This window comes from Jaculus jaculus, chromosome 3, assembly GCF_020740685.1.
Source record: "Jaculus jaculus isolate mJacJac1 chromosome 3, mJacJac1.mat.Y.cur, whole genome shotgun sequence".
Lineage (NCBI taxonomy): Eukaryota > Metazoa > Chordata > Mammalia > Rodentia > Dipodidae > Jaculus > Jaculus jaculus.
The window spans coordinates 129,562,203-129,689,178 of NC_059104.1; the positions used below are offsets into that span (position 1 = coordinate 129,562,203).

The window sequence follows — 126,976 nt, forward strand, 5'->3', positions numbered from 1 at the left end:
CTTAACTATAATTCTAATCTAAGAACATTAACAATATTCAACAGTATATGGAAAGCTCTATAAATTCTCCTCCAAAGAAAACTACTTAAAGATAACTGCACATCTTTCATAAATAATTACCTCACAGTCAGTGATGAATAATACCCTAGGAGTTGGTTTGGGATCACCAGGAACAGATATTTGAAGATAACTTTGAATGATTAGGGAAGAGGCACCAGATCTGACAAAAAGCACAGGTGCTGGTCTTGGAAATGGATCAACATATTGCAAGTTAAGGATATTCCTCATAGGGTCATTGGGAGGCTGGACACAGGCATTTATGCAGCTGCTCAAGCAGGTGCATGAGGCAGGCAGCAGTCTCAGCTGCTACTCTATTATTCTGGCAGAGAATTTCAGGCTCCAAGAGAGAGTTGTCAAGAGTAGCTGGGCCTCAGTCCCTGAAGGGGGTTAGTAGAGGCTTTTAGTTACCAGGAAATTAGCAGGAACCCAGTTTCTTGATTGGGGGTACAAAGTTAAAAGAAAAATGCAACAAGGCATGCAAGAAGCTGGACAGGTCAGGATTCAGAGACAGAATAAGACCTGTCTGGGCACAAAGGAGGCAAAGGAGACTGCTGTAGTCTTTGAGGACAAGTGCAAATTCCTTAGTTATAAAGGGGACTCCTTTTTCTTTAGCAATTAGCCATATGGCTGCAGTCCAAGACAGCTTGGGAACATCCAGAAGTAAGTGAAAAATAGCAGGCTGGTATCATGGTATGGAAGCTTGAGGACAGCTGGGCTTAGGAGGCTCTTGTAACTATGCCTGAGGGCTTGAGGCAAGAAAAACAATGACTCTGAAAGTGACAAGATGGGAGTTGAAATACTCTGGTTAGGTGCCAATAAGGGACAGGTAAGAAGTTGGAGAGATTCATATAGATGTTAGCTATTCAAATTTATTACTACTTACTATTTTTGCTCTTCTTATCAGTCTTATTAAATTGGGGAAAAAATCTGTGTGTATAATTCACCCAAGATTTGCATGTTGTTGGTATCACTGATCTGTGGTCTTCCTGGACCTCACCATCTCTTGAATTTAGTATACTTCTCCCAAGAGGCTCAGAAGACTTCAAACATTTTTGTTCTCAGTGGAGCATGGTGGCACCCACCTGATCTCAGAGCTACATAGGTAGAAACAAGATCTTGGGTTTAAGGTCAGTCTGGTGTGGGGGGGGCATAATAAGATTATATCAAAGAAAAGAAGCAATCTTGCTTCATTAATCTCTCTAATGACCCTCTTACCAACCATGTATAGATAGAACTATAAGGGAGGTAGAGATTATTTTTGCACTGATGAATCATACCCTCTGATGGAAGAACACAACCAACCCAAAAAACAGCTTTTTTTTTTTTTTTTTTTTAGACTCACAATGTAGACCAGGCTGTACTTAAACTCAGGGTGATCCTGCCTTCACATCCCCAGGGCTGAATTGCAGATATGGACTACCATGCCTGGCTTAGCAAAAGCTAACTATACTGCAGTAAGGAAGCATAGAGATGCTAGGATGCTGCTTCTGTGGAAGAGTCCTTTTTTCATGGCTCAGAGAGCAGTAAGCTATGTTCAAGAATTTTCCTAGCAGCATTACTCACTATATCCAAAAATAGGAAAGAACACAACTGCCCATCAGCAGTGGAAGAGCTAAATACCCTGTAGTATATTAGCATTGCAAAGCAATGAAAATGAATTAATGAGCAATTATAGATACACACTACATCATGGATAAATCTTACAAACATAATTTGGGGCAGCATTTTTGTGACAGATGCAAAAGAGCACATGTTATGGCATTCTTTTCACATGAAGTTCAAGAAGTAAAGAAAGCTAAACTATGGTGTAGTGTTTGGGTACTCAAACAGACAGCAAAAATGTAATTAAATGCATAAATTTATTTCCATCAATATGTTCATAAGAGAGAGAACTAAAGTAAGCTAATCCATCCCTCCTTATTGACTTTCCTGGCCACTGATCTTCCCTGTTTATGTGGACAGGGGAGCTAGGGAAAATGGGCTGCTTCAACAATTCTCAGTGAGGCTTTTTTAATACAGAGAATGGTGCATAGGCAGACATAGTGGTGCATGCCTTGAATCCCAGCAATTGTGGAGCTTAAATAAGAGGAATCTGAGCTACAAAGACACAGTATTGGGCTGGAGCGATGGCTTAGCGGTTAAGCACTCGCCTGTGAAGCCTATGGACCCCAGTTCGAGGCTCGCTTCCCCAGGTCCCACGTTAGCCAGATGCACAAGGGGGCGCATGTGGTCTGGAGTTCGTTTGCAGTGGCTGGAAGCCCTGGTGCCCATTCTCTCTCTCTGTCCCTCTGTCTTTCTCTCTGTGTCTGTCACTCTCAAGTAAATAAATAAAAAAATGAACAAAATATTTAAAAAAAGACACAGTATCAACAAACAAATAAACAAAAATATAGTTCAGGTTTGAGTGAGCTGGGCAATCAAAGATCTGTCAGACTTACTCCTCCTGCCCACCTCTGAGGCTGAGTGTTTCCCAGGACTGACACAATGTGATTATAGGTAGCTCTTTGTGCACATACTTAATGTCACTTCAGGGATTTAGAAATCTCTGGCTTTCTTTGCTCTCATCCATTTGTGCAAGAAATAATTATGAACATTCACTTTATGCCCGCCTGTGTTCTTTCTACATGCTAAAGATACAACTTTCATCAAGTTTATAATGTGACATGTAAGATAGAAAGATGAAAAAAAAATAAAAATTTTAATATGAGCCAAAGCAGTCAATTGTGGGTAAGACCTACAAAGGTAGAATGGTAACCATACTGAGTATAAAGAAATGAGCAGGAAGAGGGGTGAGAGAAGAGCAAAGGACACATGTTCATGTGACTAGGAAGGGGAGAGTATGAGGGGAGAGATGATGGGGAGAGGTAGTTTCCAGAGAACATGTAGGATGAGAATCAACTAAAACCAGTGGCATTTGAAAATGCCAGAATAAATTATATCTATATTTATTCCCCCCCCTCTCTTCCTTGATGAAATATAAGGTTTAATAAAAGTAAAAAAGAAACAACTTTTTACTTAAGGCTTCATAAAGTAGAATTTATATGTAACTAGACCCTTTTTGGTATTAGACATCTGGATTCAACCTAAATGAAGCTGAGAGGAACTGTTGCATCTTTGTTATCCCCTTATTATTGCACCTTCAGCTAGGTATAATGTATGAATTAGAAGTATTTTAGAATACATATATTTTAAAAAACTGAACTTATACAAAAGATCACATACCCATCCTGGTAGGTAAGATCTTGAAATGACAGGTATGTTATAATTTTAAAGTATTCATTTTTAGAAGTATTTTATTTATCTATTTATTTGAGAGAGAGAGAAAGGCAGATAGGGGGAGAGAATTGGAATCCCCAGGGCCTCTAGCCACTGCAAATGAACTCCAGATACATGTGCCACCTGTGTATCTGGCTTATGTGGGAACTGGGAAATCTAACCTGGGTCCTTAAACATTGTAGGTAAGTGCTTTAATTGCTAAGCCATCTCATCAGCCCCAAGAATTCATTTTTTTTTCAAGGTTTGTGGTTTGGTATCATCAGAGGATATGTGCATATCATTATTTGCAAGAATAATGTATTAATACACTACTTGGAGTATATCCTATGATCTCGATGTTCAACAAAACAAATTATAATCTTTTATAACCCAAGGTGTAACTTTCATACAGTTATTAACAATAAAGTTTGGTACAAAACTCTTAACTCATGCTTTGTTCTTTTCTTACTTCTTTTTTCATGAAGAAATTGGCCTGATTCACTTTTGTGTGGGGGTTGTTTTTAAAAAATTATTAATTTATTTTTAATGACAACTTACATAATTATAGACAATAATCCATGGTAATTCCCTCCCTTCCCCCCCACTTTACCCTTTAAAACTCCACTCTCTGTCATACCCCATCTCCCTCTCTATCAGTCTCTCTTTTATTTTGATGTCATCATCTTTTCCTCCTGTTATGGTGGTCTTGTGTGGGTAGTTTCAGGCACTGCGAAGTCATGGATATCCAGGCCCTTTTGTGTCTGAAGGAATACTTTGTAAAGAGTCCTACCCTTCCTTTGGCTCTTACATTCTTTTTGCCACCTCTTCTGCAATGGACCCTGAGCCTTGGAAGATGTGATAGAGATATTTCAGTGCTAAGTACTCCTCTATCACTTCCTCTCAGCACCATGGTGCCTTCTGAGTCATCCTAAGGTCACTGCCATCTGACAAGAGAAGGTTTTCTAACCAATAGTGAGAGTAGCATTAATATATGGGTATGAACATTAAGAGAAGTGCTTACTAGGCAGTTTGATGAGCGTAGTATGTACATTTAGCCAGACAACGGTTTTGTGGAGTAGAAGTTTTGGAGGTATGTCCTGGTGGTTCTACCAATTGCATTGATGTCTATTGTGACTACTCCTTTTTCATTTTTGATTTTGTTAATTTGACAGTTCTCTTTTTTATTTTATTTATCAAAATGGCCAGGGGTTTGCCAATCTTGTATACTTTTTTCAAAGAACCAGCTCTTTGTTTCCTTGATTTTCTTAATTGTTTTCTTAGTTTCTACTTCATTCATTTATGCTTTGGATTTTGATTATTTCTTTCTGTCTGGAGCTCTTACGGTTCTATTATTCTTGTTTTTCCAGTGCTTTTATGTAGATGGCTGGTTTATTAGTTTTAGATCTCTGACCCAGAGCCAGAAGCAGGTATACCAGGATCAGGGATCTTGGAGGTGGGAAACAAACCAGGAGTTCCAGCCTACTCACTCCATGCCAAACTAATAGTTTTTGTTTCCTTATTTATTTTTAAATTTTTTATTGACAACTTCCATAATTGTAGACAATAACCCACGGTAATTCCATTCCTCCTCCTCTTTTCCCTTTGAAACTCTACTCTCCATCATATTCTCTCCCCTTCTCAATCAGTCTCTATTTATTTTGACATCATCACCTTTTCCTCCTATTGTGATGGTCTTCTGTAGGTATTGTCAGGCACTGTGAGGTCATGAATATCCAGGCCATTTTGTGTCTGAAGGAGCAGGATGTAAGGAGTCCTAACCTTCTTTTGGCCCTTACATTCTTTTCACCACCTCTTCTGCAATGAACCCTGAGCCTTGGAAGATGTGATGGAGATATTTCAGTGATGAGCACTCCTTTGTTACTTCTTCTCAGCGCTATGGTGTCTTCTGAGTCATCCCAAGGTCACTGCCATCTTAAAAGAGAAGCTTCCCTAACCAAAAGTGAGAGTGACATTAACATATGGGTATGAACATTAAGAGAAGTAGTGCTTACTGGGTAGGTTGGTGAACATAGTATATTCTTTTAGCCAGACAATAGCAGATGTTACACCCCTAGGGCTCACTACTACCCCTGTTATAGGTTTTCTGTATCAGGGATGTATTCCCTCCCACGAAGCGGGCCTCTAGTCCAACCAGAGAGTGGTTGTTTTCCCCATAACATACATGAGGATTCACCTTTTTTTGTCAGCATAAATTTCCTTTAATTTTAATTTCTTCGTAGGATTTCACTTTGAAGTTTAAACTGTCAAGTGAGTATCAAGTTCTATAGTTGGATAATACTGGATTTCAAGTCATTTACAAATGAAAATGAAAATGAGAAATTTTTAAAAATTAAGTTTCATCTTCTGTAATATATAATTCCTTATAATCTTCATCTTCTGCTGGTTGGTCCTTTCTTTGTTGGCAGGTGGTGATCTATCCTGTTCCCCTGTTCCAGATATACACTTAACTGACAGTGGTCTCTGAAGTAGAGAATTTGAGCTAGCTCTTAAAATACCTAAATTAGATGAATAATTCTGGGGGGATACAGAGAATTTTGGACCACCTCTAAATCTTCATCCTCATTAATCTTTTATATATTTTGGTAGGCAGCAATGTAGACCTCTAAAGATTTGCCATGAAATAACATTTCAGTTATGATGAATGCTGAAAATATATTCTTTATGCCCTTTATTTTCTGCTTTTCAAAATTGTCACCAGCTTCCTCCAGGTGACAAGTTGTTGGGGTAGCATCCATTGTAGCTCTTTGTAATTCAGTTTCTGCCTGTGAAATGACATGTTGATCAGATGGGTTTCAACCATGGATTCCCCTCTAACTGAACTAATTGCTTGGCTTCTCCATTTCTTGCAACTGATGTTGCATTGAGGGCCATAATACTCAGCATTTAAATTAATTATTTTTAGCACCTCCTAGGCAATATAAGTACTTCAAAACATATTGGATCCATTTAATGTCCTCATTCCTTTATGCTGTTGCTGGCATATATTTTAATTCTATGCCATACACCTCACAATATATTGCAATTATTTACAATTTTTACCTGTTTATATATTTTTATACATATTTACCCAATTCAACATTTTTATTCCTTCTAACAAGTGTATGCTTCCATCTGGGGTGGTTTTCCTATAGCCTAAAGAATTTCTTTTAGGAAAGACATAATGGCATGGATATTATAAACTTTATTGTCTAAAACAGTTCTGTTGTCTCTGAGCATAGATTTCTGGCTACTGTCTATGTTTTGTTCAGTCCCTCTCCCCCTTTGGCTTTCAAAGATGTCATTCCATAATCTTTTGCTACACAGTTTCTGCTAAAATGTTAGTTGTCATCTTTAATGTTGGTCCTTTAAAAATGATGCTTTTAATATCCCTTGCAATTTTTAGTGTCATCTCCTTAAATTTGGACTTTTTATCAGTTTGGCTAAAACTTCTAAATAATATGCCTCAATGAGGTTCTCCTTGTATTTATTCTGCCTGAGGCTTTAACTTTGATTTGTGTTGATAGCTTTAAATGACTTGAGGAAATATCTTCATTATATTCCCTCTGTCCATATTTCTCTGATCGCCTACTGGAATTTGTACAATACTTGCATTAGATCTTTTGATTACTTTACATATCATTTATGCTCTCATAACTGGTCATATGAATTATGAATCTCTGCATTCACAATTGTTTGGGTAGAAAAGAAGTTTTTCTACCCAAAGCTTAGAGTAACAACAATCTATGGGTATAAACATAAATATTTAGAAGTCAGTTTAACAACATGCCCATTTAGCCTAACAACAGTGGTGACTTCCCCCTTAAGGCCTATGACTTCTCCAGCCATGATTTTTGGACCATATTTGCAGTGCCACGCATGATTTTCTTCCAGTTGAGTGGCACTAATTCCATAAAGTGTTTGTGTTGGGCATGGTAGTGCACACTTTTAATCCCAGAACTCAGGAGGCATAGGTAGGTGGATCGCTGTGAATTTGAGGCCACCCTGGGACTACATAGTGAATTCTAGGTCAGCCTGGGCTAGAAAGTGAGACCCTATCTTGAAAACCAAAAATAAATGTTTGTTGATTACTCCAATAATATTATGCCATTATTCCATCCATGGCATAACTTGTCTAACAGGTCAGTGTGATAGTATGCAGGATCCACGGGCAGATAAGACCATTGATAATTTTTCTTCTCTAGCAGCTTGCCTTTCAGAACTATGAAGGCTAGTCAGTAGGGAGGAAACTCCCAGTAAAGTTCCAGCTTGACTTTTATGTGCTGTAACTGAAGTATGTGGTGTCTTCAGCAATAGGTTCTTACCATCTGGTTTTGTTGGTCGACCAAATGCAGTGACAATAGCCTATATTGTTTGGAGGTCTCAGAGCTGCCCTGACCAAAAGTTCATCCTATATTTGGGAGTAGGATTTGGATTTAATGGTGCATAGCTTCAGGGGGGCAGCATAATCCAACCATACAGGACAATTTTTTCAAATTCTCTTACTTTGTTTTGGTTAACTCACATTCCCTAAGAGGCTAACACCTGAAACCTTCCCTCAACAACACACCTCCTCCAGCAAGGCTTCACCTTCCAAATTGCCATCAGCTGGGAACCAAGCATTCAAAGCACATGAGTTTATGAGGGACATCTGTTTCAACTCAGCACAATTGATTATTTGTTTATAACCCATTTATATTTTCCTTTTACATTTTATTTATTTATTTGTTAGGATTTTGAGCAATCCTTTGTCACTAAATTAAATTTTGTGGAACACCTTGGTTCATTCTTTATGTACCTATTTATAAGAATTAATACCACAGGGTCTCTCATCCAAAACCACGGGGCTTTGCCAAGAAATTGCTAGGCTCTGGATTCCAAATTTTGTCTCCTAGCCTGTCAAGTTTGTCAACCATCAGTTACTTTGGACACAAAAGTCTCATTGGTAAGAAGCAGCTTTATGTAAAGTCACATCTGTAGGTTTTTTTTATTTTGACAGGTAGTTTTTAGATCTTTGGTATTTTGTAGAATGTATTTCTGGGCTAGAGAGATGGCTCAACAGCTAAAATTGTGTTCTTGCAAAGCCTGGTAGCCCAGGTTTGATTCCCCAATACTAATGTAAAGTCAGATGCACAATGTGGTACCTAAAATTAAAAGGGGATACAGGCAAACCATGGCACCTTGGATCAATTTTTTAATTACTGAGCTAAAGTGTTTGGGAGACTGTAGTGATCAAAGAATATTTTCTTACCTAAGAAAGGCCAAATAATGTCAGAATCTTCTATGAGGGTTAGCCAGAAACAGGAAGAACAAATGCTAGACTTTAAAAAATGTAAGAGGGAGACAGAAAAAAAATTAAAATTACCTATCTCTTCATTTAACAATTGCAAGAAATGAACAATCTTTAGTAGAAAAACAACTAGAGAAAGAAAGAGATGAAAGGGTCCAATGGGACATTTGAGACTCAGGCTCTGGTTGTCTTCTGCTTTTAGGCTTTTGTATTGTTTAACAATAATTGTTGGAGTCATTTCTAATAATCTATACCTCTCTCCTTCAGAAAGTCATTCAGTTTATGTTATAGATTCTGAATTTTTACATTGTGGAACTTAATCTGATTCATGAACAGGGACTGACCTTTTTACTGGATGATCATGATCCTGAAAGAATAAAAACTGGATATTTTATATGCAGCAGTTACCTTCTCATTGCAGGAAAAAAACACCTGACCAGAAGCAGTTTATGGGAGGAAAGGGTTCATTTTAGCTTATACTTTCAAGGAGAAATTTCATCACTGTGTGGGGAAATCATAGCAGAGTAGGCAGGTGGGGCATCACATCCATTCACAGTAGCAGGAAGGAAATTCTCTGAGCATGATAGTACTGTTAAGTAACCCTGGACTATAAAATTCCAAGGCCTGCAACCAGAGACATATCACTTCCAGTAAGGCTCTACCTCCCAAAGGCTCTATCAGTTGGAGACTAAGTAGGAGGCTTAATCTCAAGCCCTTGAGGCTATGGAAGACTTTTACATTCAAACCGTCAAAAATGTCATGTACTCTCAGAATGGTTTTCCAAGAGAATGACAGCATTAATTTCAGGAGAATATGCAAATGGGGTTGATGGGATGGGAATTAAGAAGGAAACCATTTGGAGTGTATATTTTCTGTAGTCATGATACCTGAAACATCACAAAGTGTTACATATTAAAACAAAATCTATTAACAAGGACAAAAACATCAAGACAGAAACAAATCTATATAGAAACAAATCTATAGACAAAAACAAATCTATACATATATCAAAGTGACAAGAATTGATTCAAGAAAGTCCTTAACACAGCACTCCAGATATCTTTTGGGAAATTTAGTGTAAAGACAAAAAGACTGGGAAAATAAAGCTTGAACTATAAACATGAATTTTAGTTTTTTTTTCCCAATAAATATAGGCATTGAAGAAATAACAACTTAGATGTGATGAGCATTGCCCACATTTACACATATGAGAAATGCTGAGTTCAAGTTTAAAGAAGAATTAACCTGAATATCTTATTGTAGGAAAAAACACAGCACATATCAATAAAACATAAAACTGGATTGAAGGAGTCCCAATTGACTGAATAGGAACAATTTCAGTACTAAAAAAAGTGATATGATGTACTGTGATATAGTGAATGAAATGTAATAAATACTAATTCTAAAATAAGGTGGTTTTGGCAAAAGGAAAGAGATTTTAATAATATAGAAAAATTTGAAATATTATAATTGAGAATCCATTAATGTAAAGTTGATCCAGACAGTGATTACTATGATGCCAAAAGCAGTGGATAAGATGTTGGAATAATTACTCAGTTCTCATATTATTGCCACTCAGATTATTTATTAATTGCAAAATATATACTTATCAAGTAGAAATCTAGCATCTATCACATTAACCAAGTAATAAAACAGCATTCATCTATAGAGCAAGCTTCCATTATATATTTTTATGTGGTACAATGATAAACACACATAACCTCTGTAGGGTCTTTCCAAGAATATATAACATGTATACAATCATGAGAAACAAACAGATGAATCAGATTGTATGAAATTCTATAAAATAATTTTCTGACAATAGATATAGACTGATGGAATAGGATACAAAAGCCAGAAATAAGCCCATGCTGTATGTCTGATTTTTTAAAATATTTTTTTCTATTTATTTTGAGAGAGAGACAGGGAGAGAGAAAGAGAGAATGAGCATGCCAGAGCCTCTAACCACTGCAAACTCCAGATGCATGTACCACCTTAAAGTCACAAGATATTTAAGGTCTTGCCCAGAGATTAGTGCTCCCCTCACCTTTGGTTATAGAAGCTTCTTTTTGCAAATGGTGGTGACTGCTGGGGAGACTCAAAGCTCATTAACATGCTGAAAAAAAATGAATGTTGAGTGCTCAGGCACAGATGAGACATCTCTGTCATATCATCCAAGGTTCAGGGAACAGTGCAGAGCAGATTATAGAAAGACTGCACAACCCAGAGGATGGAGAGAAGTGGTTTGAGATGCTGTTTCCCAAACATGAAGTGGCTGTTGCATTTTTGACCTCACGGTGAGTGTCATTACCAACAGAAGACTTGCATAATATTAGGACCAATGAATATGATGGTGCATGACTGTAATTTCATCACTCCTTAGTGAGGCTGAGGTAGGAGGATTGCTGTAAGTTCAAGGTCAGCCTAGGGTACAGAGAGAGTTTCAGGTCATTCTAGATCAGAGTGAGACTCTGTCCCCCAAAAAGCCGACAAAAGAAACCTATATATATTAGGCCCATTTGCAGTTCATCATGGATGATGGGAACAAGCCTAAAGGGGGAAAAAAAATAACATAAAAATACAAGGGACTAGCTGGAAAGAAGAAGGGATTCAATAGAAGAGGGATATGGGAAATGGAACAAGGGGAAAAGGGACAAAGGAAAGCAAATGGAGGAAATTGTGATTTAAATACATCATGTACATTATGAAATTGTTAACAAAATACTTTTAAAAAGAATTGGCAAATAGTGAGGGGCTGGAGAGATGGCTTAGCAATTAAGATGTTTGCCTGAAAAGCTAAAGGACCTTGGTTTGATTTCCCAGGACACACGGAAGCCAGAGGCACAAGATGACACGTGTCTGGAGTTCGTTTGCAGTGGCTGGAGGTCCTGGCGCACCCATTCTCTCTCTCTCTCTCTCTCTCTCTCTCTCTCTCTCTCTCTCTCTCTGTCTCTCTCTGTCACATAAATAAATTTAAAAAATTTTTAAGGAATTGACAAATAGAGCTGCATAAAATAAAATAGCTTCTGCAACAAATCAGAAAGGTCTGCACAGCAAAAGCAACATCAGAGTACAGAGGCAGCCTTCAGAATGGGAGAAAATCTTTGGCAGCTATACAACTGCAGGTTGTCAATATCTAGAATATTTAAAGAACTCAATAAACTAAACACCAAAAAAAAAAAAATCCAACAAATGGGCTAATGAATTTAATGGACAGTTCTGAAAAGAAAAAAATACAAATTACTAGTAAATATATGAAAAACAGGTCAGAATTCTTAGTCATCTGGGAAATGTAAATCATGCCAGTCGAATGGCTATCATTAAGAAAATAAAAAAGGGCTGGAGAGATGGCTTAGCGGTTAAGCGCTTGCCTGTGAAGCCTAAGGACTCCGGTTCGAGGCTCGGTTCCCCAGGTCCCACGTTAGCCAAATGCACAAGGGGGTGCACGCGTCTGGAGTTCGTTTGCAGAGACTGGAAGCCCTGGTGTGGCCATTCTCTCTCTCTCCCTCTATCTGTCTTTCTCTCTGTGTCTGTTGCTCTCAAATAAATAAATAAATAAATAAAAAGAAAAGAAAATAAACAAGTGCTAAGGATGTTAAGCTGCATAAAATTAAAAAACAAACTTCAATGGGAATAGTCCAGTCACTATGGAAATCAGATGGAAGTATCCCAAAACATTAAAATAGCACTGTATATGATACAGCTATACCACTCCTAGGTAAACATAAGCACATTGATATCTGCACATCCATATTTATTGCTGTACTGTTCAAAAATAGACAAATTATGCAATCAACCTAGATGTCCATCAACAGAGAAATGCATAAAATGTAAACATACACAATGGAATTTTATTCAGTCATTTGAAAAGTACAGAATTATGTCATTTATAAGAAAATGGATGGAACTGGAGATCACTATGTTAAAGTGATATAAGTCATACTCATAAACATAAAGGTTGCGTGTTTTCTCTCATATGTAGAATCTATATTTTAAAATCATTTACAAATGAATACACATGTATATGTATATGTATATATGTATATGTAATATGAAAGAAGGAGGCTAATTGGGAAGAGGAAGGTAAGGAGTGGGAGCAGAGTAGTGACAAGAGAGGGTAAGGGGGGTGAATATGATTCTTTGAACTTTCCTTTTGGGTTAGCTAAAGACTAGGAAATGTGGAGGTAACAAAGTCTATAGCATATTGCATATGACAAATATTTGACTTGAAAAAAAGAAATGGAAAAAAATCTAGGAGCCAATTAGTAAATGTGATGGTTTTAGAGGCCTGTAGATGTTCAGATACATATAATAGAAAATCCTTTCCTGATGAGATTACAATCATTAGGTAATAAAGTATAATAATGTCCGTACACCACACCTGTGATGATAAGTGCCACAAACAGAGAAAAGGAACATAAGATTGCCTGTTGAGTTCTAATCTTTCAGATTAACCACATAATGGACTAGAACAGAGGTTGGTATAAATCACTTTGAAAATATGGAACTGGTATCTAAGCTTGCCAAACACAGCTAAAACCTGACACTTCTAAATAAAAGTGCTAATTATCAGTAGAGATGTTGGATAAAGTTAGATTATGAAAACTGGTTATATATAACCCTCCTAGAGGGCCTTGGTAAAAAAACATCAAATATTGTCTTTCCTCCAACACGATAGTCCTTCACAGAAGTTCATTCAATGCACCAGAGAGCTCTGCTTAATTTCATCAAAACACAGTACTTCAATTGCTTTTTTTTTTTTTGTAGATTTCAAGCTTCCTTAGAAACCAGATATTATTTAAATGCTTTATATATCTTCTTACAAATAATAATACTTCATTCATGTGCACTCCAATCTTTCCAGTATTCTAACCCCATGATAGTTCATTCTCAATTTAAGTTAATAAATTGGCATTCTGATTTGTAATTCCACCTCTTGAGCTTGCTAAGTAACTTGGTAATGAGCTGGCTAAAATATGGTTCTAAGCCTGTAATCATGATAGTCAGACCCCTACTGTAATAAATTTATCAAGTATAGTTTGTTTTGTTCAACTATTTGCTCACATAGCAGATGCACTTGACTTGTTGGATCTTTACAGTGTACTGCATGCAGTCTTAGTTCTAAAGTCAAGAATCTTACTTACAGCTTCACTTGACTAGTTAGAACTTCTGTGCTTACAGGAAGCTGTGGACTGACAGGAAAATTGTGAAATGCCAGTTCCCAGAATTCCCCATCAGAAATAAATTCCAACTATCCACAATGGAGACTTGACTAATGAAGCAACCTTTATTAGTTGCTTGCTAGCTTACCTGCACTTTCTTCTTTCTATCTTTTATAATTTTTTAATATTTATTTATTTATTAGAGAGAGAAAATGGGCATGCCATGGCCTCTAGCCATTGCAAATAAATTCCAGATGCATGCCTCACCTTTTGCATGTGGGTTTATGTGAGTACTGGGGAATCAAACATGACTCCTTTGGCTTTGCAGGCAAGCACCTTAACTGCAAAAACATCTCTTCAACCCTACTTTCTTTCTTTAACTCCCATCCTTATCTATGTTTTTTTTTTTTTTGAGATTACCTCCTAATAGATTATATGCACTCAAAACCCTGCTCCTAGGTCTTTAATAAATCAATATTTATTGAGCAGTATGTACAGGTACTGTGGCACAAGTTCTAAGAAACACATCTCTTTAATCATCATAATATCATTTCCTTTACAAAGAAATAAATTGAGACTTGAAAGAGTTCAGCATTTGGTTCAACATCACATGATTAGGAGGGGATGCTAGAAAGGAGTATATATGGCTAGCTGGGGACCCAGACACTCCTGTGTTGAGCTGTATAATTCAAAACAGGAGCTATTTAAAAACATTCTGATAGTTTTGTTATAGAGCAATTAAAAAGGATAGTATTAAATGATCAAGAAAAAGCATGAAATATTGTTTTAAATGTTTTTATTTGCAAGCAGATAGCAGATAAAGAGGAGTCAGACAGACAGAATGGGTGCACCATGGTCTCCAGCCTCTGCAAACAAACTCCAGGTACATGCGCCACTTTATAGGCAAGTGTCTTAACCACTGAACCAACCTCTCCAGTCCCCATGAAATATTTTGAAATAAAAACAATTATTAAGAGCACATACACATGTGCACATATACATATGCACATATCTCTAGGCTTAAGTCATAGCTCTAATTTTCAGTTGTGAGACATGAACAACTTGCTCACATATTCTAGGCTCAATTTTATAACTTATAAAATTTATAGTACCCAAGACTTTTGTAATAATGCAGTTTACTCAGACACCTTGCACCCAATGAGTACATGATTTGTGTGTGTGTGTGTGTGTGTGTGTGTGTGTGTGTGTGTGTGTGTTTGTTTTTTTGAGGCAGGGTCTCACTCTAGCCAGGCTGATTTGGATGTTACTGTGTAATTTCATGTTGGCCCCAAACTCACGGCAATCCTCCTACCTTGCCTCCCGAGCGCTGGGATTAAAGGCATGTGCCACCTTGCCTTTTTAGCATATAAATTTAACTTATGAAATATACTATCAGTTCAGGAACTCACTACTATCTACAGAAACTCATGCAGATACAACCAGTACCAGGATTGGCAGGAACTCAAAATATTTTTATGAATGTTATTTATATTACTACATTACAATTTCTCATTTTTTAAAATTTATTTTTATTTTTATTTATTTATTTGAGAGCAACAGACAGAGAAAGAGGCAGATAGAGAGAGAAAGAGAGAGAGGGAATGAGCACGCCAGGGCCTCCAGCCACTGCAAACAGACTCCAGATGCATGCGCCTCCTTGTGCATCTGGCTAATGTGGGTACTGGGGAACTGAGTCATGAACCAGGGTCCTTAGGCTTCACAGGCAAGTGCTTAACCACTAAACCATCTCTCCAGCCCAAATTTTCTCATTTTATACTACAAGGCAAGCTTAACACTATAAACAAAAAGTATGTTTTGAGTATAAAATTCTGAACAATATTGGTATAAACAGTGAAATTAATATTTCAGCAATAGAATTTTGTTTTCTTCATGTCAGCGTTAAGCAAGACTAAAAAAAAATTAAGTATTACCTATCAATTTCAAATGATACAATCTTTCCCTAGCAAGATGTTTTCTTTAGTTGAAAGATGCTGAATAAAAGCAGTAAGGGTAGCTGTCTGCATGATCTTTTGTTTTTAACTATGAATTTACTAAGATTTTATTTAAGTGATACATTTCCTTGAATTAAAAAACTGTTGGTAGGGGCTGCAGAGATTGCTTAGTGGTTAAGTGCTTGCCTGTGAAGCCTAAGGACCCCAGTTCAAGGCTCCATTCTCCAGGACCCCAGATGCACAAGGGGGAGCACGTGTCTGGAGTTCGTTTACAGTGGCTGGAGGCCCTGGTGTGCCCATTATCTTTCTCTCTCTCCCACTTTCTCTGTCACTTTCAAATAAAGAAATTTAAAAAAAAAACAAAAAATTTTAAAAACTGTCGTTAGAGCCCTAGAATCACTATGACATGTATTTAAAATGGTATTAAACAATTTGAGTGATTTCAAAGAACTCAAATGATACACTTTTCAGTAGGAAAAAAATCCAAAGTGTTGCTTCATTGATTTGAGTAGAACTGGTTTATTGAGAACAGGTCAGATTAGCAGCAGCAGCTGGTACTCAGTGAAATACTTCCCTTTCCCACCTACTCTCCAACTGGATTAAGAGAGGCACAAAGGGATTGAAATGACCAAAGTCAAAGCAGGATTTGATAGGATGTCTATGTTTTTGCTCACATAACTTCTAAATAGTCTTAAATATAGGTGTAATCAGTGGAAATAATGGTTGGATAAATCATAAATTTAAGAAGACTTTATAGATCATCTCAAATTTATATATCATATACAAAGTTTTTAAAAGATCTATTGGAATACACAAGTTGAGATTTCTTACAGTAAATTGCCCCATTCTTCTGTCCCAGCGAGCTGCATAAATGCACCTCTGGACTTTGTATGTTTTGACACACTTGAAAAAAGTAATATCCACAGATCTACTACATTATCACTTAAGTTCAGTAAAGGACATGGTTGTTAACTTTTCCCTTTTCTCTTATCCTTTTATACACTCACAACGACTGAATTACTCATTCATTTATTTTTTGTTTTTTGATGCATTACCCAGTCTTAGCCATTTGGACATGTGTTGATAACAAGGGGGAAGTTAAGAGCACTCTACTTCTTACAGTGCTTAAGAGGAAAAAGCCAAAGTACATATTCCAGCAATGTGGGAGAAGTGGCAGGATGGGAAGATGTAGCAGAGGCAAAATCCAAAAGCCTTGAGTTGATTGGAGAGGCCTCTCAGGTTCTTGGATTTGTCTAAAACATGGAAGAAATTACATACAAAAAGGCTCCAAATGCCTAGTGACTATGTAAGTCTGCTAATGCAATAGTTTCATGTTGGAAATAGGAACACAGGATTGGAAAGAAGGCAGGAATTTCATCCAGTCGACTATTGCTCTTTATACTTTATTCAGAAACCCATGGTAAGCCACTGACTAGTGGAAAAGAAGCAATGTGATCATTTTTGTTGCTTTAAAAAAAAAATTGCAGGGCATTGTGGCACATGCCTTTAATCCCAGCACTAGGGAGACAGAAGTAGGAGGACTGAGGTGAGTTCGATGCCACCCTGAGACTATATAGTGAATTCCAGGTCAGCTTGGGCTAGAGTGAGACTCTACCTCAAAAAAACAAAAAAAAATTTTGTTGTTATTTATTTTTTAAGAGAGATAAAGAGAAGAAGAGAGGGTAAGGGACAAAGAGAGAGGAACAGAGAGAGACAGAGGGATGGAATGAAAACAGGCACACCCACACATAAAACCATATACACAAAGTGGCACATACATGCGGGATTCACTTGCAGAGCACAGAGACCCAGGTGTGCTGTGTTATCATTCCCTCTCCATTAAAAAAATAGCTGGTTAAAGTTTGGAGGTGTGATATGTATCTGTAAGTATAAAATATATGAAACACTGCAGGACACAGCGTTCTGAGTAGGCCAACTAGGTAGGGAAGAGGCCTTGGTAAATTAAGATGGAAAGTAATCACTTCTCCTTCCTGGCCTGTAAGAAGTTCCCACCATTGCCCTGCCTTGCTGGGCAGGCCTGATAGCTTCCTGAAAGTCGCATACTGGACACACAGTAAATCAATCAGCGCCTCTCACCTTCACCCACGTCGACCAACTATATACTCTGGATTGGCAGGTCTTCCCATCCAATAAAAGTTCAGTTCCCACAGAAACCCTGGTTTTCTGAGCTCTCACAACCCCCTCCTCTCTAAGGAGTCTGTGCTCTTTCCCTTTCCTCTCCTCTTACTCTAAAATAGACTTTATTCTTTTAAAATACTTTCCTGCACCTTAATTCTTTAGTGGGCAGAGAAACGTACCCAAAATTTCTCCTGGATACTTCCTAGGCAGTATCATATATAATTTTGTAGGAACCACAGCAAAAAAAAAAAAAAAAAAAGATACATTGTCATTTATGACTGTTTATATAAAATTTTCCCTTCTTTGACCTCTTTATAACTTTTCTTTAAATTTTCTTTCTTTTCTTTCTTTCTTTAGTCTTATATACCCCTCCATCTCTCTTTAGTAAGGTTATTGGTGTCCACTGCTGGATAAATAAGGTCTCAGATGGGGGTGGGGAGTGCTGTTAGAAAAAGTGGGAAATGAAAGTAGAGTGAAGCCTTGGCTCAACAGCAGAGACAGCCTTTATCCTGAGAAGGGCTATGACCAGGCAGGTCAGCAGCAACTTCCCTTACAGACTAGAAGATAATTATGGGGATAATTATAGGAGTCCTTGGAATTCTTGGTAGTAGAGCAGTCCACCTTGCCTCAGGGCTTATGCCACTACAGGAAAGTGATAACTGGACAGATGATTTGAAGCAGTCCAGGAAAGTGATAATGGGGATGGGTGGAATGGATCATTCTGGGAATGTGATAAATTGGGAGAGATGCTTGGGTCACTTTTGGGAAACAGAGGTTTACAATGAAATGACAGTTAGAGTCCAAAATGGAGATATTCTATTATTCCTAACTCTGTCATTATATAGAAAGCCAGGGTAGGAATGTTATAGGAGCAAGCTGGTTCCAGTCTGATCATGGGGTCAAGGTGTATGTGTGGCCCAGTGGGATTGTGGCAAGAACATGGATTTGGTCTTATCTGAAGAGATGGCATACTGGAAGGCAGTCTCAGAATCCCAAGGAGTTACAGGTACTTCTGAAACCATTAGGAACTGGAGATGCTGAAACAAGCTGTGTAAGTAGGCAAGTAAAAGATTAAATTATGATATTGCAAAGCAGAAAATTTTCAATAAATGTGAGGGAGGCCTGGAAGACAAGAGGATGAGTTTTGTTCAGAAGAAATAAGTGAGCTTAATAGGAATATGTCTATAAGAATTGCAACCCAGAGCAGCAGGTATCTCAGCTGGTCACAGAGATGTGAAGTCATATGCAGAAAAAGATATTAATCTGGCCATTTTAAAAGCTAATACAGGGTTGGAGAGATGACAGGGGAAAACAATGACATGTTCAGAGGGTGGATATTACCTCCTGGATAAAATCAGATGGACAATAGAAACAGGATAGTGTGTCAAACACTGGCAAGGGGAAGATGACCATAACACCCATAAGCCCACCCCCAACAATACACTTCCTAATTCAATTCCCAAATTGCCACTAGTTGGGGACTTAAGCATTCAGAACATATAAGTTTATGAGGGACACTAGAATCAAACTGCCACATTCTGCCCTTGAAATCCCTGATAAACTAAACCATACATGATGCAAAATGCAATACATTCAGTCCAACTTCAAAAGTTCCCATAGTTTTTATTAATCCCAATGATGTTCAAACATTCCTATAGTCCAAGATCTTTTAACTGAGTTGTACTACCAAAAGAAAACCTTAATGGCACAGAATAAATACACTGTAAAAGATGGCAATGGGCATAGCAAAGAAATTGAACTAATACAAGATTTAAAACAAACAGGGCAAACATCAAACTCTATAGCTCTAATCCAACAACTTTTCAATGACAAGCCTCCAAGTTTGAAAATTCTAACCCATGACAAGTCTCTGGAGGCTCAATTCTGCCTTCCAGCTAGGCTACTCACAGTCCCAGAAAACTTCATCCAGTGATGGCAGTTCTCCTTGGCAACCATCCCATAATCCTAGCATCTCCATTGGGTCTCCACTGAAATCCATGGTTCATCCTCATGGCTCCATTGGCTTACCATGCTGGTAATTCAACAAGCCTCCTTCATATTGCCCATGGCCATTTCCTATAGACAAAACCTTGTTGCAAATCCAATGATCCATTTTTTTGCATTTGTTGTACTCCACAATACCAGGTGGACTACCAATTTATCAATCAAGGGGGAGAGGGTATAAAGCAGACTTTGAAGAACAAAAGACTCCTTCAGCATTCAAGCCCCTTCAAATGAGTCTGAATGCTTCCTGTTGTTCCAGTGCAGATCAGCTGGCCCAATCTCGAAGGCTATAATCTCTCTAACAATTGCTGCTGAGTGGGCAGAAATTTTGGCTCAAAGATTATCAATTTTTATTCTGTGCCATATCCCTCTACTCACACTAGTCCATTTCTATACAATAGAACCTTGTACAAGGTCTCAGAACATGGGCATAACAGCAAGCCTCTCACACAAACTGCTTTGAGCCTAGTCCAGGCAAAGTTCTTTCTCACCCTCATAAGGCAAACCTCATAGTCTACAGTTCTTACTGCACTCAGGTCTTTCAACTCTGATCAGAAGGGTCCATCACTCTGTACATGCATCTTGTAAGCCAAAATTTCAAATTCTTCCACATCCCTCCCTCAAGTCAATTCCAATTAACAAAGACACACAGTTAGTTTTCTAGCAGCAATGATCCCACTTCTTGGTACCAATTTTACTGTTGCAGTTTGTGTTGCTGGCAGAAAACACTCAACCAAGAGCAGCTTGTTGAGGAAAGGGTGTATTTTAGCTTAAAGACTCAAGGGGAGACTCCATGATGGCTGGAGAAAATGATGGCATGAGCAGAGGGTGGACATCACTTCCTAACTAACATCAGATGGACAATAGCAACAGGAAAGTGTGTCAAACACTGGCAAGGGGAAGATGGCTATAACACCCATAAGCCCGCTCCCAACAATACTCTGCCCCCAGGAGGATTCAATTCCCAAATTTCCACCAAATGGGGATTTAGGCATTCAGAAAACATAAGGTTTTGGGAGACACCTGGATCTAACTTTCACAGGTTCGTAAAAAAGTAGAGAAATATCTAAGAGATCTATTGTTATAAACAGAGAATCATGCATTTTGCAAACATTAAGAGCAGAAATATATTTAGGTAAACTTGAATTTTGAATTTTTCCACATCCAGAATGCAATATCCATTGGGTAATCCAACACATGGCTGAATGCCAGAATTTATTAATATACTCATGTTAAAATGTATTGTCTAAAATATATCTTAATTAGAAGTTTAATAACCTTTTAATTTAGAAGTACATATATTTTTTATATCTCTATTTAGGATCAAATCTCTGGTAGGTTGGGAGTGGCTCTTTTCTTTCTAATGTTCCCATGGAAAAAGGAGTTTGGATCTGTACTCTGATGACTTCCAAGTTTAATATCTATCATTTCACCTTTTAAGAGTAGAGATCACAATTTCTTTCAGGAAATGGATGTCAGTTCAAATCTGACTTCTTCAACCTGAAGTGGGGCAAAGAGGGTATATTTTTGGGGGGGGTTCTACTCTTGTTGACTTTTAGACCTTGAAGAACAATCAAAAGGGTGCCCAGATATATGGAATTAGATTGTTATAGGACCCTCTGAGGTGGACTGATAGAACTATAAAGGTGTCTCAATTTTCTTACTGAGTGTCCAGAAGGTCAATTATATTAGTCTTGCATTTTGACTATCATGTCACACTTAGATAATGCTAAAGTCAACTTTAAACCAAACTAGTTAAAATAAATTTTGAAGTTGTTAATAACTCAGTTTCCCCAGTAGTTAATGGGCTGTAGAGATGGGTTAAAGTTTAATAGACATAGTAGGTAATCTAGGTATAGCTTAATTTTAACTTTGATATGAGACATGGCAATATAAATAAATTTACCAACTTATTATAGTTAAGTCTGATTTATATAACCATTAAGGCAAAAAAAAAATACAGATGGGGCTGGAGAGATGGCTTAGCAGTAAGTGCTTGCCTGTGAAGCCTAAGGACCCCAGTTTGAGACTCAATTCTCCAGGACCCATGTAAGCCAGATGCACAAGGCACCACATCCATCTGGAGTTTGTTTACAGTGGCTGGAGGCCCTGGTGTGCCAATTCTCTCTCTCTCTCCCTCTTTCACTCTGTCTGTCACTCTCAAATGATAATATAAAACAATAAAGATAAACAAAGAAAAATTTAAAAATACAGAGAACCAAACTTTATAGGCAGATTTTTCTGGGAAAGTAAATCATGTTAGAAATCTTGCAGGTAGAACAAGAGGCACAAAAGAGGAAACCAGTGGAATCTGGAGAATGGGCTGGAGAACATTCTCAAAGGCCAGTTTTATAGCTGTACTTTGAATTGAAATAGGTTAAGCAAACTTAACCTCAGTTTCAGATTTCATGTTGAGAGGGAGAGGGATTCACTGGCCATTTGCACAGTGAAGGAGGGCTGTGGTCATCTTGGGCTTTGGCAAATTGAATAGCTAAAAGGAACTGTTTAATGGGGTGGAAAGAAGATTGCCCCCCCCCCCCAGGAAAACCTGGGTAGAAGAGCAGAACTAATAGAATGGGAAAAGATCAGAGGTAGAATGCCTCAATAGAGGGAACTTCTTGTCAGTTGCTGTTCTGATATATGAAGTTATCAAGATCTTTAAGAATTTGGAAGTCAGATGTGTCATTTTAGGCCAGTGGGAATCATTGTCCAATTTGTACTGTGACAAAACTAAGAAAAATGAATGAGATGCTTGGGCTTTATGTCTCCTTTTCTAGGAGACATCCTAGCTGGGAAGGTAGTGAAGTTTTGGAAATTTGGGAACTCATGGTGGGGGAGGGGGATAGAAATGCCAGGGTATCTGAGGGTCAGGGGTCCCTTTTCTGAAGACAAGAGGCTGGAAACCTTCTCCTGGAGGACAGGGATTTCAGAAGGAAAGCAGGTGTCCCCAAGTAATTGCTTCTGACTGGAGGATCCCAGGGTAGTCCTTTGAGGACAAGACAAAGAAACTGAGTCTGTCTCTCTCAGGTGCCATAGGAAAACAGATGGACAGAGGTTGTGTTGGATTACCCAATGGATATTGCAAATGACCTCTCTATGGCTGGAGCCAAGAAGAGAGGTGAAAGGAAAGCTTTAAGGCAAGTAACTTACCCTGCCAGGCTGCTGGAAACTTGTTCCAGTGACCTGGGAGTTTTGAGACCCCACCACCACCACCAAAGAGTAGCCTCTGCTTTGTCCTAGCAGTCCAGTCCAGAGGAGTTGTAATTGTCATGTGATTCACTGTGGTAAAAAGTAGAGAGAGCAAACAGGGTGGAAATCAAGGACATCTCAGGATCAAGGGATTAGCCTGGAATGAGCTGCCACTGCCCATTGCTCTCTTGCAAGCCAGAGGTCTCTTGTGTGAGCACTTGTCTGGATTTCAGCACATGTTAGAAAAAGTGGGAATTAAAAGGAGAGAGAAGACTCGGCTCAACAGCAGAGACAGGCTTTATTTCATGAACCCTGTGAAGGGTTTTGACAAGGCAGGTCAGAAGCATGTTCCCTTACATACTAAGGGATACTTATGGGATGATTAGAATTTCTTTGATAGCAAAGCAGTCCATCTCGCCTCAGGAAAGAAAGGAATGGTTTGGGCCATTCCAGGAAAGTGATAATGAGGGTGGGTGGTCTGTATCATTTCAGGAATGTGAATGTGATAATTGGGAATGGTAGTTAGGTCACTCTTGGGAAACACAAGGTTACAATAAATGGCAGTCAGAGTCCAAAAATTGAAGCATTCTAGTTCTAACAGGGGCTGGGCCTCAGAATATTTGTACCCTCCCTGTGGGTCCTACAATCTTCTAACCCCCTCTGGCTGCTGGGGATGTAGCTCAGTTGGTAGAGTTTAGCATGCTTCAGGCTCTGTGTGCCATCCCCAGCACACCATAAACCAGGTTTCTGACCTCTGCTTCATACTAACTTGGAGGGTAACCTGGGCTACATTGAATACCAGGTGGATGGAGCCTCACAAACTATCCTAAGGGTTTATTTACAAAAAGTTGCAAGGCACATAATTTTTAGTGAGTTTTTGTAACTTCAGTAGTGTTATTGTCCTAAAAAAAAATCAGGAAACAAAACAGAATGAAACTGTGACTTGGGCACTAAATATGACAATGTGTGACTTTAAAAGGGTCAGGGGCTGCAGAGATGGCTTAGAGGTTGAGGTGCTTGCTTGAGAAGCCTAAGGACCCAAGTTCCACTCTCCAGGTCCTACCTAAGCTAGATGCACAAGGTTGCAATGTGCACAAGGTGGCACACACCTCTGGCGTTCCGTTGCAGTGTCGTGAAGCCTTGGTGTGCCAGTTCTCTCTCATAAAAAAACAAAAAAGAAATACACACAAAAAAAGTTAAAAGGGTTCAGCTACCATATGGATCAAAATTAGCCTCTATCTGCCTGAGCTTAATCAGGTGGTCAACTCTCCTGAAATACAGCATTGCAGGAGGTGCGCTTTTAAAACCTTCTAATGTCTGCTACACTAGTGACACTTATTATGCTGGCATGAGGCCTAAACTGGTGACCTTGGTGTCCTCATAGCTGGCCCACACTATGGGCTGCCCCTGCCATGTTACAATGGTGGCTCAGGGGGAAAGGGGTCAGGGTCGGAATCAGTCACTAAATGCTTGAACCACACAGATGGGAGTGGGAGGTGACGGTTCTCCAGGCTGCCCGGGTTGGACTTTTGGAGCTGAAATGTCCCAAAGTTACTGGAGGTTTTCCAGGGTCGGGTACACCAGGATCGCTCTCCCGCGTCCTGCGGTTGCCCGAACACTTCCGAGGGCCACCGCGTTCTTTCTGGCAGTCGGAGAAAGCAGAGGCGTAAATGACTCCTACTCTTCTCTCACTCAGCACCAAGATGGCCACCGACTCCGGTGAGCATCCGCAGCCCCGGCCCGTATCCCCTTCCCACCGGCCCATGCGCTCATGCGCCCGCGGGCGCGCTCGCGTTCGCGCCCCCAGCGTGAGGGAGGGGCGGGGCGTGCCGGGCGCGCGGGGCGGGGCGGGGCGCAGAGGAGCACGTCTACCACCCGCGCACGCGCGCGCGCACGCACGGCCCCTCCCGCTCCGCGTCTGGCGTCGGGGCCTCGAGCCTCCGGCCTGCCGGGTGGCGCGCGCTGCCTGCCGGGATATTCGGCCCGCCCAGCCAGCCATCCCGTCTTGAGCGGCGGTCGCGAGATCCGTGTTTCTTCCAAGATGGTGGCGCTGGGCTCCGGGTGACTTTAGGAGACAACCAGGGCCTTTTTCGCCTTCGCTAGGACTGCACGCCCTCCGCCCTGCGTTCGCTCGCGCGCCCCTGTCGCCGCGTAGCGGTGCGCCGCCTTGACGCTTCACCTTCGCCGACCCCCCCTCCCGTCCCCGGTCGCAGGCGGTGGCGCCTCCCTTGACTCCGCCTTAGAGTCGCTCGCGGCCTGGAGCCCCCCACCACCTGGGCCCCGCAGCCCCCCACTGTGGACAGACAGCGACCACAGCCGACCAGCGCCCGGTGTTGGGCGGCGCAGGCGCCCGGGTTGCCGGCCTCGGTTTCCAGCAAAGGGAACGCGGGTCCCGCATGAGCTCCGGCGGTGGCGCCAGCGAAAGGGAACGAGGAGGTGGCGGGCGGAGGCGGCGGACGAGGGCGACGACGACCAGTGAGGCGGCCGCAGCTGCGAGGGCCGCAGCCCAGGCGCGGGGGCGACGACAGGTCAGTGTTCCTGCGACGCGGCCTGTCGGGCGTGCTTCTAACCCCCTCCTCCCGCCGACGCCTCGCCGCCCTCGGGCCCGTTCTGACCCCGGTAGGCGCCCTGCCCGCCGCCGCCTCCGGGAGCGAGTGTTCGCGGGGGGCAGGCGCGTGGTCCGGAGGGGCCGCGGCCGGGGATAGGGCCCCCGGTGGCTGCGGCTGCTGCAGCCCTAACTGTCAGAGACGGGTTGTGTCGCCGGAGGAGACCCGAGCGGGCTCGGGGGTGGAGAGGGAGGGTGGACGGACGAGCGGGATTGCAGGGCGTCGAGATTTGCGCCTCTTACGAGCCAGCTTCGCGGGGCCAGCCGCGGCCCCCAGGTTGGGAAGGACAAGGCCTTTTCCTCCAAAGGGGAGCGCTCTGCGTTTTCCAGGTTTGGGGCTCTTATGAGGAAGACATATTTAGATGTGTGCTTAGTGGGTTGGGGTTTTGGGGGCGGATGAAGTGACATATCAACCCAGGATTGTGCTCGCTGATTTTTTTTTTTTTTTTTTCGTGTGGTGTTGGTCACCACGGTACTGTATTTGAACGTGAATACTGGATTTGTCAGACACTGCCTTGTTAGATTTGAACGAAAACCTGTAAGCAGTTGCTCCCCCTCCCCTTCATTTGAGAAATGAAAAAAGGACGATTTCCTCATCTTCATGTGTATGCTATTTGTTGGAAAAGTCAGAATTGAATGCGTCAAATGCCTTAGTCCTTAAAATATATAATGGTTTTAATACAAACTGGTTTATTTTAGAGTCCTCGAAAGATAATTTAGTGTCTTAATTTTATGTGATTCGTCGCAAGTATGCCAAAATAGAAAGTGCAAAAGCTCTGTGGGATTATATTTATTGAGTGGTTCGTGTGTTGTTGCAATTATAAATACCATGCGCGATTTATGGTCCCAGATTGCTTTAAACCACGAAGAAATAGAGACATCACCCGTAATTTTAAGACAAAAAGCAGATTATTCCAGGATATTTTGGAGAGGCAAGGTAATTTGAAATAAAGATGACCGAAAGTTTAGGAAATGCAGTTGTTGAAAAGTAACTACCGAAGACATGTAGGTAGCCTGTAAATTTTGGTGAACAAGTGGGATGAAAAGTGTTTTTTTCATACCTCACATTAGTTAGTACCCTTGTTTAGTAGATTATTCGGTAGGTTTTATAATACTCAGGAAAGATAAAAGTAAGATTTTGTCTTGATTTGTTTAGTGGAATTAGATCCTCCTTTTAAATCTAATTACACCTTTTTTACAGTATTGTTGCTACTACTGATGTGCCTAAAGATGACCACAAACACTAATAAGCATGACAAAAAAAACCCTCAAACCCTAACAAAAAACAAGAAATAGCTCAGTAAATTTACAATCTTTATTTTTCATATATATAGAACAAATATAGAACATAGTTCAAAGAAACAAGTTTTAACCTTTTTTTAAAAAAATAAAATTAGGATATAAGCTATAAAAGAATTGTCAATATTTAACCTCCATTGTTAGTGTGCTGAGCAGTGTACATGTCATTCTCTGGACATTGCCCCCATACCTGAGGAGTTTAACTTGATGCAGAGGTAGAAAAGTACTGTTTTGATTCTTTTTACAGATTTTGTAGACCACTTTTATCTCCCAAGTCTACCCCCCCCCCTTTCTGTGGCTTTCAAAGTAAGAGATGTGAGGGGGAAAACACATTTAACAGGATTCATTGAGTATCTACAGTTTCTCTCACATATAACAATCAGTTTTCTGAATGCAGCAGCACCTTACACTGCTTGGCCCTCCTGATAGCTAATATTACTTTTTATTTTTTTCAATTTGGAAGAAGGAGAGGAAGAGGCAGATAAGAGAATGGGCACGCCAGGGCCACAAGTCATGCAAACGAACTGATGGATGCCCACCTTGTGCATCCGACTTTACTTGGGTACTGGGGAATCGAACCTGGGTCCTTTGGCTTTACAGGCAAGTGCCTTAACTGCTAAGCCATCTCTCCAGCCCCAGCTCTACTTCTTAAACACCATATCAGTCTTTATCTCTCTCCCATGCAAATAATTTATAATAACTTACTGTCTCTCAATGTAGTGACATGACTGCCCACACATTTGAAGTATTGTTTCTAAATGTCTTCTTTCTTAAGTGATCACCAGTTATATTCTTCAGTTATGTTGCACTCTTTATTTAGCTCTGTATTTGGGCTGAAATGTTGAAACATATTATGTGCATATGCAACCATTAGAAACAGTACTCTTGATTTTTGTGAGTAGAAACAAATTTTCAACAGTCATCTTCCAAGTAAAAAAAAATGCAACAACCAGAAGGTTATATATGTATTTTTAAAAAGGTATCGTACATGATAAGGATTTAAGGCAACAGTTTTAGCTGGTTTTGACAGGTTTTCCCTCACTGCTAAGAATAAAGATAGGTAATGTAAATGAGCAACCATTTAGAGTTACACCTGTAACTCTAATTGGGAGGCCAAGGCAGGAAGATTGCAGGAAGCTCTAGGCCAGCCTGGGCTGAGCAAGATCATGTCTCAAAACAAACAAAAGTTATTGTAGTAATCAGAGATGTCTTGGTATCTGTAGTGGAAATAGCTTTGTAATTAGAGCCTACTTTTATTTTTGGTGAGTCACTGTTTTGTTATCAGTAAACAAGATGATAAAGCTAGCCCAGATTTGTGAGGATTGAAGTCTGTAAAATACCTAATATATAGACAATAAGTTTTACATTAGAAGTAATGTGTAGTTTTCCTGAATGGTTTTCAAGCACTTTGTATAGAGGACTATATAGCCTATTATGCTTTCTATTACTTATCTTTTTTACTTTGAGCTCATTCTTTTTTCTTTAATTTTAATTTTTGCAGTCAAAGGTGGGGGAGGAGCATGCAAGAAAGGCTATGAGAGAATGGGAATAGGTACTTTTTGCCACTGCAGATGAACTCCAGATACATGTGCCGCTTTGTATGTCTGCCTTTATATGGGTACGGAGGAAACAAACTTCAGCTGTCAGGCTTTGTAAGCAAGCACCTTTTTAACCACTGAGCAATCTCTGCAGCCCTGAACTAACTCTTTTTCTTTTGTTTATTTTATTTTATTTATTTATTTAAGAGCTACAGATGGAGAAAGAAAGAGGGAGAGGAAGAGGGAGGGGGGAGAGAGAGAGAAAATGGGCGCACCAGGGCTTCCAGCCACTGTACACGAACTCCAGATGCGTGCGCCCTCTTGTGCATCAGGCTAACTTGGGTCCTTGGGAATCGAGCCTTGAACCGGGGCTCTTAGGCTTCACCGGCAAGTGCTTAACTGCTAAGCCATCTCTCCAGCCCTGAACTAACTCTTAAAAGTGCAAGAACATCTATTGTTTTATCACATTGTGTATTACCAGATGACTTAAGTCTATTCAGTCTACTGCTGTTTATAAAGCATCAAAAAAATATTTTTTCTTAAGTAGAAATATATTTCGAATCGTTATTGAGGCTGAGAATTTCCAGTGTCAAGGTGCCAGCAAATTTGTGAGTGTTATAAGGTATCATTTCATGATTCTAGTCTTACGTAGTAGGCTAGAAAGAAGGGTTTCTGTTAGGTCTTTGTTTAGTAGTGCTTGGGACTGAACCTAAGGATCTGGTAGTCAAATGCTGTACTACTGAGCTATATTCCTAGCCCTCTTTGTACTTTTCATTGTAACACAGGGTCTTAGTTAAGGTTGGTCTTAACTCACTCGGTAGCCCAGGCAGATGTTGAATTTGGAATCCTCTTGCCTTAGACTCCATAGTAGCTTGAATTGCAGCCCTGTACCCCTGGTTCTTTTGGGTCTCTTTTATAAAAGGGCACTTGTTGAGAGTTACCTTCACATTACTGGAACAAAACACTTGACCAAAAGTAGCTTATAAGATGAAACGATTTACTTCCAGTGTACAGTTTGTAGGAGAGCCTTCATCATGGCGAAAGAAGCTGCCTCAACTTCTTCACATCAGCGAACAAGAGCAAGTATTAGCTGGCTATAAACACACAGTAGGGCTGAATTCCTCATGTCCAAGTTTCATTGACAGAAATACAGCACCTCCAGCAAGGCTCCACCTCTCAAAGGGTTTACACCAACTGAAAACTTAAATAGGAAAAACATTTGAGTCTATGGGAATATTTACATTGAAACCAACACGGGCACTAATACCATTCATGACATCAGATACTCCTAAAAGCCCCAGCTTCTAATTTTATCATTTTGAAACTTTGCCTTTCATCATAGGAATTTTTTGGGGGGGGGCACAAACATTCTGACAATATCACTGGAGTATGCCTGTATTAGGAAATAGCCAACAACATTTAGGAGGCACCTCTGTGGATATTATGAACTGACCTGGGCTCTAGGGGCTATAAAATCCAGAAATGTGTTATTTGGAACTTGATAATCAAGTCTTATTTCTCATGACACCTTTTTTTTTTTTTTTTTGGTGTGTTTAACTCTGTCACATAATGATACTTATTTCTCCTTGCCCTTCCAGGTTTATGCCAGTTCTGTAGACTCAGCAACTTTTACCCCCCAGCTCCAACTCTACAGACTTAATGTCTACAGACTTTTGGGGGTACAGCCCTGTGGAACATGACTTCACATCTTGGTTTCAGCCCATCATTCATTGTCTGGCACGCTGTGGTGTGTGTGTATCCAAAACAAAATAAATTTACTCTCATAGTTGCTTGCAAGTACTTTTTTATTTTTATTTTATTTATTTTGTAAATACATATTTTTAGGACATGGCTTTTATTTTTTTTTTAAATTCTTTATTTGCAAGCAGAGAGAGAGAGAGAATGGGTGCACTAGGGCCTTTAACCACTGCAAGTGAATTCTGGATGCATGTGCCACTTTGTGCATTTGGCTTTATGTGGATCCTGGGAAATCAGTCTGGATTCTTATAGGCTTTGCAGGCAAGTGACTTAACTGCTGAGCCATTCCCCCAGTACTTTTATTCTGACTTCTCATAATAGATTCATGTGTGTTAGGAAACCTGAGTAGGAGTCTACTTGGACTACTATTTATTTTTACATATAAGGAAATTGAAACAATACTTTAAAGTGATTTCCCTTACCCTCCCCCCCCCCCCAGGTATGGTATTACCCTAGCCCAGGCTGACTTGGAATTCATTATGTGGCCTCAGGGTGTCTTTGAACTCACAGCAATTCTCCTGCCTCTGCCTCATCAGTGCTGGAATTAGAGGCATGTGTCAACCATGCCCCACTACAGAGAAAATGGGCACCCTAGGGCCTCTAGCTGCTGCAAATGGACTACAGATGCATGGGCCACTTTGTACATCTGGCTTTAGGTGGGTACTAGGAAATTTAACTCTGGTTGTTAGGCTTTCACCTTAACCACTGAGCCATCTCTCCAGCCCCTAAATTGGTTTGTTTTTTTTTTTTTTTTTTCTTTCTTTCTTTTTTGAGGTACAGTTTCAGTCTAGTTCAGGCAGACCTGGAATTCACTGTGTAGTGTCAGGGTGGCCTGGAATTCATGTGATCCTCCTGTCTGTCTCCTGAGTGCTGGGATTAAAGGCCTGTGCCATCACACTTGGCAAAGTTTTTTTTGTTTTTTTGTTTTGTTTTGTTTTTTAATAGTCACTTAGGTTGAGAATCAGTCTGTAGTCTAAGGTCTCTAGCTCAGATTTGAACACACTGGCACATGTTCTGCCTTCCTGTTGAGAAGAATAGTTAGGCTGTCTTTGTAATTATCCATCCTTTTATATAGAGCTATGTGTTATTCATACTGTTAAAGGATAGCCTTCATAGTATGTCATGAGCAGGTGTTTTATTTCTTCTAATAAAGGAAATGAAATAATATTAAATACAATTGGTATTATTTTTATCATAGCTTATATTATGTATCTCAACATTAAATGTTTGAAACGCTTAAATACGCTATTAATTTCTTAGTAAAATAACTTACTACTAATATTAGTTAATGCCTGTAAGCTTTCTTTTTGATTTTCATTTAATCTCAAAATTTCATTTGTAGTGCTTTGATCTTTGTTCTCTTTAGCAAGTAGATTCCAATGAAATAGTAATTTGGAAAGGCTATTAATATTGGATCTTTCTACACATGAAATAAAGTTGATTTTTTAAGTGCTTTTTAAAAATTTTATATATTAGTTGTTTGGTTCTGAGACTTGTGTTTTACATCCCTTAAATTATATTAAAACAATGCTTCAGAGTTTTAATAGGTTTGGGTAACAAAACCCACCAAGGACCATTGAAATGGAGTAAGGAGCACACTTATTTTTGGCGTCAGAAGATCTAGTACTACCATGTGTTCACTGGCTTTTATTTGGTTATCAGCAGGTTATTTTGCTTTCTACGCCTTTTGTTTGACCTATCACAAGGAGGTGATGCTTACTGTGCTTATTTAGAGGATTCTACTTTAAAAAAATTTAATTAAAAATATTTTGTTTTTGTTTACTTAGAGTGTGGGGGTGGAGAGCATAAGTGTGCCAAGGCCTTCAGCCACTGAAAACAAACTCCAGATGCATGTGCCTCTGTGGTAGATTGAATAGATGGCCTCCAATATATTCAGTGTTTTATTTATTTGTAGTTTAGATTTGCAGACACCTGGCTGGAGGAGGTGTCACTGAGTGGACCTTAAGGTGTGGTGGGTTTGAAATTCCAATCTAAAGATATGCAAAGTGTCTAGTTCCACTTGGAGTTCCTGAAGCATGCTGTGTAGTATGGCTTTTGGCTTGTGGTTTTCTCTCTTTGCTTGAACCTGTGAAAGCAGGGCCAGATTCTTTTGCCATTATGGAACTTCCCCTGGGTTTGTAAGCTTTAATAAATTCCTTTCTCCATAACTGCCTGCTCTGGAAGTTCATCTTAGTGACCTGAGTCTGTCTACTACAGAAATTGGTACCAGAAGTGGGGTAAAATGAATCTGACCATGTGGATTTTGGTCTTTTGGAACTTTTGTTTTGGAGATATGGGCATGGACTTGGAACTTAAAACTAAAGCACCTTCTGGAGTGGTAAGCTGAATTTAATGGACTATTCTGATGAGAGTTTGAGAATGCTAAGTGCAGTGAGAATTTTAGTTGGAGTGTTGCCTTATGAGCTTTCTAAGGGGAAGGAAAGACTGCAGAGGACTTTCTTGGATCTGGGCTGCTGGCATAAGGGCTGGCTGTGTCCTGCTGCCCAGGCCCAGAGAGTTTGAGCAAGGTTAAATTTGTAATGGACTGAAGTGTTTGACTAAAGATATTGGACTGAGAGATTTAAGATTTTAAGTTGGAAAACCTCAAGCAAGTTAAAATTGCAGGCACTGAGACTGGTTTTAGGTTACTGAAGTTGATGTTAACACATTAGCAATCTTCAGGAAGATGGCCCAACTGCTTTACATTAAAACAATGAGAGGATGCCTGAGGAAAGACTGTGGTAGAAATGCATACCCTTGGCAAAGAGTTGACTGGAGAAAGAACTTGCCTTTCAAAGTTATTATTTATTTTGTTCCTAAATTAAGAATATGGCTGTGCCCTGAACACCTGGTATTGGGTTTTGGAAGCATGAAAAATGATTGGAGTGATGATGAAATGTACACAGTTTCAGGAGCTGCTGTTGAAATGTGGCATATAGGCAGGTTGTAATGATCCTCATTAATAGGTTGGAGAGCCTTTGGAAGTTGGACCATGGTTTGCATGGAGACACAAAGATGTTTTGGATATACCAGGACTGTGCAAATGATACCATGGAGTGCACTGTTGATCTGGGATTGAAATTTTCCCTAGCCTCTGCCCAGCTGGAGGTGACGAATTGGAAAATCTGAAGACTGTCAGTCTCTGTTTATATTGGAATTGAACTGTAGAAGTTTAGTGATTGCTTGATGATGGCTGAGTTTGCATTGTTCTGGTCTCTTCTTAAACTTTCTGCCTTATACCAGTTGAAAATGTTTACTCTGTGCTTTCATATGTTGAAAATACCTAACTTGTTTAATTTTACAGGACTCATAGCTACGAGACTATCTTAAATCTCAGAAGAGACTTGGGACTTTGGAACTATCTTAAGAGTGACTGAAAGAAGAAGTTTTAGGGGACATTGAACCATTTAGATAAGCTTATTCCTGAAGTTCAGCTGCAGCAAACCTGAACAGGAATCTCCCTCTGGATCATGGAAAAGAATCCTTATAAATCTTACTAAGGCTGGCATCTTTATTGCAAGTAAAAACACAGAAATAGTGTATAGATTTTGAATACTGTATGTGAAGCATAAAATGTTTCTTACATTGATCTGTTGTCTGGCTTGTATGGAATCTGACGCTTATTCTTAACAGCTCAGTGTGTTCAGAAGTTGGTGTTTTGTACCTGTCAGTATCTGTTCAGTAGTGTAGCACAGATTCCATAAAGTTACAGAAACTAAACATGAAATATACTTTTATTTTAATTTTTACAGTACAGGGGTAAAGCTTTGGTCTTTCTTGGCACATGCTATACAGTTAATCTGCCAGTGAACTTCATCCCCAGACTGAAAAAATATTTTGGCTGCTTTGTATTATATTGGCTTGTAGTTCTTTTCTGTTTGTTATTGTATATGGGGGAATGCTGGGGTCAATCACCCCCACCCCAGGCTAGTCTGGAACTAATTTTGTAGACATTTGGTCCAAGTTGGCCTTGAAATCCTGATCCTACTCTCTGACACATGTGGGGACCTGTGTATGTGTGTGTGTGTACACACACGCACTTATGCATGTAGGCACATGTATGTGTGCAGTTACACGTATGTGTGGGGAGGCCAGGGCTTGATGTCAAGTGTCTTGTTCAGTCACTGTCTACCTTTATTTATTTATTTATTTATTTATTTGAGGTAGAGTCTTATTCTAGCCCATGCTTACCTGGCTATGCTACCGTGCTTGGCTTATCTTTTTTAAAAGAATTATTTGCAAGCAGAGAGAGAGGAGAGACAGAATGGGTATGCTAAGGCCTCCAGCCACTACAAACAAATTCCAGATGAATGTGCCACTGTGAATCTGGCTTTATGTGGGTACTGGGGAAGCAAACCTGGGTTGTTTTAGGCTTTGCAGGCAAATGCCTTAACTCCTGAGCCATTTTTCCAGCCATATATATATATATTTTTGAGACTGGTATCTGAATGTAGAAGTCACTAGCCAGCAAGCCTCAGGGATCCTGTCTCCACCTCTCCAGTGCTGAGATTACAGGTTTGCTTAGCTTTTATGTGGATTCTCGGGATCTGAATTCAGGTGTTTGTACTTTACGGGGCTGACTGAGCCCACTTCCTTGACTATATCTGCCCCCCCTTTTTTTGGAAACTGTTTTTTTTTTTTTTTTTTTTTTGGTAGCTAAAACTGGGCTTGAGCTTTCTGTAGCTTTGGTTGGAGCTCCTGATCCTTCTGCCAACATTTCCTAAGTACTGCGCTGCCACTACTATTTCTTTTTTTTTTTAATTTTCTGTTTTATGTATATATTTGAGAGGGTCAGACAGAGAGAGAATGAGGCCAATAGAGAGAGAGAGAGAGAGAATGGGCGTGCCAGGGCCTCCAGCCACTGCAAACGAACTCCAGATGTGTGCGCCCCTTGTGCATCTGGCTAACATTGGTCCTGGGGAATCGAGCCTCGAACCGAGATACTTAGGCTTCACAGGCAAGCACTTAACCGCTAAACCATCTCTCCAGCCCCCCACTACCATTCTTATTGTGTGCCTGTTGCATATATGTTCAATTCAAGATGTTCTTTTCACATATAAGACAAGCATTTTAAAAATTATTTTATTTTTATTTGACAGAAAGAGAGAAAGGCAGATAGATAATGGGTGTGCCAGGGCCTCCAGCTGCTGCAAATGAACTCCTGTAAATGCACCACCTTGTGCATCTGAGTTACTTGGGTCCTTCGGCTTTGCAGGCACGTGCCTTAACGACTAAGCCATCTTTCCAACTTGACAAGCATTTTTGAAAAACCAAGTTGTAACTAAGCTGGAAGCTTCTGCCTTAATGGCCAGCTGTCATAGTGCTGGAAGTTGTTATGTAATCTGGTGGGAGAAAAAAATTAGCAATATTACCCAGTGGTAGACACTGAACTGTGCAACTGACCAGCTGTTATGGGGTAGCCAGCTGTTTTGTGATAGATTTGAGGCCCACTCCGTGGGAGAGAATGCATTCCTGGTACTAAAAGCATAGTCAAAAGCCTATGACTGGAGAGGTTATAAGTTGTAGAAGAGAAGCTACTTCTGTCACTCAGGTAAGTAGATACGCTGTTTCTATCAAGACATGGGCTAAATATATTTATGTCTCTATATTAGTGCTTTTCTCATTTTTGACAGATAGACTACTTTGGCTATTGGCAGTGACTCAGTGGGGATACTCAATATTTGTCAAAGTGCTGAGATTAAGTGAATGGAGTTCTCTGTGCTTAATATCTATGTCACCCTATCCAAGACTCAAGGAACATCATAGAAGAGGGAGTAGATAGAATGTAAGAGCCACAGGATGGGGAGGATTGCTATTTAATGGCTGTCTTCTGGACATGATGGCCATTGCATTCAAGACCTCACAATGACAGTCATTACCTGAACAAACCTGCATAGTATTTTACCTACCAACATTATATCATGAATGATGGAGAGTAAAAAAAAAAATAGTAAAATGGACATCAAAGTAGAAGAAGGACTAATTGGAACCAAGAAGGCGTTTGGTGGGAAGGGCATGAGGAAACAAGAGAAGCATATGAGAGGACTATGATCAAAATATATTATTTCCATGTATGAACACTGTCAGTATAAAAAGGATGCATACACAAAAGACGAGTAGTTTTATGTAGCTGTGGGCTGAATGAAGATGCTTGTGGTTCTGTACATCTCTGGAAATTCATGTAGTAGCTTGTCTGTTAGCCTTACACTTAACCCACTTGAAGCTTCTAATAGACATCTGTGTGCTCTCAGATGTTGAGAAAGTAGTTTTACAGTTGCTTTTGTTGAGTGTAATACCACAAAAATGTTATGTCCTTGGTGAGGCAGAATAAATTCTGATGCCCTCAGTTAAACATATGGACATTACAGCAGATAATACAATAACTAGGTAGTTATTTATTATTGAGTATGGAAAAACCTTACATTTTGTTTTTTCTTTGCATTTTTTCTTTCTGAAACTCATATTTTTATTAATTTATTTGAGATAGTGAGTATGTATACACCAGGGCCTCTTGCCACTTTAAATGAACTCCAGACTCATGTCACATTTTGCATCTGGCTTTTCTTGGGCAGGCTTTGTAAGCAAGTACCTTTAATTGCTGAGCCATTTCCCCAGCTCCAAACTCATATTCTTTATTTTCTTAATACCTTTAGCATATTCCAACACAGGTGAAATTAATCGTTAAAGAAAATTGTACTGGAGTAAATGAGATAAAAGACTAAATCTAATGTGTTTTCATCAGTGTTTACTGAATTAGGATTTATTTATTCTAAGAGCTCATAATGAATGTGTTATGAAACGCGTATTGTGAAAATTAGATTTTAATTTTTGCTTTTTAAAATAATTTATCTATTTGATTGAAAGAAGCGGGTGTGTGTGTGTGTGTGTGTGTGTGTGTGTATGTATACATACATACATACATACATACATACGTACATACATATATACAGAGAGAGAGAGAGAGAATGGGCACACTAGGGCCTCCAGACATTGCAAATAAAATCCAGATGCATGTGCCACCCTGTGCATGTGGCTTTTATGTGAGTACTGGGGAATTGAACTTGCATCCTTAAGCTTTGTAGGCAAGCGCCTTAATCGTTAAGCCATGTCTGAAGCCCAATTTTTTCTTTTTACACGATACCTTTTATTCTTTGTGATATCCCCCTCTCCACTTTTAGGTGTCTGCATGGTTGTTAATATTTCCTGCTGTCATTCTTTGTAATTTAGACATTCTGGTATATGCCTGGTGGTTTGTCTGTCTCTCCCTCTCTCTAACTTTTAATGGTATTTTTTGAGGCAGTATCATCACTATGTTGCCTAAGCTATCCTCAGGCCCATGACAGTCTTCATGTTGGGACCATAATGTCCAACTTTCTTTCTCCCTCCCTCTGTCTTTTCCTCCTTCCTCTCTCTCCATCTCTCCCTGCATCCCTCCCTCCCTAACTAATCTATTGTTTTGGGAAGGGGTGAGTGTGTGGGGTTTGAGGTAGAGTCTCACTCTAGCCAATGCTGACCTGGAATCATTCTGTAGTTCCTGGTGGGCCTTGAACTCACAATGATTCTCCTACCTCTGCCTCCCAAGTGCTGGGATTGAAGGCATGTGCCACGACACTTAGCTTTTTTTCATATCTTTTTTAACCACAGCATTTCCTGTTTTTCTGGAATCACAGTTACGTGGATGTTAGGTCATTTGATGTTCACAAGTCTTGTAGTATTGTGGTCGTTGCTTTATAGTCTTTTTGTCTTCGTGTGGTTCATTTTACTTTTCTCTCCTTTGTTTTCCTGATGCACTAATACATAATTTTATGGGCACAGAATGCTTCTGCTGTCCACTCTACTAGATCCACTCTACTAGATGGCAAATAATTTTAGTTATTTTGTTGATTGAAGGTTATATTTTTCTATTAGCTTCCATAAGTAATATATTGTTGAATTGTGAATATTGTCATATTTTACTGTTAAAAGACTCAATTTTGTTTTAGTGTAGAAGTTAGCAGCCAGGTAAATAATACGTATATTGGTTTGATCCATTCAAGTATTCATTACATTTGTCTGGAGAAGGTTTTAAAACAGTAGCTACTACTAAGGCTTGACTACCTTTCTTATTATTAGCATATTATATATATCATACATGGTATAGGATTTCATAATGACATTTTATACAAGTCTAATGTACTTTGAGCACATTTTCCCCCATACCTGCAATCCTCCTCTTTGCCCTCGGCTTGTCCCCTATGTTCCCTTCCAGTTTTACTTTTAGTTCTGTGTCATGTATGCATACATGATTTTATGTCACATAAAGTCTACCATTCACAAATGAAAGGAAGCTTATGACATTTGTTTTTCTGAGACTTAGTTTGCTTAGTGTGAACATCTCCAGGTAACATCTATTTTCTTGCAAATAAGATTTCATTTTTTGTACATGAATAACTATTTTTGTGTATATACCACATTTATTTATCTGTTCCTCTGTTTACAGTTAAATTGGTCTCATAACTTAGTTATTATGAATATTGCTGTCAGTATATACTATTTATTATTCTAGCGGGAACGTAGGTGCCTTCCTTTTATAAGCACTGGGCATGTTTCAGCTCCTAATTTTTTCCCCCAGCTTCATAAAGTTTCTGTCACTTTATAATGCATATTTTTTTTAATTTTATTTATTTATTTATTGGAGAGCGACAGACACTGAGAGAAAGACAGATAGAGGGAGAGAGAGGGAATGGGCGCGCCAGGGCCTCCAGCCTCTGCAAACGAACTCCAGACGCGTGCGCCCCCTTGTGCATCTGGCTAACGTGGGACCTGGGGAACCGAGCCTCGAACCGGGGTCCTTAGGCTTCACAGGCAAGCGCTTAACCGCTAAGCCATCTCCAGCCCTATAATGCATATTTAATATACAATAGTACTCTCTCAAGTTGCAGATTTTTAGAGTGATTTTTCTGTTGCCCTCTTCTAAACTCAGTCTTATACCAACTTCATCTCCCTCACTTTTGATAGCTCAGTAAAACTGTAGTCTTAGATGAGTTTACCCTCTATTGACTCCTGGTTGGAAATTGCCTTTAGGCAGAATTTGAGCAGTGGGTAACTCGTTTCATTTGCTTGTTCTCTCATTGATCAGTCTTGTACTGTCTGTTATTGGCTTCTGGAAATTTTTGTCAAAAAGCAACTGTTGTGTACTTTAGACATAAGAGTCTTCTAGATGTATTTTCTATTCAGTATATATAGTTGTCTAATGTTGGATCATCGTGGATTTTTCAAAAAAAAGTTTTACGTAGAAATGTAGCATATCTAGTGAAAAGTTCATTTGCATGTATACACATCTTGTTGAACTTTGATAAACTAAGTGCATTTTTGCCAACCTTCAGGTCAGTAAACATTACCAGCTTTTTCCAAAGCCTAAAGTGTAATAGTGTAGATTATATTTGTGTGTTTTAATACTCTATGTAAGTATAATTAGCCATATTCAGAGGTGGTCTCAGCTGCATTTTGATTAAAAAGTCTTTGACTTTATGACTGCATAGAAGCCATATGTTCAGTAGAAGCTGTACTTTGAATTTTGTCCTTTTCTCAGGCTAGTTGTACATGTGATAGAATACTCTCCCATGTTGGTGGGCAGCAGTGATGCAGCTCTCAGCTATGAGATCATGAAGGTAAATAATTGATTTTCCAGTTTACAAATAGTCCTTCCTCATTTGTGTTTTCACTTTCTATGGCTTTAGTTGATATAGCCAACTGAGATCCAAGTAATATGTAGCAATTTTCAGGACAATGTACAGATTTTAAATCACATGCTGTTGAGTAGTATGACTTCCCTCTTTTTGCCCCAATATATGAATCATCTTTGCCTAGCAATATCTATTACATATACCACTTGCCATTTGGTCTGCAATGAGGACTTACTAGATTCGCTATTTTAGTTCCACTGTGTATTTATTTAAACAGTCCTCATTTTATTTATCAGTGGCCCTTAAGTGCAAAAGCAGTGATCCTGGCAATATGGATATATCAAATACAAGCCATAAAGTACCCCAAGTCTCATCTAACATTATTACAGAAAGAAGAAAGATGTGAATATAATACAGGAAGAAATGTTGAGAGAAATTCAAATAAATTTTATTATAGTATATTACTGTTTTATTACTCTTTTTGTGCTTAATATTTAACTTGGTCATAAGTATATGTGTGTGATAAAACATGGCATATGTAAAGTTGTTATTATATCGGTTTTGGGCATCCACTGGGGTGGAAGGGTGTCATAGAACATGCCCTGTGGATGAGTGATAGATGAGGTTACCTGACATTATTCTCTGACACCTTCATGTAGGTGCACAGAGCATATGCATTTGCACATACATGTGCATATACCACACACACACATGGTTTCAAGGGCATATACCTGAGATAAGCCTTTAGAATAAGAAGTTTTAAAATAGTGTTTGATAGATCAATAGGTAGAATTTTCAGAACAGAGAAATATTTCTATTGGGGGGGGTTCAGGAATAGTGGGGGGAAAAAAGAACTGTTCCAAGGAGCAAAACCATTGAGATCCAAAGTATAAATAGCCAATATGTTATGGACAGCCTAGAAGGATCTGGTACATAGTAATGGTATCATATATTAGGCAGGAATGATTATGTGAACTGGGTAAGGCACATGTGGCAAGGATTCCAAGTAGTATTTGAAAGAGTTTGAAATCTATCCTTTGGGCATTGGGAAGGCATGGAACTTTTAATAGTAATATAGCTGAATTCTTTTTTTATTTTTATTTTGGTTTTTCAAGGTAGGGTCTCAATCTAGCTCAGGCTGACCTGGAATTCATTCTATTCTTAGGGTGGCCTTGAACTCAGGGCAGTCCTCCTACCTCTGCATCCCAAGTACTGGGATTAAAGACTGCGCCACCATGCCCAGCTGAATTCTAATTTTATTTATTTATTTATTTGAGAGAGAGAAAGACAGAGACAGAGGGGGAGAGGATGGATGTGCCAGGGCCTCCAGCCACTGCAAACAAGCTCCAGATGCATGCGCCACTTTGTGTATCTGGCTTATGTGGGTCCTGGGGAATTGAACCAAGGTCCTTTGGCTTTTGCAGGCAAACACTTTAACTGCTAAGGCATCTCTCCAGTCCCTGAATTCTAATGTTTGGGTTTTTTATTTTATTTTTAAACTTTTTAAAAAAATTTATTTATTTGAGAGCTACAGACACAGAGAGAAAGACAGATAGAGGGAGATAGAGAGAATGGGCGCGCCAGGGCCTCCAGCCTCTGCAAACGAACTCCAGACGCGTGCGCCCCTTGTGCATCTGGCTAACGTGGGACCTGGGGAACTGAGCCTCAAACCGGGGTCCTTAGGCTTCACAGGCAAGCGCTTAACCGCTAAGCCATCTCTCCAGCCCATGTTTGGGTTTTTTAAGGTAGGGTTTCATTCTAGTCCAGGCTGACCTGGAATTCACTTTGTAGTCTTAGGATGGCCTGGAGTTCATGGTGATCCTCCTACTTTGGCCTCCCAAGTGCTGGTATTAAAGGCGTGAGCCATCACGACTGGGTGAATTCTGATTTTTAACAGGATACAGGTGAAATTGATTCCAGATAAAATAATGTGGCAGAGTATTAGAATACTGATGGTATTCATGGGAAAAACAGAAGCAAGAACAGTTTTAAAGATAACTATACAGGGCTAAATATAATTACAAAGGTTACAAGGGAATGAGTATGGCCTTTTAGAATCAGATAAATTTAGATTTACATAAAGTGTTCAAAGCAAGTCACCTAAGTTTTATGTGCAGTGTTTTATTCTATGAACAGTTTAAAATACTAGAATTACAAAAATGGATGATCTACATTGTCTCTCAAAGCTTTATCTAGTTTGGAAGAAGAGGCTTGGACTGGTAGGTTTTGGCTGAATATTAATAGCTTCATCTAACATGATTGAGAGATTTGGTTTTATTCTGGCAGAAGCTCAAGGCCATCAAAAGAACTGTGGATGGTGTTGGATTGTGAGAGAATTCCTGAATTAGTATTGGTAATACTTGGTGGGCAAATTGTTTTACTTCGAGTGAGAGATTCTAGAATATGACTTCAACCTTCTGATTTGTTTGACAGACTCAGAGTGTTGCCATTACCTCATGGAGTTTACTTAGTATGTGATAAATCTTATCACTTGTGCAGGCTCTCTTTTTCTCTAGAGGAAGTCCGTCTGGATTCCATTATTGTATATATCATTGCCTTTGTTTCTCCTTCACAGCATTTAATTATGCTTTGTAATGATTTAATTTATTGTGATTATTTTACTGTTTGTGCCAGTCTCCCATACAACATGCAGACAAGAGTCTTCAGTTTATCCCCTCCCCCTCATTTTGAGGCAGTTTTATATAGCTGAGGCTGTCTTGAAACTCCCTGTGTAACTAAGGATAGCCTTGAACTTCTGATCCTCCTGTCCTTACCAAGGCTGGAATTATAATTGTGTACCACCACACCCAGTTTTCTGCAGTTATGAGAAAGGCTTCATGAATGCTAGGCAAGCACACTACTAACTGTGTCACAGTTTCAGCCCATTTATTATCTCTTTACCATTGTGTTTTCCATCCACATAATACACACTCAAAATCTAGTTGAAATGTTTTGAATGAATAAGTCTAAAGAATTAAAAGGGGAAGAATTAAAAGGGGGCTAGTGGGATGGCTTAGCAGTTAAGGCATTTGCCTGCAAAGCCAAAGGACCCAGGTTCTATTCCTCAGGACCCATGTTAGCCAGATGCACAAGGGGGTGCATGTGTCTGGAGTTCATTTGCAGTGGCTGGAGGCCCTGACATGCCCATTCTCTCTCTATCCCTCTTTCTATGTCAAATAATTAAAAATAAAAATTATTAAAAGAAAAAAAAGAATTAAAAGGCTGGGGGAGGGAATTACCATGGTTTATTGTCTATAATTATGCAAGCTGTCCATACAAAAAGAATTAAAAGGCTGGGATCCACTTAAGCCAAGTGCACAAGGTGACACTTATGTCTGGAGTTTGTTTGCAATGGCTGGAGGCCCTGGAACACCTATTCTGTTTCAAATAAATAAATAAATAAATGAAATACTTAAAAAATAATTCAAAGGCTGACAAGTAGTTGTTAGGTTAAATAAAAATAAGGGGTAGAAAATTAAGTCTAACATCAGATTTTCGTTTTTAAGTCCATGGCTAGAAGGACAGTGTATAGATTAGAATTTTCTTGAGAAATATTTTTTTTATTTAGTTAGTTGAGAGAGAAATTGGGGAAGAGAGAATGGGCACATCAGAGCCTGTAGCCACTGCAAACGAACTCCAGGCATATCTGTTTACTTATTCATCTGGCTTACATGGGTACTGGGGAATTGAATCTCGGTCCTTAGGATTTGCAGGCAGGCACCTTAACCGCTAAGCCATCTCTCAAGCCCAGAAAAAAATATTCATATATATTTTAAAATATATTTATTTATTTGAGAGAAAGAGAGAGAATATGAATGGGCATACCAGGGACTCCAGCGACTGCAAACGAACTAGAGATGCATGCACCCCCTTGTGCATGTGGCTTACATGGGTCCTGGAGAATCGAACCAGGATCCTTTGGCTTTGCAGGTAAAGGCCTTAGCTGCTAAGCCATCTCTCTAGCCCAATACATACATACATATATATATACATACATATATATATATATATATATATATATATATATATATATACACACACACATGCATACATATACATACATACACACACACACTTAAATATTTATTTGCTGAGAGAGGGAGCAGAGAGAATGAGAGAATAAGAAGGGATATACCAGGGCCTCCTGCCACTGCATTTGAGCTCCAGACGTGCTGCTTTGTACATCTAGCTTTGTAAGGGTACTGGGGAGTCGAAGCTGGGCTGGTAGGCTCTGCAAGCAAGCACCTTTAACCACTGAGCCATCTTCCCAGTCTGAGGAATAATTGAAGTGGTTTTGTTTTTATAAATTCACTTTAAATGCTAATATAGTCAAATGGTGGTGTAATGCCAGGCAGAGATAAAGACAGGTCCAGTAAAGTAAGTCCTTAAATACAGAAGTAGAATGAAAGCTGTATATTCAGGTTCATAACTTCAGGTGTGAAGTTAGGTGCTTTTTAAAAAATATTTTTACTTATTTGCAAACAGACACACACACACACACACACAAACACACAGAATATGAATGAGTCCACCAGGGCCCCTAGCCACTGCAAATGAATTCCGGATGCATGTCCCATTTTGTGCATCTGGCTCTAGATGGGTACTTGTGAATCAAACCCAGGGTATTGTATTCACATGTGTGAGCATTCCCATGTGGAGATCAAAGGAGAGTAAAAAACTCAAATTTTTTTTTCTTGTTTAGACTAGCCAAGTGGCTGATCAGTGAGCTCTAGCAATCCAGCTCTCTTCCCTCTACATCCATCCCTACCCCCAGACGGGTTACAGGATGCACAGCCATACCTGATTTTATATAAGTGCCTGGGATTGAATTTGAGTTCTTATATTTACACAGCTCATTCAGTCTCTTACCTGCTGAGCTATCTCCAGCAGTCTTTGTTGTCAGAGAGAAGATATCATTTAGTCCAGGCTTGCCTAGAAGTCCTGATCCCCCTAACTTCACGTCTCTGTTGCTGGGATTTTAGGTGTGGTTTACCATACCCATGTAGCAGGTACATTTTAATAGATTCTTGAGGTGATTGTGACTCAAGTTTGAGGTTCAGTTCTCTAAACATAGTATTATTGTTAAAGTTGATTAAGAGTATCTAATATAATGTATTCATTTTCCACCAGACTATACTTGGGTGGGTTTCTTAATCATTGGAAGTTGGCTTTGTCATTATGAATAATCTGATTAAGAAACTTTTTAAAGACTGAGGAATGCTCTGACTTTTTTGTTGTTGTTGTTTTTGTTTTTTGTTTTTCTAAGGTAGGGTCTCACTTTAGCCCACGCTGACCTGGAATTCACTATGTACTTTCAGGGCGGCCTTAAATTCATAGTGACCTTCCCACCTCTGCCTCCCTCCCAAGTGCTGGGATTAAAGGCATGCACCACCATGCCCGGCAATTTAAAAAAAAAAAATTGTTGTTGGTTTATTTTTGAGGTAGGATCTCGCTGTAGTCTAGGATGACTTGGAATTCACTGTGTAGTTAGTCTTAGGCTGGCCTAGAGCTCACAGTAATTCCTCATATCTTGTCCTTCTGAGTGCCAGGATTTAAGGCATATACCAGCATACCCAGTGGTTTTTTTTTTTTTTTTTTTTTTTAACAAGCTAAGAATTTGAAAATATTTTGGGAATTGCTTTAAGCTTCAGAGTAAAGTTTCTTTATTTTTTGATGTTGTGTTTTGACAGATGTATTAAGTGATTTAAGAAGTAGTCATAGTCACAGTATATTGGGGTTTCTGTTATGTGCTGGGAAGGCATTATTATTATTATTATTATTATTATTATTTTATTGGGTTTTTAAAGTAGAGTTTCACTCTAGCTCAGGCTGACCTAGAATTCATTATGTAGTCTCAGGGTGGCCTTGAACTCATGGCAATCCTCCCACTTCTGCCTCCCGAGTGCTGGTATTAAAGGTGTGTGCCACCACACCCAGCCAGGAAGGCATTGCTGTACATCCTTTTAGTACATTTTTTGTAGTACAACAGCTTGGTACTTGAGACTCAGAGGTCAAAGGACCTCACCATGATTTCTGCTTTAAGAGGTTGTTGGTGAATATACTCTTCAGCTAGAATATTATTTAAAGCAGAATTACTATAGTATCTGAAGGGATTAGGGGTATGTGGTGAAACAGTTTTCATAGCCTGTTTGTAGGGAGGAAAAAGCATTTTTCATTAAGCATTGAGGATAAATATGGGGAACATGGCTTTGCTGGCTGAAAGCACACAGGACCTGCCTGAGCACCCTGGCACTTACTCTAGCAACAGCAGTTAGGGTAATTTGTCTTCTGATATATTTTTGGATGTTCATAAATATTACAGAAGATGATTTACTTTATAATGAATTTGAGTGAAAAATTAAGTTTATATAGTTGTTTATGTAAAGAGAATTGAGTGAGGTGTTTTATATTTTAGGTTAAAAATCTGTAAGAGCCTGATTTTAGAATTCACCAGCTCCTCAGAAGTTTGGCGAAATATGGTATGTTTCTGTTTTATTTTTTTAAAATTCATATTGCATGGGTTATCTTAATTTCACGGTTAGGATAATGACAAACACGTTCGATGAATTTGGGCATCTGCCATTTTTTTAAGTCTTATCCTCGGTGCTGAGTAACTATGCTACCAGGTCGACTGCATGAGGAAGCTAACTAGGGTGCTGAGAGAGATAATATGTACAAGAAAATTAAGGTAGTAATGTGTTTGGCTGTGGGTATTAAAAATCTCTTCCATTGTAAATGCATTAAATGCTAGTCACTCTTCTGAGCTATTTAGATGTTAGCTTGTCTATCCTTATGACAACTCATACTACTGTTTTAATTCTATATGTAAAGGCAACTGAGGTTCAGAGAGGTTAATCTTGCCTAAGATATTTAAGGTAGTAAATGACTAAGCAGAAACATGAATCCCCATCTGGCTTTGGAATCTGTATTGTGCTGAGCACTGAACCTCATAAGAGGGATGACTGGAAAAGAGTACCTGTCCTAGTAATAGTCAGAATATATATGAGAAATACATTTTAAAAATTTATTTGTGAGGAGAAAGACATATACACAGAGAGACAGGGAGAATGGGTGCATCAGAGCCTCTTGCCACTGCAAACAAACTCTAGATGTATGCGCCACTTTGTGCATCTGGCTTTACCTGGGTGCTGAAGAATTCAACCTGGGCTGGCAGGCATTGCCAGCAAGCACCTTGAACAGCTAAGCAATCTCCCCAGCCCATATAGATAGGTCTTTAGTTGACCTCAGTTATTTAATATGCTAGCTAAAAAATCAATCAACTTTATCATTTCTATGTTTATAAGTTGGAAATTAAACTTGTTTGGCTCTTCTCATTCCATATATAGTATTGGTCTTACGAAAAACTAAAAGGTTTCTTCATAACTACATTTTCATTTCAAGGATGATGTTATTTTTTCCCCCCTATTACCTCACTGATGCTTAGGTCCTGAGTAGGGTTTATAGTTATGATAGGAAAATCTGGGAAATTGACTCACTTTTTTCTAGGGATTATGAATCCTATTTATTAGAATCTCTATACAGGCTTATGCTGCCCTTATCTGGATTTGAAGTTCCTTGCTGCAGAAATTTGGGGACACACCTTGATGTTTCAACCCTTTCTTTGGGGTTCTCAGACATCTTGCTGTTTGTTCTATTTTGGACTCTAGATCCATGTTGTCAACCACCATCTATGCTTGTCTGTTTCTGTTTGGAAATGTTAGTATGAGGAGTCTTGCTTTCAGCTTCTCAGTCGTTCTCCTCTTAACTTAGTTTGCTCTTCATATTTGGTCTGGGCATATAGATCAATAGGAGAGTTTTAAGGGGAAAAATGAAATAAAATGATCTCTCAGTCTCAGGATATTGTAGATACATGGTGTCTTTTTCAGAATTATAGTATGATCAAAAGTGTTTAATTAAGACCATGTAATTTGAGTAAAAATGTACCTTATTGAAGGATATATTTTAATATTTTTCATGAAATTGAATCAAAGAGGCTTGTGACTGAGAAAACACATTTTCATGTGCATCCAAGGGATTTTATTTAGCTAATGTTATATGAGGTACGTAAATATAGAATAAGTATTTATTCACATTTATATGCATGTATGCACACGCATACATTTGAGGAGAAGTTTCATTAAGAGTTTGCCTAATTGGTGGCTGATTTCCCCATGATTTTAAGAAACTTATGATTAAATTAGTTTCATTTCAGTTATTGCCATAGTTATAAGATAGTAATCCATATTCTAAAATTCTTGCTTACTTATGCATTTTTAATCCATGAAATTTGGCAAGCAAAACTAAGCCAAAAGAAAAGATCTAGCATTTAGTTAAAAGTCAGTAGATACTGGTTTTAGCCTGAATCTCACTGATTCTAAAATCTTGGGCAAGTCAATCACTTTGAGGTTGCTTACTGTTGTTGCTATTTAATTCTTACAGTATCTGCCTTGATTAGAATAGCCAAAGTCAGTGGGACATGAGGTACCATTGACCAAAATGCTTTGTAAACTTTAAGACTACACTAAAAAGTATACAAAAGTATAAGGGATTATTTATCCAAAATGTTTGGCATCAGATGTGTTTCAGATTTCAGAGTTTTTTAGATTTTGGCGTATTTACTGGTTGAGCATATTTTAAAGTCCAAAGTCTAGAATATTTTCAAATCCAAAACTTTGAGTTATTGACACGATGCTTTAAATCTTTTTTGGATTCTGAAGCATTTTGTAGTTTTGGATTGGAAATGTTTAGCCTGTACCTCATTTTTTCAAGTGATCTCATCACTTAAAAAATATGCTAGACACCTGATTTGAAGCTTTGAAAATTATTATTCAAACACTGTATTTCATGAATATGCTAGTGTTCTAACTAAAGGTTTGTTTAATTTATTAGAGTTATTAAACCTACGTTCAGATCAAGTTAGCATCTAGACTGGTGTGGCAACCTGTTTTTAATCAGTGACTCAAAGCTGTGATCACCCAGATGTCACCGAATGGCCACAGCTTGTAAAAGGTAATTTTGAATGTTATTTCACAGTCTTTAAAAGGCTGTCATTGTAAAGTAAAATACATATTACAAAAATAAGGAAATTGTATAGCTGGTAGGATACTGTTAAGAATAGAGGAACTAAGAATAGGCTACTTTTTTGCTTTAATATACTTTATATTTTAATACTCCTCTTATCTATCCTATCATTCATAAAATTAGTAACCAAACACTTGGCTCTATGAATAAGTAAAATTTTTTCAAAAATTTTTCAATGTTTGAATCATAATAAACATTTAAAAGCGATATGGGAAATGTTTTAATGTGCCTTTTAAAGTGTACCTTTTATGTGGAAGAAGTTTATTTCTCTAGCAGCTTTTGTAATTTTCATAAAACTAGTATGCTTTTCTCTCCTAAAGAGTTACAGTAGAGTTAAAAGGAATGGAAATGTGCCACCATTTGAATTTGTTAGCTCATGTTGCAGTTGAGATTAGTGGGTGTTTTGTGATCACATTTTCTGCCATTCAAATTAAAGCCTAAAATTGAGACTCTTCTAATATGTATGTATTTGTTTTTTGTTTTCTTTTTTTTCCCCCCGAGGTAGGGACTTACTCTAGCCCAGGCTGACCTGGACTTCACTATGTTCTATCAGTCTGGACTTGAACTCACAGTGATCTTCCTACCTCTGCCTCCCAAGTAGTGGGATTAAAGGTGTGCGCCACCACGCCTGGCTTTATATTTATTTCTATTTTATTTTATTTGTTACGCTTCCATTTAAAAATTTCCTGTTTTATTATTTTGGGAAACTTTGCATATGTTAAGTCAGTAATTACATATTCTGAATTTGGTAAAATTAGAAGCATGTAGTGGATTTGGATTTCTGACATTTTGGCAGTAAAGAAAAAAATAACCCTTTAGGAGTCAAAATAAAGCTTTGGAATTGTTAGTAGGTGCTACTATGTATGTTCATAGTTTTGTGAAATAATTCTAATTTTAGGAAGTATTTTTGTTACAGAATATTATAGATGCATAGAATATTATTTAAAACATTTCTGTTAGTTAAGTTTATGTTCATGCTCTTTATTAAAAATTGCAATTGGAATAAGAGCAACCTGTGTTAGGTTTAAGAGACCCAGAAAGTTAATTTTAGAATTTTAGGGTCATAATCATCTTTTGCCCTTTGACTTTTTAGACTGGATTAGTTTACATTATTTAAATTATTTGGTTTAATTTTTAATGGCACATCTTAATATATATAAAAAGTTGAGTAGAGATCTAGGTTATTTACAATGATTTGGCGACATTTTGTTACTATATTCACAGATCTTGTGGTTATGGAACAAATTGGAAAATGATGCATTTGTCATTTTTAATGTAAATTTAAACTTTATTTCACTTTAGAATGCCAAAACTTTGTGGCAGTTATTTATATCATGTTCTTCTGAGATTTGGATTTGTTTTTCTCCTCATATCTTACACTTCTGCCTTAATTTTTTTCCTGTCATCATGCCATAATTTTCTCATTCTCTTTCACTGCTAATTTTGAACATTTTTTTTGTTAACCTATATAAAGTTTCTCATCTGCCTTTCTTTCCTTAGTGCTAGTAAGTTTGTGTTTTGTTTTACATACCAGCTTTACCGCCTTAACAGTCTAACATTTGATACTGGAGTGTTACACTTTCAAAATGAGTCAGCTTGCACTTGGGGCTACCATCAGTTTTTAACTCTTTTGTCTGAGATAGAAGTTTGGAAGCAATCTTGGGGTTACTTACAAGGCTGATGTGTCTGTCACAAGTTATTTGCTTGTTCCTTGGGGAAAGAGGGTGGAGAAAATTTTTGCATTTGCCTCTGCCAACTTTAGGGTGCCCAGTTTTCAAGTTATTTATAATTTTTATGCAAAATTGAAAGTGTAAAAATATACTAAGCAAACGTAAAATACATTTTTTGAACTGCTGGGATTATTTATTTTTTATTTAGTTTGAGTGTGTGTGTGTGTGTGTGTGTGTATGTGCATGTGTGTCTGTGTACGCGCATGTATGTCTGTACTTGTTTGTGATAATGAATTGGAATCTGAGTGAACTTCAGTTGAGTGTAATTTTGAAAGCCTGACAAACAAGTGAGTTTTTCTAAAGCTAAGAAATGTAGACTACAGTTGACTTATCGTTCTTTTGTTAAAAAATTATTTAAGTTGGAAGTCTGATAAATTCACAAATCAAGTCTTTATATGGCAATTTGAAATTTTAACCTTAACTTTTTTGGAGGTGATTTTTATTATTATTAATAATGTATTGTACGGATACATCATGTCTTGGTATCCTCTTTTCCCTTGTCCTTGACTTCATTAAGCTAGGGACCCTTCTCAGTGGGGTTGCAGGTATTCCCCATGACATTATGGGTTATTTTTTGTGCAGCAGCCAGTTTTTTTTGGGGGGGCAATTATGCCTGTGGGCATGATGTCTCACTCTGTGGCTCTTAGAATCTTTCCACTCCCCTTCTGCAAAAGTCTTTGAGCCATGGTTGGTGTGTTTTAAGTCTACTTGAGTGATGAGCTCTGAGGAGCCTCTGGATCTCTGCTTTGATATGTGTTGAGCATCCTCAGGGTCTGTCTCCTTCTCCCTGGTGCTGATTGTCAGGTTCAGCATGGAAGCAGCACTCTTGCTCATCTCTCCGATTCCTCTGTGTTTTAGCTGTGGTTTGGCTGAAGTGCTAGGGGTAGTTTATCTCCTTAGGTCTTGTGTACCTTTTTGTGTGTGCACCCTCTAGAGCAGCTACTAAAAACCTCTTTTCAATATTTTGAAGTATTAGAAATAGGTATTATAATCAATTCATCTTACAACATAGACTCATGGTTTCTATAAAAACTAACAGAGAAACAGATTTTTATTTTTTGAGGCAGGGTATATTTGTTACCTTTTACTCATTGCTTGGAAAAACTACCTGACCAGAATGACTTAAGAAAAGTGTTTATTTGGGGCTTAGAATTTCAAGAGGATATATTTCATCTTGTTAGGGAAGACATGGTATAAGGAAAGGAGGCCACTGGTTACATTTTAGCCACATTAAAGAAGCAAAGAGGAGCGGGAAGGAGAGAGGCAATTGGGGCCGAGCTATCAAACTTTAAGGCCTGCTAACAATGACCTGCTTCCTCCAGCAATCATCCTACTTTCCCAAACAGTACCACCAACTGAGAGACTAAGTGTTCAAACAAATGAACCAGTGGGGGATATTTCACTATCTAACCACAATGCAGGTCTTCACTGTATAGTTCAGGCTGGCCTGGAACTTAATATGTAGTCCAGGCTGCTCTACAACTGGGGATTGTCCTGCATAACCTCCTGAATGTTGGGATTATTATCGTGCACTGGCTCTGGAAACAACATGCTAGGAATAAGGAAAATTGGCTCATGTCCCCAGAATGAAAACAAAAAGCTTCTTTGAGTGGCTTAGAATTTTGAGCATTTCTATATCAGTATATACAAAAATAAAACAGTTGGCAGCTGTTTAAAATTAATGTTAATTCATAATTAGGGCAGGTCTTTTTGCTGGTGTGCTTTTTAGGGAAACCTGATTTCATTGTTGAATGCAGATAATCATGATTAGAATGGTAAATCTGATTAAGGATCTCAAAATTCATCAAGACTATTATATCGTAGTTTAAATTGTTCAGAGCAGAGGTTGGTAGACTGTGTAAAGCTACATTATAAATATTTTAGACTTTGAGGGCAAGGTGGCTTCTATTACAAATACTTAACCTGCTCTTTAGGCATAAAAACAGCTATCTACACTACCTAAATGAATGTGACAGTGTTCTAATAAAACATTACTAAAAAAAGCAAGCTATTATCTCCAAAAGGAAAATTTCATAGTTTTGTGTTTCTATCATATATTTGGCTTTGTGAATAATTTTGTCTTGTACTGGTTTGTATTTTAATATATAAGTATAGTGTTTACAGTTTTCTTTTTAAAAAAGCATGAACTTTTGTTTGGTGAGCCTTTAAATGTGTTGTATGCCAATGTGATCTGACCCTTATTTCCCATGTTTTTATTAAGTGCTTAAGTCTTTATTTATAAGTTACATGTCTATACCTTTTTGGGATCTGGAATATTTCTGCTAACTCTTCTTTAATTTCATTTTGCAGATCACCAGGAGAACCTCAGTCTGACGACATTGAAACTAGCCGAATGTAAGTAGAACTTGGATGAGGCTGTGGTGTTTTAAGTTGTCATAGACTGCTTTAAATGACATCACATTATTAAAAAAACTTCCAGGTAAAAGGAAGTAGTGATTTAAGGCTAGAGAGATGGCTTAGCGGCTAAGGCACTTTCCTGCAAAGCCAAACAGTTTGACTCTCCAGGACCCATTGTAAGCCAGATGCACAAGGGGGCTCATGCATCTGGAGTTTGTTTGCAGTGGCTAGAGACCCTGGCGTGCCCATTCTCTCTCTCTCTCTCTCTCTCTCTCTGTCTGCCTCGCAAATAATAAACAGAAATATATATATATATATATATATATATATTTATAAAAGTAGTGATTTTTAGGCTGAGCATGGTGGTGCATGCCTTTAATCCCAACACTTGGGAAGTACAGGTAGGATCGCTGTAAGTTCAAGGCCACCCTGAGACTAGAGTGAATTCTAGGTCAGCCTGGACCAGAGTGAGACCCCACTTTGGAACAAAAAAAGTGGTGATTTTTAAAAGTATACCAAGAGATAGGAACATAACTTCTCCCCCAATAAAATTCTTCTAAATTTTGGGTATTTTCATTAGATATCTATTCAAAGATAGATAATCATATAATCCTGAACTCTCAACAGTTGTAGGAAAATAAGGAGGCTGAAGGAAAGGTTGACTTTGACAGTTTGAGTGCCTACATCATTAAAGCTAGATTGATTGCTTTATCAATTACTTAATTGTATGTTTGCTCTACATGTAAGGTATTAGATCCTGTGTTATGGATACAAAGATACATAATGCTTAGTTTCTACCCTGGAAAAACTTGAAAGTATGCTCAGAGTGAAAGTTGGAGGAGCAGATGTTTGTAATTATTGCAGTAAATGGTACGAGACATACAATGGAAATACACAGAGGAGTACCAGAGTATGCAATGGGAGCCTAATGCAGATGGCAGGAAAATAGATATGACTGGATAAGACTAGATTAAGTTTTGAAATGTTACTGGGAGTTAGGTGATTGGAAACTTGATCAGTGTTCTTCTAAGCATAAGCATGTATATTAATAGGAAGTAGGATACAAATTATAGAGAAGGCATTTGAGACATTGTATATTATAGATTGACAAAGAGGCCTGAAAAATGAAGATAAGATTTGATCACTAAAATAGATGAGGCTGGGCTTTGTATGCTATGAGAATGATCTTGATGTCTTGTCTTCTATCTCATAGGTATTTAGGAATCATAGAATTTGCTTAGTAGGTCAGTCGTTCTTCAAGGTCATTATGTTGCCATATGCGTTTTAAATAATTGAACAGCAAAGAAACAGATTTGAAAAGAACAGTATAGTGTTAGGTTCAATAGGGTTTTAGTAGTCTTTTAAGCCAATATATGACTTAAGAAGGTCAGTGATATAAGGATAATTTATGATCAAGTTTTGTAAGACTTCAGTGATTTGTTGTAAGAACTTAAGCCTAAGATAATGGAAATTATCAAAACAAGCTTTTAAGGTAGTAAGGATTTTGGTTGAAAATATTGGTGTAGGAGTTGACCCTGTGGGAAGAAAAGTATAGAAGACTCACCCATACCTTCTAAAATTAGAAGGAGGTGAAACAGATATGTGAAGCTAAGTGTGTTTATAGGTGGGCTTGAAAAAGTCAAGGTTTTCTTTGCTGAAAAGAGGATATACCCTTTAAAATGTTCATCTACATTGTAAATCTAAGGAATGACTCAAATGTATTACTGAAGTTTATGAGACTTTTCTGATAACTTAAACAATTGTAAAGTATGCTGAAAATTTTGTTTTTACCATTTTTAAGTATACATTCAGTGATGTTGTGAAGGTTAATATTGTGCATCAATCACCAGATTTGTTTTCATTTTGCAGTACTGAAACTCCGTACCTATTAAACAGTAACTTGTCATTGTCACTGCTCTGGCAACCACCATTCTCCTTTCTATCTGAATTTGGCTACTTGGATTACCTCATGTAAGCATAGTCACACTTTTTATGTTTGGATGGTTGGCTTATTTCACTTAACATAATGTTGTTAGGTTTCATCAGTGTATAAAACATGTCAGAATTTCTTTTTTCAGGCTGATTATAATCAATAGCATATGTACATATATATACACATACATATATACATATGCATGTATATGTATATATGTATGTGTATATATATGTACACACATATATATACACATACATATATATGTATATATTCTACATCTTGCTTATCCATTTATCTGTTAATGGATATTTGGATGTTTCCATATATATTTTTTAATTTTTGGTTTTTTTGAGGTAGGGTCTCACTCTAGCCCAGGGTGACCTAGAATTGGGTATTTAGTGTCAGGCTGGCCTTGAACGCACAGTAATCCTCCTACTTCTGCCTCCCAAGTGCTGAGATTAAAGGCATAAACTACAAAACCCATGCTTATTTTTTAGCATTTAAAAATAATGTTGCTGTGAGCATAGGTGTAACTCTTAACACATTTTACATTTTATTTTATTTTAAATATTTTATTTATTTGAGAGCAAGTGAGACAGAGAATAGGCTTGCCAGGGCCTCTGGCCACTGCAAACGAACTCCAGATGCATGAGCCACCTTGTGCATCTGGATTTTATGTGGGTACTAGAGAATTGAACCTGGGTACTGGGAAATCAAACTGGGGTCCTTGGCTTTGCTGGTAAACACCTTAACTGCTAAGCCATTTTTCTGGCCCTTATTTTATTTTTTAGAAGTGTTCATCCTAAAGGATGTGAGGTGGTATTTCATTGTAGCTTAGTACCCAAGTATTTTTTTTTTTTTCTTTTGCAAAGAAATCAAGTTTATTTTGTATACTTCAAAGAGAGCAGTGGGCATGGCAGTAACCAAAGAATTGCCTGTCCTATGTAATGTTTTATGGAACTTACTATTGGTGTTTTGTGGAACACTATAGTTACTGGAATTTAGTTAGTCCATTTAAGAATACTGAAAACTTACGAAGCTATTAAAGCTTTGGGGTGAGGAATTAGACCCAATATTATTGGAAGTTTCATGTATTGAATGGCCAGCAGAGGCAACACCTGCAATTTAGAGACTTCTCCAATCATTAGAACATGATGCATAATATTTTTAAGTTTAATATTAGAAGACTAGATGGGAGAAAAATACTTATAGTATAAAAACATGAGAGTTCAACATTGAAGTCATTGAATTTTATTGTTAATAGCCTTAGTTGGAAAGGTTGTGTAATTAATACATGTTTAGTATGAGAGTTAAAACTATTCATGGTAGCAACAATAATTTGTACAGATACAGAAACAAAAAAATGAATGTGGACTGGGATTGGTGAAAGTTTTTTTTCTTCTTTCTGTCTGTGCAATCTCAGTTGTTAGGATCTCAAGATTGCCTATTGTATGTAAGCCTTTTGATAATGGCAAAGCAAAACCTATGGTAGATACACAGCAAATAAAAAAGGTAAGAAGTCCCACTCCTAGCCTCTCTCCCCCCCCCAAAAAAAAATAAGGACCCAAAGTGAAAAGGCAAGGGAAGGAAAAAAAAAAAAAAGCAACCACAAACTAGACTGATCAAGACAGACAGAGGAAGGAACAAAAATATTTAAAACCACCATTGAGTGATTAACCAAGTGGCAGTAGTAGCTACCTCTTAGTAATTACTTTGAAGGCAAATAGATTAAGTACTCAAATCAAAACACATTAATTAGGTTAATGGATAGTAAAGTAGCTATAGATTGCCTACAAAATACTTCACCTGTAGGGATATATATAAATTGAAAGTAAAAATATGGAGGGAGTTATTTTGTCAAAATGAATATCAAAAGAACAGGAACAACTGTATACAATAGATACAATGTCACAAACTGTAAAACAAAAAGATGGCCATCATTAATGATGTGAATTATTATAATACGTCCTACACCAGAGTACTGAAGTATTAAAGCATATACTGAGAGGTCTTAAGGGGCAGTTTATAAAACAGTAACAGTTAGAAGCTTCAGTACCCACTCCAAGTGATGTATGTACAGATTATCCAGATAGAAAACCACTAGAAAAACATTAGACTTAAGTTATACTTTAGTCCAAGTGAGCCTACAAGACATATCTAGAACAGTCCATCCAACAGTGGGAGAATATACATTGGACATTATAAAGGATGAGCTTTATGCTAGGTCCCAAGATGTCTTAACAGATTTAATTAATGAAGTCATTTCAAGCATGTTTTCCAATCATAGGGGTATAGAACTGGAAGCTAACAGAAGAAAATTAAAACAACACATTCCTGAAAAACTAGTGGGCCAAAGAATAAATTAAAAGAGAAATTAAACATAGCTTGATGAAAGTGGAAACATAACATACCCAAACTCATGTGATACAGATAATTATTTCTAAGATGTAAGGTCTAGCCTACATAAAAAAAATGCATGACAATTTCAAGTAACTTGCTGTAGTAACTAAAGGAACTTTAAAGAACAAACTAACCCTGTTAGTTGGTGGCAGAAAAAAGTGAAGAATGGAAAAACAGAAAAGATTCACAAAAGTTGTTAGATTTTGGAAAGATTGCATCAAAAACCCTTTAGCATGGTTAAGAACAAAAGGAGGTATTATATGTGGTTACTTTTAACAAAGGATTATAAGAGAATACTATTAACAATTACACATCAATAAGTTTTTTAACCTTGAGAATATTTTTTTTGTTTCTTTAACCTAGAAGAACAAAAACACATTTGTAAGTCTACCAAGACTTAATTATTAAGAGAGTAGGAAATCTGAATAGAACAAGAATGATTAAGGAAATTAAATCAGTGATAAGCAATAGATCTCCTGTCTATAATAAAGGCCAGTCAGGAATGATGGCATCTTTGCTGATAGAACTGAACATTTGAAGAATTAGTATCCAGGGCTGGGCATGGGAGCTGAGGTAGGAGGATTGCCCAGGTCAGCTTGGGCTAAGGTGAGACGCTATGTTGAAATACGAAGGGGGAAAAAAATAAATAACAGAATTAGTATCAGTTCTTCTGAAGCTCTTCCAAAATGCAAAGGAGTAAAGGGGGTACTTTCTAGCTCTTTGTGAGGCCAACATGTCTGATGTCAATTCCAAGGACAAGCTTCCAATGTTACTTTTCACAAACATAGAAAAAAAATCCTAAAATTATGGGAAACTACTGAAGATACGAACTAACCACTGTAGTTAAAGAAAGAACAAAGTTGGAAGTGTCATACCTCCTGACTTGAAAATACCATTACAGGTGTCGTAGTGAGACCAGCATGGCATTAAAGGGACAGACATAAGAAACATAATATAAAGAGTTTTAAAAATAAATCACATAATTGATTGCTTCTTGACAAAGGAAATTATAGGAAAGGACAGATGTGTTTAAGTGATGGTGTTTGAGTCAGGCTTGATGGTGCTTGCCTTTAATCCCAGCACTTGGGAGGCAGGGGTGTAGGAGCATTGCTGTGAGTTTGAGGCCACCCTGAGACTACATAGTGAATTCCAGGTCAGCCTTGGCTAGAGAGAGACGCTGCCTTTAAAAAAAAAAATGGTGCTGGGGAAAAAAATCCTAAAGAATGCAATGCTGTCAACTACTATAAGAAGATAATTAGTAATTTTGTGGCTTTTTTCTGTTTAAGATATGACCTCAAAGTACAGGCAGCAAAACAAAAGATCGACTAAAGAGATTATACCAAATAATAAAAATAATTGTACCAAATAATAAAAGAAAGCATTTGTAAAACACATGTCTGACAAGGAGTCAGTAAATAAAAGATATAAGGAAATTGGGCAACTCAGTTTTAAGAGAGTATGTAAGCAGTTGAAGAAACAGGCAAAGGATCTTAACATTATTCCAAAAAACTAATATACATGGCTAATCAATAAATTTAAAAGTTCTTAACATCACTAACCATTTAGGAAATAACAGATTGAAAATACAATGAAGCTAGGTGTCATATTACATATCTTTAATTTCAGTACTCTAGAGGCAGAGGTAGGTGGATCACTGTGAGTTGGAAGCTACCCTGAGACAACTTAGTAAATTCCAGTTCAGCTTGGGCTAGAGTGAGACCCTACCCCAAAATCAAAAACAAAGCAAAACAACAACAATAACAACAAGGCTTTACCACATACCTTCTAGAATGGTTATTGTAAAAAAAAAAAAAAAAAAAAAAAAAAGATGAATTTTCATATTATTGAGGGTATGGAGCAAAGAGACCCCCTTGCATAGTTGATGGGAATGTTAATTAGTACAATTATAGAAAATAATGGGTTTGTTAAAAAATTAAAATCAGACCTGTCATGATCTTGCAATTCTAGTATAGACTGTATGTGATGGTTTGCATGGATGTCCCTGTGGATCCCAGGGTTCAGCCCTAACGTGTATTTGGGGAATTCCAGTCTAAAGATAGGCAAAGTGCTTGAGCTTTGCCTGGAGTTCCTGAATTGTGCTTGCTTGCTTTTGATGGTGGTGGCTTTTCTCTCCATGTGGGCCTATGAAAGTGGGCCAGCTTCTTCTGCCATCATGGAGCTTCCTGGAACCTGTAAGCTACAGATAAATTCCTTCCCTAACTGAGCCTCATTTGGAAGTTCATCCCAGCAAGGTGTTGCTGATTACTACAGAATTGTTACCATCGTGTGGGCTGTTACTCTGTGATGAATCTGACCATGTGGATTTTGGTCTTTTGGAATTTCTGTGCTGGAAGAATAGAAAACTTGGTGCTTGCCACTGAAGATACCTTCTGGAACAGTAAGCTAAGTATTATGAACTATTCTGATGAGAGTTTGAAAATGCTAAGTACAGAGAGAATTGCTGGAGGCTTGGCTTATAGAACTTTCTAAGGGGAAGGAAAGGCTGCAGAAGAGTTTGTTGCAACTGGCCTACTGACTTAAAGGCTGGCTGCATTCTGTTGCACATGCCCAGAGAGTTTGATCAAGGTTAAATTTATAATGGACTGATTTGCTTGGCTAAAAATATGGGACTGAGAAATAAAGATTTAAAATTGAAATTAAAACAAGTTTAAATTTACTAGCACAGACACTGGTTTTAGTTTAATGAGGTTGCTGTTGTCAAACACATTAGCAATCATAAGGAAGATGGCCCAACTGCTTTACATTGAAACAATGAAAGTGATGCCTTAGGAAAGACTTATGATAGAAATGCAAATTCTTGGAAAGAATTGACTGGAAAAGGAACCCACTCTTCAAGGCTGTGATTTATTTCCATTCCTTAATTAAGAATATGGCTGTGTTCTACACACCTGGTATTGATTTCAGGAGCATGAAAAATGTGAAGTGCGTCATGAAGTGCACATGGTCCCAGGAGCCACTGCGGAGATAAAGCATATAGGCAGGTCTTAATGACCCCGAGAACGAGGCTGGTGAAGGCATTGGAAGATGGACCATGCTTTGTATGGAGACCTGAAAATGTTTTGGATATACCAGGACTGTACAAGGGCTGCCACTGAGTGCTGCTGGCCTGGGATGGAAGTTTTCCTTGGCTATTCAGCCTGGGTGGAGTGGTAGGATTGGAAAATCCAGATACTGTCAGTCACTATTTATGATACTGGACTTGAACTGAAGATGTTTGATGTTTGTTTGGTGGTTATTGAGTTTGCATTGTTCTTGTCTGTCTTTGTTATGCCTTATAACAGTTGGAAATGATTACTCTGTTCTTTTATATGTTGAAAGTATATAACCTATTTTGATTTTACAAGACTCGGAGTTAACAGACTATTTTAAAATTTTTAGGTAAGACAATGGGGAACTTTGAAATTATACTGAATAAAATAATGTAGAGGGTTACGAATTTTTTTGGGTCTGAGGGTGATGGTTTGAATAGATGTCCCCAGATAGATGCAGTTTTGGTAAAGCTTTAGATCTCCAATTGCCTGTCACTTGGGCAGATCCTAGGGTTGAGCTGAAAGATGTTGGGTTGGATCTGGAATTTCCAGCCAAAAAAGATACATAAAATGCCTGAGTTCTGTTCTCTGTGTCTTGGCTGCTGGTTTTTGCTCTTGATTTTGGTGTTGTTTTCTTTTTCACCATTATGGAACTTCCTCTGGATCTGTAAGCTTCAAATAAATGCTATTCCTCCCATAAACTGTGTCTGGTTTGGAGGTTTATCCTAGCGACTGAAGCTGACTACTATATTGTATAACCAAAGGTAATACAATCATATGTTGAAAAAGACAGCTACACTTTTATGTTCACTCCAGCATTAGCTACACTAGCCAAAATACAGTTGTAAGTGTTCATCAAGGGGCAAATAAAGGAAATGTGGTACATATGTACTATATGTAAAATTCAGCCATCAAAAAGACTGAAATCCTGTATTTGTAACAAAACTCATTGAAATGGGGCTGGAGAGATGGCTTAGTGGTTAAGGTACTTGCCTACTAAGCCAAAGGACTCAAGTTAGATTCCCCAGGACCCATTTATGCCAGACAAACACGATGGCACTTGTATCTGGAGTTCTTTTGCAGTGACCGGAGGCCCTGATGTGTCCATTCTGTTTGCCTTTCTCTCTTTCTCTCTCTCTCCCTCTCAAATAAATAAAATACTTTTAAATCTTGATGCAAATGAAGGTATGAAAGAAAAGCACTGCCACTTATATGTGGAATATAAAAAAACTTGACCTAGATATAGAAAGAATGGTTGTCAGGGGCAGGTAAGATGTTGGTCAAAGGATATAAAATTTCACTTGTACAGAAATTAATCCAGGAGATCTATTGTATTACATGGTGACTGCTAATGTATTGTTTGATTAAAAATCATTAAGAAAGTAAACTTTGTTTTCACCAAAAATGCTGTACCTGCAAGGAATTGCATATATTTGATACACCATGTTGCACATGATAAATGTATATAATTCCAACTTGTGAATTAAAAAAAAATTCAAAATGTCTGCTGTCTTGATATATCAAAAAGATTTTTTCTGGGCTGGAGAGATGGCCTAGCGGTTAAGCCATTTGCCTGCACAGCCAAAGGACCTCAGTTCGATTCCCAAGGACCCACGTGAGCCAGATGCACAAGGGGGCGCATGGGGAGTTGATTTGCAGTGGCTGAAGGCCCTGGCTCACCCTTTCTCCCTCACTCTCTCCCCTTCTCTCTGCCTCTTTCTCTCTCAAACAAATAAAAATAAAGTTTTTAAAAAAGGTTCTTCATGTGTGAAAGCCTTCCAAAGATAGATAACATGATAATGATCATGTATATTCTAAAATAAAGGCGTGATTGTCTGAAACAAAAAGAAGGTTAAAAGGCTTGAGAGAAAGCTGAATTGGCAAAGTGCTTGTATTGCAAACATGAAACCTGAGTTATATCTCAAGGACACATATAAAATGGTGGTATGTGCCTGTAATCCTAGCACTGGGGAGGTAGAGAAGCGTGGATCCTTGGGGTTTGCTGGCTGGCCAGTGTAGCTTAATTGGTAAGTTCCAGCAGTGAGAGACCCAGTCTCAAAAGAGGTGGACATTGTTCTTGAGGATGGCACTCAAGATTGTCATGTGGCCTCCACACACACACACATCTGTAGTCACAAATATGCGCATATACCTATATACAAAAAATAAAAATATACAGCCCTTTTAGGTTAAAAAAGCAAATATTCCAGCACTTAGGATGCAGAGGTAGGTGGATCAATGTGAGTTCAAGGCCTCCCTAAGACTACATAGTGAATTTCAGGTCAGATTGGGTTATAGTAAGACCCTACCTCAAGAAGAAAAAAAAGGCTAATATTTTTGGAAATTGTGAATTGGAATAGAATACATACATAGGCGTTGAAGTCTCCTATGCTAGTTGTAATTGAGGAGAATATAGTCTGTATAACAGAACAGGGAGGAAAGTCAGAAGGTATTTAGGTAGATTATGTGAGAGTTTCCAGTTAGAGGTTGGTGGATTTAGGGGTTTAAGAATCCTGATACTTCATAGGGTATGGTGACTCATACCTGTAATCCCAGCATTTGAGAGGTAGAGATTGAAAAATACTGAATTTGAAGCCAGCTCTTGCAATGTGAGGTCCTGGTCTATTTATTTATTTACAAACAAAACACCAACACCAGAAAGAACCCTGATATTTCATATGAAATGATTTCAGGATAAGAATTTCCTATGCAAGAAACCTAAGAGGTTGAGGATCAGTTATATAAAAGTTGAAGATGAGTTATTTAAAGATTGTGTCACAGGTTCATTTCTGGAGGTCTTGGTGGATTGTTATGAGAGTCAAAATTTAAGAATTGTAGAAGATAAATAAAACTTGCAAATCTGTTAAAAAAAAACAAAGATGACATTATAAGATATACTAGGATGTTTGTCCCAAGATTACATATAAATCTCTACTAATAAATCCAAGCAAACTAGCTTAATGCTGTTTACCTGACCATATTTGAAGTAGAGTACCTACAGTGGTATCTCAGCAGAGCTATCTTAATTAACATCTTAGGTATAAGTTCTATGGGGATATACTCCTAAGCTACTGTTTTCTTTAGTTCTGTACATTCTGAAACCATAACCAGGAAGCACTTTAGTAAGGTATGAGCAGGCCCATAATGTCAGAATTGTTTTAATTTGCAAAATAGGTAATGAAGCACTAATAGTCTTGCCTAAAAAAGTGGTTCATTGATTAAAATATCTACATTTCCTGAAGCACATTTTATTGTTGAGTGAGAGGACACTTAACTCTTATTTTGTTTTTTTGTGGTAAGGATCTCACAGTGGCCCAGGCTGACCTGGAATTCACTATGTAGTCCTAGGGTGGCCTTGAACTCATGGCCATCTTCCTACCTGTGCCTCCCAAGTGCTGGGATTAAAGGCTTTTCCCACCATACCCAGTCATTTATTCATTTTTGCATCTGGCTTACTTTGCATTTTACAGATATGTTTCGGTACAATTGATGTGCATTTAAATTATATATAAGTAGAGCATAATTCATTTAAAAAGGTTTTTTGTTGTTGTTGTTCTTGTTGAGATAGGGTCTTGCTTTAGTCAGGCTAACCTGGAATTCACTATGTACTCAGGGTGGCCTCAAACTCACAGCGATCCTATCCTACCTCTGCCTCCCGAGTGCTGGGTTTAAAGGCATGTGCCACCCTGCCTGGCTCATAACAAAGATTTTTAACAGTGAGTATCACTTAGAAATACAACTAGCATAGTAACCCAGATACTTAGTCATGTGTTTCTTCTACCTGGATTTTTGTTTTAAATTTGTAAATATCATGTGGTAGAGTCTTATGGACACCTGAATTATTTAAACTAGAAAAGGATAATGTTATTTGTTACCTTTTTAGGCAGTATCAAGGAAAAGGTGGAGAATCTTCATTGAGAATATGTCATTTCCTACGTTCTAAGGACACAACAATAAGTCAAGGTGTCATGTGCCACAGGAAGCTTGCTGTTTAAAAAATGGATAGTTACAAGGTATACCAAAGGAGGAGTAGGGCAGTTATTACTGTGAGAGCCCAGAATAAGGTTATTTAATCCTTCTAGAAGTGCTATTTAAGCTGAAACCCATGAGGGTGATTGGGGATAAGTAAAAACCATAATGTTTTAGATATAAAGAAATACTCCTTTAAGACCTACACTTAGGGAACATAACAGAGGAAGTCCACCAAATTATAGGCTCGTGAACTGTTGGGTTAGGTGATCATAGGAGGTGTGAAAAATGTTAGAAGTAGGAAGTAGGGCTGGAGATATGGCATAGTGGTTGAGGTGCTTGCCTATGAAGCCTAAGGACCCAGGTTTAATTCCCCAGTACCCTTGTAAACCAGATGCACATGGTGGTGCATGAGTCTGGAGTTCGTTTGCAGTGCCTGGAGCACCCATTCTCTCTCTATACTTCTCTTCCCCCTCTCTCTTTCAAATAAATATTTTTTTAAAAGTAGAAAGTAGATGATGAACAACCTTGTCAAGTGAACTAATTACTTCTTAGTTCTTGAATATTAATACTGGGATGTATTTTTTCTTTCAACTTTATTTCCGACATTCCATCTCTGAGAGGTGTCCTACCCATACTATCTACCAGCTGTAGTCTTCTATCTTCTCTTGTTCTTTACATTGCTCTTCAGACTCCAGAGACTGAATGAACTATGTTCTTTCATATGCCCCCTTCTACAAAGTGCAGTAGACAAGAAGTTTGAGGCTGCCAAGTTTTCTTTTATAAAATCAGAATATAGGGGCTGGAGAAGTTTGCATGCTTGCAAGCCTGATGGTTAGCACCTATGTAAAGTCAGATGCTCAAAGTGGTGCATGCATCTGGAGTTCACTTATAGTGGCAGGAGGTCCTGGTGTGCCCATAATCACTTTCTGTGTCTGCCTCTCTCTCAAGTAAATAGAATGTGTATATTTTAAAAATTAGACTACAGGGCTGGAGAGATGGCTCAGAGGTTAAACTGCTTGCCTGCAAAACCTATCGACCCTAGTTCGATTCAAAGCCAGATGCTCAAGGTGGTGTATGCATCTGGAGTTCATTTACAGTGGCTGGAGGTGCTGTAGCATTCACCTCCCTCCCCCCCCGCATCTCCCCACCAGCCCCCACACCTTTAATCCCAATGCTTGAGAGGCAGAGGTAGGAGAAATGCTGTGGGTTTGAGGCTAGCCTGAGACTACATAGTGAATTTCAGGTCAGGCTGGGCTAGAGAGCCTACCTCAAAAAATAAAAAAAATAAATAAAAATCAGAATGCAAAGTATTAAGTTTCATTATGGCACTTTCAAACAAAACTTGTATTTTGTTGAATTTCCTTCCCCTTCCTCCTCTCTCTTTGCAACTCCCTGCAACCTCCTTTCAGTTTTTATGTTGTGTGTGTTCTCAACACCCTTGTCCTCTTTTGGTCCCTATTTTAGTTTCATAGTATAAACCCACACTTAACCCTGTGTGTGGTGTGTCCATGAGTGTGTGTGTGTGTGTGTCTGTCTGTCTCTCACTCCAGCCTAGCTTTACTTGGAACTCACTCAGTAGCTCCAGGTGTGTGTGACCCTGCCTGGGCAAAAAAAACCAAAAAAACAAAAAAGAAAAACCACAACAACAAAAACCCCTTAAATTGTATTTGTTACACAGCTGAATCATATTCCATTTGTATATACATCACAGTTTTCATTTTGAATGGCATAGTTCTCAATTTCTTTTTCAACATGTTTGTTATCCATGTTTATGAAAGTAAATAATTTTTTTAAGTTTATTTTGTGACCTGCCTTCAGCCTTACTGAATGTTTGTTAGGTCTAAGAGTTTTCTGGTAGTCTCTTGATATTTTCAGTATAGATTCTGTGAACAGGAATCCTCTGTTCCTTTGTTGAATCCCCTTTTAAATAGCATTTTGTGAATTTTCTATTCTCTTTTAAAATGTGTCTCTATTAACTTATTTGCAAGCAGAGGAGCCAGAAGAATGAGTGTACCAGGTATCTTGCCACTCGAAACAAATTCCATATGCATGATCTACTTTTTGCATCTGGCTTTAAATATATTTTCCACAATATCATCATCATTTACATTTCTACCAGTAGTGCATATAGGCTACAATTTCTTTACTTCACAAATAACTTGGCTATTTTCTGATTCTTTGACATTGCTCATTCTTGTAATATAAAGGGATATGTCATTCTTTTTGTTTGTATTTCCCTCATGATTTCTGATGTTGAACATTTTGCATCTACTTATTGACCATTTGCATATAGCCTTTGGAGAACTGACTTTTGATCTTTTACTCACTTTAAAAGATACAATTTATTTGCAAGCAGAGAGAGAAAAAGAGAGAAGATAGAGAAACAGAGAATGAGCCCTCCAGGGCCTCCAGCAGCTGCAAACACACCAGAAGCAAGCACCACTTGGTCGCATACGGCTTTGTGTGGACACTGAGGACTTGAGCTTGGGTTGTTTAGCATTGTAGGCAAACACCTTCACCACTGAGCTATCTCTACATCCCCTAACTCATAGTTTAAAAAAAAAGAATTATTTATTTGAGAGAGACAAAGAGCAAATGGGCATACCAGGGCCTCTAGCCACTGCAGAGGAACTCCAGACACATGTGCTTCCTTGTGCATCTGGCTTATGTGGGTCCTAGGGAATCAAACCAGTGTCCTTAGGCTTCACAGGCAAATGCCTTAACCTCTAAGCCATTTCCCCAGCCCCTAGCTCACTTTTTAGTTAGATTATTTGAGTTGTTGTTTATACGTTCTGAATATTATATAATATTTAGATGGTATGCACATTATATATCTCACAGGTTGCCTTTTTGTCATTTCTTTGGTGTTCAGAAATAATTTTGATAGAGCCTTGATTGGTCTGTTTTGGTTGACTGTGTTTTCTATATTCAAGAAATCCTTTCTGCTAATGTCAGGAAATGTTTTCTTCCATAATCCATTTTGAGATAGTTTTTGTATGTGCTGTAATGTAATGTAAGTGAAGATCTAACTTTGTTGTTTACCTTGTAATACCTTGTTGTCTTAGAACAGTTTGCAGACCCCATTCTTTTTCTATGTTGCTTAACTTTAGTTTGACAATCATGAGAGTTTTCTAGGTTCTGGTCTACATGGTGCTATCACTGTACTGGTTTGGTTACTTTAACTTTGTAATATGTTTATTTTTCTTTAATGTCTTTGAGCAGTATAGTACAAGTTTCAGTATGCTGTTTTATAAAGCTTTGCTTAAATTTATTTTTAAGAATTTTTATCTTGGCTTTTTAATATTTTATTTATTTAATTGGGGGGAGAGAGGAAGTGATAGAGGAAGGGGGAGGGAGAGAAAGAGGCAGATAGAGAGAATGGGCACACCAGGACTTCTCTAACCACCGCAAACCAACTCCAGACATAGGTGCTACCTTGTGCATCTGGCTTACATGGGCACTGGGTAATTGAACTTGGGCCCTTAGGGTTTGCAGCAAAGTTCCTTAATCACTAAGCATCTCTTCAGCCCTATCCTGGTATTTTTCTGGAGGCAGTATCATAGCCCAAGGTGGCCTTGAACTCCATATCCTATTGTTTCCACCTCCTAAGAGCTACCATGCTTGACCAAAGTTTAATTTTTGATGGTATTTCGTTATTTTTATTTATTCATAAGAGTATCACTGGCTGGACTTCAACTTTTGATATTCCTACTTCTTCAGCCTACTTATTGCTGGGATTACTGGTGTATAACGCCATGCTTAACTTCATTGATTGTATCTTGTGAATTTTTTTTTACCTTTTTTTTTTGTTGTTGTTCTTTTGAGGTAGGTTCTCACTTTAGACTAAGCTGACCTAGAACTCTGTAGTCCCAGGCTGCCCCTGAACTAATAGCAATTCTCTTACCTCTGCCCCCTGAATGCTGAGATTAAAAGTGTATGTGTGCCTCCCTGCCTGACTTTCTTGTGAATTTTTAAAATTGATTTCATGTTAGAGTTTATATTAGTTTTAGAAGTGAAAATTTATTTTATGCTAAATTTTATGCTGTAGCTATTGAATGCAGATCTTAGTTGTAAGTACTTTGCAGATTTCTTAGGATTTTCACTATATAGGATAATGTCATTCTCTAACAAGATAATTTTACTACTTTGCTGTTTGTATATTTTTTTAAAATGGGCTTCTAAAGAGCGAGTTTCATATGTAATACTTTATTCATAGTTTATCTTATATTGCTTAACATGAAAATTTTCAGTTCTATGCATTTTCCTGCAAATGGGAGTAATTTCATTCTTCTTTATGGCTAAATAAAACTCCATTGTGTGTGTCACATTTTCTTTATCCATTCATCTGTTGATGGACTTGGAGGCTGATGCCATATGTTGTGTGTTATGAACAGTCCCTCAGTGAACATGGTTATATAGGTATTTTGTTGCGAGGTAGATTCTTTTAGGTATATGCCCAGGAGTAGTGTGACTGACAATATGATCATTTATTATGTTTTAATATATATGTGTTTTTTTATTCACAACTACTATACTTACAGACAACAAACCATGTTATTTCCCTCCCCTCCCTGCTTTCCCCTTCATAACTCTGCTCTCCTTCATATCCCCTCCATTTCTCCATTAGTCTGTCTTTTAATTTGATATCATCTTTTTCTGCTGTTATGAGGGTCTTGTGTAGGTAGGTATTGCTAGGCACTGCGAGGTCTTGGATATCGAGGTCAATTTCTTTCCAGACAAGTTGTATGTAAGGGTTCCTCTCACCAACATTTATTGTCATTTGTTTTCTTCATGGTAGCCATTCTGACAGGAGAGAGATGGAATCTCAAGGTAGTTTTAATTTGCATTTTCCTGATGGCTAAGGATGTACAACACTTTTAGATGTTTATATGCCATTATTTATTCCGGTGACAACTCTATTTAGTTCCATAGCCCTTTGCTTTTTGTTTTTTGTTTTTGTTTTTTCTAGGTAGGGTCTCAGTCTAGTTCAGGCTGACCTGGAATTAACTATGTAGTCACAGGGTGGCCTCGAATTTACAGCGATCCTCACACCTCTGCCTCCCAAGTGCTGGGATTAGAGGCATGCGCCACCACGCCTGGCTTCATAGCTCATTTTTTAATTGGGTTGTTTGATATCTGTTTACATCTTTCTATATATAGATACCCAGTTTTCACAGCACTACTTGTTGAAGAGGCTGTCTTTTCTCCAATGAAAATTTTTGGCATTTTTGTCAAAAATCAGATGGCTGTAGCTCACTGGACTAACATCTTGTTGTGCCACGACCCCTGACCAGGAGCCAAGACCCCCGGTCACCCAGGAGTCACCTAGAGGACTGCCACAGAAGCCGAGACACTCGAATGTAAAAGCAACAGGTTTCTTTTAATGTCAAGCTTAAGCAGGGACTCAATCCACACAGACCAACGCAGCGGGAGTGGGAGAGAGCCTCGACCTTCTAAAAGTAGGGGTTTATAAAGGAAAAGAGTGGGAAGGGGGAAAAGGGGTTACATCACATTGCATCTTTTGAAATGATTGGTTCCAAGAAGGCACGCGCGGGAACATTTCTAGTTGCTCATCTCTGGTCAGCAGACTGCTTGCAGATCCTATCTTTTGCAAGGGGCCAGAGGCCCCCAGAGCTAAATATTTCTGGAATGTCCTGTTGAGCAAGCGAGCATGAGTTTCAGAAGCAAAGGTCGGCACTTTAATCAGTTAGTTCCTTATCTGAGCTGAGCCCGGGATCCTCCTTTGTTCACAATGATTTGTCCTACAATGGCAGTGTCATTGTTTAATTAATTACATGTTATTTCTTTCTGGTCTCTCAATCTGAGTCCTCTATTCTATTCTTTTGATCTACATGTCTGTCTTGGTGCCAGTACCATGCTGTTTTTGTTTTGTTATTATGGCTTTGTAGTATAGCTTAAAATTGAGTATGGTGATACCACCTATCTTATTTTTGTTACTCAAAATCGTTTTGGTTATTTGAGGTTTTTGTGCTTCCAAATGAATTTTAGGATTTTTGTTTATTTCTGTGAAGAATACCATTGGAATTTTAATGGGGATTGCATTAAATGTGTAGATGGCTTTTGATAAGATCGACATTTTCACAATATTGATTCTTCCAATCCAAGAACATGGGATGTCTTTCCATTTCCTTATATCTTCTGCAATTTCTTGCTTGAGTGTTTTAAAGTTCTCATTGTAGAGATCCTTCACTGCCTTGGTTAAGTTTATTCCAAGGTACTTTATTAATTTTTTTGAGGCAATTGTGAATGGGAAAGAATCCATGATTTCATTCTTTGCATGTTTGTATATAGGAAAGCTACTGATTTCTGTGTATTTATTTTGTATCCTGCTACTTTGCTGAAAGTGTTTATCAGCTCTAAGTTTGCTGGTAGACTCTTTAGGATCTTTTATGTATAGAATCATATCATTTGCAAATAATTATAATTTTATCTCTTTCCAATATGTATCCCTTTTATGCGTGTCTCTTGACTTATTGCAATAGCTAATATTTTCAGTACTATATTAAATAAAAGTGGGGATATTGGACACCCTTGTTTTGTTCCTTGAAGTTAGTAGCAAAGCTTCTTTCTCCATTTTAGTATTATGTTGGATGTAGGTTTCTCATAAATAATTTTTATTATGTTGAGATATGTTCTTTCTGTTCTCAGAGATGATCATGGGATTTTTGTCCTTCAGTTAATTTATATAATGTATTACATTTATTGATTGGCATATGTTGAACCATCCCTGCATCTCTGGGATAAAGCCTATTTGGTTGGGGTGAATAATCTTTCTGATATATTTTTGTATTCTGTTTGCCAATATTTTGTTGAGAATTTTTGCATCTATGTTCATGAGAGAGATTGGTCTGTAACTTTATTTTTGTTTTGTCTTTGTCTGGTTTTGGTATCAGTTTCATTCTGGCTTCATAGAAGGAGTTCACTCGATTTCCTTCTTTATCTATTCATGGAAAAGGACTGCTTTCATTGTGTCCCCAAAGTTTTGGTATGTTGTATTATCATCACATTTGATTCTATGAATTTATTGATTTCCTTTTTGATTTCTTCAATGACCCATTGATCATTCAATAGTGTACTGTTTAGTCTCCATGAATTTTTCTATGCTCTGTAGCTTTTCTTGTTGCTGATTTGCAGTTTAATCTCATTATGTTCAGATAAAGTACAAGGGATTATTTCAGTTTTCCTGTATTTGTGGAGATTTTCTTTGTGTCCTTATATCCGTGTGCTGCTGAGAAAAATTTATATTTTGCAGCATTTGGGAATGTTCTGTCGTTATCTGTTAGGTCCATTTGTTCCATGACATCATTTAATTCAGATGTCACTCTGTTTAGTTTTTTGCTGGGATGACCTGTCAAGTGATGGGAGTGGGGTATTGAAGTCACCCACTACAATTATGTGTGATGTTTTCTGTGACCTTAAGTCTAATAGTGTTTGTTTAATGAAACTGGGAGCCCCAATTGAGGTGCATAGATATTTAGGATTATAAGTTCCTACTGTTGGAGTGGTCCTTTAATCAGTATAGAATGACATTCTTTAACTTTTCTCACTAATTGGTTTTGTGGGTTCTTGGCTTCTTGCTCCGGGGTGGGCTGTGGTCCTTTCTGCACCCCCCCCCGCCCCCCGCCAAGATGCCCAGGCAACTGGGGTGGGTGAGCATGCCAAAGGACTTTCCGGAGGAGTCTTGGTGAACAGCTAGCTCTGTCTGTTTATTGTCAGGGAAAATAGGTTTCTAAGCATCTGAGGGTGGGGAGAGGACCCTAAGGGGATTGGACACACCATATTCATTTCTGATGCCTAATTATCATATGGGGACATTCATTTGTGTGTGGGGGGGGAGTTCAGGTGATCTAGGGTCTCAGGAGTGTGTGAAGGCTGCTGGCTGATAAGGAGTTTCCTAGGCAACTGGCCAAAGGTCACAGGGCTATGGGCAAAGCCTAAGTTCAGGTGTGCTGAGAGCTTGGAGCGGATGTGGCCTGCAGTAGCCTGGAGGTCCTTAGCTATGCCTGGAAGCACAGGCCGTCTCCAGCCATGCCTTTGAAATCTTATCTTGTCAGATATTAGAATAGCAACCCCTGCTTGTTTCCTAGGCCCATTTGCTAGAAATACCATTTTCCATCCTTTCACCCTAAAACAATGAGAGTTGAGTGTCCTGGAGGCAGCAAATGGCATCCTGCCTTTTAACCCAGTCTGCTAGCCTATGTATTTTGGTTGGTACATTGAGGCCATTGATATTAAGAGTTATTTTTGAAAGGTATGCATTTATTCTCACCATTCTTCTTATTTTGTAGTGTTTCCTGTTTTCCCTTTACTTGTTTGTTTTAACTGATATTTGAGTGTGGTTTATTATTTTTTTTCCTATTTTCTCTTGTATATGTTTTGCTTTCTCTTCAGCATTAAGAATTCCTTCAAGTATTTCCTGTAGAGTTGGTTTAGTTGTCATAAATTCCTTTAGCCTGTTTTTGTTGTGGAGTGTCCTTATTTTTCCATCAATTTGGATAGATAGCTTTGCAGGATAAAGTAATCTTGGTTGACAGTTGTTACCTTTCAGAACTTTGAATACATCATTCCAAGCCCTTCTGGCTTTTAAAGTTTGTGTTGAGTAATATACAGTTATTCTGATGGGTTTGCCTTTGTAGGTGACTTGCTTTTATTCTCTGTTTTCAATATATTTTCTTTGGTTTGCATGTTTAGAAGTTTAATTATAACATATTGAGGAGAGGTTCTTTCCAGGTTTTGTCTGTTTGGCATTCTAAAAGTTTCTTGTAACTGCATTGGCATTTCTTTCCCAATTTGGGGAAAATTTTCTTCTGTGATTTTGTTGAAAACACCTACGAAGCCTCTGGGTTGAAATTCTTCTCCTTCTACTCTAACCTGAATTCCTATGTTTGATCTTTTCATAGTGTCACAGATAATCATGAAATTCTCATTCATACCTTCCTATTAGTTTGTCTTTGTCTTAGGATTTCAGCCTGGTTTTTCTTTAGTATTTCTATATCCTTACTTATGTCTTGTAATGACCTTCTTATTTCATTAAGCTGGTTTCCTGGGTTTTCTTTCAGAAGTTGTTTTCTTCTTTAAGTCCTCTCATTTCTTCTTTGAGTATTGATATCATCATTTTTTTAAGTCTGTGTCCGGCACTTCATTCAAAGCATCTTATTTTTGATCATTTCCAATGGATTTACAATTTTTGGTGGGACTGTATTGTCTTGATTCTTTGAGTTTCTTGTATTATATTGTAGTGACTTTTGCATCCTGAATTGACTTGATGATGGGTTTTCTACTTATCTGCAATGTTCTTAGATGTGGCAGTCCACCTTTATATACTTCCAGGATATGAGTTTAAGGTGCCAGGTGTAGCACTTGTTCCCCAATCCAGCCCCTGAAGTAATCCTAGGTGTTGAGTTGGCTTGCTAAGCAACTGTTCTAGTGTACTACTGGGTGGAACAATTTACTGGCAAATTCTAAACTTCAACTGAGCAATATACACATTGAATATAAACCAGCACAAAGTATGCAATTGTGGGAATTAAAACAAACATGTAGTTTTATGAAGCCAAAATCCCTAAGGGTGTGTGTTCTACACCCTTCATCTTGTCAGCTGGGAGGTAGAAATTTCTGTTCTGAATTGGGATCCAGGTCAGCCTGGATCTGGATCAGACCCTGCCCCCAGGAGTGACAGAAGCAAAAGACCAAAGCCCTTATAAATATGAAAGCATCAAAGGCAACAACATTCAACCCACAAATACAAGTTATTTGAAAATGGCAAAGCTAACCAAGACTATATATTTTGGTTGGTCCGCCTCTTTACCTTTTGGCATGTCTTCCAATCTCTCCAATGCTGAGTGCCCACCTCAATCACTTCGTGTGGTACTGTGGAACTGGCGCTCTCATCAGCTGTGCTGGACCTGGGGGCTTAATATTGGAGGTTCGCATTTCTGATTAAAGGCGTACACCACCATGCCCAGCTTTTCTTCTCTCTTTCTCTCTTTTTTTTTTTTTGAGGTAGGGTTTTGCTGTAGCCCAGACTGACCTGAAACTGTTTCAGGCTGGCCACAAACTCATAGCGATCCTCCTACCTCTGCCTCCTGAATATTGGGATTAAAGACATTAGTCTCTTCGCCTGCCTTAATTATTATTTTTTAATTTATATATATTTTTATTGACATTTTCTGTACTTATAAACAACACACTCAATCCCTGCTCTGGTATTACCATGGTATTTCTCTCCTCTCCCCTCCCCCACTTTCCCCTTCATAATTCTGCTCTCCGTCATATCCCCTCCTTCTCTCCATTTGTCTCTCTTTTAATTTGATGTCATCATCTTTTTCTCCTATTATGAGGTCTTCTTGTGGGTATTGCTAGGTACTGCAAGGTCTTGGATATCAAGTCCAAATTCTGTCTAGACAGTTGTATATAAGGAGTGTACCCTTCCTTTGGCTTTTACATTCTTTCTGCCACCTCTTCTGCAACGGACCCTGAGCCTTGGAGGGTGTGAGATGTTTCAGTGCTGGACACTCTTCCATTCCTTCTTCTGAGCACTATGTTGCCTTTTGGATCATCCCAGTGGTCGTCTCCTTCTGAAAAGCAAAGCTTCTCTAACCAGAAGTGAGAGTAGCATTAATATATGAGGATGAACATTAAGTGTTGTGCTTTCACAGCAGTTTGATGAGAGTAATATATGCATTTATCCAGACAAGAACAGGCTTTATACCCCTAAGGCTCATGACCTCCCCTGCCATAGGCTTTTGATTAGGTTTTCAGTAACAGGCACATACTTCCTCCCATAGAGTGGGCCTTCAGTCCAATTAGAGAGCAGTTGGTTTCCCTCACAGCAGACATGCCACTATTGTACTGGTTCAGTCATTTGGCCTATCTGGCCAAACTTGAGGTTTCCAGTGTCCATTGTTTTCACTGCTGATGACTTCAGTCTCCCTTAAGGCTGCATACAGTGTAGCTTTTTCTAGCTTTCAGTTGGCTGGGCTATAGGGAAAAGGTTATCTGCTCAGCACCAGCTTTATTTCTCAGTGACTTTGCCACTCAGGCATAGGGTTTTACCATCTCTTTCTCATGGGAAACCAAGGGCCTTGGCAATAGCCTATAATGTTTTGGAGGCAACAGGGACTTCCCTGGCCAACAACTCACTGTAAGGTATCCCATATCAGGCACTGAAAATTTTCTAGTAATAATCTATGGCTCCTGGATGTGCCATTATTTAAGAAAATAGATTCTCATATGTCTTACTCAAAATATCTTGAATTTTGATTGATCCCCCACTACCACCCTTCTTTTGTGCAATCTTTTCCCCTGACCCTGCTTAGGCCTTTCCTCTCCCTGTAATCTGTTCTTCTAAATATACATATGTATGTATATATATACACACACACACACATATACATACATATGTATACTTAGAAGAACAGATATATATACATATATATATACACATATACATACATATAAATGTACATATATATATACATACATATAAATATATGTATATACATACATACATATGCATATATACATACAGTAACATCCCCTTAAGACCTTCCCTCTCCTCCCTCCCTTATAGCCTTTTTATAGCTTATGGGCCTCTGCTACTGATTATTGGTGCCAGATACACACAAGTCAACATTTGTAGCTAGGGTCCACATATAAGAGAGAACATGCGACTTTTGGCTTTGTAGGCCTGGGTTACCTCACTTGATCCATTTCCCTGCAAATTTCATAGTTTCATTTTTCTTTACTGCTAAATGGAACTCCATTGTGTTGATGTACCACATCTTTATTATCTATTCATTTGTGGATGGACATCTAGGCTGGTTCCATTTCCTAGCTGTTGTTAATAGAGCAGCAATAACCATGGTTGTGCAAGTATCTATAAGGTAGTGAGAAGAGTCATTAGGATATATGCCTAGTAATGCTATAGCTGAATCACATGGCAAATCTATTTTTAGCTGCCTTAAGAACCTCCACACTGATTTCCACAATGGCTGTTCCAGATTACATTCCCACCAACAGTGCAGAAGGGTTCCCTCCCCACATCCTTGCTAACATTTATTGTCTTTTTTTTTTTTTTTTTCTTGATGGTAGCCATTCTGATGGGAGAGAGATGGAATCTCAAGGTAGTTTAAATTTGCATTTCCCTGATGGCTAAGGATGTTGAATACTTTTTTTATATGCTTATATGCCATCTGTATTTCTTCTGATAAGAACTTTCTCTTTAGTTCCATAGCCCATTTATTGATTGGGTTGTTTGATTTCTTTTTTTTTTTAGTTTGTATTCTGGATAGTAATCCTCTGTCAAATGTGTAGCTGGCAAAGTTTTTCTCCCATTCTGTAGGTTGTTTCTGCTCTGTTCACAGTGTCCTTTCCTATACAAAAGCTTTGTAATTTCATGAGATCCCAGTAGTTGATTAGTGGTTTTATTTTCTAGAAAGTCATTACCTATGCCAATATATTGAAGGGTTTCCCCTACCTTTTCCTCTAGCAATTCCAGGGTTTCACATCTTATATTAAGGTCCCTGCTCCACTTTGATTTGATTCTTGTACATGGAGAAAGACAAGAATCTTATTTTCATCTTTCTACATATAGATATCCAGTTTTCCCAGCACCACTTGATGATGAGGCTGTCTTTCTTCCAATGAATATTTTTGGCATTTTTGTCAAAAATCAGATTGCTGTAGCTGCTTGGATTATGTATTTGAGAAAGAGGCAGGTAGAGAGCAAACGAATATATGGGTGCGCTAGGGTCTTCAGCCACTGCATACAAACTCCAGAAGCATGTGCCACTTTGTGCATCTGGTTTACATGGGTCCTGGGGAGTCATACTTAGGTCCTTAGACGTCAAAGACAAAGTAAGTGCTTTAACTTCTAAACCATCTTTCCAGTCCTTAATTATTTTTGTACAGAGTCAGAGAGGGATTTAATTTCACTCTTTTGTGTGTTGCTATCCAAATTTTTTAGTTCATTTGTTGAAGTGATTGCCTTTTCTTCAATATTTGTTTGCTATCTTTGATGAAATTTAACTGGCCATATAGATATATAGGTTTGATTAATTTATCTTTCATTTGTGTCAGGATTTGTGTCAACACCATTCTGTTTATGTTATATATCTCTGGAGAATAATTTAAAATCAAATATTACCATACTTCCAGTTATTATTCCTGCTCCCACTTGCTATGCAGGCTCCTCTGGGCTCTTCTATGACTTTTATTCTTGTTCTGTGAAAAATGTTATTAAACATTTGGGTTTGCATTTTGAGTCTGTAGATCATATTCAGTAATACAGCCATTTTTGTAGTAACCCTGTATTTTGTAGTAACACTGTATTGTTCCATTTTCTAGCATTGTTCTATTTCAGTTTTTTGAGAGTTTTTATAGGTTTTCATCATGGAGGGCTTTTCATCTCTTGGCTAGATTTATTCTATAGGCTGTCTCTTTGATTCATTCACTGTCTTTTGCTGTACACGAGCTTTTAAATTTTATGAATTCCCAAATAATTGATTAGTGGTCTTGCATCCTGAGTGACTGTGATTCTCTTCAGACAATTCCTGTCTGTGCCTATATGTTGAAATGTTTACTCTACTTCTCTAGCAGTTTCAGAGTTTCTGGTCTTGATGTAAAGGTCTTTGATTGTTTTGGAGTAGAATCTTGAGTATGGAGAGTTAAGGATCCAGTTTCCTCCTTCTATATATAGATACTAAGTTTTCCCAGAACCATTTGTTAAAGAGGTATTTTCTCCAATGAATATTTTTTGTTAAAAAACAAAACAAACAACCAACCAAAAAAACCAGATGGTTGTAGCCACCTGCGTTGACATCCCAAATAGATCCTCGGTTCTATTTCATTAGTCTACATGTCTGTTTCTGTGCCAGTATTATGCTTTTTTTTTTTTAACTACTGCTTTGTAATATATTTTAAAATCAAGTATGGTGATACCAGCTGTATTTGTGTTGCTTAGAATTATTTTGACTATTCAAGATTTTTTGTTTCCAAATGAATTTTGAGATTGTTTTTATTTCAATGAAGAATGCTATTTGCAATTTTGATGGGGATTGTATTAGTTCTGTAGATTGCTTTTGGTAAGATAGACATTTTCACAATATTGATTCTTCCAGTCCATGAACATGGGGTTTCTGTTTCTTAATGTCTTCATCAATTTCTCTTCTGAGTGTTTTAAAATTTTCATTGTAGTGGTCCTTCATTTTCTTGGTTAGTTTTATTCCAAATTTTTTTTATGAGATAATTGTGAATGGGGAGTGATTTCATTCTTGATTTCATTTTCAGCATATTTGTAATTGGTACATAGAAAGGCTACTAATTTCTGTGTGTTAATTTTGCATACTCCTACTTTGCTGAAAGCATTTATCAGCTCTAATAGTTTTCAGGTAGAGTCTTTAAGGTCCCTCTGTACAGAATCATATCATCTGCAAGTAATAATAACTGAACTTATTCTTTTCCTGTTTGTCTCTTGCCTTAATAATATTAAATAAAAGTGGAGAAAGTAGACACCCTTGTCTTGTTCATTATTTTAGTGAAAATGTTTGTGGAGTTATCCCTCTAGTAGAATGTTGGCTATAGTTTTGTCATAAGTAGCTTTTATTATATTGAGAAATGTTCCTTTTAGTACCAGTTTGTTTAGAACTTTCATCATGAGGGGATGTTGGTTTTTATCAGATGCCTTCTTCTGTATCTATTAAGATGGTCATGTGGTTTGTGTCAATGAGTCTATTTATGTGGTTTATTTATGGATTTTCATATTTTGAACCATCCCTGCATCACTGGGCTTGATGGAGAAGGGGGAGAGTGCCAGGACTTCTAGTCACTTCAAAGGAACTCCAGATACATGTACCGCTTTGTGCATATGGCTTTATGTTGGTACTGGGGAATGGAACCTGGATCCTTATGCTGGCAAATGCTATGTGAATGATCTTTTATTATATTAAAATTTTTAAAATTTATTTACAGGCAAAAATGATAGAAGACAGACAGAAAGAGAGAATAGGTGTACCAAGGCCTCCAGCCATTGCAAACAAACTCCAGATATATGGACCACTGTGCATCTGGCTTTATGTGGGTACTGAGGAGTTGAACCTAGGTCATTAAGTTTTGTAGGCAAGTACCTTACGTGCTGAACCATCTCTGGAGCCCATGAATGATCTTTTTATTTATTTATTTTGGTTTTTCGAGGTAGGGTCTCGCTTTTAGTTCAGGCTGACCTGGAATTCATTATGTAGTCTCAGGGTGGCCTCAAACTCATGGTGATCCTCCTACCTTTGCCTCCCAAGTGCTGGGATTTAAGGTGTGTGCCACCACGCCCAGCACGAATGATGTTTTTGATGAATTAAAAGAAAAGGCACTGTAAATTAAGAAGTATGAAAAGTGACAAAAGTTAACACTAACACACAACTTAGATACGATTGGCAAAGATGCACTGGGTGGTGCATGCATCTGCAGTGTATTTGCAGTGGCTGGACTCCTTACATGCCCATTCTCTATCAGTCTCTCTCTACCCCCACCCTCATACCCCTGCAAGCCTATATACCTGGCTTTGGAACTTGAATTGCCTCAGTGTAAAACATCCCAGTTACCTTTTAGGGTGGCTTATCCTCTCACCTACATTGAGTGTGATGCTGTTTTTCCCTTTGGCTAGGATCAGCTGGTTAGGCAAGTCTGCTCTTCAGATAACTCATTTTGTGTCGGGGAGTGGTGGTTCGGACCCCATGCTTTTCTGAGATTCCTAGTGGTATTCCCGGTTGTGTATGAGGGAGGGAAAGTTGTGGAAAGCTACCTGAAGTTGTTCTGGAGCTGCTTAGCTGGACCTTATTGTCTTCTGCTTTGTGTTTATTGCTTTTATAAGGCCAGTGTCTTGGGAAATTCCCTTCCCTATATATAGTTCTGCTCTTGCTGGCTTAGACAGGGCCTGACAAGTAGAGGCTGGAGCCCAGTCCTTGCTGATTGTGTAGTTGTTGGTTAGCCTCTAACTCCCTCCTACTTCTCTTCAGAGATCTCACCAATTGCTTTCACACCTTCACTCTTTGGTGGAATTTGTATTGTGTGTTATCTTGCCCTCCCCCCAGGTTTCTTTGGTTTAAGGCTCCTATTCTTATTCTACCTTCTCTGGTTTTGTGGTCATGAATTGCTTTAGTATATGTCTATCTAAGAAGATCTTTATTTGCCCAGTAGTTTAAAAGATAACTGGTCAATATAGTAATCCCAATCTGTAGTTATGTTAAGGGCATTCGATATGTCAGTCCACACTAATTTTATTCTGATGTCTTTCTTTGTGTGTTGACACTTTTCTCCTGCAGTTTGTGAAATTGTTTATTTATTCTGTACTATTGACATTTTAATTATAATGTGTTGTGGGGAAGTTCTTTCCTGTTATGTTTAGTTGAGGTTCAAAATGCCTTTGTGTGTGGATGCCATTTTCTTTCCCTAGAATTTTGCAAGGATCCTGTTATTTCATTGGATTGATGATTGTGCTTTAGTTTGCATCTCATGTCCTTCTTCGATCCTGTGGATTTTGGGGATTGGTTCTAGATCTTGTCCCAGAGTTCTTGAATTATCATGCTTGTTTACTATTTTTTTTTTGTTTATACATGTCTTAATGTAGTATTTCCTCAAATTTCTCTGATTCTGTCTTCTGCTTGATCCAGTGGATTGCTGATGTTTTCAATTGTGATTTTTATTTGATGGAGTTTTTCATTTCCATCATTTTCTGTTCCCTCATTCCCTATCAAGACCAATTTCTTTTCTGATATTCTCAGCGATTTTGCTGATTTATCTAGGTACTGAAGTGATATCTGGACCTTATTCATCTGTTTGCATTCTCTGAGATCATTAACCATTTTTATAGCAGACTTTTGACTTCTTGGTATAGCATTTCAACCATTTCAGGATCTTTGCTTGTTGCAGAGTGATGATCTTTTGGAAGAATTATGTTGCCTTTCTTTTTCCTGTTTTTATGTTTGTTTGTTTGTTTCTGTGTTGTGATTTGCATATATGTGAGGGTGGCTCTCTCTTCCAGTTTTATTTAGGGGGCTTCTTAGTGCTCAGTCTTCTTGTCACTTAGGAAGAGGAAAAGAACCCACTGTAACTTCAATAACACCAAACCAGGCCATACATAAAAAAATCTTCTTCACATTGACTAAAGCAAGTCTCTTCTTAATCATCAGTGACCCTAGAGGAGAAAATGAAAAAAACAATGTAGTTCAAGGTAGGAATTTGAATTTAGTTAAGATAAATCAAAAAACAAAGCCGGGTGTGGTGGTGTATGCCTTTAATCCCAGCACTAGAGAGGCAGAGGTAGGAGGATCTCACAGTGAGTTTGAGGCCACCCTGAGAGTACATGCTTAATTCCAGGTCAGCCTGGACCACAGTGAGGCAAAACAAAACAAAAATCTAAAAACAGTGAATGAGTGACATAAAAGAAAGATCAGGGGAAGGGGAAATAGTATAAAAAAGCAAAGTTATATTATTGAAAAGAGAAAGGAGAAGAATGATGCTAAGACGAATGAGAGGAAAAAAGTAAATGATAAAAGAAATAAAATGAAGTACAAATAGAGAAACAAAAGTAATAAAATAAATCATAAAAATATATTGTCCTTAATGTTAAGACAATAGTATCAAAACTATTAAATATATTAAATATAAAATAATTAAAATGAAACAGCTTTTAAAATAATAAAGTAAAAATGTCATTAAGGTGGCAGTCAAATTAAAAATAGAAAACAGAAAGGCTGAACAAAATGAAAGTGATTCCCCCTTTCATTTTTCTAAGGGTTTGACAGTTCTATTACTTAAAGTAAGCCAACACTTAAAAATTTGGGGAGCGTCTCTTTTGTATATTTCTGCCTTTTATTGTTCCCTTTTGCTAACTTTAGGTTTATTTTTATTTTCGTTTCTTATTTTGTAAATATTAGTTTGTTCACTTAAGACTTTTCTTCTAATGCAAATATAGCATTAAGAAAAACAGACTTGGGTTGGAGAAGTGTCTTAGCAGTTACGGTCTGTGCTTGCAAAGGCTAAGGACTCTGGCTCAATTCCCCAGGACTCATGTGAGCCCAAATCACAAGATGGTGCATACATACATCTGGAGTTTGCAGTGGCTGGAGGCCCTGGGGTGCCCATTTTCTGTGTGTATCTCTCTCTCTCTCTCATAAATAAATAAATAAATAAAACATTTTTAAAAACCAGGTTTACATGGATAATTCCACATAAATATTTAGTTCTACAACTTTTTATTTGGGCCTTGAGACTATGAAGATTAATAAAACAACCCCTTGACTATTGATATTTTAATTTTTCATGAGAACAGTCTTGTTTTAAAACCTAATGTCTCCTGGTACTGAGTGATTCATACTAGTAGTTTCAGTCTTGATAAAAAATAAATTTATCTAACCCCATTTTAACAGACCTGACCATTTTCTCAATATAGCTGTGTCACACGTTATAAGTTATACACTAAAAATAAAAAGTCCATACAAGTTTCAAATTCATGATCCTCCTGCCTCAGCCTCTTAAATGCTGTGATTACAAGCATATGCCACCATACAGGAGTAGAGTTTTTACAAAGGCAACATCCTAGGAGCCAAAAACATTCAACTTATGGTCAGCCACTCACTAGCAATAAGTAGTATCTTTATGGACTGATTTTACAAGACTTTGGCCATTTATGATTCTTATCTGTGTCTTAAATTAACTCACTTTTGGTCTATTTTACCTGTAATAAAAGTCACTACTTAGGTCACATTCTTCTTTACTTCTTCATTTCCATATAATCTGCACCTTACCAGTAGTGTTTGTTTATGTTGTACCTCAAAGTTATTATTTTCTGTTTGGCCACTGTTAAGCCACTGCAAAGGACTCCATATGCATGCCCCACCTTGTGCATCTGGCTTAGGTGGGTACTAGGGAAATTAAACCTGGGTCCTTAGGCTTCACAGGCAAGCGTCTTAACTGCTAAGCCATCTCTCTGGCCCATTAGTGCTAGACTTTATTGCTTATTTTCTGTTTTTTAAGAGCTTTTTCAATTTCTGCCTCCTATATTGGTAGAAGCCATTTAAGGGTTCTTTTCTCTGTGGTAAACCATTATGTAGGGACATTTATTTTATTTTGTTTATATCTCCTTGATAGATTGGTTAAGTTGCCATATACTGTTATAATCAGCTTATGATTTTTATGAGTTCTATTACATTAGCTTTGTTTTGGTAAGTACTAGTCATTCCAAAAATTAAATTAAAAGTCAGAAAATATAACATTAATGCTACTGATAACACTAATCTTTTCCTACCACTTTTGGACAGCTTTGTAATGGCTTTCTGTGAAGTTACAGTATAGTAATAGTATTTTGAACATTTTATTAAAAACATTCCTAATGGCACACCAAAACAAAGAATTTTCCCCACTGGCATCCATATGTGTGATACTCAGATGCATGCTACTGTTATTTCTGTTGCTTTCTCATCTATCCTATCCATCCCTTCTGTATGCTTTTTATTTTCTTTCTTTTTTTATTTAATTTTTATTAACATTTTCCATGATTATAAAAAAAATCCCATGGTAATGCCCTCCCTCCCTTCCCCCTCCTTCTGTATGTTGTTATGCACTTCTCTGTTAAATGCTGACATGACTACACTTCATAAGGTGAGAAACTATTTTAAAAAGTTAGTTTCTAGTTGTTTAAACTCTGTCCTTTTAGATTCAATTAATCCATAGAACCTTCATTTGTAGATTCTCCTCATTCAATCATAGAAGTTAAGTGCAAAATAGGAAGTATTGTGTACTGTAAATAGATAAGTATTTTAAATTATCTAGCATTTAGTACTCTTCCTGGACAAGGTGTCTTTATGCCTATAATCCCAACACTCTTGTAGTTTGAGGTAGGAGGATCACTATGAGTTTCTGACTAGCATGTAATGAATTCTAGATCAACTTAAGCTAGAAATAAGAAAAATTTTAAAAAATGTTTAGCATTCTTATAGGAAGCTCTTTTATCTTCATTATGTACTCAAGGAAGATACACTTTTCTTCAGGAGATTGGATGATGAATATTAGGAAAAGGCTTTATCATTTCTTTATTTTTCTTATTATCCTTTTTCACTTTCCTTTTCCCTGCTTTCTTCCTTTTCTTTCTCCTTTCTTTCTTTTCTTTACTAATACTTTGAGAAAGCAATATGCCTTACTGTATTTATGTGCTGAAGAAAGGAAATAGAAAGTGAGAAGACCAAATGATTAGACGAAAGTATCACTTGAGGGCAAAGAATAAACTATGAGCACTGGCAGATCTTTTTATTTATTCATTATTGTTTATTTTATTTATTTGAAAGCGACAGGGAGAGAGGCAGATATATAGAGAGAGAGAATGGGCATGCCAGAGCCGCCAGCCACTGCAAATGAACTCCAGACACGTGCGCCCCCTTGTGCGTCTGGCTAACGTGGGTCCTGGGGAATTGAGCCTCAAACTGGAGTCCTTAGGCTTCACAGGCAAGTGCTTAACTGCTAAGCCATCTCTCCAGCCAGATCTTTTCTTTTTGGTTGCGGGGGGGGCAGTGTTAATACCAGCTTTTAGGCTATATAATCATGCATAAATGAATCTGGCTATGTTCTAATAGATTTCTTTATGCCATGCTTTTCAACCCTTTACAAATGCAAATGATTCTAAACTTACATTTACCAAAACAGGTAGGCTACATTTAGCACATGAGTTATGGTTTGGTGACTCCTGCTATATATGTACTATTGAACAGGTGGTTTACTAGAAAATTATTAGTATACATCTTTCTAAGTAAGAGGCTTTTTTACAGGCCCTGAGTCAAATGTACTTTTGTAAATCAAAGTATGACTGTCAGTAGGGAAAAAGTAGTAATTCTTAATATGGTTCATTCTACCAAGTATCGTGGTGGTTCTAGAATATGTCTTGGTGTTCTATCAATGTACTTACTATTTGTAACCTGCACACAGAGAAGCAGATCAGTTTGAGGCAGTTACTCTACAATCTCCTTTCAGTAGTATTAAAAGTCAAGGCTGAATTCCAGTATATAAGCTTGTTAGATATGTAACATGATATGTTACTCCTTGAGCTTTTACAGAATGGGAATTACAATAGCTGAATCAAATACTTGTGATTACAATTATAGTATCATGTATAGTAATGATTGCATAGGCTTTTGTGTATGCCTAGTAATATTTTAAGCATATCCATACATAGTTTTTTAACACATTTAATTTTCATACCAGTGATAGCCTATCTGTGCCTGTTATTATGATTACTAAGTAGATCAGTAAAGGTCACATTGTTAGGGACAGAGCAGTATGTGAACTTGGGCAGCCTGGCCTTAAGAATATGAGTTAAGTATTAAAGTATATTCCTTCTAGAATAGGTCTTCAGTAAATGAAAGACACATTAATTTTATACAATGCAGCAATGCTGTTTCCTCATTGAATTCACAGATAGTATGCCCAAGTATCAGCTTCAAAGTAAGATTTTTAAAAATTTTATTCATTTATTTGAGATAGAATATATATGACAGGGCCTCCACCCACTGCAAACTCCAGATCTATGCAACACCTTGTGCATCAGGCTTCCATGGGTACTGGGGAGTTGAACCTGGGTACTAGGTGTTGCAGGCAAGTGCCTTAACTTCTAAGCCATCTCTCTAGCCTCCAAATTAAGATTTTTTGAAGGTTTTGTTTTCTTTTTCAATTATATGTTCTAGGATTTTCCCTTACCCCCTGTAAAAGCTCTCAGGACTGTTAGCGTTAAGAATTAATTGTTTTTGAGGGTTTGAGAGATGGCTTAGAGTTTAAGGTGCTTGCTTGCAAAGCCTAAGGATCCATGTTCACCTCTCCAGATCCCACATAAGTCAGATACACAAAGGTGAGGCAAGCACAAGGTCACATATGCCCACTAGGTGACACATGCATCTGGAGTTCGATTGCAGTGGCTGAGGCCCTGGCACCAATTCATATTCTCTCTCTGTCTAAATAAAAATAAAAATAGAATTAATTGTTTTGAAATCACCTTCGGAACATTATATTGGAAATGACTCAGACTTTGTTCTGTTTGTATGGTCTCCATTACAAGATTTAACTTAATTCAGTTCTAGCTCTTTCATTTCATTGATGGAAGAAAATCCTCAAGATATGGGTCTCACATGAGATAGCTTAGGCCAGCTAAGTGTCTGATAACATGTTTGAGTATGTTACTGGGCATTCAGCATGTGCTAGTGAAATGAAAGGACTTGATATTGAAAAATGGTGGCCTAGAGCACAGTAGCTTCTTAGAAGGAGCTAACACACAGATCTTTAGACTTCTTATTCATTCTGTTTTTAATATGTATACTCCTTTATTCCCTACATATAGAAGTATTATTTCTGTGGCAGTTTTTTGTGTATCTTCAAACAAAACTGCATTTTGTTAAGAAAAATAAAGTATTTTACTATCTAGAATTTCAGAACTGTATGTTTAAAAATCTCCACTTACATGAAGTTTGAGGACATCAAATCCTCTACATGAAATGTCTAATGCTTTTCCTCACTCATATTCAGTAGTTTTTATTTTATAAGTATATGCTTATAGAATAAAGCAGGAGCATGAAAGAACTTATAATTTCAATCCTGTCATTCAGAGAAAATGATTAATACTTTGAAACAAAAATGAGTTCATCCTACAGCTGCCACTTTTTCACTGATTTTTGTTAGGGATATAGCAAGAAGACTTTTAGTCATTATTTCAACTTTTTTTCAAGGTGGGCCCTCACTCTAGTACAGGCTGACCTGGAATTCACTATGTAGTCTCAGGGTGGCCTTGAATTCTCAGTGATCCTCCTACCTCTTCCTCTTGAGTGCTAAAACTAAAGGCGTGCACCACCATGCTTGGCCTCATTTTTTTTATTTTGTCAGTTCATTTTAAGTTAATCCATATTGTTGGGCATACTGATTCTTTTCAAAGCAGGAATATATCTACATAAAATATCCAGTATTTTCCACATGAATGGGATCTCTTACTTATGTTTTTCATATTTTTAAGACTTTTGATGCATGACTATAATCTCTCTACAAAAAAGAAAGCACTATTTGTGTCTTTAGTAGACAGATATGCTGTTTTTGAGAGAGCATGGCATAAACTTCTCATTCTATACTGAAGAATATCAATGTGTTTTAAGTGTTCTATACTGTGTATTTTATATTAATTCATTGTTGCCATCGTATTCTTTAATGAAACCTGGAAAAGTAAGTTTTGATTTTTAATGTGAAGTTATTTAAAGCTAAATATAGCAAAATTTCTCTTAAGTCTTGTTCATGCAATTTTGGAGTGTGTTGTGGGTGTTTCTTTTCCTCTATTTGCATGCCGTGAGTGCTAAATTTGCACGAACCATTTTGAAAATATAAGCACCAGAATGAGTTGAATGTGTTTGACTTATTATTTTGTCATCTGCCTTGATTATTGAAGAGTTAGAATCCTACTTTTAAGATAAATTGGGGCTTAATAGCACTCCTTACTTGTTTATCACCTTGTTGAATATCATAACTAACAAGCTATAAACTCCACTGAAATTGGCTTGTTAGTCCTACCTGTTAACACAATTGTGTACTATTTTGAGAATGAAATAAGTGACTTATTTTTACTTACAATTTTGTTGTTTATAAGTTTCCCATACCTGTGAAATCAAGACTGAAAGGAAGGCTTTCGAATTATATTTCTTTTCCAGTACATTTTTCTACTTAAGTTATGGTAATCTAATATCTCTTGATAGAAGCATAGATTTTTAAAGTTGAATAAACCAAGATAGACTATATAGTCCAACTTCTTGCTTGCTGAAATAGTACTTATCTATTGAATAGTTTGCCTGAGTAGCCATAATAGACATTAATCTACATTCCTTAAATTCACAAAGTAAAAGAACTTTACAGAGTTTGCTCTAGTGGAACTTAAAATACTTGTTAAGGGAACAATAAATATTTTATGAGGTGATTTAGTGATAAGTTTTATGTTCAAGATTATATGCTTTGGAACTGCTTGTTTTATAGTACAATACTAGACTTCTAAAAATCTCTCATTATGGTTGTCAATTAGGAAATATATTTTTTTAAATCCCAGGTAGAAGTTATATGGTAACTGGAAAGCAAGCATTTATAAACTATTGAAATAAAGTAATGATGGTATAAAGAGAAAACTAAACTATTGATGTAGTTCAGTGGTAGAGCTCTTGACTAGCATACAAGAGGCCTTGGATTCTTTCTCTGGCACTTCCCAAAAGCAAAAGCAAGCTGTAACAGTCCTTATGATTTTTCAGCAGTTGTCCTAAACAATTTAAGCACATACATCATCAAATAAGCCCATTCTCGTTCTTTTTAAAAAATAATTGTAAACCTTACTGCATAATGGTCATTCCCATTAGACTGTAGTCTGATGTTTCATCTCTCCTGTCTCCCTTCCACTGAGAACCCTCCTCAGTAGTTTTCAGGTATACACTGTAGGGTTATGAATGTATCAGTCAGTCTTCTACCATGTAGCTCTTACATTCTTTCTGCCCCCTTTTCCACAATGTTCCCTGAACTTTAGAAGGCATATTACAAGTCTCATTTAGAGTTGAGCTTTCAGTAGCCTCTGATTTTCTGTTTTGGTGAGTTTTGAGTTTCCTCAGTGTCTACCGCCATCTCCCTGGAGGGGGTGTTTTTACAGATGGCAGCGAATACCTGGGAGACCCAAGACTCTTCAGTATGACAAGAAAAGAATGCTGACTGCTTAGCACAAGACCAGCCATCTCCATCATACCTGCCAGGCAGGAAATATTACAGAGGAAGTGTGAAGTAAATATTAGTGCTGCTCTCTTCTTTTTGTAAAAAACAATACTTTATTTTGGAGAGAGAGGGGGGTTAGGGAGGGAGAGGAGGGAGAATGGGAGAATGGGCATGCCTGGCCCTCCAGTGACTGCACACAACTTCTGGATGCATGTTCATCTGGTTTTACACAGGTACTAGGGAATTGTGGGTACTAGGAAATGGAACCTGGGTCCTTTGGTTTTACTGGCAAGTGCTTTAACTGTAAGGTTATCTCTTCAAGCCCTTCATTTTTATTTTTATAATTTTTCAGTTTATAATTTTTTTTTTTTTCCTGAGGTACGGTCTTGCTCTAGTCCAGACTGACCTGAAATTAGTCTCAGGCTAGCCTAAGACTTACAGTGATCTTCCCACCTCAGTCTCCCGAGTGCTGGTATTAAAGGAGTACACCACTACCACATGCCTGGCCTTTTTTGTTGTTGTTGTTGTTTTTGTTTTTGTTTTTTGAGGTAGGGTCTCACTCTGGCCCAGGCTAACCTGGAATTAACTATGTAGTCTCAGGGTGGCCTTGGACTCACAGCAATCTTCCTGCTTCTGCCTTCTGAATGAGTGCTGGGATTAAAGGTGTGCGCCACAACACCCAGCCTGCCCTTTTTTTTTTTTGTTTGTTTGTTTTTGTTTTTCAAGGTAGGGTCTCACTCTAGCCCAGGCTGACCTGGAATTCACTATGGCGTCTCAGGGTGGCCTCGAACTCATGGCAGTCCTCCTACCTCTGCATCCCAAGTGCTGGGATTAAAGGCGTGCACCACCACGCCCAACTACCTTTTTTTTGAAGCAAGAAAAACATACCACAATAAAATGATGCTTTTGATAAGCATTGTCATCCTTTATTCTAGATTCTTAGAAAATATTATCTATTTCAGTAGTCAGTAGTTATGGGTAGGAGCTGGGAACGTTGCTCAAAGATGAAAGGCTATTATTGGCAAAGCCTGTGGCCCAAGTTCAGGTATTTAATACCACCATAAAACCAGATGCCAAAGTGGCATATGCATCTGGTGTTCATTTGCAGTAGCAAGAGATCCTGGTGTCCCCTCCCTCCCAAGAACAAATTAAATAAAAAGTTGTGGTAAATAGTGGGTTTCCAGTTTTCACATCTTAAAATGTGAGTATATTATTACTTCTGTGCTTGACTAACTTTTGCCTTGATCCATTGAGCTTTGTTTCTGAGCTGTACTAATCACTCTGCTTATTGTTTGAATGTTTGATACAGGAAGCGAGCAGCTGCAAAGCATCTAATAGAACGCTACTACCATCAGTTAACTGAGGGCTGTGGAAATGAGGCCTGCACGAATGAATTTTGTGCTTCCTGCCCAACTTTTCTCCGTATGGATAACAATGCAGCAGCTATTAAAGCCCTTGAGCTTTATAAGATTAATGCAAAACTTTGTGATCCTCATCCCTCCAAGAAAGGCGCAAGCTCAGCTTACCTTGAGAACTCAAAAGGTACCCCTAACAACTCTGAGATAAAAATGAATAAGAAGGAAGGAAAAGGAGCTAGAATTGATTTTAAAGGTAAGATGTTTTATTTCTAATTGAAAATTGTTCATTATGAAGAAAGCCACATCAGAGACTTACATGTAAATTTTTGTTGATTTACATTATATAACATAAAGACATCATAGTATATAGTAAGAACCACTATATTCTGGTAAAGGAATAGACATTAATCTACATTCCTTAAATTCACAAAGTAAAAGAACTTTACAGAGTTTGCTCTAGTGGAACTTAAAATACTTGTTAAGGGAACAATAAATATTTTATGAGGTGATTTAGTGAGAAGTTTTATGTTCAATATAATTGAGTGATATATATAATTGAGTGAGTAACTTTACATTTTTTATTGATGCTAGTGCTTGCGAATCAGAAGCATATTATACTTCAGAAGTTGGTTTGTCAATTAGTTCATTACAACTTGTAAATTGTAAATTTTTTCCACTGTGGTTAATCCATTAAACTAGGTTACAGAGTCTATTTAAATTATAGTTCATCTGAACTAAATGTTGGTTTGAGCTTTTGGAGCTGATAAATGAAGTAGAAAGACAAAGCAGTCAATTGTTTTTCCATTTTAGAAGGCAAGGCAAAATTTTGTAACACATACCTGAGAAATAATTCTACTTTTCCTTGTAGTATTTTCTTCTCATATTCTGCCCACTCTGCCTTAAGCATTTGGCGTACTCATGATGCTAAGGATCGTGACCTACTATTGGCAGTCTTTACTCAGATTTTTAAATGGTAAATTCAGAAAATTCTTAAAATAAGCTACCCCAAGCATTCAAGCTTTTCTCCCTCAGTGAAAGTAATTATTACTAGTAATAAGGTAACTGAATTTATGAGACTAGCAGGGTTTAGCCTAACCATCATTTGAAAGAAATTTAAATCAATTAATGAAGTGTAATTGCTAAAGCTTTATGCTTTTCTGCCCATGATGGAACAGGCTTCATAGTTTTACACAGCTTTGTTACTCAATACATATAGCTGGGGCTCATTGGTAAAGTGCTTGCTGCACAAACATGAGAATGTAAGTTCAGATCTCTAGAACTGATCTAAAACTGCTATGGTATACAGCATGCCTATAATTCTGACACTGGGGATATGGATACAGAGAATCCCTGGGGATCACTGGCTGGTTAGTCTTGCTGATTCAACAAATCTGTAGGGAGCAATCAAGTGAGACACCAGAATTTGGCCTCTGGCCTCCATGTGATGCACACTCACTTTGTGTTCCCAAACACATCTGAACAAACACACAAAGTGCATACCACACACACAATGCATAGGCAAAATAAATATACAGCTATTTCACTTCCATTAATTAGCTCATATGCTGTATAAATGCTTGAATGTTGTCAATATATAGGATGTGGAAACTACACTGACTACATTTTACATATCTCTGAAGCAAAGTGTTTATCACACAGAAACAGAAGTTGAAATCCAATTTGCCACCACAGTTGAATAGGGAAATGTAATACATAATCTATACACTAGTCTTATTTGGGGCCATGTTTTACTTCTCTTATTTTGTGGCTCACTCCCATCTACTCCTGTTCATCTACATAACTTAGCAATATCAACCTTTGCTTTTTTTTTTTTTTACAATATCCCTTGTTAAAATATAACATATTTGATGTATTTTTTAGGAGTCATGGTTTAATCATATTAATGTTTGCATTTTGACAACTATATTTGTTATCTTTAGTTGCAAAGTTACGTAGGCATCATATAGTCTATCCCAACTGTTTTTTATGGAAACTTTGCATTTTTATAAATGTAAGGTTTTATGATTTAAGACTTATTTTCAAGGTGGGTATGGTGGCAAACACCTGTAATCCAAGTATTTCAGAGGCTGAGGTAGGATCCATGCCAGCCTGCACCACACAGTGAGACTGTATGTAATATGCAAATAAACAAAAGGACTATCAAGAACATACAGATTTTGATTCACAGTTTTTGAATGTTTTCTGACCTTGTTGCTATCCAGGCCATAAATGCTTATATTTTTATTTCTTACTACAATGCTTTTACACAAGCACACACACTTTCTCAATTCAGCAGTTTCTGTGCTGTGTGTATAGTGTATGTGGTCTGTGCTGGAGGCATACATGTGGGTGTGCAGATGTTCAAACCTTGTGGGCATGCATGCAGGGATGACAGAAATATGTTTGGTGTTCTCTTCATTCAGACTTCTACCTTATTTTCTTGAGACAGTCTCTCACTAAGCCTGGAACTTTACCCTTCTTTTGGTTAGACTGGCTGAAAGCAGTCCTCCTGTCTACCCTACTCAGCACTGGGGTTACAGGTGTGTGCAGCTATGCCTGAAAATTTTTAATTCTACATTTTAACAGGGTACTATTTTAAAGTAAGTACTGATCCATTCTACATAGGATTAGTAGTATCAGTCACTTGATAAAACTGTTCTGAAAGCAAGACATGACAAACAAAGAGTATATGGGTAACAATATTGTATTCCAAAGGTAATCTACATTACTGTATGAAAAGCAAGTATTTGCTAAATAAACTTGTGAGTTGATGATTGAGAGGTACAATACTTTATGTCCTAACAGGCTATTTTATTTATAGTGGATATTTTATATGTTTTGGTTAGATAGAGGACTTGTGTTGTCATGAAAGTTATTAAAGCCTGGGCTAGAGCAAAACCCTACCTTCTATCTCGAAAAACCAAAACAAAAAAAAAGTTACTAAAATATTTCTATTTTCCACTTGGCATGGTGGCACATGGCTTTAATCCTAGCACTAGCACTTGGGAGACTAAGGTAGAAGGAGCATTGTGAGTTCAAGGCCAGCTTGAGGCTATGTGATGAATTCCAGGTTAGCCTAAGCTAGAGTGAGACCCTACCTTGAAAAACTAAAAGACAAAAAAAAAAATCTATTTTCAATAATGAGAAATTGGTTCTGGTTTAGTGATTTCACATGTTTCAGGAAGAAATTATTATGTATTGTTAATAGGTCAAACATGTCAATTCTTAAAAAGAGTATAAGCTCATTAAAAAATGGTTGTGAGTACTTCTGCAGCAGAGCCACAGATCAAATTTGTGGCACATAAAGTTTGATTTTCTTTCAAAGAAATTTTATTTATTTGCAAGGAAAGAGAGAATGGGCACGCCAGGGCCTCCAGCCACTGTAAACCAATTCCAGATTCATGTGCCTCTTGAGCATCTGGCTTACGTGGGTCCTGGGGAATCAAACCTGGATCCTTTGGCTTCGCAGGCAAACGCCTTAACTGCTAAGCCATTTCTCCAGCCCCGAAGCTGGATATTTTTTGTGGCTTGGCTTTGGTCAGCTATTCATTGATCACTTAATTTTTATTGCCTTTTACTGAGAAGCAAATTCATTGAATCATGGTAATAATTTTTAAAAAGTTTACATGTTGTACAGTGGGTATTTAAGGATATATTGGATATAGCTGAAGGTAGGATAGATTGTCAACATGACCACAAATTTATCCTGTGTCTGAAGTATTTAATTTGGTGATGATAATGTATTACTGTTTTGATGAAAGTAATAGATTGACTGTATTCACCAGTACTGTTTGACTAGCATATTCAGTCTCTAAAATTTTGATATTTAACGTAGCACTTGGTTCTTATTATAAAACAAAATCTCTTTCGTCCAAGGTTTTTGCCTTTCTGACTAACAAAATGAAAATAATATCCCCCAAAGCTGGAAAGCTATGACATTAGTGATCCAGCTCCATGCCTTGGAAGAAGAGGAAATAAGTTTTGGTGATTGTGGGTTCTGCTTTTCTTGCTTCTTCCCACAGTTTCTTTTTAAATACCTCCAAACTATTTGTAGTCACTCTGTTAAGGTGTATTATCACCTAAATCCTGGTTGTAGGTAGTACTTTTAACTTTTGAACATATAAAAGATAATGTATTATTCTCAGTAATTGACTGGCAAGCCTGGAACAAATTATAAATACCATAGAAAAGCCACTTGGTTTTAATAATACAGAAAATGAAATAGAGTTTTTTGCAAATGATGATGCTGAGTTATCTTTTTTTTATTTTATTTTATTTTTCAAGGTAGGGTTTCACTCTAGCCCAGGCTGACCTGGAATTCACTGTGGAGTCTCAGGGTGACCTCAAACTCATGGCAATCCTCCTCCCTCTGTCTCCCAAGTGCTAGGATTAAAGGCATGCGTCACCACGCCTGGCAGAGTTATCTTTTTTAAAACCTTGCTTCTGTAGTCTTTTGAGAATTGTACAAAGGGGAAAAAAAAAAAACTTTTCAGAGGAATAGTATTCAAAGTATACTGATAGAATAGCATATGGTATATTTGTTCATATTTATAATTAAAGCTACCAACTAATACATGCCTTGGTTGCAAAGGGAATTTGTGCTGTCATGACCTGATCAGTAGTTACCAATTGTTCAGTGAATGAAGAATTAGCAAATATTAATTGGTCAAATTTGATACATTTTAAATGATTCTAACTCAAATGATACAGTTCCAGAATATTTAATTATTGTATTTTCCCTACAATTTATTACAACAAAGCAAAATTGTATAATATGACATAAAAGTTTTCTTTTTTAATTCTATTTTCTAGATGTGACTTACCTAACTGAAGAGCTAGTATATGAAATTCTTGAATTATGTAGAGAGAGAGAGGACTATTCTCCCTTAATCCGTGTCATTGGAAGAGTGTTCTCTAGTGCTGAGGCATTGGTCCAGAGTTTTCGGAAAGTTAAGCAACACACCAAGGAAGAACTGAAATCACTTCAAGGAAAGGATGAAGACAAGGATGAAGATGAAAAGGAAAAGGCTGCATGTTCTGCTGCTGCTATGGATGAAGACTCAGAAGCTTCTTCCTCAAGGATAGGTGATAGCTCACAGGGAGACAACAATTTACAGAAATTGGGTCCTGATGACGTATCTGTGGATGTTGATGCTATTAGAAGGGTTTACACCAGATTGCTGTCCAATGAAAAAATAGAAACTGCCTTTCTCAATGCACTTGTATATTTGTCACCTAATGTGGAATGTGACTTGACGTATCATAATGTATACTCCCGAGATCCTAATTATCTGAATTTGTTCATTATTGTAATGGAGAATAGAAATCTACACAGTCCTGAATATCTGGAAATGGCGTTACCATTATTTTGCAAAGCTATGAGTAAGCTACCCCTTGCAGCTCAAGGAAAACTGATTAGACTTTGGTCTAAATACACTGCAGACCAGATTCGGAGAATGATGGAAACATTTCAGCAACTTATTACTTATAAAGTCATAAGCAATGAATTCAACAGCCGGAATCTAGTGAATGATGATGATGCCATTGTTGCTGCTTCAAAATGTTTGAAAATGGTTTACTATGCAAATGTAGTGGGAGGGGAAGTGGACACAAATCACAATGAAGAAGATGATGAAGAGCCTATTCCTGAGTCCAGTGAATTGACACTTCAAGAGCTTTTGGGAGAGGAAAGAAGAAATAAGAAAGGCCCTCGAGTAGACCCACTAGAAACTGAACTTGGTGTTAAAACTCTAGATTGTCGAAAACCACTTATCTCTTTTGAAGAGTTCATTAATGAACCACTGAATGATGTTCTAGAAATGGATAAAGATTACACTTTCTTCAAAGTAGAAACAGAGAACAAATTCTCTTTTATGACATGTCCCTTTATATTGAATGCTGTCACAAAGAATTTGGGATTATATTATGACAATAGAATTCGCATGTACAGTGAACGAAGAATCACTGTTCTCTACAGCTTAGTTCAAGGACAACAGTTGAATCCATATTTGAGACTCAAAGTCAGACGTGACCACATCATAGATGATGCACTTGTCCGGGTAAGTCTTGCTACTATTTAAAATCAGTACTAAACTAAAAACAAGTTGAGTAGGGTATTGTAATATAGCTCAGGGAATTGATTTTATGACTTTAGAAGAAAAATAGTGTCATATATCCTAGAAATATAGGGCTATTCTGGTTTATAGTCTTATACCTTTTTTGCTTTTCACCAGAAGTATTGGGTCTCTAGCTAATGTAGTCAAGCAAGAATAGATCTAAATATTGATTAATAACTCCAGAAGTTTCTCCATTCAGAAGAGATAAGAATGTTTGAAAAGATTGGAACACAGTAAAAGGGAAATGTGAAGCCCATTAGTTATGGGTGTGTGTATGATTGGGAGAAGTAACACAATGTATGTGACATATTTATATTACAAAAGTGTAAGTGGTACAAATTGTATCATGTTTAGTTTAGGCTTTCATCATGGTAAACTTCATAAAGTGATGAGGGAAGATTAGCACATGTTGTCAGTAGGATTTGGGAGTCCTGTTGAGCCCATAAGAATATGTCTGTTTGAAGTTGTGGTAGGTTGTCTGACATAAAGATTCTCAGTGATAAGTATAGTTGTTGAAATTTATGGGAAAACAGCATCTATACCAAGAATTTGGAGATTAATAACTTGGATCATCACCCAAATCCAGATTTTTACTGGGAAGTTAGGTACTTAACAAACGTCTGTGTTTTCACATGAGATTGCTTCTTGTTCTTTCCTTCCACAGATAAGAATTTTAGTGTCCCTATAGTAAATCTGGACTGGCCATAAGAAAAGTAATTACTAGTTACATTTTTCAAAATTTTATTTGTTGTATCACAGGGAGTGCTTGGTTGCATTTATGCTATTAGGTTTAGGTTTTTTAGTTATTGTTCGTTCTTTTTCGTCAACTTGAAATTAAAATTTAATATCAATTATACAACAGAAGTGCTAATCTTATATGCAAATAATGGGAACCCATGACATAAACAACTAATAAATAATAGTATTTCTTTAAAAATGTAAATTAGTTTTGGAATGTATTTGTCTAAATCTTGGAAATCATAAACTGTAAGCCTAAAATGTTGACATACCAGGAGTTGAAAATCAGAGATTATATTCCTCCTTTATTGTTTATTGGTTTCAAAATATGTCATATATGTTTTAGATTTGAAGAAGGATTCTGTCTGCATCATCTAAAAAAATGCATGCACCGCCTAGTGCATCTGGCTTTATGTGGGCACTGGGGAATCAAACCTGGGTTCTTAGGTTTTGCAGGCAAGTCCCTTAACCTCTGAGCCAGCCTTCCAGTTCTTGAAGCAGTCTTTTAATGGAGACACTTAGGGGCTTTTCTAGGCCTGAAGTAGATACCATTGTGTACTTTCACTCGTCTTTGTTATTTTACTTAACATGGCTTTGAGCCCCATGAATAATTAACACATTAGTGACTGATCATTAGGCAATCAGAAACTTACAGCAAAGCAGGATAATAGGGTACTTTTTAAGAATTTAAATAAAAGTCCATATCTGTGTTAAGAGATTCAAATGCCAAAACTATACACTGTATGTTTGACTTGTTGAGGTGGAATTTGAGATAATAGCCCATGATAAGTATTTCAGATGAAACTTTTCATTTGAATTTTCTAGATAGGCAAATAGGATAATATTTATATGGTGAAATTCCATTTTACCTTGAAGTTCTGGGAAATTTTTGTTATTTTATTTGAGAGAAGGAGAGAGAAAGAGGCAAACAGAGAATGTATGTGCCAGGCCTCCAGCCGCTGTAAACTCCAAATGCATGTGCCACCTTGTGCTTCTGTCTTACATAGGTCCTGGGGAATCAAACCTAGGTCCTTCAGCTTTGCAGGCAAGTGCCTTAACCACTAAGCCATCTCTTGAACCCCCATATATTCCTTTTTTAATGTACGTTTTTATGAGGGAGAATTGGCATGCTGGGTCCACCAGACACTACAGTCAAATTTTAGATGTGTGTGTTACCTTGTGTACATGTGTGACCTTGCACGTTTGGATCAGCTTGTGTGTCTGGCTTACATGGGACCTGGAGAGTTGAACATGGGTCCTTAGGCTTCACAGGCAAGCACCTTAACTGCTAAACCATTCTCCAGCCTAAGAATTCCCTTTATTCTTAAAAAAATATAATATATTACACAGTCACTGTGTGTACCCAAAAGGGAACTTTGACAATAGATAATAATTAGAAATTTTTACCTGAAGGATTTAGCTGCTATTTGTTTTTAAATTATTACATTTAATATTTTCTTATTCTAAAAGTAATATGTAAGTATTTATTAAAACTTTTTTTTGCTAACTTCCATGCATATACACTATCACTCTCCCCTCCACTGCAGCTTCTTTTCAACTAGTCCCTCTTCTATTTTTTTTTTTTTTGTTACTTTTTATTTATTTATTTGAAAGTGACAGACACAGAAAGAGGCAGATAGAGAAATACAGGATGGGTGCGCCAGGGCCTCCAGCCCCTGCAAAGGAACTCCAGATGCGTGCGCCCCTTATGCATCTGGCTAACATGGGTCCTGGGGAATCGAGCCTCAAACCGGGGTCCTTAGGCTTCACAGGCAAGAGCTTAACTGCTAAGCCATTTCTCCAGCCCGCTCTTCTATTTTTAACACCATCATTTTTTCTTCCTTCTTGCCCTCATATTATGTAGTCTTATCCACTATGAGATAATGATTACAATGTCCACTCTGTGTAAGTGTTAAGTTTAAAAAATGAAAAACAGGGCTGGAGATATGGCTTAGAGATTAAGGTACTTACTTGCCTGCAAAGCTCAAAGACCCAGGTTTGATTGCCCAGTGTAACGTAAGCCAGATCCACAAGGTGACACTTGGAGTTCATTTGCAGTGGCGGGAGGCTCTACCAGTGCCCATTCTCACTCTTTCTCTGCTTGCCTCTCTGTCGCCCAAATAAATAAAATATTTAAAAATGAAAAATGTGGAGCCGGGCGTGGTGGTGCACACCTTTAATCCCAGCACTTGGGAGGCAGAGGTAGGTGGATCGCCGTGAGTTCAAGGCCACCCTGAGACTACATAGTGAGTTCCAGATCAGCCTGGACTAGAGTAAGACCATATCTCGAAAAATAAGGAAAAATGTAGATAAAATACATATTACATGTAATTCTAAAAATAAGGTGCTATTACTAGTCTTCATGGAGAGGCAGTGGAAGACAGTAGTAGTTCAGAGCTTGATGCCTGAATTAGAATCTCTTTTGTGATTTACTGTGGTGTGATCAAATTATTTACCCATTTGTTATGTCAAGGTCCTCATCTATATACTGGGTTTAATAATCCATATCTCATCGATTATTTTGGAGATTTAATGAGTTGCTGTTTATAAAGTTCTCTACAAATTCTGCATACCATTGTTCATCTTCCTCTATCTCCTCCACCTGCATCTATCTCTTCCTCTATCTCCTTCATTATAGTCAGTAACAACGAACTTATGATCATTGACTTTATGCTAGGGAATTCATCTAAGAATTTCTCAAATATAAACTTATTGAGTACTGTAGTATTGTTCATATTTTACACATGAAACTAAAAGAAAAAAGATGTAGGGCTATTTTTATAGCACATATTGCACCATAACATATTGAACTAAATTCTTTGGATATCCAAGATGAGGGAAAAACAGAGTAAATCTTGATGAAAGTGGACGATTATCAATAATCACCTAGGCTGTGCTGGACCTCATGATCCTCATACCTCAGTCCTATGAGAGTAGGATTATGATCATATATGCTACCACATCTGGTTTCTCAATGTATTTTTCTGATTGAATTAGAACTACTCTATCTCCGTTTCTTTTTGGTACATAAAATTATGAATCTTTTGTATAACAGTCTTCATTTAAAAAAAATATAAAATGTATTATCTTATTGGCTGCTCTATATACCTCTTCCTTATACATTCCTACTAAGTTTTTATAGCCTTGTAGTATGAAGTTGAATCTTTATTCTGTACATCTAGCTATACATGGATGCTGGGGAATTGAACCTGGCTCAAAAGGCTTTGCAGGCAAACTCCTTAACTGCAGAGCCATCTCTTTTCTTCTGGTTGTTTGGTTTATTTAGGTAGGGTCTCATTGTAGCCCAGGCTAACCAGGAATTCACTATATAGTCTGAGTCTGGCCTCAAACTCACAGTGATCCTCTGACCTCTGCCTGGGAGGAATGCTGGGATTAAAAATTTGCACCATGATGCCTGGCTAGACTAGTTTTTATTTAGGGAACTCATTTTGTTTTGGTGTGTTTATGTGCAGTCTCAGAAGGACCATAGTATACATGTAGAACTCACAGGAAACTTCAGGGTGTTGTTCATTGCCTTTTGCCTTGATCTTTCTTATTCTTGTGGTCACCACTCCCTTCAGACAGGCTAGATAGCTGGCAGTGAGCTTCCAGGAAATTATGCTATACCTGTCTCCTTTCTCTCCTATATGTAGTAGGATTACAGACACTAGTGCTGTATTATCCGGTTTGTACATGGGTCCGGAGGATTCAAACTCAGGTTATTTTTATTTTAGAGAGAGGGGAATGGGCACACCAGAGCCTCAGCCAATGCAATTGAACTCCAAATGTTTGCATCATCTAGTGGGCATGTGTAACTGTGTGGTCTCACCTTTGTGCATCTGGCTTAAGTGGGATCTACAGAGTCAAATAAACATGGGTCCTTAGGCTTCACAGGGTAAGCACCTTAACCTCTAAGGAGAACTTACTTTTAAGAGATTTTTTTTTTTCGGTGGAAAATGTATCCTCAGAAAAGAGATGGCTCTGTGATTAAGGTGTTTGCCTGCAAAGCCTTACAAGCTGGGTTCAATTCCCCAGCATTCATGTAAAGCTAAATGCACAGTGTTGCCCATACATTTGGTGTTCGATTACAGTAGCTAAAGGCCCTGGCATGCCCACTGTCTCTCTCTCTCTCTGCTTGCAGATAAAATAATTTTTTAAAAGCAGCTGATCTAAAATGACTTGCAGATGAGCAAGACAAGAAGTTCTTTATAGTTAAAGAATAAATCAATGGAATTATAGACCCCTAAGGTTGAAGCTGACCCAAGAGACAATTTCATTTACTTTTTTCAGACGTCGTTTTTTTTTTTTTTTGGCTGCATCTAGTAAAAATATTTTGTATAGTTTCATAGACATAATGCATACCCATCTGTGTATCTACTTGAAATAAAACATTAAAAAATAAGTTCTATTATCATGAGAGGACATTCTCCCTTCCTGGTTGAAACCTTACCAGCTTCACAAATTTACTAGATTTTAATTTAATTCTCTATAGAAACACTAGAACTTCTGAACAAATAGCTACTTACCATAGTGACTTTTGAGTTATAATAAATGCACTTATTTCAGTGCTGCTTGCATTGTTCACAGACATTTTAAAATTCCATTTAGAATTTTTACAATAACTTCAACATCCCATAAATACTGTTTTGGTAAGTTTTCATCGTGAAGATTACATTTTTTGTTTTTAGGCAGTAGATATTTCTAAGCAATTGAGAAAATAATTTGGCTAATTAAGCATATTGTTAGCCAATTTTGAATATATGAAGTAAAACAAACTTCATTGTAAACATATCACAATAGAATGTAGTATTGATTAATTTTATGGTGAACTTTAATCACTGTATGTTTTATTTTGCAGATTCAAATGGCATATGTTAAAAGATTGTGATAGAAATGCTAGATAGTAGAGTAAGTTTGCTTTTTATATGAAGAGTGTCATCAGCAAGAATGAGTTTCATCTGCTTTCATGAAAACATGGGATCTGTAAAATACATTATAATCCACTAAAAAGTGGCCATTTGTGCTGAATGTTATTGTGAAGGACCACAAACTGATTTTGTCAGAGGCTAGTGGGTGCAGGGCAGTGAAGGTAGAGTTGTGCTATGTAGCTCACATTGTCCCAGAACTCAAGATTCTCCTACCTCAGCATTCTGAGTGTTAGAATTATGCATGTGTCATCACATCTGGCTTTTCAGTGTACTTGTCATTTGTTTTGGGTGCTGGGTACTGAACACAGGGTCTTGGGCTTGTCAGGTAAGTATTCCACCACTAAGCTAAATACTCAACCCTCTCAATGTATTTTTCTTAATAGACATTATTTTGCTTCAAACTTGATGCATAACAAGGCTTACTTCTGAGTTTTGGTTCTAATCACCATAGAGGATTTCTAGTAATTTACAGTTCGTGCTCCTTTTGCTGAAGTGACTTATTGTGAGTTACCACAATAAGCATTTTCTTGTTGTAATTTGCTCTCATGTCCTATTATATACAAGTCATAGAAAACTTAATCAGCAAAAATGGATGGAAAGTCACCCTTTTGTCCTTTTTTTCCCCCTTTTATGGGATAGTTGGTAGTGATGGTCACTATGCTCATTGTTTCCATTTAGAAACAAAATTGTTCCTATGCAGCAGTCCTTGTTTTCCTTTTGCTTCTATTTATTTTTATTTTGCTTATATCCTACTACTTACTGATATTCATCTTCATTTTACTTTTATCTTTATAATCACCAGCTAGAGATGATTGCTATGGAAAATCCTGCAGACTTGAAGAAACAGTTGTATGTGGAATTTGAAGGAGAACAAGGAGTGGATGAGGGAGGTGTTTCCAAAGAATTTTTTCAGCTGGTTGTGGAAGAAATCTTCAATCCAGACATTGGTAAATCTTTTAGCGCTACAATTATAGTATTAATTCTTTTTGAGTTATGAACTTGTATATCTTGGTTTATAATATTCTCACCTATGAGAAGTAGCAAAAGATTTAGACATGCATTACCTGTAGTTATAGATTATAAGATCTCTGTTATTTATTTAGGTTCTTATTTAGATTACTTTGCCAAGTATTCGTAATTTTTTAAAAAAATTATTTTATTTATTTCAGAAAGAGAGAAATATGTAGATAGAGAGAATGGGTATGCCAGGGCCTCTAGCAACTGTAAACAAACTCCATATGCATCTGCCACCTTGTGCATCTGGCTTACATGTAGGTACTGGGAATTGAATCTGGGTCCTTAGGTGTCACAGGCAAGCACCTTAACCATTAGGCCATCTCTCCAGCCCTTATGTCAAATATTCTAATAAAGAACATTATCTCCTTGGTAAATTTAATTGGAAAAACTTTAAAATGGTGTATTTAGGACAACTGAAAGAATTCTTTTGTCCTTTGTAGTCTAAAATAATCACAAAATATATGGTATTCCTGAAGCTGGAATGATTTGAGGAACGTAGAGATTGTGTTAGAATTATAGGTGTTTCAAGCCAGAGAAACTCTAGCTTGTATTACATCACTTGTGCTGGGGCTAGGGACATGACATAGTGGTTAAGGCACTTGCCTGCACAGCCTAACAACCCTGGCTTGATTCCCCAGTACCCACATAAAGCTAGATGCACAACAAGGTGCATGCATCTGAGTTTGCAGCAGCCAGAGGCACTGGCACACCCATTCACTCTGATTCCCTTCCTCTCTCTCTTCCCCACTCTCTACTTGCAGTTAAATAAATAAAATATTTTTAAAAACCATTTGTGGGCCTGGAGAGTTGGCTTAGTGGTTAAGGTGTTTGTCTGCAAAGCCAAAGGATCCCAGTTCGACTCTCCAGGACCCACATAAGCCAGACAGATGCACAAGGGGGGGGGGGGGCGGCACACATCTAGAGTTCATTTGCAATGGCTCCAGGCCCTGGAGCACTCTCTCTCTTTCTCTCTCCTTCTCTCTCCCTATCCCCCTCCTTCTCTCCCACTTTCTCTCTTTCAAATAAATGGATAAATAAAATATATTTTAAAAAATCATTTGTGAGCCGGGCGTGGTGGCGCACGCCTTTAATCCCAGCACTTGGGAGGCAGAGGTAGGAGGATTGCCGTGAGTTCGAGGCCACCCTGAGACTACATAGTGAATTCCAGGTCAGCCTGAGCCAGAGTGAGACCCTACCTTGGAAAAAAAAAAGAAAAGAAAAAAAAATCATTTCTGGGCTGTAGAGATAGATTAATGTTTAAATCGCTTGCCAGCAAAGCCTAAGGACCCAGGTACCCAGTACCCCACATAAGCTAGACGCACAAGGTGGCACATGCGTCTAGAGTTAGTGTACAGTATCTAGAGGCCCTGACACATCTGTTCTCTCTCTGTCTGCCCCCACCCTCTTTCTTTCTCCCTCTCCCCCTCCCTCTCTCCCTCTTTCTCTCTTTCAAATAAATGAATAAATAAAATATATTTTAAAAAATTATTTGTGAGCTGTAGAGCTGGTTTAACGGTTAAGGCGCTTGCCAGCAAAGCCTAGAGGCCCTGACACATCCGTTCTCTCTCTGTCTGCACCCCCTGTTATGAATGAATGAATGAATGAATAAATAAATAAAAAATGAACGAATAAATAAAGTTTAAAATATTGTTTATTTGCTATAAGATTTCTTGGGAGGCTGAGGATGTAGTTCAGTAGTAGAGTACTTGCACCAAAATAGTAACAATAACAACAAGTATAATAGTATTTTCTTTACAACTCTTTAGAATCCTTCCCCCCTTTTACTCTACATCTTAACAGTATTTGCCTCCACTAAGAGTTTAATTGGAATACATTGGAAAAGAAATAGATATATGAACAAAGAACAAGTGTCTTGTTTTTAGCCATTTTACATATGGTAGACAAAGTGAAATAGAAAGGTTACAACCTCTTGGATAACATGCTTAACTGGATAATTCTGAGCTGGTTTAGTTTTTACATTATAGCCACCTTGCTGCTTTTAAAGTTAAAAAAATTACAGAAAAATGTTTTTGTTAATTGTAGCATTAGAATCCTCAAAAATATGGCATAGAATAATGTACATAATTTCCTTTAAGGTTTAAGAGTTGAACTGTTATGTCTTGGCTCATATTTAATATGTTTATTAAATAGCTTCTAAGCTTTTCAAGTTTGTCACATTTACATATTCAGTCATATGACTTATATATGAATTTTTTCAGCCATTGAGTAGGTGAAGTATGATTGTAAATTAACCTTTCATGTGCATTAATTATTAATGATTCTAATGAAATACTTTAAAAAATATTTTATTGCTTGATTCCTGAGAGAAACAGAGAAAGAATAAGAATATGAAGCCAGATGTGGTGTCACACGCCTTTAATCCAGCACTCAGGAGGCAGAAGTAGGAGGATTGCCATGAGTTCAAGGCCACCCTGAGAATATATAGTGAATTCCAGGTCAGCCTGAACTAGAGTGAAACCCTACCTCAAAAAAAGAAAAAAAAGACACAAAAAAGAATATGAATGGGAACTTTAGGGCTTCTAGCCAGTGCAAATAACTCTAGATGCATGTGCCATCATTTGCTTCTGGCTTACGTGGGTACTGGGGAATTGAACCTGGGTCCTTAAGTTTCACAGGCAAACGCCTGTAACCACTAAGCCATCTCTCCAAGCCCATAAAATATTTCTTAGGATCCTTTAGAGAACTGCCACCAAAATAGGTTATTACTTTGTTCCATTCACTACCTTAAAGTTGTTTTCAACCATTTGCAACATTTATGGCAATTTGACTCTGTATTTGCAAAGTTGTTTTTACAGTTGTAAACGTTAATTGAAAAAAATTATATCTACTAAATGTAGAGTTCTATATGGGTACTTCTTTTCATACTTAACATTTGGATTCTTTGGATTTTCATAAAATATAAATGTAATGTATTTTGCAAAATTATTTCTTATAGGTATGTTCACATATGATGAAACTACAAAATTATTTTGGTTTAATCCATCTTCTTTTGAAACGGAAGGCCAATTTACTCTGATTGGCATAGTCCTGGGTCTGGCTATTTACAACAACTGTATATTGGATGTCCATTTTCCCATGGTTGTCTATAGGAAGCTAATGGGAAAAAAAGGAACTTTTCGTGACTTGGGAGACTCTCACCCAGTAAGTTATTTGTTATATTTTATCGGTCTCTAATACAAATGAAGAAATATATCTTAACATTTTAAAGGTTTTGTTTGGAATTTTTGGTTGATAACTCAGAGTAAGATAAAGTTATTTTAACCAGATTAATTATGAACATTTAAAAGCTTAAAGGAGGAACTGGAGAGTTGGTTCAGCAGCTAAAGGCACTTGCTTGCAAAGCCTTCTGACCTGGCCTCAATTTCCTAAGTCACCCCTGTAGAGCCAGAAGCAAAAAGTGGTGTAAACATCTGGTGTTCATTTGCCATAGCAAAGAGATTCCAGTATGGCAAAGAGATTCCGGTATGCCCATGCTCACATGCATGTGCACATTTTTTTTCATACTTAAAGATATTTTTATTAATATACATAGTAAAGTATATTACAACATTTTGTTTTTTAATGTAATCTATGAGTCTTCCATGTGAAGTCAGAGGCTGCCTGACTCTTTGGAAGCTACAGTTAGTATGTCTTTTTTTCTCTGCCTTAAGACAGGATCTCCTAGAACACAATGTGAAATCTGCCGTCAGTTGGTGAAATGTGTTTCTTGTTTTGTTATTGGAGGTGAGGGTGGGGAATGAGTCTCTATACAGAGAATGAGACATCATCATTGACAGTCTCCTTTCTAAGTTATAAACTATTTGGGGGACAGGAGGAATAATGTCTGTATTTCATTTTTGCTGAAAAATTGTTTTTTTTATTTCTTCCCTAAGATATTGAAACAAGCCATTTGTTTTATTTTTGAGTTTTAGTAGCCTTACTTTTCTGTTTCTGGTTGTTAGGTTCTATATCAGAGTTTAAAAGACTTACTGGAATATGAAGGGAATGTGGAAGATGATATGATGATCACTTTCCAGATATCACAGACAGATCTTTTTGGTAATCCAATGATGTATGATCTAAAGGAAAATGGTGATAAAATTCCAATTACAAATGAAAACAGGAAGGTAATGAAATTTTGTATTATTGCTTTGTCAGTTAATAAACATGCTTACATTTTTTCAAAGAATAATTTGATATATTTTGAACCAATAATAAAGATATCAAGTAACCAAATTCTTTTAAATAGTTGAGCTGAACATTGCTGAATCTGTATGAACTGACATGAAAGGATCAAGTACTAAACCACTTTCATAGAAAGAGGATCTTGAATAAGAATTAATGAGAGATTAAATGTAGTTACTGTATAAACCAGAAACAGGATGTTGCCATATTAGCACTTAGAAGTAAATAGGACCTAGTAATTAAGATTCTTACCACAGAACAAATGATAATTTTATTTACTATATACAGTATTTCCCATTTTAGATGTAACTGAAAAGTATTCTTTACATCAGATTTTTGGGTTTCTGTTGACCAAAAGTATTCATTTAGAAACAGGGAATAATAACCCAGAACATAAAAGTAAATTATAATAGTTTGCCTTTAAGAAATGTATTTATTTTAATATTTTTGATAAAATGTTATACTAAATCAAGATACAAAGTACACTTTTATTTTTATGATTTGGTGGAGTCATTTAGCTAATCAAGAAAGACACCAGGGGTGGAGAGATGGTTTAGCGGTTAAGCGCTTGCCTGTGAAGCCTAAGGACCCTGGTTCTAGGCTCCGTTCCCTAGGTCCCATGTTAGCCAGATGCACAAGGGGGCGCACGCGTCTGGAGTTCGTTTGCAGAGGTTGGAGGCCCTGGCGCGCCCATTCTCTCTCTCTCTCGCTCTCTCTGTCTTTCTATCTGTGTCTGTCGCTCTCAAATAAATAAATAAAAAGAATACAGTTGCAAAGAATTGTAGATGTACCTTTAAAAAAAAAAAAAAAGAAAAACACCAGCATATTTGCTAATCTGGCTACATTAGATAACTTCTCAAATTCTGTAGTAGAAACTTAAGACTTTGTGGTTTACTAAGATCCAATGTACATGGTTTAAGTATGTCTATATTTCCATGTTTTAAAGAACTTAAAGTATTGTATGGAAGGTACAACTTTTATATTCAATCCTGTCTAACATATTGTCATTTTTTTGTATATAACCTTTTTATGGTTTAATATTGACTACCACAGAGAAATTTAGAATTGTTATTTTTCTTTGTATATGTGTAATTTTATTTTTAAAAATATATTTTTGTATACTGTTATTCTTTGACAGAGACGGAAGCTAGCAGTGTAGCACAGTGGCTTGCTGTGCCTCATTTGCACTACATATAACCAGAGTTTTGTGGTTAATGTTTTCTACAGGAATTTGTCAATCTCTATTCTGACTACATTCTCAATAAATCAGTAGAAAAACAATTCAAAGCTTTTCGCAGAGGTTTTCATATGGTGACCAATGAATCTCCCTTAAAGTACCTATTCAGACCTGAAGAAATTGAATTGCTTATATGTGGAAGCCGGGTAAGAAAGCTGTCTCCTCCTTCTTATCACCCAACTCCTATTTTTTAAAAAAATGTTAACATATTGTTTGTAATGGTGTAGATATTAAGACATATTTTCTTAAATTTGCAGAATCTAGATTTCCAGGCACTGGAAGAAACTACAGAATATGATGGTGGTTATACCAAGGACACTGTTGTGATTAGGTAAGGTGTGTAGTTGAAAAGTTCTACCTGATTTCAAGAGCTTTTTCCTCCTCACTTTTTAGGACTAGAGCCGGAAATAATTTCTATTTTAAAGGCTTGATTTAGCTTCAGATTTGATTTCCTTCCCAAATACTTTATGGTTTTTAAATTGTATTTTCATCTAGAGGTACTTTAATTTGGCTAGCACTACCTCTAAGTAATTTTTGTCATGGTGACAATAATCTAAAACTAGTAATTCATTAAAAGAGTTACAAAATTATGATGTAGTATTTAATTTCTCCTTTTATTGTCTAAGGTATTTCTTGAGTCTTGCCTATAATATCAATTAGTTCTTTGGTTACCTAGAGTTTAAAATCCAGGGCTGGAGAGATGGGTTAACAATTAAGGTTATTTCCAGCAAAGCCAAAGGACCCAGGTTTGATTTCCCCAGGACTCATGTAAGACAGATGCACAAGGTAGCTCATGCATCTGGAGTTTGTTTGCAGTGGATGGAGACCCTGGAACACCCATTCATTCCATTCAGTGTCTCTGTGTCTGTCTCTCTCTCTCTTGCTCGCTCTCTGTGTTTGCAAATAAATAAGTATATGTACGTACAGTAGCATATACCTATCAAATAGGATGAGTGCGTGTGTTTGCTGATTTTCAAGATACTGTGCTATCATAACTATTTTTTTTATTGTTATTAGAGTAAGAGAGGGGGAGAGAGAAAGAGAGGGAGAATGGGGGTGTGGGGGGTGGCCCTCTAGCCACTGCTAGAACTCCACATGAACTCCAGATGCATGTGTGCCACTGTGTGCATCTGGCTTACGTGGAACCTGGAGAATTGAACCTGGTTCCGTAGGCTTCGTAGGCATGTACCTTAACTGCCAAGCCATCTCTTCAGCCCCTATAACTATTCTTTAAACATTATCATTATGATGTTTATGATAGTGGTGGTGCTAATGTTATGTAAAGCAAACTTTGAATACAGTGAAATACCCACTGTACACTTCAGATTCAGATAATTATATATAAACTCTGCTCATTATCCCAGAGTTCCCGTATGTCCCCTTCCAATTCTCATGCTTCCCAGGCAATGACTGTTTTGATTGCTGTAATACTAGTTTTGTTTGTTCTTGAATTTCATGTAAATAGAGTCATAGAGTGTTCATTTTTGAGATTCTTCCATGTTACTAAATTTGTACTTTGTTAAATTGTGGAAGAATAGTGTTGGATTAAATGAATACACAAAATTTGCAGATCCATTTTCTTGATGGATATTTTCTCCAAATTAGAGCTAATACGAATAAGGTTTTACACAGTTTTATTTTGAAGGTGTATTCATTTCTCTTGCACAACATATAGGAGATGGAGATTTCCTGTCATGTAATACGTACATTTACATTCCACAACATACCTCTTAAGAATGTTTATTTCCAGAGTGAAAGTGCCATTTAACAGTATGGCCAGTAGTGTCAGAGTTCCAGTTCTATGTTTTCGCAGTATTTGATAATGGTTGGCTCTAATTTTAGTCATTCTAGGAAGTGTGAAGTGGTATGCTGTTTTAATTTTAATTTGCATATCTCTAATGGCTCATAATATTTAGATGTTTTTGTTGGTTAACCATACCTTTATGAAGCATTTTCCCCATTTTATTAGTGTCAGACTTTCCATTGATTATAGACTTTCTTTTGTAGATAAGTCTTCTGTTATGTTGTAAATATGTTCTAGTTTGTAGCTTTCTTTCCCCGTTCAATAGATATTGCAATTTTGTTGAAAATACATGAAGGTCTTACTTCTGGTCAGTTCTGCTCTGCTGATCTGTTTGTCCCTTTTGTCAAAGTCACAGTTTATTGATTCCTTTACCTATCAAAAGACTTACAGAGCAAGTCTTCTAATCAGATGGTGTAAGTCCTGTGACTTTTTCATTTGTTTGTTTTCACTACTTTTACTCCCACACAAATATTAAAATCATTTTGTTAAGTTTTACATAAAATGTTGAAAAATGTATTGAAGTTTTGATTTAAATCACTTTGACTAGGGTAAGTGAATTTTTAACATTGGTAAAAATTTCCACTTTAAAACAAATGTGGATTCTCCAAAACCTCTCCACTGCTTAGTTCTTATTAGTTTCTGCCAACATTGTTTTGTAATACTAGTGTTGAATATTGTACATTATAGTTAGAAATAAATCAGTATATTGAATGTTTTTGGTGCTTTATTTATTTATTTTTCATCTTTTTATAGCCACCATCTATAAAATAAAGTTTGTTTTTTAAAATATATATTGGCCTTGTATCCTGTGATCTTCTTCTGAATTCACTTATTCTAATTGGTTTTTGATAGATTCTTTAGTATTTTAGATGTTAACAAGATACATTTTTTCCCCTAATCATTATGCCACTGAACATTTCTCTGTCATATTGACAGTCTAGAACATTTGGGAGGGGGGAGCGGGAGTATTCCTACTTTGCTCTTAATCTGATTGAGGAAGAATGTAAGCATATATCCAAGGTGTCAATAATGACTTACTTCCAAGCCACTATAATGAAGTAAATATCATTTGAGGTTTTTGTTTGTTTCTCAGTACATATTTATAAGTTATGTATAAATTTCACTGTGATCTATGTAGTGTATGATAGCATTATCTCTTTAAAAATGTATTTTAACTGAAAATCATTGTTTAAATTTTTAATCATGGATATGTCATTATTAAGTGCTAATGTTTTTGGTGATTGAGAATTACCTTGATCGATGTCTGCCTTCTGCATGATTGGAGAGGCTGTTGCTAAAGGCCAGGGTACCTTAGGCAATTTTTTCAGTAAGGTTGCAGTAAAGTTTTGGCACATCAGCTGACTCTTCATTTCACAAAAAAAGAATTCTTTTGGAACATGATACCATTTTACCCACAATAAATCCAGTCCTCTCAGTTTTTCTTTCTTTTTTTAATCAGCTAAGTTAATGTAATATTCTAAATCCTTTGACATTTCAGCAGTGTTTGAAGCATACCATCTTCTACCTCAGTAGATTACTTTTTCTGTTCATCCATAAGTAGTGACTAATGTTTAACAATTTTTGGCATGAGTTTGCAGCAGTTCAGACACATTTTCATGTTCTACTTCTAATTTTCTAATATTCCCCCGTCTTTTTTTTTTTTTTTTTTTTTTGAGTTAGGGTTCCAGTCTAGCCCGGGCTGACCAGGAATCCACTATGTAATCTCAGGCTGCCCTAGAACTCACAGAGATCCTCCTACCTCTGCCTCCTGAGTGCTGGGATTAAAGGTATGCAGCCCCATGCCTAGGAGAGAGAGAGAGAGAGAGAGAGGGAGAGGGAGGGAGGGAGAGAGAGGGGAGAGAATGGGTACACCAGGGCCTCTAGCCACTTTAAATGAACTCCAGGCACATGTGCCACTCTGTGCATCTGGCTTTATGTGGTTACTGGTGAGTCAAACTTGTATGGTTAAGTTGATGGGTAAATGCCTTGTCTACTGAACGCTCTCTCTAGCCCTTGTCTTGTTTATTAAGTACTTGTACCTCTTAAAGTCATCCATGACATTTGGAATCAGCTTCTTTTACTTTGCCCAGATCTATCAGAATAATCATTTTTTTGTGGCAAAACATGTTTCTTAGTAAGACTTGAAATTTGAAAGCATTCTTTGCCCTACAAGCTGTAGGATGGTTGTTGTATTAGCATGCATAAAAACAGCATTAATTATGTTGTGGGTAAAGTGTACAAACCTTAACTTCACTTTGGTCTTGTAAATATTTTTTGTTTTGAGATTAATGTGCTTATAGTTGTTCTTTCCATTATTAGTGGTTAAAGGCAATTGCTTGCAAGGCCTGATGGCCTGGATTTGATTCCCCAATACCCACATAAAGCCAGTTGCATAGAAGTAGCACATGCATCTGGAGTTTGCAGTGTAGCAAGTGGCCCTGGTGTGACCACATTCATTTATCCATGTGTTTGCAAATACATAATGAATAAAAATATTTTTTAATCATAACCGGGTGTGGTGACGCACACTAATCCCAACACTCGGGAGGTGGAGGTAGGAGGAACTCTGTGATGAGGCCAGCCTGGGAGTGAGTTCCAGGTCAGCAGGGGCTAAAGTGAGGCCCTACTTGGGAAAAAAAAAAAAAAAAAAAAAAACTCTCATAGAACTCAAGGAAAATAATACTGTGTTTTCCTTCTTTTCTCCAAGATTCCACCTTCAAAGACAGGTATGCTAATAACAAGTTCTTTTAATTTTCCTTTGTGTGAAGGTGACTTCATTTCCCCAAGTAGTTGAAGAATGGTTTCATTTGTGTTGTTTGTGGTTTTATCAGCTGAAGCTGTAGATTTTTGTTTTTTTGCTAAATGTGTGAAAGTTATAGCCATAATTTCTTCAAACACTCTTTCAGCCCATTCTCATTTCTCCTTTCATTTTTAGCTTCCAAAGCTGAGAATAAGTCATTTTTGTTAGTCTGCATGTACTGGAAGCTTGGTTCAGTTTTCAGTCCATTTTCTCTCTTGTTCAGATTTCTATATTCTGTTATCTTCAGTCTTCTGTTAAGCCCTTCCAGTTACTGTTTTACTATATTTTTTAGGATTGTAATTTCTGTTTGACTTTTCGATTGTAACTTCTGGTTCTTTCCTGAGATTGTTTATTTCATTTTTGAAATAGAAGAACTTGGAATTGCTTGTTGAATTATTTTTGTAATGATGACATTAAAAGCCTTGTTAGGTAAATTTTAACATTTATTCATCTCTGTTTGCATCAGCTGATTTTCTTCTTTCCTGTGATGTTTCTGGTTCTTGCTAATGACAGTTGATTTGGGATTATAGCTTGAACATTTTGGGTATTATATTAAAGACTCAAAGTCCTATTTAAATTTTTGACTTTAGAAAGCAGTCATCCTATTCAGATACAGAATTTAGGGGCCTAACACACTTTGTGAATTATGGCTCCAGTGACAAATCAGTGTTCCAAGGCTTTGGGATTCAGTTTGGGGTGGCTTCATTTATTTCTTTTCACTGGAGCTTGCCCTCATTCACTCTGCTAATGCTTAAGGAGGTTCTTTTTCAGACTGTCTTTGAGAGGAAGAACATTTTTGCCCTCTTTCTTGTGGACCTCTGTGCATGTAGGATTTGCTGTTAGCCCTTGGAATACTCCTGGCCATGTGGTGTCATTGGGCTAACAGGGCATATAGGATAAAAGAGAACTTCTGGGAACAGAGCTAATCATTGCAAAATCCCTCTTGCAATGCCTACCCAGTAGCATTGTGTCTTTAGATCAGGAATTTAGATCAGGATTGCATCTTTTAAGATTTTTCTTCTCTTTCTTTCTTAGAATTTTAGGAAGCTTTTTAAAAAAAATTGATTTATTTAGAGAGAATGATGTACCAGAGCTTCTTGCTACTGCAAATGAACTTCAGACTTATGTACCACCTTGTATCTGGGTTGATGTGGGCACTAAGGAATCGAACCCAGGCTGTCAGGTTTACAGATAAGCACCATCTTGCCAGCCCAGGAAGCTTATATTTTATTAATCTTTTTTTTTCTAATTGAATTTTAATCTTTTAATATTTGGCCTATCTTTTTCATTTATTTCTATTTCTTAGTTCTGCCACATCTTCTGAAACCTTTCAGTTCCAGGTTTTATTTTTAATTCTGATTTAGTTCTTTTATAGCCTTTATCATTTCATCTCTTACTGACACTGTAATGGATGTCATTCTCATCTATATACTTTTTCATAATAATAATTAATATGTAGAGTTTCATTCTGATCCATTTTTCTATTGCTCATTTTCTTTTAAGAAATGACTTTGTCATATTGCCAAAAGACAGATGAACCAAGATATCTCTTCCTACTATAGAGAAGGCTGTTCTTTTGTAAAATGACAAAAAAAATTATTTTTTAAAAAAATAATCCTTTCAAATTACCTCCCACCCATCATACCTTTATTCTTTTTTGGTGTTTAATTTTAATTTATTTATTTGAAAGGGGAAGAGGGAGAGGCAGATAAAGAGAGAATGGGTGTGCCAGGGCCTGCAGCCATTGCAAACAAATTCCAGATGCATGCACCACCTTGTGCATCTGGCTTATATGGGTCCTGGGGAATAGAAACTTGGTCTTTTAGCGCCTTAACTGCTAAGCCATCTCTTTAGCCCTCTTTCTTATTCTTGATCTGGTCCATTTTGATATTATAACAGAATAACAGAAGTCTGTCCTTAATGCAAGGTTTGTTTTGGTTATTCATGAGTTTAGGGGCCTGATCTGCAAATTTGGATGCCATACAGTTTGCCAACTTTTAGTTCTCAAATTGGCCTCTGCTTTCTAGTGGTATTCCATTTTGAGATTTTCTTGTTCTTAGGACTATAGGAAACCACTTAACTACATCTCCTTTGCTTTCTCATCTGCATATCAGGTACTGATACCAACCAGAATGTCACTGCATATCTCGTATACCCAAAGGTTCATGGGAGATACTTTACTGTCCAGTTCTGTTGTGGGATTTGAACTTTCCTATACAATTTTCCCTGTTTATTATGGAGATTGGGAAGTAAAAAGTAAAATCAACTCTTTCATCTGATTTTGCTAAATCATTTTCTTAATCTGTTATTTCCCTGAAGATTGAAAGAATGATGATTTGAGGAAACAATTTCTTTTTTAACTTTTTCCTGCATATAAATCATTCTTTCATTTTGTTAACTTTCTCATCAATGGATACTATTTGATTGATTACCTTAAGAAACAACTCTGTTGAAAAGGCAAAATAAAAATGTATTTTTGTTTTGTAAAGGAAGGAAGTACTATTAAAATTTAAATAATGGCATTTGGTTATTTTTCTTGCCTTTGAATAGTATGAACTTACTTTTTTTGATATATGCAGTGTGTTTCATACACATGATAGTAACACTATTTAATTGTTTGGCCGTTTATTTTTGACCTGACCCATCAAGGTTTGAAAATTTGGCTTATTTTGAACATTGTTTTCTTAGAACTGGAATAAAAACATTTACAAGAAACTATTGGGAAATGGCATTTAGTAGTGATATTTGGAGTATAAAATAGGACTTTGTTAGTAACTCCTACTATGTGTAGCCGTTATCAGGAGACAGACCAGGAAAGGTTTTTTTTTTTTTTTTTTTTGCTAAGTGTATCTTAGAAGTAACCCTTTATCAATGTAGAGATGTCTTTGTATACCTTTTTACTGCCACTGTGTGATCCAGTATAGAGGGTTTCGTTTGTTAGTTTTTTAAATTTAAAATAGGAAGAAAGAATGGGTGAGTCAGGCCTCTAGCCATTACAGATGAGCCCCAGATGCATGTGTCACCTTCTGTATCTAACTTTATTTTGGTACTAAGGAATCAGGCTCTGGTCATTAGGTTTTGCAGGCAAGTGTCTTAACCACTGAGCCATTTCTCTAGCCCCCAATATAGAGTGTGTGTATTATTATTTTTTTTTATCTCTAGTTTTGTTCTTTTAATAGTAATACCACAATGAATACTTTTAAGCACATCTCATTCTGTACATATTGAGTCAACCTTAAAATAAATTGTTAGGTGTGTTTGGGGACCCCAAAAAATAGTTAGAAGTGAACTGGTAGATACATGTGTAATTTTCTGGATACTGTAAAATTGTTGTATAGAAATTTTTGTATTTCCATCAGGTAGGATATGAGTGAGTATTTCCTTTTTTGGAGGGTGGAATGGGGTTTCAAGGTAGGGTTTTGCTCTAGCCCAGGCTAACCTGGAATTCACTATGTAGTCTCATTGTGGCCTTGAACTCACAGTGATCCTCCTACCTCTGCCTCCTGAGTGTGCCAGTAGCTTATTTGCCACATCATTCAGGCATGTCTTCTCTTCTTCGTGATTCCTGTGCTTCTGCTTCCTCAGGCACGCCTAAAGTGTGCTCCTTTCCTACTGCCCAGTGTGGCACAGCTTTGGTGTCCTGACATTGATTTGATGTTGCCACAGATGACTTGTTTCTCTTACCCACCCCTCAAAGGAAGAGTATCAACAGGGATCTGATTCCTTTCTTGTTGCCATCTACATATGCATTATTTCCTCTAGGTGACTTCTATAGGAAATGAAGGAAGGCAGGCTATTACAGTAACAAGGAAGAGAAGCCAGAAAGTTTGATAGAGAGTTTGGAAGTTGACTTTTTAAAAAATTTTTTCTTTTTTTTTTTTTGGTTCATTTTTATTTATTTATCTGAGAGCAACAGACAGAGCAAGAGGCAGAGAGAGAGAGAGAATGGGCGCGCCAGGGCTTCCAGCCACTGTAGACGAATTCCAGATGCGTGCACCCCCTTGTGCATCTGGCTAACATGGGTCCTGAGGAATTGAGCCTCGAACTGGGGTCTTTAGGCTTCACAGGCAAGCGCTTAACTGCTAAGCCCTCTCTCCAGCCCAAAGTTGATTTTTTTGAAATAATGGTAATGGTATCTATAGATATGAAGAGAGTAGAGAGTAGTGAAAGAGTAGGGTGGTTTGATATGAAACAGTTGAAATGACATGCCCTTTTAGAATTACACCAAAGTGGCATAGTGGAGTCTAAAGCCTGAGAAAACTGGCTTGGGGGCTATTGTGTGGGGAGGGCCTCAAAAATCTGAAGAACAAAGCAAACAAGAACAAAGTTTCTTGGGAAAGGGCCATGTCTGGGTACAGACATAAACAATGTAGGAGAGAGAGGAAGAAAATCTCTGGTCTTTCAGAATCTGTAAGCTGTGAAGAAATGTTCTGCTCCTCATGCTAACTAACCTTGCTGGGATTGAGGGGAGAGAGGAAGGCACATGGATAAAAGAATAAAGTTATACATCAAGGTTGCCTCAGCTCAAACAGCAGTCTGAGTTTGCCCTCCTGGTCCTAAGTCTCCAGCAGAAGGGGCACTTTTAAAGTGAACACACATATATTGTAACAGTATCAACACAATGAAAATGCCATCATTTGGGGAATAAAAATAGCAAATAACAGAATAGCAAAGAACAGAACATTACTGACTATGGTACTATACAATGTTCTCTGACAAGATTCTGGAAAGAACTTTACATTAAAAAAATACATTCTGTAGGGCTGAGGAAATGGCTTAGTGGTTAAGGCATTTGCCTGCAAAGCCTAAGGACCTGGTTCAATTCCCTAGTACACACATAAGCCAGATGCACAAGGCAGCACATGTGTCTGGAGTTGGCATTGCAGTGGCTGGAGGCCCTGGTGTGCCCATTCTCTCTATCTACCTCTTCTTCTCTCTCCTCTTTCTCTTTCTCTCTTTCTGTCTCATACACACAAATAAAATAATATTTTATGTATTCTATAATGAGTTAAAAGTATTATTATGTATGTTTCAGAAAAACAGGTATTTATTCATTTTCTTGTAATAGCTATGTATGGTAGAAATATCAGGATAGTTGTCTTATTTCATGCATAGTATATACTACTTGATATAGGTTCTCTATTTCATATAAAAATTTATATCTTGGGACTAGAGAGATGGTTTATCAGTTAAAGCACTTGTCTGCAAAGACTTCTCCCAGGTTCAATTCCCCAATGCCCATGTAAGTCAGGTGTACAAGGTGGCATGCATCTGGAGTTTATTTGTAGTGGGTGGAAGCCCTGAAATATTAATCCTCTCTCTGTCTCTTTCTCTCTGCCTCTTTCTTTCATTCGAATGAATAAAATTAATTTTAAAATATATCTTTGTATTGTTGCTATTGAGTATGACTGATTAGTTTTTTTATTTGTCTCTTTTTTTGTTTATTTTTCTCTTTTGTTATAAATCTGAATCACATTTTCCTCACAAAGTTGAGTAAGGTGCAAGTAGAAACAATAAACGAGAAGAATAAATAATTTATGTTCCTGAAGACATCATCCACTGTAGTTAATTTTCAACAGTATTCTTGTCAGTCTTTCTCAGTTCATAAGTTTTTGCTATTTTTGCCTGCATATTATGACTAATCCTAAGTATATGTAATTACTTCCCTTTCACTATTAGAAATAATGTGATGATTAACATAATTGCAAATAATGTGATGATAAATGCAAGTTTTATGTGTTAGAATTATTTTCTTGTGAGATTTAAGAATTTCTAGATCAACAGGTATGAATTGTTAGGGTCTTTAATATTAGTTAACTTTAAAATTGTTCCCTAATATTGTTTTAGTACACTGTAAGTTTATATTAGTACTATTTATAATGAATGCCAAATTAAAACCAATAATATATCTTTTTCCATTAGGGAGTTCTGGGAAATCGTTCATTCTTTTACAGATGAACAGAAAAGACTCTTCTTACAGTTTACCACAGGCACAGACAGAGCACCTGTTGGAGGACTAGGAAAACTAAAGATGATTATAGCCAAAAATGGTCCAGACACAGAAAGGTAATTATTGAATTATTACTATGTACCTATGGAAAACTGTACATCCAGTACCACACAGATGTGACTGATCTTGTAGCATCTGAGGACTTTCCTGATTTTTAAATAGAAACCTTCATGTCACATGAAGCATTAGTTGAAAGAATATTGTTTGCTATTTGCTATTGTTTGAAGAACTTGAAAAAAAAACTGACATAGTTGAAAAAACTTACAAGCCTTACATTAGTACAGACATTTTCAAATTGATATTTGTTCCTCTTTAGGTTCACACTTATTAATTGAAAGCCATCTTACATTACAATCTATTTAGAATGGCTACTTTGAGGCTTAACATATTGTTTATCATTTGATTATGTTAGAATCTTCAGTTACATAATTTTGACACTTGACTGTATTCTATCTCTATCTGTACCTCGTTAATTGGAGGGAGTGGGGACAGGTTTGGACCACATACATCAGCAGTAGTATGTTTACTGATGTAGATACACAAACATAGTTTTATTAGTACTTCCTCTATGCTGCTTGGTCATGGTACTAGCTAATGTACATTTGACATCAAATCATTTAGTAGCTACATTGCCAGCAATATTTTTAATAAACATGTAAGAATATCAACTTTGAAATGTTTAAAAGCAGGTTTTAATATTTTTTTTTCCTTCTTTAGAGTAAGTCACTTCTCAGTGGCTTTCTATGTTGGTTTTATAAAGATGTATATGAACTACAATTATGTACCTAAAACAATACTTGTTTATAGTGATGAACAATGGTTGCAATATGTTATTACCATCATTACCTCTTCTTACTAGCATTAGTTTGTAGGATAAAGACAAACTGATTGTTGGTAGGTAGACAGCAAAACATTTACGATTTACTTTTATGCATTGTTCTTCATTGCAAACCATCCTAACTATATATACCATCTAAAAATAGGAACATGTCATACTGAACATATTTCCTATGACTTATTATTTTCCTGTTTTTCCCCTTTCTCTCTATTTAGGTTACCTACATCTCATACTTGCTTTAATGTCCTTTTACTTCCGGAATATTCAAGCAAAGAAAAACTTAAAGAGAGATTGTTGAAGGCCATCACATATGCCAAAGGATTTGGCATGCTGTAAAACAAAATAAAACAAAACAAAAAAGAAAATCAAAAAAGAAAAAAAACAGAAAAAAATTAAAAATTTTTAATAAAATATATAAGAGGTATAATGTGGTGGTGATAGTATCCCAGTACAACAAGGCTGTAAGATAGTGAACCACAGTAGTCATCTATGTCTGTGCCTCCCTTCTTTATTGGGGACATGTGGGCTGGAACAGCAGATTTCAGCTACATATATGAACAAATCCTTTATTATTATTATAATTATTTTTTGCGTGAAAGTGTTACATATTCTTTCACTTGTATGTACAGAGAGGTTTTCTGAATATTTATTTTAAGGGTTAAATCACTTTTGCTTGTGTTTATTACTGCTTGAAGTTGAGCCTTTTTGAGTATTTAAAATATATATACCAACAAAACTACTCTCCCAAGGAAAATATTGCCACCATTTGTAGACCACGTAACCTTCAAGTATGTGCTATTTTTTTTTTTTTTTTGTCCCTGTATCTAATTCAAATCAGGAACTGTATTTTTTTTTTTAAACAATTTGCTTTTGAAACTTGAAGTCTTGGAAACAGTGTGATGCACGTACTGCTGTTCTAGCCCCCCACTAGTTTTCTGTGCAAAATTTTGAGAATCAATAAAGATGGAAGGGAGAACTTGGAATGTTTGAAACACAGCCCTCAGAACTTTACTTTAGTAACAGCACAACAAATTAAAAACAACTCATGCCACAGTATGTTGTCTTCATGTGTCTTGCAATGAACTGTTTCAGTAGCCAATTCTCTTTCTTAGTATATGAAAGGACAGGGACTTTTTGTTGTTGTTGTTCTTGTTTTAAGTTTACTGGGGAAAGTGCATTTGGCCAAATGATATTGTAGTCAAGCCTATTGCAACAAAGTTTGGAAGTTTGTTGTTTATCATAAACAAGCATGTGAAAGTGCACTTAAAATAAACTTTTTATTAATTACTTATTACCTAGATTTTAAATAGACAATCCAAAGTCTCCCCTTCATATTGCCGTCATCTTGTTTAATCAGCGATTTTACCAAGGCACATGATCAGTGTTGCAGCATAACAGAAAGGATGGCTACTGTGCCTTGTGTTACTTAGTCATACAGTAAGCAGGCCTGGAAATGAATGGAACTATTACTCTTTAAGAATTACATTGTATATCCCCAAAGATTAAATTTTACTTCGAAAAGTGTTAAAAGATTACATGTACTACAGAAAGTACAAGTAGGTTTAAATAGATTTAAATTACTGATATTTAAAGTAGTTGTTTCCCTTTCCTAGTCCTCTGTCTGTGATGTTAATTTTTTGTGCATTATAAAATAAAATGATTATGTATTTTTAACTAAGGAGAGACATATTGGTATATCATTTTACTACAAGCCACAGCCAGTGTGCTGAGCTTGTGCCTTGATTGTTCTAATGATTTCTACACATCAACCCGATCTTTTGAATTGACAGGAAAAAGAGCGTTCAGATCATTGGAGAGGGGAAAAGGATGTCTTTCAGGATTATTTTAGTTCTTATAGTAACCAAGACATTATGGGCTGTAATGCTATATAAAGTAGTGACATTTTTATCATAATTTGATGGAGAAAGAACACAGTGCTTTCCATATTGTGATAAGGTAACGTGGGTTTTTTCTGGGCCTGCCTTTAGAATAGAACACTGTTACATATGCCACCTTGATGCAAGGAACCCTCATGTGGCTATAGTCATCTTAAAGGGCCTCTACTGTGCTTCTTAAGTATTATGGAGTTTCTTAAGTATTATGAAGTGAGGGGAAATTAAATGGGGAAAATTTTATCAAATCATTAGAGAAATGAATTCTAGTTTTATGATCGCTACCATATTGAAGTTCTATAATTGTAATAATATGTCTCTGAAAAAAAATTTTAAGTAATGTAGGTTATCAGAAGAAACATCAATTTAGTTAATAAAAGTAAACCTCAAAAATAAACCTCCCTTTGAAAAATTTTAAGAGAAAATTCCATTACTCTTCCCTGATTACTAATTAGTTACTCTGGACATGTTATTATATGACTGCCTATTATTGCTTATTAGAATGTCACTGAGCAGTATCATAAGAATAAGAGTATATTTTAATATTTTGACCATTTCATACATACAACAAAAGCACAACTTTCAGCCAGACTTTGCTGGAGGCTGGCAGCTACAACAAATGAATAGAGTATCTGACCATTCTCTGTTCTCGGTAATTGTGGTAAAATCCAACTGCAAGTTTTAAAATTTTATTTTGGGGTACATGCCTGTGTAGGAAAGTATATATCAAAATGAACTCTGAAAATGAGGATATAGGGTTGATACTGTTATTCATCCTGTCTTAGCACAGATACCCTATTAGAAAGGATAGATGATTGTAATTAGGCAACATTAGTCCCTGGTTCCATAATAAGATGACTGTAGAAATTTCAAGCCCCTTAATCAAGATTTTCTCAAAAACTCATACAAGCTAAAGGAGAAAGAAATCTTTTTTCTGAGACCACCCTTGGTGATATTGATCCCTTTAGCTGCTAATCTCAAAAAATAACTTCTTTTGGGCTGGAGAGATGGCTTATTGATTAAGGCGTTTGTGAAGTCTAAGGACTCAGGTTCTGTTCCCCAGTGTCCACATAAGCCAGATGCACAAAGTGGTACATGCATCTGGAGTTCATTTGCAGTGGCTGGAGGCCCTGACTTGCCCATTCTCTCTATCTGCCACTTTCTCTCTGTCTCTCTCTCCCCTGTTCCTCCTTTCCTGTCCCTCAAATAAATTAAAAAAAACAAAAAACTTTTCTGACTTTCATTATTTACTAAGGACTATCTTTATCTTCCCACCTTTGTGTAGACCACCGAAGTAAAAAAAAAAAAAAGTAAAGCATAGCTTTGATTTGCTGTCTTTCTTATCTCCACCTTTTACTTAATGCCAGAATGTAAAGAATCAGTATGTCTGGGGAGGAAAGGGTTTACAAGGAGAGTCCCCATGACTTTTTTGCCTTCCACCTTCAAGTCAGTGAACTGAAATTTGTTAACAATCACATGAAGATTTAGATATAGGTGTGAGCTACATTTCCCTGTGTGAACAACTGCTAATCCAGTACTATTTCAACGAAAATACACTTCTCAAGAATACTCATAACCTTCTATTTGCCAAAGGCAGGAACTCTTGTCTTCAGTCCTTGATAACACCCCAAACATGAGCTACTGTTCTCTATGTAATCCTTTTTCCATCTCAGTTTATACAGGTCTTTGATTGCTTATATAGATCTGATTTATTTAAAGTTCTTATCTGGGTTTTCTAGTTAACCTAAGTCACTGCCAAAGATCTTTACCAGTTCCATAACGTGTCAGACCTCTGTATTCAACTCAAATGTTAGGACATCCTTCTCATAAAAACCTCCGTGATCCCCAGTGTGGTAATGGTGGGAAAGATTTATTACCTGAGCAGTTAAGGAGACCTTAAGGTTTTCTTCCCACATTTTAGCTTTTTTTTGCTGCTGTTGTACTTTTTAGCTTTAATTTCGAATATTTATTTCATTTTTTTCCTTATACGCTTGCATAGTCTAAGTAAATTCATAATGTATTTATGCTCTTCCCTTCTGGTGTCTCTGACAACTAGGAGGCTCTTAAGCCACCTTCATACTTTATTTCAATCCCAGGAGAGATGGGATGGGAGCTGGCATCTTAAATCATTCTGCTTTTGTTACCAGCTCTTCAGACTTTCAAAGAGTAGTTCTCCTTGAAACTGTTCTCTTTAAAGGAAGCAAGCGTTTGACTGGATGCGCCCCACTTTTGAATGTGAGTCGCATTTAACATTGTCTTACACTTATAAGTCAAACTCCTCTAGGTTCTGACAACTTGCTTACAGTACATGTGAAGTACCTTGTGTACATCATCTTTTATCTTCTCAGATTACTGTAACTGGAGAGGTCATAGACCTTGCCAGAGATCAGATAGCCAGTTAAAAGAATGGGGTTATATACCACACACCCCTACCTAAATTCTGTCATTTTTCCCTTGCCAAATGTTAAACATTAAATCAAAATTTGTAGTTTTCAGAGACCAGCACCTGGAATAACTATCCTAATTATTTCCCATTCCCCAGCAAAACAGAAATGGGATGAGGTGTATCTGAAAAATAATAAGCAGTGGTTGAGGGTGCAGTTTTCACAGTTAGATGGCTGGTTATTAGTCTTGGCCCTTTATTTGAACTGTACCCGATCCTACCTTATCACTGGTTATGAGGATTGAATGAAATTGATATTCACATTCTAGACAATATCTTGGAAGACATCCTGAGAGACTGAGAAGAGTTCTCCCAACATTTGCTAACTAAATAAGAGAAAAAATGTTGAGATTGGAAATGTTTTTAATAAAGATTTATTTTGGAAGAGTTGACCTTATCCACCTTAAAATGGAAGTGGTGTGCTTTCCTTAATCTTTGTTTAATTGACTACAATTCACATAGTATAAAATTCACCCTTTCTAAAGTGTAAAGTTTGTGGTTCTTAGTATATTTACAGAATTGTGCAATTGCCATTATGTAATTCCAGAGCATTTTCATCACTGTATAAAGAAATTCTCTGTATCCATTAGAAGTGACTGCCTGTTCTTAACCCCCAACCCCTGGCAACCACTAATCTACTTTCTACCTATGGATTTGCCTATTTGGACATTTCATATCAATGGAGTCATAATATGTGGCCTTTTGTTTCCTCCCCCACCCCCACTTAGAGTAATGTTTTCAAAGTGCATCCATGTTGTAGCATGTATCGGTACTGTTTCTTTTATGACTGAATAATGTCATTGTATTGATATACTGTATTTTGTGTTTATCCGTTTAGTTGTTGGATACTTGTGTTGTTTCTGCTTCTGAAATATTATGAATACTATAACTATGAACAATTTATGTACAAGTTAAGTTTTCATTTCTCTTAGTTATATCTTTTAAGCATCTTATTATTTTAGTTCTTATATTTAGGTCTGATACATTGCATGTGGTGCATTGTAGGGGTCCAGTTTCTTTCTTTGGTATGTCGATATTCAGTAGAACAAATGCCAGTTGTTAAAAGGACTATTATTTTCTTATTGATGAATAGTTTGGCTCCTGTGTCAAAAACAATAACAAAAAAATCCACAAGTGACCACAAATATAAGGCTATTTTTGGACTGTCAATTGTATTCCATTGCTCCTATTTGTCTGTCTTACACCAGTGTTAAACTGTCTTAATTACTGTAGCTTTGTACTAAGTTTTGAATTTGGGATGTGTGAGTCCTCCAACTTTGTTCTACTTCAAGATCTTATTTTTTTCTTTTATGGGTCCCTTGCATTGCATATGAATTTTAGGATCAATGTGTCAATTTTTACAAAACAAACACCTGGGATGTTGATAGTTACTGTGTTGAATCTATACATCAGATTGAAGAATGTTGCTATTTTAACAGTATTAAATTTTCCAATCCATGAACATGGAATGTCTTTCCATTTGTTTAGGTCTGTAAGTTCATTCAATGATTTTTTTTTTCATATTTCAGTGTGTATATGTCTTGATCTCTTTAGTTAATATTTTTCAGTTATCTTATTCCTTTTGATGCTATTGTAAACAATTGTTTTCTAATTTTAATTTTTGAATTATCATTGCTAGTATCTAGAACTACAGTTGATTTTGTATATTGACCTTGTGTACTATAGCTATTCAGAGCCCATTCTTTTTTTTTTTTTTTTCCTATATATAAGATCATGCATCTGTGAATAGAAATACTTCCAGTTCCTTTGCAATCTGGATTCTTTTTGTTTCATTTTCTTGCCTAAGTGCCCTGGCTAGCACGTCCAGTACAGTATTGGAGAAAAGTGGCAAGAGTGGACATCTTTTTCTTGTTCCTGATTTTAGGGGGAAAGCATTCATTCAGTCTTAAACCATCAAGTGTGATGTTAGCTGTGGGTTTTTCATAGATGCTTCAAGTTGAGGAAATTCCTATCCTCACTTTGTTGAGTGTTTTTTATTAAAAAAAAAAAAAGGGTTATTGGATTTTTGTCAAATGCTTCTGTATCTATTAAGGTTGTCATGTAGTTTTTGTCCTTTACACTATTGACATGTTGTATTACATTGATGAATTTTTGTATATTGAACCAACCCTGCATTCCTGGAATAATCCCACTTGTCTATGCTACATAAACCATTTTCTATGCTGCTGGATTTGGTTTGTTAGTATTTTGTTTAGAACATTTACATCTATATTCATAAAGGATATTGGTCTGTAGTTTTCTTGTTATCTTTTTTTGATTTGGTATCAGGGTAATACTGATCTCATAGAATGAGTTGGGAGCTTTCCAACTGTTCTAAAATCTAGTGAGGTATGTTTCCAATGATGATCTTCATGAACTTGATTTGTGATCTTTATTGT

At 37.2% G+C, this 126,976-nt stretch overlaps 1 protein-coding gene and 1 pseudogene across 5 annotated transcripts; one reads left to right on the forward strand and one right to left on the reverse strand.

Moving 5' to 3' along the window:
* Nucleotides 1-5,665: 5,665 nt before the first annotated feature.
* On the reverse strand, nucleotides 5,666-6,207 carry LOC101597215 (annotated as a pseudogene).
* Nucleotides 6,208-24,992: 18,785 nt separating this feature from the next.
* On the forward strand, nucleotides 24,993-121,225 carry Ube3a (ubiquitin protein ligase E3A). 5 transcript variants are annotated; one of them, XM_045145189.1, is made up of 14 exons: nucleotides 24,993-25,576; nucleotides 46,329-46,392; nucleotides 48,803-48,922; nucleotides 53,035-53,079; nucleotides 54,952-55,053; nucleotides 90,521-90,822; nucleotides 95,382-96,628; nucleotides 103,154-103,298; nucleotides 106,325-106,530; nucleotides 107,331-107,495; nucleotides 108,781-108,936; nucleotides 109,048-109,121; nucleotides 119,317-119,460; nucleotides 120,458-121,225. In XM_045145189.1, the coding sequence occupies exons 3-14, from the start codon at nucleotides 48,903-48,905 to the stop codon at nucleotides 120,576-120,578; spliced, it is 2,727 nt and encodes a 908-aa protein (XP_045001124.1). In that variant the 5' UTR covers nucleotides 24,993-25,576; nucleotides 46,329-46,392; nucleotides 48,803-48,902; the 3' UTR covers nucleotides 120,579-121,225. The 5 variants fall into 5 exon arrangements, with proteins under 5 accessions (XP_045001124.1, XP_004662006.1, XP_045001127.1 ...); XM_045145190.1 differs by lacking the exon at nucleotides 24,993-25,576 and adding an exon at nucleotides 39,876-39,898; XM_004661949.3 differs by lacking the exon at nucleotides 54,952-55,053.
* Nucleotides 121,226-126,976: the final 5,751 nt, after the last annotated feature.

Excerpts from the sequence above, each read along its gene's own strand:
- Ube3a (XM_045145189.1), top strand. The coding sequence starts at position 48,903 with ATGGCCACAGCTTGTAAAAG. Across the intron at positions 103,299-106,324 it reads AATCTTCAATCCAGACATTG|GTATGTTCACATATGATGAA; the intron begins GTAAATCTTTTA and ends TATTTCTTATAG. Across the intron at positions 107,496-108,780 it reads TTACAAATGAAAACAGGAAG|GAATTTGTCAATCTCTATTC; the intron begins GTAATGAAATTT and ends TGTTTTCTACAG.